This window comes from Talpa occidentalis, unplaced genomic scaffold, assembly GCF_014898055.3.
Source record: "Talpa occidentalis isolate TD23 unplaced genomic scaffold, MPIMG_talOcc4v2.1 talOcc4.8, whole genome shotgun sequence".
Classification (NCBI taxonomy): domain Eukaryota; kingdom Metazoa; phylum Chordata; class Mammalia; order Eulipotyphla; family Talpidae; genus Talpa; species Talpa occidentalis.
Window position 1 is genome coordinate 27,594,335 of NW_023605194.1, and position 144,179 is coordinate 27,738,513.

Genomic DNA, 144,179 nt, shown 5'->3' on the forward strand with positions numbered 1-144,179 from the left:
TTACTCCAATGGCCCACACTGGCCTCGTGGCCTCCTCCTTACTTTCCTCTAGCCTGTTCAGCTAAAGCAATTTCTCTAAAATGCGTATCTGTCGGGGCCTCCCCGGTGGCGCAGCGGTTGAGTGCTGGGTTGCGAAGCTGCCCACAGCCTCCGCAGCGCCGGTTCGATCCCCGGCTGCTCCCCGGCCACCGGAGGAGGGTCCCACATGGCGCGCAGACCTCTCCTGCCGCCTGCTGCTCCCCTCAGCAGTGTACCTCGGTCCTTCTGCCTGCTCTGCTCCCCGCTCTGGCTCTGGTGAATTCTCTCACCCTCCCGCGCTTCTGACTGTACCCAGTGCATGTATAAACAAAACAAACAAACAAACAAATAAATAAATAAAACATGCCTCTATTAAAAAAAAAAATGTTAAAAAAAAAAATGCGTATCTGTCAAGTTATTCTCTTCTTGAAAATTCTTCAAAGGTTTCCTGTTTCCCTAAGGATGAAAACTCCTTTTTATAAAATCCTTAAAATCTGACTACTGTTAACTCTTTATTATCATGTATTTCTCATTACTTTCCTAGCTGAACTATAAATGTTAACTTTGGTTTCTTAGAAAACCTAGGCATTTCTTTTACTGTCTTGACACACTGTGTCATCTCTGAAGCCTGTTCTTCCCACCTCACCTGCTGTAAAATTTCTCATCCCACCTCTCCAAGTTAGCTGAATTTTCCCCAGGAAGCCACTCTTGACCTTTAGATTCTGCTAGTTTCTCCATGGTGTGCTCCCATTCTACCTAATTTATTCCTGTTGTAACATCTATCATATTGCCTTACCCACCAAATAATACTTCCCCTGAACAAGTAGTATATACTCATTATTAGGCCAATTATGGAAGTAAATAATGAAGAAAGCAAACATCTCTAGTAATACAAATTCACAGCATTCTCATTTCTGTTCACACCAGATATGGACACTGTGCATTTAGTTTTAAAACTTTGCATGAGAGGGCCTCCCCTGGTGGCGCAATGGTTGAGCACTGGGCTGTGAAACTGCCCACAGCCTCTGCAGCGCCGGTTCGATCCCTGACCGCCGGCGAGGGTCCCACATGGTGCGACAGACCTCTCCTGCCGCACCCGCTGCTCCCCTCAGCACTGTATTTCGTCAGTCTGCCTGTTCTGCTCCCCAATCTGACTCTGGTGAACCCTCTCACCTTCCTGCGCTTCTGACTGTACCCAGTGCTTGTGTAAATAAATAAATCTTAAAAAAAAAACTTTGCACGAGATATACTAGATATCTTTATAAATGGTATTGTTTCAATGTACAGTGGCTCATGTGACTAATCCTATTAGCACTGAACATTTAGGTGGTTTCTGTTTTTTCATGAATTTAGACATTGTGGCAATGACTATCTTCATCCCAGTACTCTTTATACCTAACCAGTTATTTCTGAAAACATTATAGAAGAACCTATGTTAGTATCAAACTATACCTCCCCAGTGTTACTGCTTTTCCCCACAACCTTAAAAATAATCACTTTGTATAATTTTTCTCTTTTTAACCTGATTAACAGAAGAAAAATATATTTTTGACTTTTCCATGATTAACAGAAAGTTCAGTATTGTGTTTGCTGAGTGTTTGAGTTGTCCAAATTTGCCCAACTTTCTATTAAGTCAGATTCTGTGGAAGCAGCACTTGAGATGAGGACTTGCGTCAGTGATTTCTTGAGTGCCCTAGAAGGGAACGAGGGGAAGAGGACAAGGCAGTGAAGTTGAAGATGTGGTTTCAGGAGAAGTCTAACACTATGGGGGACAGAGGGGCATAAATTGCACCAACTGGGCCAGAGGCTGGGCTGTAAAATTGTAGGGTAAGGAAGAAGTATCAGGCTTTTCTGCCCTCCTGCCATCAAGATAGATGAGGGAACCCTGTGGTCCTGAATGCATGCCTGATGGCAGGCACCTGAAGTGGGTACACCTGGGCTGAGAGACTGAGTTTATAAGGGCGGCGTCATGGGGAATGCCAGCAGAAGCCAAGAACAAACAAAAGCCAAGAGAAGAGAAGCAGAGAGAACACCAGAGAGCCCAGATAGAATGAGGATTTGCTGGGGGCTGGGAGGACTGCCAGCCTCCCGGCCCCCCAGTACCCCTGCCTGCCATATGCCTAGTAAATCTAAATAAAAGACCTGCAAAAGCCACTGAGGACTCTTGACTCCTCCTTTACCTGATCTGCTGGATCAGAAAAACTGCCCTGTGTCATTCCTGCCCCTACAAATATCCTGCCTCAGACTCCACTCAAGGACCAAGCTTGAGGGTGGGGTGGGGGGGTGGAGGGGCGGGCAGTTAAAATTCCCAGGTTATCTCTGGATGACTCCCATTGCCCCAAGACAATCCTCTGGGCAAGGGTGAAGATAAATAGAGCTGAACATGGAAGCAGCTGGGAGTGGGGGTACTAGACAGCAAAGGGTATCTGGGTGAACACTAACTGCATTTGTCATGTTGCAAATTTGATTTTTCAAAACAATTCTTTAAAGTCAAGGATGCTAAATCTCTGGAATATGACTATAAATGTACTTTCTAAGTTGTCTGTATTTTGCTAACAAGAATTTCTATAGAGATAAACCAATCAAGTTTGTTTTGAATTTGACGACCATGTTTAGGCCTTTTCCAACCCAAACTTTACAATTTACTTACATCTTTGCTAGTGTTTTACAAGTCATTTTTTTCATTTTTAATTTTAAAAAATAAAATGTCATTGTTTTACACCTTTTTTAATATTTTGACAGTATAGGATTTCTCCCTCCAGGTGTGGTCCATATACAGTCTCTCTTACCTGGTCATGGTACACTGTTTTAATGGTTTCACTTTACCAATATTTTGTTAAAGCATGTACACTCATAAAGGAGGCTGGTGTAAAGCTTTCTCTTTTTAAAATGATCATTTTAAATGATTTTCTCATTTAAATGATTTTCTTTATGGCAATAGAACACAGGTGCAGTTATTTGCAGAGGGCTACTTCAACTTAATATGATGAACCTGCTATTTCAAATATTACTTCCAAAGTTGGTTGAGCTCAATGCTTTGTTATTTTTAACTTAATTATTAGGAAAATCAACATCAGGTTTTCAATTCTACAGGGGGGGGAGGATCCTATTTCAAGGACAGGTCAGCAGTGGAGAGGCGAGTGCAGAGCCTCCTGCATGTGGCTTCCATATACGTTCCCTCCTTCCACACATTTTACAGTGATTCCTTTTACAAAGAACTTTGACTTGATGAACACAAAGGAAGTAGCTTAAAAAAAGAATAGATTGAACAAGAGTCACCCCATAAATGTTTTTATAGTCCTCACAAATAGCCACTTTTTGAGTAGTATAATTGAAAAACTAAGCCATGTGCATCAAATACAGCAGAAAAGCTCAAAACATTTTTAAAGAAAAGTCTCATAAAATATTGAGACATCTCTTTATTCAATTTTACCTGCTATTTTATCACTTACATGAAAGATAAATAAGCTTTTCTCGGTTTTTAAAGTACGTATCTAAATTCATTAAGCTGGCAGTCTTTTTTTTTTTTTAAATGCTTCACTAGATTTTACTGACATGTTATTATAATGGTTTGAACACAGACTCCTAACTTTGAGCTCCAAGAAAAAACAGTAAATCATGTAAAGATTCCATTTCTGTTGAGGCTGATGGTCAGTAACAGGGAAGGAGAAAGTGCTGATGGTGGCTGGGTCCATTTCAGTCCTCACACTTGGCTTTCTTGCAAGCTGGAAGAGAATCATCCTCTCCTTCTGATGACCGAGGTTTCTTCACAGTAGAAATAATTCCAAAAGCAGTTTTTCTAGTTTCTGTAAAACAAGCAGGGAACCATAGTGTTTGAAGTTAAGACATGACTTCAAAAGAGGTGTCTCAACAAGGATCAACATTAACTTGCATGTTAACTTGCATCACCAGTGATGAGAAAACTCCAATGAATTGCTCGCTATTAGTAGTGATGCCATTTATTATCCATACCTTTTTATTCCCAACATACAAAAATAGTGATCCATATTAATATAATTTATTCCTGAGGATTGCCCCAAGGGTAAGACTGCAGGGTAGATTATCTCTAATGGTCTGCAATCTGTATGCTGATTCCTTGTATTCATTTAAAATGGACAAAAAATATAGACAGGACCATCTAAGTGGTTCTAAATCAACTGTTCTTTAATTTTAGGAAAACTTGATAAATGCCTAATCAACTTTGTCATTCCTAGAGTTAATGTGATGAAATCTTGTGTCTCAGTTACATAGTACAGTGATCTCAAACATGTTAATAACAAAAGCAAAATCATCTTAATTTATGGTTAGTCAATGCAGTGACCTGTTCTCCCAAGGAGAAATCACATTATTAAAATGTAAACAGGACACAATCAACCTTCAACAACCTAACTATTTCTATGTTCAGCAACTTAGTCTGTATGTAGCAAGCTATACTGAAGTTTAAAATTTTTCTGGCTGGTATCAAGTGAACTGATTCTTGAATACTACCCCACTAGTGCTAAAAATTAGAAAAAGAATGACAATAAAGTGGCAAATCCAAAATGTAATTTTTTCTTTTAAAAAAATCTTACTTTCATTCTCCAAAGTCTTAACAAATACTTTAATTTTTAACATTTGATGAAAGAGAAATTCAGTGGCTTCCAGTAGAATTAAGGTGAGGAAGTAATTATATATAAACGAAATGTAAGCCAAAAATGTCTAATCTTGAACATGTGAACAAACAGAGAAGAATCACAAGTTGCAATGAAGGTGAAGTCACAATCTGAGTTATTAGTTGGGTTTTAAAAATGTATTTTTGTATCTGTGTCCTTTGGCTTACCATATGTTTTTAAAATTTCAGTTCTCTAATACAGTAAGGAAAGCACCCCCCTCTGGAGAGGAGGGAGGAGAAAAGGAGATTAGAAGACTCAAAATGCAGGCGGACACTCACAGGCAGAGCTCAAAAGAATGCATTCAATACGTGTTTCTTTAATACAAACTATATTCATTCTACAAAAACAGAAAATAAAGCTTGAAGAGAATGAGAAGGCTTTGATGGGCATGGTCAACACTGGCTGAAGAAACATGACTCTAAAAGAACTCTGCAGTGGAGAATAATAAAAGCAGATATGGCTCAGTTGTTTGATAAAGATGATTGGCTTCTTCCATGACCATTTGGTGTTTTCATTGGAAGAACTTGCTCACCTCCATGGAGAATTGCTGCTCGGCAGTTGGTGGACACGGCGGCTTTGGCATCACCTTCAGACAGCCCGAAGAGCAACCCTCTGTGGGCTCATTAAAGATCTCAACCCAGAGGCAGCCAAGAACACAAGACTAACCATCAATAACACTCAAAATGCCAGCTTACCCGTTACAGCAAGAGAGGTTTTAATTCTATAACAATTGTTAGTCCAAGCGGAACATGTAGTTGAGAAGGGTTTATTTAACTCTAAGCTTTTATAAAACAGCATCTCCTGATCCCCTTTTTTTCTATCTCCTCCTTAATCCAGAAGACAGAATAATAAAGCCCTCTACAACCCGGAGCTTTTGAAGCTATGCAGTGTTGAACACAGTAAACAGTAAAGAAAAATATCTTTTTAAAAGTATAGGAACATATTAAATTCTAAATTTATTAATAGAAAATTTCAACTGAAAGTTTTCATCAGAAAAGGATACAAGTTTGCCACGTCATATGGGCCTCTAATTTCTAAAGGCTAAAATAAAACGAACAAAAAATAGACATGAGAGAAGTTATTCATAACATGTTCATGATTTCACTTGCAGTAAATTAATAGGATGCTTTAGGATCCAAAAATAAGGAAGTCAATTGCATAAAATTTAAGTTCTAATTTCAATAGGCTTAAGTTTTTGAAAATACTGTAAGATCCTTGAACAGCATTTTGTAACAGTATAAAGGAAAAGCTATTTATATAAAGAAAACTTGAAGCTGAAAAGGAATGGGATAAAATTTTATTTTCAAAGCAATAACAATGAGCAAATGCAGTTAAAAGTAAAATCATGCAGAAAACTTAACATTTTAATTTCTTCCCTAGAAACTTTTTAAAGCTTTATAACTTGAAAGTTGAAAACAAAGTACTTAATGCCAGACTTACCCTTTCTGCAGCGCTAGATATAATTACATTCTACAAAATAGAAAGTAATCAATATTAATCTTAGATAAATGTAAAAAAAACTGAAGAGCCTTATATAAATACCTATAATCACATTTTAACATTGAAGGCTCTATATAAAACCAACTTCTTTTAAAGATAAGGTTAGTTAAAAAAACTAGTTGAAAAGGTCATATAACCTTAATTCAACTCACTGATGACAACTGTTATTTAGACTATTCTTTTCACAGTAGGTAAACTGCAAATTCCTTTCTGAAAGATAAAGGCTTTCAACACATCCTTTGCTTCCTTACATGATTCATCTCTCTGTGCCCCAGAACTGTGGCTTTAAGAGTCAGTTTGACAATTCCAATGTAATAATAACAATAAACTGCAAGGTTTGAAAAACATCCTTAAATTATGGAACTATACCTTTCCTTTACAGATCTGCATTAAATTGAGGGCATTGGAAATCGTGTATCTTCTCATTGTGGAGTCTTTGATGGCAGGGCTATAGACAAGTTCAAAGCCTACGCCTCGTTCAATTGCCTTCACAGGAAATAAAGAAAATAAAGTGTCAAGGATAAACATACACTGTCCTGCTTTATTTTTACTGAAGTTCTCCCACACCCACCTCCTGCATGTAAGGTAGTCTTAAACAAAGACCGATTTTGCCTGAATAGCACCATCCACAGGAGAAGAAATCAGATCTGTGGCTCTATTTGATCAACAGAGTTTAGTTTTACATTAACAGGAATCCTGTAGTGGTTGAGGAGAGCAAAGTCCCAGGAGGAGGCAGAAGGCACAGAAGCCATGAACTATCCAAAAGAAAACAGAGATGTGTTCTCTACACTTAGGGCAAACTGCAAACACAGTACACCAAGCAATCTGACCTAAGAATAAAAAGACAGAGAAGTGAATAATTACAACATATCCAAGAAGAGGGCTGAGTACTGACTCTAAGTTGGGCACTATGCTAAGAGGTTCTGTGCATATTTCACTCTTACCATACCTTTACAAGGCATGGGCTGAGACTACTTTTTGCTCCCCAATAGCTGTTCTCTTCTTTTTCTGTAGCAATGGAGTCCCTAATTTTTAGCTGAGCTCATGGATGCCCTGCAAAAAAGATGGCAAAAACCTCAGCCCTTGAAGGTCTTGTCTGGACCAGCTTATCAGAAAAGCATGGCATTTTTTTTTTCACATGAGAAAAACAATCTTTCTTATTTAAGGCATTCTTTTAAAAAAAAAAATTTTATGCTTATAAGAGCTGGGGTGCAGGCGAGAGGCATGGGGGTTAAGAGAATTTACCAGACAGAGTGGGGAGCAGAACAGACAGATGTACTGAAATACAATGCTGAAGGGAAGCAGGTGAGACAGGAGAGGTCTGCTGTGCCATGTGGGTAGCTCCCTGGCCAGGGATTGAACTCATGCTGCAGTGGCTGTGGATAGCTTCACAGTGCTGTGTCTTAAACTCTTGCACAACCAGAGAGGCCCCTATTTAAGGCATTCTTAATAGGAGGCAGCCAGAGGTAAAAGCAGCCTGGATGGGTTGGAAATGGGAAGGAAACCCATCAGTACACTGAGTGTAGTGACTCAGTATCATCATCCATTCATGACAGCTATGTCTTAAGCCAACTATGTGTTGGAATGTAGATAAGAGTTAACATAGTTCTTCCCTTTTAAGAGCTTAGAGTTTAGGAGAGATAATCACATAATTACATAAAAAGACAAAACTTTAACAATGATAGTCACTCTCAAGGAGAATTCTAGGAGTGAGTGAGGAAGGAATAAAAAGCAGAGAGAGGAGCATTTTTGGAGGAAGGAGGGGTATGTCGAAAGGCTCTGGGTTGGAGGGAGCAGGCTGCACTCAGAGCAGGTAAAGGTTGGGAAGAGTGGATGAAGGGGGAGATATAAGTCATAACATGTTACTTTGGTGGATGGAGGCGAAAGAGGATGAGAAGAACCAACTGTGAAGGGTTTAGAGCTAATGATAGGATTAATCTTAACCTCAATGAGAAGCATTTGAAGGACTTTAGCAGCGGTGGAGATGATAATCAGACTCAAAATGGCAGTCATTTGGTTGCTTTTTTTTTTTTTTAAGATTTATTTATGCATATAAGAGCTGGGGTACAGGCCAGAGATGTGGGAAGTGAGAGGATTCACCAGAGACAGAGTGGGGAACAGAACAGGCAGACAGACCGAAATACACTGCAGTGGGGCGCAGCGGGTGAGAGAGGAGAGGTCTGTTTTACCATGTGGGTAGCACCCTGGCCGGGGATCGAACTCATGCTGCCTTTTAGCGTCACAGTGCTGTGCTTTAACCCCTTGTGCCACCAGGGAGGCCCCTACTTTGTTGCTTTTGAATCAGCGAAGGAAGGAAGGCAGGCACAGACCAGACATTTTGGTCCAAGTCTCTGCCTGGCAAAAGAGTTGCAAGTTGGGACTGGTCCAGCTATGACTGCTAGAGGTCTACTCCTGAGTGTTTACAGGAAATAGAAAACTTTCCTTCCAGAACTGGCCACCCACCTTGACTTAACTCAGGTATACCTGTCAGGCTTCCAATTCTGCACACAGATTTCCTCCCTGCCTCACTCTTCCTTTACCTTAACTTTTCCTCCTGCCTTGAGGCTCCCAGAATTTTAATTTTGGGTTTCTCTATTGTTCTGATATTAATTTAGCTGAATTAACATGCTATTTTCCACACTGCAACCTTCCCTTCTCCCCTTTTTCATATACTTTTCCCACCTCGAATGCTTTGGCTTGTGTTGATCATTTCTGGGGATGATGTCGGTTATGGTATTCTAAATGCCATAGGAAAGTATACCTCATTCTCCCCGCCTACCTGGTATATTTGAGAGCTGGTCTCAAGATACATCTAAGACACAACTGCCTTTTATACACTATTGTTTAATATATTTATGTTTTGAGTGAATATACAGCTTATATAGAAGATCTCATTTGTTCATGCACTTCACTATGGATTATCCACCATAAAAGGAACCAGGATGAATTGGTGATGGGAATTTTGTGGGGACTACACCTGAAAGGAGAAAGCACGCACTGTACAAAAAGGAAGGGTGATGTAAAATATATATAAAATTAAATTAAAAAAAAGAAATTCAAAGATAAACCAAAATAGCTCCTGCAGTCTAATTTTCAACTACCCCCCCAGCTATTTCAATTACCTAAACTACTAACTAGCCGAAGAGGCTGACATATTTCTCTTTCTTATCCTTCTAGTTGCTGAACCAAAACTCAAGGCAGCAGAATGGAAGAGAGAAGAAATGAAAGATGTGGATGATACACAGAACTGGGTGACCAGGTCCTAAAGTATGATTAGTTGAAATTATAATTTTAGTGCCCTTGATCAGATCAAAATAACAGCACCACCCCCCACCTTTTTTTTTTTTTTTTTGATGGGGTAAAGAGGGGAGGAAAAATGACATAATTATCACCTTCATTATTTTGTAAGAAAAAAGTTCTGGTTTAATCTTGGTATGTTAATCAAGTTCACTTTAAAACTGCTAAGGAAACTCTGAGACAGGGAAATTAAAGATAATGTGCTCCTGAAGGTTGTGAACACTTCTCTCATACACCTTATTTGAAATTTTTAGAAAGATAAAATACAGGCTCATTCATTACCTGAGCTCCTGCTTCTAAGACCATTTTAATGAAAATTGCCTTAAACTCATCAAATGATTGTTCAGAAAAAGCCTTTTCATAAAGAGTAACAGTGCCTGCCTGATTGGCTTTTGTTCGTATATCTGACCAAAAGTTCTGGAATAGGTGGATGATCAGATTTCTTTACTAATGAGAAATAAGTCTTAATGATGCTACAAACCAGGGGCAGGTGTGTGGTACTTGAATCAAGCGATATTGGTGGTGAAAATCAAAGAACTAAGCAAACCTTAAGACAAAGAAGAGAGAAAGAATAGGGAGTTGATTACTGGGAGAATATATGGATTCTCTGTTCATTTCATAAAAAATTAGTTCTTTATTGAATTCAAAAGTATGATACTCTTTTGGTGTATCATTCTTGAAGATAATTTGTTCACATGATTCAGAAATCAAAGTAACACAAAGTTTTACTTGTATCTCTGCTTCCATCTACCCTAGTCCTACCTCTCATAATCACTTTCATTAATTTTTTGTGTCCTTTTCCAGAGTTTCTTCATACAAATATAAGCAAATAAGAATATGTACTGTGTTTCCTCTTTCTTACCCAAAAGGTAACCTGCTCCAATCTTGTTCTGACCTGAAGGGTTTTCCATGTCCAACTTCCTCAATCTGTTCTAAAGCTGCATAATATTTCATTGCAGAGGTATGGCAGGTATTTAACCAAGACTGCTGACAGACTTTGGGTCATTTCAATATATATGGAGAATAAACACTAAAGTGGGATTGCTAGGGTTTAGGAGTAGAAATGTATTTCCAAAGGTATATTGAAGTGCTAACCCCCACTACCTCAAAATGTGATCTCATCTGGAACTGGAGTCATTGCAGATTTAAATAGTTAAAATGAGCTCCAACTGGAAAGGGTGGGCTCCCATCCAATATGACTGAATCTTTTAAGATGATGGCCATGTGAAGACAGAAAGACACAAAAAGAAAAGGCTTTGTCTAAAGGCAGAGACTGAAGTTATGTAACTGTAAGAAATGACCGCCAAAGATTGCTGGCAAACCACCAAAAGCTAGGAAGAGGTAAAGAAGGACTGTCCACAGGTTCCAGAAGGCGCCTAACTGCTCACACCTTGATTTTGGATTTCTAGCTTCCAAAACTGTGAGATAATAAATTTCTGTTGTTTTAAGGCACCCAGTTTACAGGACTTTGTTATGGCAGCTCCAGGAAATGAACACACTAGGTCCGAGAGTAAAGCATTTATCATTTTGATGGCTGTTGCCAAATTACCCACTCCTCCATAGGGACTGTTCCAATTTACACTGTTACAAGCAATGTATGAGAATGCCCGCTTTCCCACAGTCTTACAACACAGGGTATAATCACTTTTCTGGGTTTGGGCCGATCAGATAGGTGATTTTAATGTGATTTTCTCTTATTATGAAGAATTTAAGCAACATATGTTTCACATGTTTATGAATCATTTGTATTTCCTTTTCTGTGAAATGTCTTCTTCACATTTATTTGGATTGTTCACCTTTTTATTTTTAACTTCTCAACATCTTGGAGCTCTCTATATATTGAGGAGATTAGCCCTGTGTTTATGGCATTAGTCTTTTTACTTTGTGTAGGGTAAGTTAAAAGTATCAGGCTTTTCTGCCCTCCCGCCATCAGGACAGATGACGGAACCCTGTGGTCCCAAATGTATGCCTGATGGCGGGCACCTGGAATAGGGTGTGGGCATAGGTAGATGGGATTCACCTGGGCTAAGACTGGGGTTTTTAAGGGTGGTGTCACGGGGATGCCAGCAGAAGAGAAGCCGAGAAAAGAAGCAGAGAACGCTAGCCTCCCAGCCCCCCTGCCTGCTGTGTACCTGGTAAATCCCAATAAAAGCCTGCAAAAGCCACCAAGGGCTCCAGGACTCCTCCTTTACCCCGTCTGCTGGGATCATAGAAACCCTGCACCGTCCTCTACTACCGTTACAATTTGTTTCTGGGTTTTGTTTTGATTTTTGCCATATAGAAATTTTTGATCCTGGAAAATTTATTGACAAATGTACTGGTCAAAGTGTTGGATTAATAAAGTACCTAACACATTTAATTTCCAATATGTGATTAAAAAATAAAGAGCACTCACAGAGCACTCACACTAAAGCCTACATGGCATGATTCCTGAACAACCTCACTGCCTCAGACACTATTTCCTATACATCATTCCATGGGGATGAATTGGATCATGAATATAAAAATGGATAAATGTTAAAAGAAATGTTGAGGAGAAAACATCAGAGAACATAAAACATAATTACTGGAAATAACTCCATAAACTTGAAGTCATTGCTGAATAGCACTAACATTGAAAAAAAAAAATCAAAGGGAAGGTAAAGATAGGTGATGCTTAAAAAAAATTCTTTTCAAACACTGAATTCGTAGAGATCACGTCTTAAACTATGAAGTTATTCTTATGAACCTAAACTATGAAGTGCTTAGCAAAGATCTCTGCTCTAAAGTAACTTTAAATAGCATTTCCCAGTAGGGAATGACAGCAGATTTAGAATCAAAGCTTGTGAGCAGGTTGATAAAAGATGTAAAAGAAGCAAATAGCATTTTTAAAGGAGTTTATCTAAAGACACCAACTACGTATATATGTTGTTAATCAAGAGTACCTACCCATATATCTAAAAAGACAACTGGAGTCACTTGCAATGTGTTATTTTATCTTTTAATTCATCTCTATCTCATACTCTGACTCTATCTCATACTCACATTTTACCCAAAGGACAAAGAAATGATACAAATTTCGAGAAACACGACAAAAATGTAATTACAAAAAAACAAACCCCAACTTTTGAGAGAGAAGTGTTATCTTTGTTGTGCCATTATCTGAATCTCATTTCTGCAAAATTTCTATCTTGCACGTAATTAACATCTATTCTACCCTACCCTAAAGCTGCTGGGCCATAACCAGTATGCAAGAGCATAAGCTATAAAATGTTAAATAATCAGAAGTTATTTGATTATCTAAGAGTTGAATTCAATTTTTTAGAAACCCAAGTGTAGGGTAAGGAAAAAATGTCAGGCTTTTCTGCCCTCCCACCATCAGGATAGATGATGGATCCTTGTGGTCCTGAATGCATGCCTGATGGCAGGTACCTGGAGTAGGGTGTGGGCATAGGTAGATGGGATTCACCTGGGCTGACTGCTTTTAAGGGCAGTGTCATGGGGATGCCAGTAGAAGCTGAGAAGAAGCTGAAAGAGAAGCCCAGAGAGAAGCAAGAGAAGCAGAAGCCGGGAGAAGGCCGGAGAGCCCACAGAGTGAAGACCTGCTGGGGGCTGGGAGGCCTGCCAGCCTCCCGGGCCCCCAGCCTGCCATAAGCTTGGTTAACCCCAATAAAAGACCTGCAAAGCCACTGAGGACTCTGACTCCTCCGTTACCCAGTCTGCTAGATCAGGAAACTTGCTCAGTGGCCATTCCTGCCCTTTACACCAAGTTTCACATGATAATGTTATGATTCCTGTCAAATTACTTACAAAACTCCAGAAGAGATTATAGGAGATTGGAGAGGGAATTATGTAGCTGAAATTACCGTGCCTTAAGATGTGTTGAAGACAACAAAAGGGACAAGGGCTGTAAGTCTTACAAGTGGAGCATGCTGGTGTGCTCTACAGCCAGGCCTTCTTCAATCCCAGCCTCAGCTAATTACTCTCACGTGGCATGTCGCCACTTAAATACAAGATTAATGAATTACCTTTTTAAATGCTCCTTCTTTCACCACCAAAAACCAGCCACAAACACTATCCAAATTAAGATCTTGTTTTCTCAAGTGCCCGATGAAGTGCCCCCTCACAAAAACAGCCCCTCAACTTTTCATGGCCCAAAACAAGTTTATCCTCTTGGCCAAAGAAGCACAAGGACTGAGACTCAAGATCCAATTGTTACCCACACCCAGCACATGAGCTGTGCTTTCATGGTGACTGTTTCCATCCGTCAGTGTAAATATTCTGCTCCATAGATCCGAACAGATACAAACGATACTTCACATCCAAAGGACTATTATTTAACCCAATAAACAAAATGTTATGTTATACCGTGGGCTGTAGTTCAAGTATTGTATGCTATATTCTAGTGTACGTGTCTAGTTTTCTCTTTTAAATGAAAAACAGGTGAATAAATGAATAGGGACTTTTCTGCTTTCTGACCAACTCACACTGCAACCTACTTCTACGCTAGATGAAGACTAAAAATAATCTCGCACAGCCCTCCCCTCCACTCCATCATCTAGTTTTTATTAAACAACATATGTAAAATGTTCACACCAGATTTTAAAAAAAGCAGACACTGTGTTAAATACTGCATATCCCTCTGGCTTCTCAAATTTTTACTTTTCAGAATTCTTAAATTGAAAAATGTGGGAATGAAGCCAAAAATATCCATCAAACAACAGCAGCTTTCCTGAACTTACAGATGGAACTGGTGGCCCGGATGTCCTGGTGCTACTGTCTCAAGGCCACACCCTGCTCCTCAGGCCGCCCCGGTGCCCCACTTAAACCAATCACAAGCACCAGTGACTAGCCATAAGCAGAGTTTGTCCAGGTTTCCCAAGCTGGCCCTGATGTCAACTTGATTGACAAATTTTAGGGAGGACCCTTTACAGGTAAGCTACTGGGAGATAAAAAGGACTGGGGCATAGCTGGTGCTCACTAGAAGCTTACTACCTGGGCTGACCAGCAGGGTGTGTTCATAAGAAACCAACTGAAAGCACTCACAAGAGCCACGGGGAAGCCTGCCATTATCATGGGACATCATGAATTACATGCTGTGCACTGCTATCCTTGGCCAAGGACACAGTAACATACATGGGTTTACTCGAGCAAAGCCATCTAGAAAATGCCTTCTGAGTTCATTAAGGTGAAGAGAGAGGAAAAAAGTTGTAGGTCTAAAAGCAATATACAAGGCATTGCAATGCCTAATTCCAGGGAGGGCCATTTATATAAAAACTGGGTTGGCAGTTTGAGGCTGGTAAAAAGTCTGGCAAACTTCTAGAGAGAGAGACAGCTACCTATGGAGAGGAAAAATATGTGAAGCCAATAGGACTGTCATAACCTTCAGTGCTGTTTTAGTCTGCACCTTTTATCAGAGATGGCTGGAGCACATCAGAGTCTCAGGTGACAGGGAATCAATCAGAACTGTCCCACTCCTGTGACTGGAGGGCTAAAAGGTTTCGGATGCCAGCTTTCATTTCACGGTACTTGATAAATAAGCTGTTAAACTGACATCTCCAGCTCTAAAATGTGATGACTTGGAGATTAAGGATTTGCTTGTTAATTGTTAAGTATTGGCAAGAATGTGGGAGTTTCAATGATTTGAGCTTAACCAATATTGTGATAAGCTCATTAGTACTTTCAATATTTTTTCAGAAAAGAGCCCTGTTCCCTTTAAATATGTGACTTTTAAATCTTGGGCACTTTTCAAATACAGTTTTAGTAGCCTATTTTGGGGGATCGGATGTAAGTCAATTTAAATTTTTCCACACTGGATTCAATTTTTCCACACTATAGAGATCAATTTTCTTCCCTTATAGTCACCCTTTACTCTTGGCATCAAGCCCATTTCTGCACAGCAGAGACAGGTAAACAAAGATGGAAGAAGTTGTGATTCTACAGAGAGAAAAAATAAGGAGTTATGGATCTTGAAAGAATACATATATTTAAAATTTTTCAATTCTGACAAGATTGGGTATGTAATCTGTACTGTGTTAAATCCTTTTTCTCCTTCAACACTAATTTTTCATAACAAACTGTGGAAGCCACTATTCTAAACTAGCACTCTAACCCTTCCTAGGATCTGGCTGCGAAGGCAAATAGGCTGATCCTGTAGTTACTGATATGAAATAGTAACACCTGGATGACGGAATAAGACTTTGAAGAAGGTGAGACAGATGGAAGACGAAGGGTAGAGGCATCAAGAGAAATCATGTAGAAGAATAATGAGAACAGTTCTGCAGCAGAGGGAGGAATAAACAGTTCCCTGAATGCATGGCCACACTCTAGGGTTATTATGAAAGTAACCCTGGGCTTTCCTGTGGGCCAGCTTGTCAATGAGGTCTTTAACTTTACATGGCCCTCAGCCCACGTGCATTTCATTCCTGTTCCCTCCTGCCCACTAGCTTACTGGTTCCTGGGGAAAGAAGGTTCCTTATTTGGTTCCTTCTTTCTTGACTTGTGTCCCCTTAATGTTCAAAGTTCAGGCTACAAGTTTCTATCGTTATTTACTATCTTTTTCAGAAATAACCTTCATAAGTTTTGGTTTCTAAGGCCTTTCAAGAACATGTTGATAATTTACTGGATATGTTTTAAGTTTCATTTCTTCCTTTAGTCAGCCTATAAAAATAAAACTCTCTTTTCTAAACTGCCTCTTTAATACCTACCCTGTTTTTCTAAGAAAACCTACCCTGTTTTTCTAAGATATTTCTTCGGCCCCTTTTCCAGTCTTTGCCAAGTTTCTACAGATTAAGTATAAAATAGAAAGTGCAATACTTACCACATTAATAGGGGGTCTTTTGAAGTAAAATGGTAGTTTCTCTGTTACAGTTATGCACACTAAATCCACATCTAAGTGTGTACAAGCAACCTGCCAAGAAGAAAAACAGATGTAAAGCCAAAAGGAAAATTGGTGCTCCTTAACAATAGGAGATGCTAGGGTCAAACCTTCTATAAAGAAATAAAAATAGATACGTTTTTTCTGTAGGCATATGGTGGTTCTGTGTTGAAGACCATCTGACCCTTTACAAAGTCAGTGGTCGGTCATTCCTTCAAGTTTCATCTAAATGATTTCACTACAATCTAGTGGAAGCAGAGGAATAGAGACCATCTCAACAGACAGGGCTTAGAGACTCTAACTCATGCCTGCTAAATAAGGATGGGTTGCTAAGCAAGGCTCAGTTTCTGGAAAGTTATTTCAGATTGTTCCAGAAACAGGAAACGGACTGTTCTGAAATCCAAGAAAAAAATAAGTCAAAAGGAATGTAGGCACAGTCCATTTATTCCACAAATTATTTGTTTTTGTGCCAAGAATTGTCCCAGGCCTATGGCTCTTATCAGTCTACTAAATCGCTGTAGAAATGTTAACAAGGCGCTACCAGTGGAATTTTGCTCAAACACTAATAGAAACAAATGGTCTACGTAGATGGGCAAAGCAGAGCTGCTACAAATCAAATGATACCAAACGCATTTTTTCCAACTTTTAATTCCCCCATCTTTTGTTCTAATTTTTGCTATTATTTGTTGAGCAATACTCTAAATTTACTTTCAAGAGAGGTTTGAGTATGTCTTATTGAATATTACATAAAGGGCCTCCCTACTGGCACAAGAGGTTTAGTCTCAGCACTATCAAGCTATTGCCAGCAACTGCAACGTGAGTTCAATCCCCAGCCAGGGAGCTGACCCACATGGTACAGCAGACACCTCTCCTGTCTCACCCACTGCTCCCCTCAGCAGTGTATTTCAGTCAGTCTGCCTGTTCTGCTCCACACTCTGTCTGTGGTGAGTCCTCTTACCCCCAAGCCCCGCACCTCTGGCCTGCACCCCAGTACTTGTATGCATAAATAAAATCTTTTTAAAAATATTACATAAAGATAAGATAAATGGAGAAGGAAATGCGGAAAAATGAAAAATCTGGGAAGGAAAATAAAACCAAGCTGGGAAAAGTTACTACCCTAAGTCTACAGCTAAAAGACACTTCTAGAAGATACTTATCTGACTCTGATTTTGCCAATATTTGATTTATAGTCATAAAAAAAATAGCTGTTTTATACTGCATTAAAAGTAAGCCTTACTAACAATGCTGGTGTATACAGGCTTGATGAACAAATTCAAACCACCAGAGTAAATTGCCTCAGGGGCACAGACCAAGGGAAATTACTTACATGTAAGGAGGAGCAGTAAGGAGGGAATAAGAAAGCTAAGAGGGTAAGCTCAAGTTTTAGTAGTGAAGGGAATTTCACATCTTCACCTTTTTCTTCTGAAACCCTACTTCAGCCACTCCTAGCTCCACCCAGGGCTTTATAAAGTAAGTAGTGATCAGAGGCTCCCTGGCTTTGAGTCACTCATACTCATAGTAACCCAGTAAGCCAGGGAAGTAATTTTCTGTTTTGGCAGAAACATTTGGTTCATGAAGTATCTATCGCATCCCAAATGCCCTGGATGTCCAACTCATAAAAGAGTTATTGATACTCTGATAAAAATGAATGAAGAACAAGTAGGAATAGTAGATCAAACAAGCTCAGCTTGTGTTTGCCTTTTTAAAAATGATCACAATGGCACAGATCAAAGAGTTCAGTTATATACCACTGACATAATAATGAATAAATAAGCATTTGTGGGGTCTTTAAATCAGAAGCCAGTCTTACAAAGCACTTTAGCAATAGGTATCAAAATTCCAAAGGCACACACCAGCATTTTCAGCTACCAGAATGTATCCTATAGGCTATAGATGAGTTCTATATAGCTATCTATCTACAGATGTGTTCTATATAGCTATATACCCTACAAGTGTTCATGGATGTCAGGGGAAAGACAGTCACAAAAGACAGGACACAATTAAACATTTCTCAATTTTACTTAAAGGAATTATGGTTCCTTTATACAATGGAAAACACCAACTACTTAATTATGGAACCATCACAAGATATATTATTAGGTGAAAGCAACGCAGGGTTAGGTAAGAAGGAAGAAGGGAGGACCTCCCTGGTGACGCAGGCGGTTGAGCACAGCGCTATGAAGCTGCAGCATGGGTTCGATTCCTGGCTGGCCGTGGAGAGACCCACATGGAATGGCAGACCTCTCCTGTCTCGCCCGCTGCTCCCCTCAGCAGTGTATTTCAGTCAGTCTGCCTGTTCTGCTCCCCACTCTTGTCTCTGGTGAATCCTCTCACCCTCCCACACCTCTGACCTGTACCCCAGCTATTGTATAAATAAAAAAATACATCTTTTAAAAAATAAATAAAATAAAATAAAAGGAAGGAAGGAGGGGGGGGATATGAAGGATCAGGTACATGATATGTCTGAAAAGAACTGTTAGGAGTGGCAGCCTCTGAAGAGAAGGGAGAGGGAGGTTTAGGTGGGAGGAAGGTGTGCTTTTCAATGCCTACTCCTTTGTACTGTTTGAATTTATTATCATGAACATAAGTTGATTTTCATTAAGAAAAGCTGATTCATTTTTTAAAAGCCTGTTACATATTTTTCCCCAGAACAAAGCTAAATTAGGTTACTTTTTTACTTATGCATGACGCCCTTTCCCCCTCTCCTATACAACAGGGGCTAATTAAAAAATATCCCTTAGGTTGATTTAAGTACATGCATTATAATAAATTTTCAGTTACAAAGGACAGCTCTATATGGTTCTCCTTTGCACCTCAAACTTAAAATGTCTCAAACTGATTTCTTTTGTTATTTAATGTTCAATTATTCCAAATGCTTGGTTGATACATTTAGATAACTACAAAATAAGAGCTAATGATCACATTATAATGAAATGCTTTCTAAATCTTTTAAAAAGATTAAATTATGTTCCAATAAAGCTAGTAATCAAGAATCTTATTATAAACAGTTTTGGTAAGTTGTGTATGAATTCATATCAGTTGTGCTTAACCTTTTTTTTGACCAAGGACTCCTATGAGGATTTAAGGAAAGCTTATTTTCACCAAAATGCATATACATACTCATATATTTATCTTTGGCTTTATGGAACAGGGGGAACAGGAAGGCAGGGATCACAGTCTCCCCCAAGCCATCTTCATGGATATCAGGTTAATACATTTTGGTATTTTATAAAAAACATGCAATGGAGAACCAGGCTTACCCATGAGGGAAAAAGCAGTTCAGAAACAGTGCCTCTTATTTATATGTAAATTAAATCCCCCCTGAAGAATTTATTAAAAATAGAGACTACTGCGTCCCACTTTCAGAGATACATTCAGTAAGTGGGGTCTAATTGTCTGCATTTTAACAAATATCATTGGCAGTTCTGAAGCTGGTAGAACTTGATCACACCTTGAGAAACAATGCCTTGAAAGATATCCCTTTCCTCGTGCCTCAGGTACTGGTAGCATCCTCTACAGCAGTGCTCTTCAAAGACATGGATTTTGGAAGTAGAAAGAAAATAGAACTTCTATGTCCATTAGTTTTTAATTTGCTCTCAAATTTATTTTGTTTTGTGTATGTATATTATTTTATAGCATATATTAGTCATAATGGGACATGCAAATAATCTATAAGTAGCATACATATATTGGGAATGCAAAGGTGATTTTATTTTTTGGTAGGGTGTGAAATTTAATCAGTTTGGAGACCACTAGGTAACCTGAATTCCCCTCATCCTCTTCAGTCACATTAAGTCCTAAATAGAAAAAGCTGACTCAGCAGCTCCTGAAGCTACTATGCCACTCACTCTGCCACATTCCACCACTGCCTCTTACCCAAGAAGTCAATGAACTACCTTCACAAACTTTCATTTTTGCCTTCTCCCCTGGAGTAGCTATGGAGAGGGTTTATCTATGAGACACCTTACAGATACTCTCAGTGGAAAACAGTATGCTATTGCCCATGGAAACTATGCTATTTAAGGTGGTGAGATTTCATACTTCTAATTGTTAACATCTGTGTATGTACATACTTTGATGATTCATCTCAGAGAGCGAATCTAACAGCTTTAGAATATCATATCTACATGGATATCAGTTAAAATTCCATAATCAACTTGCATGTCAAATAAATAAAATCACTTATAAAATAGGTTTGTTAAACAACAAACTGCTTGCACTTGACCTGATTCCAAACCATGATTTACTAGCAAAAGTTTTATTTAAAATGATTTTTTATGCAAGACAGAGCGTACTAATTTCAATGAAGTCTTGGTAAGATTTGGACAGATAAAAGGAAGACATTCCAATTTTAAAAACTGTGTTTTCACATAACTCATTGAATAGATCCACAGTGTCAATTCCAAATAAATACTTTGAGTTATTTATAGCTTTCTTCTATCTTTCAGACTATTTCTTACTATTCTGCCCACCACCAGCAAGAATGTGTTCGTGCTTTAGAATTCAAACTTTTCAATTGTCTGAGAAAAACCAGTTAGAAGAGAAATAAGTTAAACATCACTATTTGAAATTAAGTGTATTCTAAAATCCAGAAGTTCCTAGCTCTATATACTACTTGAAACTTACTCATCTGTTCTTCTGAAATAAAATTATTGAGATTACTATAGTTGAGCATTTTACAATGGGTGTCACCAAAATAAAGGCACTCATGGATGATTTGTATTGTTTCTCTGCATTAATATAAACAGTTAAGAACTAACAGCATGCCTAGAAAACTAACTTTACCACACATCCACCTCCTTAGACAACAGCCCCATCTACTGGATAAATTTAGTGAAAAATTCCCTACAATTTTAAAAGATTCTGCTTAAAAATAAACTAGCCTGTAAAATTAAAACATCAATGACCAGGATTTTTTTTCCTATAATATCCTTTTGGTGGAGATACACTTAGTAGATGGATACTTTTTCCATAAAGACAATATTCAGAACTTTCTAAAGTGTTTATACCTCACTTTACACAGTAAAACATTTTCCTGAAAAACTGTATTACAGTTGTTTTTTTTTCCTTTTTCATAATCATTAAAAATGCCCAGTGGTGGGGCCTCGCTGGTGGCATAGGGGTTAAAGTCTCAGCACCATCAAGCTATTGGCAGCCACTGCAGCATGAGTTTGATCCCTGGCCAGGGAGATAACCCACATGGTGCAGCAGACCTCTCCTGTCTCGCCTGCTGCTCCTCTCAGCAGTGTATTTCAGTAGATCTGCCTGTTCTGCTCTCACTCTGTCTCTAGTAAATCCTCTCATCCCCTGTATAAAGAAAATGATAATAATAATAATAAAAATGCCCAGTGGCTTCTGTCTCAAGTTGACAAAATAAGTGTATATGTCAAATGGATTTCCCTCCTGAAAAGGCAGGGAAATGGCAATTTTTTAAAGCACAAAATGAAATTTATATTTACAAAGGCTCTTGGAACAAAAAGGGGGGTAATATTAGCAGAAGGTTGATTTTAAAGAATTTCTGGAAGACCAAAGGCTCCATGATCAGGCAGACATATAGACCACACCTCAGAGCATGCAAAGAAGTTGTAACATGGATGGGAGTGTGTGCACCACAGGAGAACCCCGTACTTTCCTTCCTTCCCCAGCAGCAGTGAATAGTAGGAAGGGCACAAACTGATGTGGCTTTAGAGTCAGAAAGAGATGAACAATATTTACATAAGACAAGTTACAAATGAATGAATGAAGCAGAGGTCAAGAAACAGAAGAAAACCTGATGGACTCTTACAAGTTGAGTCAATTAACTGTCTAGCAGGATGAATAAAACAAAACGAAAAATATACTCCAACTACATACACACTGGTGGAATTTCAGAACTCACAGTATTAATGAAATATTTTTAAAGTTTCCAGATGGGGCAAAACAGGTCACCACAAAAGCATAAATCAGACTTCTGTGAAGTAGTAAAAACGATTTTCTTCTATTTCCTGTTACTTACATGAAAAAGTTTCTCTGTCTTTGGGAAAACTGCAACAATATCGTACAGCCGAACTCTTGAAGACGTTGCTCTCTATGAATATAAAGAGAAGGTTATCTTATAGTAGCAAAAAACACATAGGTGAAGTTCGGCCCACTAGCCTGGCCACACTTATATTTGAAGCACCTTACATTTCTAATATGCCAATGACATTTCTACTTTGCTTTTGCGTTGGCAGAAGAGACTTTCTAAGCACTTGAGAATGTGAATACCAACACCCATGCCACAAATCATCTCCCTCCCTCCAGGGCTATGCTTAATGTGTACCAAACATTGTGTCTGTAACACACAAATCAAATCAGAGAGCCCTTGCTCTTATAAGCAGGTGAAGGACCTTGCCAGATATTTACTAAGCACCTGCTGTGTGAGGGGCATTGAGGATACAAAGTCATTTATGGCATATGTCTGCCTCAATGGAACTCCCTATCTCTTTTTGTTCTTTTTGTTAGATAAGAAATACACATGAGAAAGCATGACATGACAAGGTTGACATTAAGAATATTGTTAAATACAAATTAGATGTGCAAGAAAATACCTGAAAGTACTAAGACAGGAGAAAAATTTATCAGTTAAAGTTATTACTTACAAAAAGAAAATCTGAAACATATACTGTATGTGTGTGCATTTGAAAAGAGTGGAAAAAATATATATGTTCTAAATGTAACAACTCTGAGTAACAGGGTAATATGTGATATTTCATCTTCGCCTGTTGGAACCTTTTAAATTTTTGCTTCTTATTTTACAAAAAGGAAAAGGTATCACAAGTTAAAGTTGTGCTTAAGAGAAGAAAAATGTGCTGTATTTAAGTAGGTGAGAGGGCCTGCTGAGTAGACCTGTGCTGATTGAGCGTGGGCTCCCAGTCTTAGAAAAAGCCAGGACCCAGGATTTTCTCTCTCTGCTTGCCCTCTCCCACTTGAGAAGGGCTGCCAGGATGTTCATAACAACAGTAAAGGAAGGTATTTATGACCTATTAAAAGTCAGCTTCTTGTCTACGTGGGCAGAGAACCAGAACACAGCTGTAAAAGGAGTCTGGCCTTTCCTCTGTTACCCCTGTTCTATGATAGGAGTCCATTCCAGCTAAAGGTAAGAGTTCACCTTCTCAGAGTCCTCTCTGTCTTCCCAACTAAATCTGTTCTCTCAACAGGCAAACACAAACCTCTCCTATCTAACAAGAGCTAGACAACAGGTTCTCTTTCATAATTTCCCTATGCCTTCTTTGTCCCTATGGAGTCAAATTTCTCAAGCAAAGTGAGGACATACCATCTGCATTTCCTTACATCCCTATTATTTCCACACTGGTTATGCAAAGAAAAACAGTGAGTCCCCTGCCAAAATATTCTACAGCAATGTTCTAGCTCTTCTCCTTGGCTACTCAGACACACTGATGCCAGTGCTGACCCTGACCTGTCTTTCCCTGTCCTTCCTCACTGTTCTCCTTGTCATTCTACTTCTCAGCACTTGTCAGTCTCCATTTCCGGCTCACGCTCCTCAACTCCAGCAATAAATGCTGAAGTTCCTTGGGAATCTGTCGTAGACCTTTTCTCTCCACATCAAACTGACCAGGGAGTCTCCTCCATCCCTATGATGTTAACTACCCTTCAGAGGGTGACCACTTCCAAATCAGCATCTTTAATTGGGATCACTCTTCTGAGGGCCACATGTTTATTTCCTACTGCTCACAATAAACTCGCTACACCCCAAAATCATGTACCATTTCAGGAAAAGGCACCACCTACCTGGTTGCTCAGGCCACATCAGAAGTCAAGAGTCCTATGCTCAATCAATCAATAAATCCCACCAATCCTCCCCCAGGAATAGCTCTCAAATTCCCTACTTAGCCTCCTCTGATTCATTCTCTATAATGCAAACCTAATTTTACTCCCTTCGCTAAAACTCTCATGGGTTTCTAACTGCTCACCCAGGCCTGGTCCCCTAACCGCATTGCAGATTGGCCAGTTCACCTGGTACTTCCTACTGGTGTTATTTCATCCCAGAGCACATGGTATTTTCTTTGGCTTCAGATCTTTGTATAATTCATCCTGTCTATGAGAGTACTCTTCTCGGCTCCGCACCTATTAACACTTACTGTCACCCACCTTCTTTCTGGTTTGTGTAAGTTCAATGAGTAATAAAAGGTTGGCAAAGGAGCATGATACAAGTTCCAAGAGTAGAAGAGATATCTGTAAACTATGTGAACTCTGAGGACTAGGAGAGCAAGCAGGTGTCAAGTAAGGTGGGGGAAGAGGTCATGTAAGAATGGAGCATGGTGGAAAACAACACTATTCAACATCAATGACTAGAATCTGAAAGGTCAAAAAGAGAGAAAAATAATCAACTTACTAAAACATTGCAGTGAGATGGATCCGAAACAATAATCGTCAGTCTAGTCAAAATTTTTATAGGTCTTGATTTCCCCTACAATGAAAAACATGCTATCAAAAAAACAAGATACAAATGACTGATTTTCATCTTTGCCAGTGGAAAGTATTCATTAAAACAGTACCAGCAATAAGGATGGGAAAGATCAGTAAAACCTAATCTTGATTCTCAATGTATTTATTAGACAGCTAGAGAAGATGTATGTATATTAAACTATAGAATGAGGTAATTTAGAGGCTGTAGGACTTCCAAGTAAGAAGATCATCAAAGAAGTACTGAATCTATAGGAAGTGAATATTTCAAAGAAGAGCGGAGTCTTGATGGAATGAAAAGACTGGTAGATAGAGGAAGAGGCAGTGCAGGTTAGAGAAACACACAAATAATTGGGCATATTTGAATGAGTCAACAGGTTATTTTGCTTCTCAAACAACACGTACCTGTACAATTGGCAAAGTTGTAAAGAGCTCAGAAATAGCTACTGGTTTCTCAATTTCCTACAATACACAATTAAAAAAAAAAATCACCCTAAATTGTACATTAATGAGATGAAGCATAATTGAAAACCTACAATGATTTTTTTTTTAAGCTATTTTAAAAAGGGCCTCCCTGGTGGCGCAGCAGATTGAGTGCAGCACTGTGAAGCTGTCCACAGCCTCTGCAGTGCAGGTTCGATCCCCGGCCAGCCAGGGAGCAACCCACGTGGCGAAGTAGACCTCTCCTATCTCGCCCACTGCTCCCCTCAGCAGTGCTTTTGGTCAGTCTGTCTGTTCTGCTCCCCACTCTGTCTGTAGTAAATTCTCTCGCCCTCCTGCGTCACTGGCCTGTACCCCAGCTCTTGTATAAGTGAATAAATCTTTTAAAGAAAAAAGATATTTTAAAAAGACAGTTTTAAAAAAAGAAATCTAATTTCTGGTATTTGGAAACACTAAATAACTTTTTTTTAAAAAAAGAAAAAAAAGCTAAGGAGCACAGAAATAGCTGAGAACATTAGTGACCAAGGGGGATGAAAAACAGTTTTTAGAGTGAATCATCTGTAAGGTTTAGTTCTTGACCTAAACAGAAAAAATTATATTTACAAACAAGTTTAAAATGGAAATAAATTAGTGTGTCCATGACAATAAAATTATAAGAACTCAATATTTTTATTACAGTTTTATCAACAACAAACTTGTTAAGTTATTGAAAATGATGTAACACCAAATTAATTTTAAGACTCCTAATACGATCCCATAGTACTTCAAAAAAAACCTTTCACTGCATAGATACATAACAGCTCAACTGTTAACATACAGAATAAGAACAATACAGAGTACATTTAAGAACTAAGTAGTACAGTTAAGAACTAAGTCATCTGTAACTTTCATATTAGCAACATAAACACAAATATTATAAATCCTGGTCATTATTAACTTCAGAAATTATATTTTACCTGTTTCTTTTCCTTAAATTCAACAACATGATTGATGGCAACAACTGAATAGCCAACTGAAAAGAAAAATTGAACATTCTTGTAAACATTTAGAGATACTTGGAAGAGAGGTGAGTGAGAGACACATGGGGAAGCTAACAATGCCAGCTCTTCCCTTGATTTGTACTTTGATTTTTGCTCCTTTCCTCCCAGACCTGCCTGGCCCTTATGCCCCCTCCTTGGTTCCCTGCCAGAATGTGCTTTAGACCTGTGGCACATATTCAGGTCCCAGAAGCCTCGCTTTGGGCCAACCCTGTTTGGCTGGACACTTACCCACAAGAGGATGGGAAACTTTTGTCAGTTCATTGGGAAACTCTATCTTTTTTTCTCTTCTCTCTAGGCATACTAATCCTATTAAGTTCTTTGGCATGAAAAGTATGCTTTGTCTTTAAGCAGCAGATGGCAGAACCCCTCCAGAGTGAGGAAGTCTGGGGTCCCAGGATACCCCTTAGTCTGCACACTAACAATGTCACAAAAGGGACAAAAAAAATGGTATAAGCAATCTACTTTGATTAAAAAGGACTCCTTTTTATCTAGCACCATTTCTGAAAAGTATCAATACTGGCTCTAGAGAACTAAGAACCGAGGAATGGATCTCCCTGCAAAAACCTCTTTATTTTTAAATCTTTCTATCCCCAGACTTTACAGCCTAAGGAAGAAGACAACAGTCATGATTAGGTGCATTAATTAAAATGGGATCTTATCGCTCAGGGCTTTCTCTTCCCTTGTATTCAAATACGAATAACATTCTAGCATTTGAGCCATGCTTCTCCCTTTCCACCCGTCCATATGCCTATATGCCTGTCTATATATCTTTCTACCTGTCTATAACTAAATGCTACTATCTAAATATTATTATTCCAACACTAGCATCCCATATGACTCCCCCTCTCCCCAGACTTCCTGAATCCCCCCAGACCTCCTAGTTTGTGCATCAGCGTCCCGCACTTGCATAAGAGGACGGAAGAAGGTGATGCTAAAAGCACTGGTATAGGAGTGTACATTTGCAAGCCTTGGCTTCTGCCATTTATCAACTATGGGGTCCTAAGCAAATTTCCACCCTCTAAGGGCCTCCGATTCCTCAAGGTGCAGGAAAGAAGAGCTGGAGAGGGTAACAGCTCCCCTGTGTCGGAGCGTTTCCTGAGCCCGAGAAGAGAGCAACAGTACCTCGGGCGTCAGTTTCCCGGGACATCCCAGAGATGCCGAGTCCTGAACCAAGCCCCTTCATGCCCAGTCCCTCCCGAGCGTGGCCTGGAGATCGGGGGAACAAAGAGGCTGGACAACCACCGCGACTCCCAAAACCGGGGTAACTCACGATGAGCAGCGTTCTCCACTAGCCCCCGAAGCGCCTTCAGGTCGGGACCCGCTCTCAAGTCCAAATCCGCAAACACCGCCATGCTGAAGTCACATGACCTGTCCGCTCTCGTCTGCGCAGCCGCCCGGCTAGGCATTCTGGGAATTGTAGTTTATTTGCACTGTCCCGCCCTCCTTCCTGTTGATGCACAGGGATTTGCAATTATCAGTCGGCTGAAATTAGGAGGCTTGCTTCGACCCTTTGTCTGCTTCTGAGTAAAAGTGTTCAGTTGTGTGGGAGGGATTCAAATCTTCCACGATTCCTCCAACAAAATAATGTAGAGGGCCTCCCCGGTGGCGCAGCGGGTTGAGCACCATGCTGTGAAGCGGTACGCAGCTTCTGCAGCGCGGGTTCGATTCCCGGCTGGCCAGGGAGAGACCCACATGAAGCGGCAGACCTCTTCTGTCCTGCCTGCTGCTCCCCTCAGCAGTGTCTTCGGTCCGTCTGCCTGTTCTGCTCCCCTCTCTGTCTCTGGTGAATTCTCTTACCCTCCCGCACCTCTGACCTGTACCCCAGTTCTTGTATAAATAAATAAATCTTAAAAATAAAAAATTCTAAAACAAAACAAAACAAAAGCAATGTAGAAAGCGGGGTAGATGAGAAGCACTTGTACAGTATTTTATTGTACAGCACGAACTAGACCTTTTACTAAGAACTGGAAGGGAGAGACCTAAACAACTTGTTTTTGTTGTCTTCCCCTAAAGTCCTTTCCGTTGTTTAAAATGAACTTCTTGGGAAGACGACGGGAAACGGAAGATCCTGAAAAAGGACTGCCAGGGAAAAAGGTCTTTTTGCCCAATCAGAATTGGCAGTGTGGAAGCCTGCGGTCCTCGGGGAATGACTTCTTCTACCACAAGGTGGCAGGGCTGTCCCGAGGATGAGCAGTCAGTGCCACCACTGGTTCGGCCCAAGAGGGCTCTGTTAGAAGAGGGACAAAATTAAAATGTTTTACGCCTTTCATCTGAGAAATGTACAAGGTGGTGTATGTCCCACACGTTGGAGGTTTCCACATTTTGGAGCTTCTTATAAATCAACTCTTGGTGATTGATTAAATCAATTATTTGACACATAAAATTGTTCGTTTTATGCTTCTCGAACTGTGACAAAGAGCCAGTCCACCTCCCCCTCCCTCAATTCTTCCAAGTCCAGTACTGGTTGTCTGTAGTTAGTCATAAATCTAATTAATTCGACTACATCTATACTCGGCTGAATAAGGATTCACTGATTAGTGGCTTGGCTATCCAGACAGGGGCAAAGTTCTGTAAACATATTTAAACCTTTTCCATTTCTGTACTCACTTATCATAAGCAGTACTCTGGTCTACCAACCACACTGCAATTAGCACTTCTTAAAATGATTTTTTTTTTAAGATTTATTTATTTTAGGACCTCCCTGGTGGCGCAAGGGGTTAAGACACAACCTATGAAGCTATCCTGCAGCCTCTGCAGCTTGAGTTCCATCCCCAGGCGGCCAGGGAGATTCCCACATGGTGCAGCTGACCTCTCCTGACCTGCCCCGCTGCTCCCCTCAGCAGTGTATTTCAGTCAGTCTGCCTGTTCTGTTCCCTGCTCTGTCTCTGGTGAATCCTCTCACCCACCACACCTCTGGCCTGTACCCCAGCTCTTGTATGCATAAATAAAATAAATCTTTAAAAAAATAAATAAAGTTAGCATGAGAGAGCCTACTTGGTTGTGAAAATAAAGAACATTCCTCCCTCTTTAAGATGCAAAATATGACTGTGACGAATAATACAATTTGAGAAGCCATTATGTATGAAATCAAAGGAAGAAGTATAATTGGTCTATGAAACAGATGCTTGATGATAAACTTAATGAGGGGAAAGAGAAGGACTAAAATTTCAACAAGGTTGGTATTATAATGCAAGTAAAAGTAAAGTAAATATTGTATTAAGTGGAGCGCCCCAGAGAACTTGGGGGGGGGCTGGGGAGGGGGAGAGAGAGAGAGAGAATGCAACTGGCTTTTGTGATTATGGAGACCAGCAAGTCCCACTATCTGCAGCTTCAGAAGTTATTACCCCAGAAGAGCTGATGCTATAGTTCCAGCCATGGTTTTAATCTTATCAACAAGGTGTTCCACTGATCAGCTTCTGGGGTCCTTTGTCATACATCGGTCGTCAGCCCCCGGGGTGTTCCTGGTCACAACTGGTGATGGATAGCCTTCCCAGTGTGATCCATCTTTGTACTCTTGTTTGATTTGAAGGGCACCTTGCAGGGTTGGGCTCCTGTACCTAACTGACCGGGCCATTCTGACCTTGTTTAGGACTTAACAAAATGGTGGCCAACAGGCTGCATAGGAGTAGCAGACCCACATGAGTCCAATGACAGGAAGAAGCCATTGTCCCTGCTCACAGGCCATCAGACAGGGGAATACCCTTATTGGAAGTAGGGTCTGTACTTTTTATACTATGTAGAATGATAGTACAAGTGATTGGACGAAGCCCAGCCACATTAGAAATGTTAATCTGCTTTACTTCAGCTACTATTCTAACACTATTCTCATTCAAAGAAAGCCTCATACCCACAGGCAGAATAATGTTTGACCAAATATTTGGGTGCTCCATGACTCTGATTGACAGATAAAATTCACCATCACAGTGTTGTTACCTTGAAATTGTTATAAATTAAGAGGGGGGAAAATTGCTCAGACAACATTTACTGAAGGCAAGTTTTAAAAAATGTTTATTGAAGGCAAAAAAAAAGGTCCTAAACAGAACTAGCATTTGCAAACATAATAACTATACATTCTCCTGTTCTGTATGCTGGAAATACAACTTGGCATTTGCAGGATAAATTATGTGGGAAAAAAACTAGGCTATTTCTGGCATTTTTCTATTGCAGTTGATAAGCAAGTAGATATATGAAAGCTATTGTGTTGTTGAGAAATTTTGATATGACTAAATATCTTTTGGAAATTGTGTCCCCTAAAAGGCACACCGTTAGGAAGTAGCTTATTTTTGTTTATGGAGAAGAATTTTGAAAATTTTAAAGTAGATTTGTCAGACTTGGTAACTATGACTACAGATGGAACTTCTGCAGGGGTCAGTGTTAACATCAGATTTATGAAACACAAGCACAATGTGGCAAGATTTTGTCAAGACAAAATTTTAGTCCATTTATTGTACTACTGATAGAAACTACTTTGAGCTCTCCATTTAAATACAATATAAATAACAGCCATGCTAACTAACCATGGCCCACATATGCTTCATGCTCCCAGTAGCTAAAGAGGATGCTGAGAAAATGTTGAAGTCCTGAAAGAAAAAAAAATTTTATTCATGTTATAAAGGAGAAACTATCTTAGTGCACTATAGAACACTGGACCAGATTTGGCTCTTTTAGTCAGTGATACAATCCCTTTAAATTCTCTGGACTACTCCTACCCCATCTCAACATACACCTCTCTCGAAAGATATAAACTGATTTTTTTTGTGGGTGAAAAGGGATGCTCAAGATGGCATGACAAAACTGACTCCATGTGGTGGCTGAAACTACATCCTACTGAACTTTTTAACTTTAAAAAAGAAATTCACCGACTGGTAATGTTACAGGGCAGCCCCGATATAAAACGGGGTGCCTGACTGTGGGTCCTCACCCACACGCTTAAAAAGGACTTATCAATACTCTCCTGCAGGCACACACAAAAGGTTAATAAAAGGTTTATTTATAAGGGAAGGGGAAATGAGGAAATGTACAACTCAGGGAGAAAAGAGGGAAATAAAGTCTTAAATGTGCCCTACCCTTTCCACTGCCCTGGAATCCCAATGGCATTCTGAGAGCTGGCCACGAGACACAAGCCGTGAAGCCAAGAAGAGAGAGATCCCAAGGCCCACGTGTCTGGTTTTTATACCAAACCTGGCTGCTCAACTCCACTCTCAGGTCCCAGCCATCTTCCCTTTGGTGGTGACGGGATTTGTCTTTCCCAATGTCTTGATAGCTTTGGTCTGGAGTGGGGGTGGAGTCCACAAAGCCTGCATGGAATTAGCTCAGGACATCCTTTGCCCCTAACAGTAAGAACTGGTTTCCAGGTAGATATGTCCTTCTCTGATATACTCTGTGTGTGTGTGTGTGAGTGTATATGTATTAATCTATCCATCCATCTATATATGTATGTATGTGTGTACGTATGTATGTGTCTGTCTATCTATCTATCTATCTATCTATCTATCTATCTATCTATCTATCTATCTATCTATCTCTATCTCTTACTTCTTTTCATAGTAACCAAGGCCAACTGACTAAAAGCCAATGAACTGTAAGAGATATAATCTACAATCAATCTTAATTTTTCTATTCTATTCTTCTTACCCCATCTTTTTTCCTTAAAACCATCTTTAAACAAAGACCCCAGTGGGGAACAATTTGGGCTGATACAGTAGCCAGATTTCCCCTACCCCCACCATCACCCCAGGGTTGAATTTTTGTAGATTTCCTTTGTTTACCCTTCTCCCTTACAAGCCCTTCCCCCCACCTGATTTATTCTCCAACTTCATTTCCTGGAACCTTGAGAACTAATTGTGTTACAGCTCTAACAAAATTGTCTGTTCCCCTCCAGCTTGATAAGACCAGGGAAAGCCTCTGCTGGGCTGTTACCCCCAAAGAAACACTCTATTGAATTAGTTAGCACCTCCTCTGACCTGAGGATGCCTAGCCTCTCACTCCCCTAGCATCTTGTACCTCCTCACATTCCATCCCTCCCCTCCATTGGGAGAGCCAGCTTCTTTTGGAGTATTAACCTTGCTGGCTGATTGCCTTGGTGGCCAACTCTTATATTCAACTCCTTTGTGCAAAGACATTTTTGTGGTTCAGAGTTGGGCTTTCTGTTATGGTTTGGTTGTTTACAATACCTGCCTATGCACCTGGATTTGCAAATGTAAGACTCTCCAAATAAACACCATCACTTTATTTTACCCTTGTTGTGCTTTTCTCAGTCAACATCTTCATATACATATAGTTGACCCTTGGACAATATGGGTTGGAATTGCATGGGTCCGTTTATATATGAATTTTCTTATAAACAGACAATGTAAACTTATGGTTTGGAGAAATACTGTACAGTGTTATAAATGTATTTTCCTAAATAACCTTTTTCTAGCTTAATTTATTGTAAGAATACAATATGTAATATATATTACATACAAGATATGTTAAATGACTTCATGTGAGGCTTCCAATCAATAGCAGGCTGTTAATAGTTGTTTTCAGGGAGTCAAAAGTTATACTCAGATTTATAACTATGCTGGGGGTCACAACCCTTCCTCCAACACTGTTCAAGGGTCTATTGTGTAGTAAAATTGTGTCTTTGGAAAACTCATCTGACTGGAAATACTCTAGTTCATTTTCTGAACAGATGCTGGTTTCCACAGAAGAAAATTATGGTATAACCTCATGTTGCAGCACCAAATTGCCTAGTTGAAGGCAATGGTCCAAAAAAGGTACTCAGATCTGAACCTTCAAACTTTGTAAAGAATTGCTTAAGTTGCCTTTTTCAGTTACTAACATTATTCTGAATGAAACACAAAAAAGGAAATTGTTTTAACTGTAGTACCTTATGTTGAGAACTAAACAGGGTAATATAAGAATTTTGAAGCTTTACAAATATCTTGTATGTAGTTATGATATAGGGCAGGGGGAGGGGCACCACAGATCCCGCAAACCTGCCTGCTCTAAATAGGTTCTGCCCTGCCTCCCCAGGGGCACAGTGGTTGAGCACTGGGTTGCGAAGCTGTCCGCAGCCTCTGCAGCGCTGGTTCGATCCCCGGCCGCAGACCTCTCCTGCCGCGCCCGCTGCTCCCTCAGCAGTGTGCTTCGGTCCTTCTGCCTGTTCTGCTCTCACCTCTGGCTCTGATGAATTCTCTCACCCTCCCGCACTTCTGACTGTACCCAGTGCTTGTATAAATAAATAAATAAATCTTAAAAAAAAAAAAAGTTTTGAAAAATGAATGAATAAATAAATAGGTTCTGCCATGCGCCGCATCAACACAAAACACATGAGACTTTAATGAAAAGGAACTTTAATACAATTAGGAATCAATACAGGAAAGGCAAAGAATCTAGTTTCTAAATCAAGCACCCAAAGTTACCCGTCCCCTCGTGGGTGAAAGTCCACCCAGGCAGGATTGGCCCAGAACAAGGCCCCAAAGCCTGCCACAAGTCCAAAGCACCTTTCAGTGAGGACCCACAAAAAAGGATCAGAAACAACCAGACAAGTGTGGGAAGAAAAGAGCAAAATCAAAATCAAGATGAAAGTTGCCATTGTTAACCTCTCGATGGGTCTGTCACCCACATCTCTGTCACCCAGTCCACGACCAAAAGGCAAGCGCAGTTTCTTCACATGTCTCTCGGCTCCATGCGCCTCCTCCAGTGCTCCTTCTGGCTCCATCCTGCTTCCTTCCTTCTCAGTCTCCTCTGCAGCTTCTTCTTTTCTCTTCAGCTCCATCCTCCTTTGGGTGGGGCAGGGAACCTGGAACTTCCCCTTTTCCTGGGGACCACCCTGTTATAGTTACTATAAATCAGGAATTAGAAAATATGGGTCATGATCCCAAATCCAGTCTGCCACCTGTTTTTGTATGGCTCGCAAGCTAAGAATCACTTGTACATTTTTAAATATTTGAAAAAATGTAAATGTGTTATTGAACAAATAGTGTCAGTCATAAACTTCATTCTTCTTGGAATTTTTGTCAGAAACAGAAGCTGAAAGTCTGGATTTTCCCTACTACACAGCAGTTCAATGGCTTACCAGTGATAAATTTTCTTTGTGAGTTTTTAACTCAGGATGAAGATGGAATTGCTTCAAATGAGAAGCACCACTCTCAACCACAATTATCAATTAATTATCACTGACTTTAGAAATAAATTTTGCTACAAACTTCATAGTTAGTAAATTCAACCTAAAATTACAAGTCAAAACCAAGCATACATAATAAACCTGTATTTCAGCAAAGGCATTCAATGTTGTTTGAATCACAAATAATAGCAACATACAGTAAGTGATACAATTTATTGGCATATAATTGTTCATGGTAGCCTCTTATGATTGTTTTTTATTTCTGTAACATCAATTATAATGTCTTTTCTTTCATTTCTGACTTATTTATTTGAAGATTCTTTTTTCTTAGCCTAGCTAAATGTTTGCTAGTTTTGTTTCTTTCAAAAAATAACCAACTCTTAAGTTGCATTGATTTTTTTTCTTACTGTTTTGCTATTTTCTTTTAAATTTATTCCTGCTCTAATCTTTGTTATAGCCTCATTTCTGGCAGCTCTGGGCTTAATTAGTTCTTTCCCTAGTTCCTCGAGATAAAAAGTTATATTGTTCATTTGAGATCTCCTTTTTTTAATATAGGCGTTTATCACTATGAACTTCTTTCTCAGTATTGCTTTTACTGCATGCCATCCAGTTTGGGCGTATAATGTTTTGATTTTTTTTTTCCTTGAGAGCATCATAGCTTAGCCTAGTCTACCTTAAGCATTCTCAGAACACTTATATTAGTCTACAGAACACTGACATTAGTCTACAGGTTTTGAATTGTGATCTTTTCCAGGGCAGGTGATATGCAGTATGATACTTTCACTCCATCATGACACTTCATACTCTACAGTGAATTTTGTTGTCAGCATTGGGGGGGATATTGTGTTTTGTGTTTTTACATCCCATTATGTCTACAAAAAAGCATCATAGATTAGGTGTATTAAATGCATTTTTGACTTACAACATTTTTAACTTAATGAAGGGCTTACTGGGATATAACTCCAGGATAAGTGAAGGAAGGGCTTCACTTATATTCACTTATATTCACTTATTATACAGCAGGTCCTCAAATATCACTGCTTTATTCAACAATGGTGGGCTTTTTCATTTCTCATCAATGTTATAACAAAACAAAATTACCTGGAATGAATATTACTGGCTTGGGATTTTCGGCCCCCTTCACAAGATCCATTTGGCAATGTTTGGAGACAACTTTGGTTGTCATAACTGGAGGTTATGCTACTGGTGCCTACTCAGTACAGGCACAGGACAACACCCCAGAATTTCCCAGGGATGTAACCACTGAAAAAATAAAGGATGATTGTACTTTGCTTGCTTGCTACTATAATTTCAGAAAATCATGTAATTCTGATTTTTTTTTTTTTTTTTGGAGGGAAGTTCCAGAAAGTCAGAGGGAAAGGGGAAGCAATAAATTTCCTGATCATAAGGTGGGGGGAGATTTGGCTTGTTTTTCCTTAGTGATGTTGAGGGAAGTAGATAAACCTAGTGGGTAAACCTAATGGATGCCCCACCTCTGGGCCTCAGGCGCTATATGTTCTGCTTCAGTCCAACTTCCGATAGTACTGAAAGATACAAGAGCTACTGTGCTGCTTCATGGAATTAGGTGGACTTGAACAACAGTGAGAAATGGAGCAACCTTTAGGAATGTTCTTCAGGTGTAAGATTCTAGTCCATCATGCAACCTGGAGGTGGGGGAAAGACAAGAGAAGCCACAAAAATGACTCAGTGGAATTTCCCATCAAATAAATAGGATGAGGGATCAGTCATATTTAACTCGATTTTAGGAACATAAGGTGACATATTTTAATACAGCAAAATGATACCTATCTTGTATGACACATGTTTCTTTATAATCTGCCTCCAGCAAGTCTACAACTATCATTTTCCATAACACAAATATGGCCAGTGTTTTACATATTTATGGAATCCTGTTAGCACTGCACTTCCTATTCTTCTAGTCTACTGATGAAATTTCTAGTTCAGCTGAAATGTTAGCCCTGTGAATTCTTTGGTTTTCCCAGGCAAAGCCAATGTCTCTTTCCTCTGGGCTCCTGTATCTTTGATTCATATCCACATTATGAGACTTTTCACACTGCACTGTAACTTGCACTGCTTTGCCAGGAAGTAAACATCTACAGAGTAGGGGACCTGCCTTATTTATCCATCACCAGAACTTAGCTTAGTGTCTATTAATTTGTAGCTGGCACTTATTTATTGAATGACAGTGATTACTAGTGGATGGAATAATGAGATAAGGGATAAATTAATGAGATTAAAGAGTGGATCAGGCACAGTAACACCTGGAAATGAGGACATGAACAGTTTTCATTACAGATATTATTTTGAATAATACAGAAGTACAACAGAAATTCTACAGAACATTAGAAAAGATGGAATAAGATGGCATCCTATCAATTCCTCAGTGAATACCTGGCTTCTTTCTAGTTTGATTATCTTTAAGTACCACATGTCCCTCAAGCTTCTGTCTCAGTTCCCTGTTAGCCTTTTGAAAAGGTGTCTACCTTCCAAGTTGCCATTTTCTTTCTTCTCCTGACCTCTTAAATCCATTACAGGTCACTTGTATCCCTATGATTCCATTGATAGTTTTTATCATTCTTGGCCTCTGAATAAGTTCATCAGTCCTTTCTCCTTGAAACATTTTCTTCCCTTGACTTGAAGCATCCAATCTCTCTTAACTCTCCCAACTCACTGGCCTCTCTGTCTTTGTTTTTCAGTTTGGTTCTCTTCCTCTTTCTCACCCCAAGATGTTGGGTCATTCCACGGTTAATTTTTCAGACCTCTTCTCTAGGTACTATTCCTCTTGAGGGCTCTTCCTCTGAATTTGCATCTGCCCAGCTGATGTCTCCACATGGGTATTCAATAGGATTGCAAATGTAACCTGTCCCTTTTTTTTTTTTTTTTAGAAGATTAGAAACAGTAGTGACTGCTTTTTTATTTATTTTTTTAAAGATTTATTTATTTATTTATACAAGCACTGGGTAGAGTCAAAGGCACGGGAGGGTGAGAGAAGTCACCAGAGCCAGAGCGGAGAGCAGAACAGGCAGAGTAACGAAGCACACTGCTGAGGGGAGCAGCGGGCGGCAGGAGAGGTCTGCAATGTGGGGCGGCCGGGTATTGAACCAGAGCTGCAGAGGCTGCAGGCAGCCCCGCAGCCCAGCGCACAACTGCTGCGCGCCACCGGGGAGGCCCCATGTAACTTTCCCCTTTTAAAAGGAACTCCTAGAACAATACCTGGTTATCTATTACTCAGTAAGTGTTGACTCAATCAATGAGTTAGTGTTGCTTTTTAATCTGTCTTTAAGTTGAAGAACTTAATTTTTCTCCAAATTTTTTCCAAACTTAAGTTTGGACCATGGAAGCTGAAAATGTGTAATTTGTTCCTGGATAAAGCTTCTCCTGAAGTTCTCTCCTGTAGAATTTGTATTGAGAAGCAGATTCCCCGCTAGGGGGTGTACAAGTACCGCTTATATTTCAATCAAGGTTCTGGTAGAAGAAAAAATGTTATTAAAAAATTAAATAAGTGTTCTTGGATCTATCTGGTATCTGATTTTTCCATTCATTTTTTGGGGGAGAAATTTTTTAAAGGTTAAATTTATTGCATAAAGATAATGAACATTTTCTAGACGAAAGGCGCCAAAGAAAAAAATACATTTTTGTAGTCAGCACTAAGACACAATGCCAATGAAAGTAGTATAATTAAAGGGCACATACCTCTAAATTAAAACAAAACTCACAATTCATTTTGAAGTCGAAGAATTATTTAAAATAATGAATGCCTTTTGGCTATAGGCATTATTCTACACTCAATTTATTTGATAAGTGTTTATTGCACACCTAGTATGTGACAGAAATAAGAAAATATCCTTTCTTTTGCAGAGTACACAGTGTAATCGGAAAGAGCACCGTGCAATGGTAAGTGCTATAATGTCTCGCCTGCTTCTCCCCTCAGCAGTGTACTTCGGTCAGTCTGCCTGTTCTGTTCCCAACTCTCTCTGGTGAATCCTCTCACCCCCACACCTCTAGCCTGTAACCCAGATCTTGCATGCATAAATAAACCAATCTATAAATAAATAAATAAATATATGAAAAGCATTTTAACAGTCAAGAGCGTTGACTAGCTTCGGTGAGAGGATGATGATGGAGAAGGGATATATCTATGAGCCCCAGTCTACCTGCTTTTACCCCAGCTGAGCCTCCTCAATGTCTGTGTTGACAGATTCAATCCTCATTGCCAGGATGCTTTCTGTCTCTATGACTGCATGGTAGCCACAGGGTAGCATTTACATATTTATACCCAGCAATTTTAGGACTATACCTCTCTAAGCAATCTGGTTTTCTTAATTTTTTCTCATTCATTTCTGGGGTCAAGGGACACTCAGACAATTAGCTTTGTTGAACAAGGCAATGGGATAGAAAAGTGAGCAGCTGAAAAAAATTTAGAGAAGTGAAAAAGAGGAAGTCAGTTGCATTACACATCGGAAGTTACTGGAATCCCAGTCAACTTGAAGTTAGTATGCTTAACTGTGAGTTTCCAAGACATCCTATGGCACAGATTTATTTTAATTGTGTTTCTTAAAGTAAACCAGATTGCCAGAGGATGCTGGTTTATGGGAAAACAAACTATTCTAAGCTTGTGTCCTATGGATGGGAATGTGTGGTTCTGCATAGATATGATTAAGCAGATGCATTCTGATGGGCTAGATGAGTACCTAGAGGGAAGAAGAGTTTATAAAAAGATGGTAATTCCAGTTGTAAGACTTGGCTGCTCCTACATCCTCCCCAGGAGAAGTTCTGAGAGTGGGAGGTTGCCAGTTGGAAATATCAGAAAGTTGTATTCTCAGGTGCCCTCACTGACAATTTTATGAGAATGTTGTTATAGGCAGTGAGAATATAGCCAACTATTTTTTAAGTGAAAGAAATAAAAGGGATAAAAACTAAACATGCCGTATGATTTAGATGCCAACACTTCTCTTATTATTTTTGGTATAACTCCAAAAGAGTGGATGGGCAAGAGAAGATTGAAGCAAGGAGCAGCTTGATAAGGACTTTAAGGACACTAGGAAACCCAGGCAAAATGAATTAATTTAGATGTTCAGTTATGTTATCAAACTGTATTTTTGGTTTTTCTTTGTGAACAAATTATGGAAAAGCATTTACATAAGTATACATATGGACATAGAATTATTAGTTAGTCAAGGTGAGAGGGAAAGTAAAAGAATTCCAGATTGTTTTGTCAGAATTTTGGAATAATACAATGATAGATGAAATTAAAAGTCAACATGAGCTAGGTAATGATGCAGAAGCTGAGATTTGATTTTTAGTAACTATGTTTATGCATTGTGACAGCTTATAAATTAAAAACCTAGCAACTCTTAGCAAATACACTCAGCCATCACTAGGGATAATATAATAGAGGTGGCGGCTCTATCACAAGGGGGATTTGGACCTAATGTGATATGGAAAATAGAAGCGGAAGTAATTTTGAAAATAGCATTTTAATGATTATTTGGTGTGTTTATATGTCCCACAATTAAAAAAAGTTAGAGCAAAAACATCTGCTATAAGTAGCTGGGTAAGGGCTTTAATAGGTGACAAATTATATTGATTTCTGTAGACACAAAATTTGAATTATTGCTTTTTCACTTTCTATGTGTAATATATGGAATTTTATTTAAAAGAGCAGAGAGAATATGTGTAAGCTGAACTGACTAGAGTATTCAAGGGAAAAAATGAAAAAATTAGTTTAAAAAGTTTCAATGAGAAAAGTCAAAAGTATTTTGTGAAATTTAGGGAATTTTTAAGAGGCCTTAAGGCAATTCTAAATCTGAAAACCCAAAAAATGAATCATGTCGTCATGCATGATCTTGAAGAAGTCATTAAACTTCTACCAGTTTTTGTTTCCTCCCCTGTATTGAGGGGTTAAAAAAAAAAAAAAGGCTTCCAGCTATAAACTAGTTCTCTTTTGTCTGAAATGATGTTGAATATTGTAGGTTGTAGAAATTTCCTGATTCATCCGCTTACCTATTAAATAGTATTGTTTTATGCCTAGAGATTATCTCCCACTCATCTCCTGACTGGATGGTTTGTTTTGTGTTCAGTTAGAAGAGAGTCCCTGATACATTCATTATAGTGAGACCTGTAAACAATGGCCTGCCACATAGGATCTTTTTTCCTAGTTAGAAAGCATTTTTTTTTTTTTTAATTGGAGAAGGAAGAATCAGGACATAGTAACCAGATAAACCTGTCTTTGAAACCTATTATCAGCTGATTGCAATAACTGTGTTTCCTTCTCTAGAAAAATAGGACTAACATCCACCTTGAAGAATGAGAGTATTATTCAGCACTCAGATCAATATATTTTAAGGTTTCTGTTCCTTTTCTTCGTATTTATAACCCACTGGGGGCCTAACTATAAAAGAAAACAGATTTGATTATTTTTAGCGTCTTAAACTAAAGAAACCACTGCTGGCCTCCAATAAAACCTTTAAATAAAATGGAGTGAAGTAAGTCTCACAAATAATACCAATCAGCCACTTTGACACGGTGTGAATACGAAGGGGATTTTCAGGATTCTCCCGCAGAACATTATAACCGGTCATTTCTCCGCTTCTGTCCAGATGCAACGAGAAAATGAACCCTCACTTCAATTTATTAGCCTTTGGAGTCTGAATACAAAAGGCAGCCAGGGTCTATTTTCTGAGCCTGGAGGCCTGTTTCCAGCGGCCTTGAGGGCGCGTGAGAAAGGATTTACAGAACCCCTCCCGCGCCCCCCTCCCGGAGCCCCAGCTCCTCCTGGGGTGCCTGGATCTGAAGACATTTCTCCCCCCTCCTAGTTCTTTCTCCCGCGCGCCCACCCCCACCCCATCGGCTGCATCTCCTCCATCCTCGCTTTCTCCCATAAGTGGTCAAAATAGGAAACGGAAGTATCTGTTTGTTGCGGTGTAGTGCTCGAAATTAATTAATGAAGGAAAAAAAAAAAATCCTCTCCAGGTTCTTCATTTTGCCGCGAGTCGCAGCGTCCGCCGGCTCCCGGGGCGCCCCACCAGGGCTCGGCGGCTACCGTGAGGAGGCCGGGGTGTCTCGGGGGGCCTGAGCTCCCCGCCGCGGAGACGCCTCGGGGCTACCGGGTCGGGGGTGCGGGGGCGCGAGGGGGGCCGCCCCCAGCCCGGCGGGGAGGCGCGGCGCGGCGCGGGCCCGGCCCGCCCGAGAGCCGTCCCGGGCGCCCGAGGGGCGCAGCGCGGGGACGCGGCTGCCGCAGGGGAGCGGCGGGGGGCGGCGGCGGGCGCGAGGGGCGGGGCGCTCTCCGCAACTTCTGCGCTGCCGCCGGGCGCTCCGGGTCGCGCCGCGCACTGCCGCGGGCTGCGGGCTGCGGGGCCGCCAGCTGAGCCGCGAGCCGGGCGCCGCTCGCGAGCCCGCGCGCCCCGGGCGGCGTCGGAGCCGGGGCCGGTGCCGGTGCCGGAGGCGCCTCCCGCAGGGCGTCCCCGCGCCCCCGCGCTCCCGCCCGGTCCGCAGCGCCGGGGAACCCGGGACGTGCGGGGCGGCGAGGCCGAGCCGGGGCGCCCCCCAGCGGCCGGCGCGCGCCCCATGGCTGGGCCGGGCGGAGCGGAACCGGCCAAGTGAAGCCCCCGGGCCGGCAGCCGCAGCGCGAGGCAGGGTCGCCGGCTCCATGGGCAGCGGCGCACCGAGGCACGATGATGGACGTTAACAGCAGCGGCCGCCCGGACTTCTACGGGCACCTCCGCTCTTTTCTCTTGCCGGAGGTGGGGCGCGCATTGCCCGACCTGAGCCCCGACGGCGCCGACCCGGTGGCGGGCTCCTGGACGCCTCACCTGCTGGGCGGGGCTCCCGAGGTGACCGCTAGCCCGCTCCCCACCTGGGACGCGTCCCCGGACAATGCCTCGGGCTGCGGGGAGCAGATCAACTACGGCAGAGTGGAGAAAGTTGTGATCGGCTCCATCCTGACGCTCATCACGCTGCTGACGATCGCTGGCAACTGCCTGGTGGTGATCTCCGTGTGCTTCGTCAAGAAGCTCCGCCAGCCCTCCAACTACCTGATCGTGTCCCTGGCGCTGGCCGACCTCTCCGTGGCCGTGGCGGTCATGCCCTTCGTCAGCGTCACCGACCTCATCGGCGGCAAGTGGATCTTTGGCCACTTTTTCTGCAACGTCTTCATCGCCATGGACGTCATGTGCTGCACAGCCTCGATCATGACCCTGTGCGTGATCAGCATCGACAGGTAAGGGTCCGGCCGCTCCTCCCTGGGTCTGGCAGGGCATGTGCTGGTAGCTCAGGGCTTGAGCGCTCGCCTTTCCTGGGAGGTTAAGCCAGACTTCCCCGTGGATAAAAAAAGGGCCTCTCTTAAATCATCAGCCCCACACATCAGCCCCTGACACCAGCCAGATAACTTCAGTTACAGCACAGCTCATATACACCTTAAAAAGAAGAGCTGGGAATGTTCTGGTTTCCTGGAGTGATGGTTTAAAGATCAAAGTAAGAGTGTTTGAAGCATTAGCAGTTCCACCAGGGGGTGGGACCCTTGGCTTGGTTTTACAGGATGAAGAACAGCCCTTGCTGTGAGCCCTAAAAAGTCATTTTACCTTAAGAAACCAATAAAATAAAAACCACTTGCTACCCCAGTTGTGGGAGCTACTACCCAGGCTAGTGAATGGACCTAGATGTCCCAGAATTGAGGCTCTCTATGTCTTAACATTGCATATTAAGATGATTGCAGATTCTGAATGGCATTCTTTTGGAAGTCTGGTTTCACTGTTTGGCGATGCTGTCTGTGTCCTGCAGACTTGCTGACTGGAACCTTAACTCCCCGTTTGAATGGTTGGTTCTAGCCTTTCATCATATCCCTTGGGGATTTTCGCTTAAGAACTCCCCCACTGGAGTAATTGAAGCAGAGGCTGACCATCTGTCAGGGATGTTGGAGAAAAAAATTCCTGGCTAAAGTGTCAGATTGGACTAAGGACCCCCCAGGGTTTCTTCAGACTCTAGGTTTACTGGATGATTTTGCAATGGAGCTGGTCGTTGGCTCTAGAAATACTATGCAGTTGACAACTTGAAGTATGGTCCCAAAGCTCTTTGGCCTTAGGACAACTAACTGCTTCTCTTGAAACTAAAATAGTGAATCTTGATATTCACACTCAGAATTCTGTTGGTGTTTTAAAACTGGCTGAGAACTGGTATCCTGTTGTGCTTAATGATACAAAGAAATGCCTGCTTATTTTCTTAGTGGACCTGCCTAACCTTTAAGTGTGTAGACCTTTCAGCACAGGAGAAATAATTGAGGTCTCCATGCTGAAAATGACAGTGCCTTAAAGGATGTTCTAGCATGAAACTGAGATTTTCCTTCTTTTCCTCCCTGTAAACACTGGTTTTGATGTTTGTTGGTACTTAACATGTTCTCCTATGTTACTACTTGATCAGGCTTTATAATTAATGAATAAAGAGAAGGGTAGGAAAGGGGATATTTTCAAGGAAAAATCACATGGTGACACTTGGTTGAAGATCCAGATTAGTTTTTAAAATACTGAATTCTGCCATTTTGTATATTATGGAAGGAGCTTCTGATAGCAAATAAGGAATTATTTTTAAGAGTAGAGCATGATCAGCATATTGGAGAATATCAGCTCCAAACTTGACAGCTGAAGTTCTGTAGTTAAGAGTGACAGAAACATATGCATTTACAATATGGCTGTGGCAACAGGAACTAAGAGAGTACACTTGATATACATAGTAAGTATATACATGAATTATAAGCACAGAAATCTGGCTGCTTAGCCAACCATAATAGTGCTTCTTGCATGAATGGACTTCTTTTCAATGGAACTGGGTGTAATAAAGCACATAATAATTTGTGCTGCAAGTAATGCATTTACAGTCTGTCTTTTCATTTCATAATTGGTGAGTGATAAACAGCACAGTGTGCTAACTTGTTTCCAAAGACAGCCAGTGTTTCTGTTCTTCTTCTGGGCATATTCAGGTTTGGCCTGGACCACCCTGAGAATCCTGCACATGAGCTAAAGATTTTCTTCTCTCTGGGCCTGTGTGACTTAGCAGCAGCAGGAATCTTTTGAATGTAAACATGAGGTTAATCCTTCTTGGCAAGAGTGTCTTATTTCTTTGTTAACCATATCCTTGTGAATGTCACCAATTGTGATAATACAGAGATAGAGCTACTATCTCTTCATTTCCCACGAAAATTTTTCCATTGGCGAATTCTGCTTAAAATTTATTTTATCTTCTAAAATAAATTTATCTTAGAAAAAACAAAAAATTGATAACACTGAAAGATACACATTGCTTTTATTCCAAGGACACACAGAACTAAGAATAAAAAAGGAAAATGCATTTGATTTCCAATTTGACTTATTTCTGAAGTTTTTTTTCAGTTCCATTGTAGAATCTGATCAATGATTAAAAATGTGCTAAGAAAATATGAAAAAAATTAATCTTCATTCATTTACTCATTTCCTCTACTTACTATAAATTCCACTCTGCTTTGTGCAGCTTAATCCAGTAACAATTTTCCTGCTTTTGTGAGACTTTGGATATCAGTTGGGCATCCAACCTGTCCAGAATGGAACCTTTGGTTTTTCTTTTTCTTTTTTTTTTAAAGATTTATTTATTTATGCATACAAGAACTGGGGTGCAGGCCAGAGGTGTGGGTGTGAGAGGATTCACCAGAGACAGAGTGGGGAACAGAACAGGTGGAACGACTGAAATACACTGCTGAGGGAAGCAGCGGGTGAGTCAGGAGAGGTCTGCTGCACCATGTGGCTAGCTCCCTGGCTGGGGATCGAACTCGTGCTGCAGTAGCTGTGGATAGCTTCAAATGTTGCATCTTAACCCCTTACACCACCAGGGAGGCCCTAACCTTTGATTTTTCTTAACCACTTTTCAACATATTGGGATGCTTTTCTAGTTCTCCCCAGGGCAATGTCATGCCATTCTTTTTCACAGTTTCAGCACTCCCAAGCCCACCCTTTTCATATAATGACTCAGGTTCATTGAAAAAGTAGCCATCACTAAGTGGGAACTCCTCTATCTTTCCACCACCAAATAATCTTTCCAGCATCTGTACCATTTTGATTGCCTTCCAAAGCAACAGGACATTGTGTCCCAGCAAAGACCAAACCACCTGCCCTTCTTATCCCATCCTCTTACTTTCTTGAGGTCTTTCCACTCCTTTTTGATCTCTCATCAATTCTTTGTCTTCACAGTTCAGCTGCTCAAAGGACTGGGTCTACAACCTGTCTACTTCCTTGCCCTGCGTATGGATGAGTTTGATACCAACCAGGTCTATTGCAGTATTCCAGCAGATCTTCCTAGTTTCATTTCTGTCCACCCCCCACCCATTGCTCAGAAAGAAACTAGAGTGATCAAATTGTTTTAAAAAGTTATTTTGAGATAACATTTACCTATAATGAACTGCACAGATACTAAAACAGCAATTTGATGAGTTTGAGCAGCTGTATATATTACCTATGTAACTAACATTCCAGGATATGGTTATGAATATGGAATATTTTTGTCATCACAGGAAGTTCTCTTGTTCATCTTTCAAAACAATCTTATAAAAATATAAATCAAATTGCCTTTTATATACAGTTTGAAAAATGGAAAATACTTCTATATGTTATTAAGGGAAGCTTGTCTAAGGAGTACAGAGGAATGGGGAGCACCATTCCTGAGATTGGTTATTTCTGCCAGGGTGGTGGAGGTATAATCAGGGAGTAATAAACGTATCAACTATATTAGTAATGTTTTGTCTTTTAATCTTGATGGTGGATATGGTTTTATTTTGTTTATATCACTTTCTGTATGTCTGAAATATACTTTTAGACTTATTTTTGAAGTACGTATAGATAAGTGTAGAGCTTGATAAATTTCCATGGCTGTTTGTGGACCATCCATGTAAAACCTGCCATGTAACAAGATCAGGAAATGGAACATCATCAACCTCTGGAGGATGCTGCTGCTTCCCGGTTCCTAATACTTGACTTTTACTATTATAAATTATTTTGCTTGGTTAGAATCTCATATAGATGGAATCATGTAATCTGGCTTTTTTTGCTCAAGATAGTGTCTGTATTATCCATCCATTTTTTAGCCTTTTTTCCCCACTGAGTAGTATTCCATTGTATAAATGTCATAATTAATTGGTTCACCTGTAGCTCAATATTTGAATTGTTTCTAATTTCAGGATATTATTAATAGTGCGTCTCTGTATTGAGCATACTAACATATATTTAATAATGCTTCTATGTATTTAATGGTGCTTCTATTTATTTGTGCACAAGTCATTCTATGGACATGTTTTGATTTCTTTTGGATGAATACGGTACTGGGTAGTAGTATAGTACTGGGTGCCTTATTGTGCTTTAGTTCTATTTACCTCCTTAAACCTTTTGTGTAATTGTTGTCATGCACTTTAATCCAGATAGTTAAAGAATATATTAGATATTATTTTGTTATTTTAAGTAATCACTATTCTTTTTTACTTACATGTTTACCTTTTCCACTGTTCTTTATTTTTTCAGTATTGCCATGCTTTCATCGAAAATCATTTTCTTATGACCAGTAAGACTTTTATTAGCCTTTTATTTTATTTTCAGTGAGGGTTTCCTGGTGACAAATTCTTACTTTTTACTGGTCTGAAAATATCTTAAATTTATCATCATTTTTGAATGATATTTTTTCTGAGTATGGAATTCTATACTTAGGCATTTTAAAACGTTATTCCATTGTCTTCAGGTATCTATTATTTCTATTGAAAAATCAGCCAATAGTTGACTATTACTCTAATTTAATAATCATCTCTTTTGCTGTGTCTAATCCATTGTTCAGCCTTATCTATTGAGTTCTTAATTCCACATTTGATCCTTTTATTTGCTTATAATTTTGACAAAATTCTCCACCTTTTTATCTAATTTTTGTAGTTAAAACTTAAAGTGTATTGTGGTTCTTTTTTTGCTACCCCCAATACCTGAGTCACTGGTGTGTGTGTGTGTGTGTGTGTGTGTGTGTGTGTGATTTTTTTTCCTCTGGGCTTTTGCTCTGTGTCTTGGTACTAGTAAATGTTGATTATATATTTAATATTTTATATGAAAAATTGTAGATGTTATCGATAATGTTATTTTCCTCCAGAGAAAATAGCCTCTAACCAGGCATATTGGGGACTGTAATCCACTTAGGGGTTGAGCTGACTGCAGGCTGTGTTTCAGTTTTGACAAAGCTCTGTCTGTACTGACTGATGCCTCTTTCTAGGGTGTAACTTTCTTGGATTCCAGCTCAGAGCATGAGATGCTCTCAAGGACTTCTCCTCTTGGCTAGTTCAAAACCCAACTTTTTTTCTCCTCACTACTATGAGGTTGTTAAAACGCCTACTGAAAACTTTTTGTGGCTTTCCTGTGGCATCTTAGCTTCCTGCCCCATAGGGCTTCAGAATTCAGCAAGTATCTTCTAGAAAATACCAGCTGAGTGTTGGTTTTTAATGCTTGTAGTATCTTACTTGGATCTTGCCCTCTCAAATCTCTAATCTTTGTCTTTTTATCCTTAAGATAGTGTCAAAAGCTCTTCTGGTATTTTTGCTTCTCTATAGTTACTGCTACTCTGCCTGGGTCCTTAGCTCCTTAATTCTCATCCAGTTTGGGCAATGGTCCTAAGGGAGGGAGTAGCTTCAGGTATGGCTCATCTCTCTGTGGTTCTCTCTTCTCCAGGAGTTTGTCCTCTCACTTACGGTCTCCTGGTTGTTGCAACAACTCCGTGATGCCGTCAAGTAAGGGTGTGTGTTTCTTTGTATGTATTTGTGCTCTGTCCAGCTGTTCTAATGGTTTCCAGCAGAAGCATTGGTCTGAAGTATCAAGCTACCCTATCATAGCTAGAAATGGGTGTGTGTCTGAAATATTTTAAATATATACAAATATAGACATAGAATAATATAAATATACTGCTGAAAACCCTTCATTTTCATTTTCCTTTGAACAAGATTCAAACTCTAGCACATCTGTAAGTTTTCTGCTGTATGCCTCCCTTACTCTCCTATGACATTTTGTACCATATTCTATCTGGTAGTTACATCTACCTTTTCCAGTTTCTCCATCATGACAAATTCTTTCTTGCATCAGGCCCATTCCTTGCAAACCACCAACGAAAAGATTTGTGAAACTAATATTTCACGTCTGAAATTCTGTTCCTTATCATGTGATTTTTTGATCTGAATTTGGAAAGTTTCAAAGTGTTTAACCTTCTAGAATGACAACATTTAAAATATCTGAAAAATATTGGCAAGAATGTAGAGCAAAGAGAGCTTTCATACTTGATTAGTAGGATTGTGAGTTGGTCAGCCACTTTGATAATGACTTGCCATTATCATATATTGAAACAACATATACTATGACCCTATCATTCATTTGACTGCTAGGTATGTATCAAGGAGATGCTTATCACCAAGACTGTTGTAAAAGAATATTTATAATAGCCAAGACTTGAAACCCACCCAAACTTGAAATAATATATATGTGTATCAGTAGAAGCATGAATAAATAAACTATGGTACATTTACACAATAGTGTGCATAAGAACTGTCTGGAGAGCTTATTAAAACCTAGATTGCTCTGCCCTACTGTAAGAGTTTCTGATTCAGTAAGTGGCCCCCAATATTTTGCATTTCAAACAATTCCTGGATGACTCTGATGCTCCTGGTTTTGGGACCTTAGAGCACTATAGCTGCACAGCAATAAAAATGAGCAAGCCATAATAAAAATGAATCTTTCAAAGCAATTTAAACAAATTCTTATTAAACAAAATTTGAAACATTAAAATTCAAGAATATAGTATGATGAACATAGTATACCCATCGCTTAGCTTCACCAGCAATCAGTTGTGGCCTGTTTATTAAATATGTGCTTTGCAACATCTTCCTTCCTCCTAATATTTTTTTCAAAGATTTATTTATTTATGCATACAGGAGCTGGAGTGTAGGCCAGAGATGTGGGTTGAGGGGGTGAGAGAATTCACCAGAGACAAAGTAGGGAACAGAACAGGTGAATTGACTGAAATACACTGCTGAGAGGAGCAGCTGGTGAGACGGGAGAGGTCTGCTGCGCCATGTGGGTTAGCTCTCTGGCCAGCTGGGGATCAAACTCGTACTGCAGTGGCTGGTGATAGCTTCATAGTGCTGAGACTTAATCCCTTGCGCCACCAGGGATGCCCCCTGCTAATATTTTAAGTAAAATTTCAGATGTCATATCATTTCACTCAAATACTTTGGAGTCACTAACACAATGGTGGACACGGAAGAAGCAGAATTCAAAAGAACACATACACAGTATTCATTTATACATTCCATTCCTTCAAGTATTTTGAACACTTAATGTTTAGGGACATACACAAGAGAAATATAATAGAGGAAAGGAAGTGAATACCATAGAATGAGGATAGTGATTACTCCTAGGTGTGTATGTGGGGGTGTGATCAGAGAGGCATACGCCGAAGTGGTGTAGTGGTCTGTTTCTCCACTGTAGTGACAGATACAGGAGTGTTCATTTTTTAGATTACTGTTAATGTGTCCTTATGTATTGCAGGCAGATTCCTGCATATGTATTATGTTTTACAATAAAAGGGACAAAGTGCTCGATGCCATCTGCTGAAGCATTTTCAGATTTACATCAAACGTGTGGTTCATCTGAGCAGATGCAGCTATTGTCTTGATGGGTCCAGCAGCCATTCGCTTTCAACTTCAGGTGTGAGCAGGGTCATCTTCGGGTCGCTCACGGTTACAGGAACTCATCTGGCTTTCTTGCCAGAGCTGTCATCCTCACTCTGACGGTGTCTGGCTGAAGCCTGGCCTCCTCGCCAGGTACTATGACTCACTGGCTTCCATGGTCTGAGTTCTGCTCTTGGCTTTGATTTTGCTGTGATCAGCAGTGCAGGCTGCAGGTTCTGACTTCTCTGGATTGCCTTCCTCTACAAAGGAAGTCTTCCTGGCTCTGCTCTAACAGGAATTTTCAGCTGGCAGAGTTGATAGGATCCTCTTCTAGCTTTGCTATGAGGAAGTGAAAGCGCTTACAAACTGCTTTGCTTTCTTATGTTGACTAATAGGATGTAAAACCTCAAGGTAGAAATGCTGGCAGCTAATAGTGTTTAGTGCTTATTGTTCACAGTCACTTTCCACACCCAGGAGTCACCTGTGATCCTTTATTTCCACCAATGTAGGAGGAACTGGAGGAGGGAAGTGATTTGTCCAAGGTCATACCACTGCGTGGGTGGATACACAATGGAATACTTCTCAGCTGTAAACAAAAAAGATGAACTCTTGTCATTTGTGACAACGTGGATGGAACTGGAGGGGATTGTGCCTGAGTGAACTAAGTCAGAAGGAGAAACAAATACTGGCTGGTTTCACTTCTATGTGGAATAGAGAAACAGAATACAGGGTCAGATAAAACCAAAGCAACAACAAACCCTAGGAAACTGACTGTGGAATTGAGGCTACAAGATGGGGGTGGGTAGAACACAATGAGGAGAGGACACATGGACTGTGGTGGAAGACTAGGGGTGCCTTGAGTGGCTGTGATGTGAGGATGTGCATCTCAGGAGATGTGATCCTTTACCTCTGAATCACATAATACTGTAAATCAATGTTACCAGACTACACACACACACACACACACACACACACACACACACAGCCTATTCAAATGCTGTGTATTAATGTATATGTATATTTAAGGAAATAAAAAAAAGTTTAGATATGGACAGATAAAGGAGGTAAATCCTGATTTAGGTCTTAAAAGGCATCTTGAATTAAACTGGTGCTAAAAAGGTAGGCGAGGATTCCAGAGAAGGGGAGCAGCAGATGCCAAGAGTGTAGAAATGCCAGAGTCCAAAAGACTTTGTCCTGGAGGCAGATGCTGCTGGTTTATCCCGCATTCTGCCCTTCCTCAGTTATGGGAGTAGTTTTACCTGGGAATATGGCTACCCAGAATAAAGACTACATTTCCTAGTCTCTGCAGCTAGGTGTAGCCATGTAGCTAACATTTGAGGTAAGAGATTTTAGTGGAAGTATTGTGTTCGATGTCTCAGATCTCTGGTGTTTCTGCTGTCTTCTTCTCCTGATGTGAGTATGGTGGCCAGAGTTCTGGCTATTGTCTTGAACAGGATGGACAACCAGAGCTACACTTAGGAAGGAGGAGCAGTGTCCTGGAAGGGTAGCCAAGGTCCTGGATGAGGGAGTCCATAGCATTGTTGGAGCCTAAATTCTTACAGATTAATGGACAGTTGCCACTAATTGTCTATTTCGTGCAACTGAGCTCAATCCCAACTGCTAAACCTGCTGTAGTTTTCTTCCTTCTTCCCTCACTCTTTCTTCCCATGGATGGTCTCAGACGTTTCCTAAAACATCACGGTGTCAGTATCCTTTGGAAACCATTCAGGATTAAGTTACCATTTTGAGGGGGCCTTTTGTGCTACATAAATTTCTAGAGACTTTACACATGTTATCTCACTTTATCTTTGTAGTGTCCTTGGAAGGGTGTTATGAAACATCTATCATTGAGTGTCTCAGCTGGCCAAAGTGAGCAAGACAGTAAATTTTTAATTATCCTGTAGATAAAGAAGCTGATGAAACACAAGTTGTATGTGGCAGGAACAACATCTGAATCAAAAGTCCATGTGTATTCCTCTACATCCCTGTAGCTATTGCCTGTTACCCAAGGAGATACTGTTATTATAACAATAAGCCCCTTTATAATTAGAATCTAGCCTTAATGTGACTGACTCCACTATTGGAGTCCTTCTTGAAGACTCCTCCTTTTCAACATTATGTTAGTACAAGACTAATGCTCTTATCTCTCTTATTTGGTCCTCTTCCCAGTCTCCCACCCCAATAAATAGTGTTAGTCTGCACCCATTTGCTTTGCATCTTGGAAACTTCCCACACAGCCCTACTCTCACCAGCTGATGATCACCAAGTCCTGCTACTTATTCCTCCACTTTTCCTCCTGGCACCAGCAACTCAACCTAAAGTCCCTATTATCTTTCATTTGGACCACTCAGAGTTTCCTACTATGATTCCTTATGTCTACTCCTATCTCTCCTTAATACTGAGTACTCCTAGATGCACATCAAAATCACCTGGGCAATTAAAACAATACCAATGTGTGGGCCCCACCTCTAGAAATTCTGATTTATCTGGTTTGGGTAGACCTGGACATCAATGTTTGAAAATATCCCCCTGGTGATTCCAATGTATACCCAGTGAGAGAATCCCTGAGTTTGGGTGATCATTTAAAATTGCAAATATGACTGTATCCATGGTTTCCAAACTTGTCTGCAAGTTAGAATCACCTAGGAACCTTCACAAAGTCAAATACCCACCCCCAGGCCATATGTAAGCCCAACTAATTAAAAAAGCCAAGCACTCATCTCCAGACCATATGCAAACCAAGCTAATTCAGAAAGTCTCTCATCCCCAAGCCATATGCAAACCCAACAAATTCACAGTCTCTGTGGGTAGGGCTCATGTATTCACATTTTGGAAGCTCCCTAGGTTAGTCCTGGATTCTGTTGTTCTCATGTATCAAACTCTTTAATGGGTTAATGAGTTCCTCTGCTCTTGGAATAAGATCTTAAATCTTTAATTGACCTAAAATATGTGTAACATGACCTCTGCCTATCTCCCTAGATCTGAGGTTGGCAAAAATTTTTCTGTAAAAGGTAGATAGTAATGATTTTTAGGCTTGTGTGGCCTCTGATCTCTGTTGCAGCTACTCAGCTCTGACACTGTAGCCTGGAAGAAGCTGTAGACAATATGTGTATGTATAGGTGAGACTGTGTTTTAATAAATTGTTATTTATGGATGCTGATATTTGAATTTCGTGTATTTTTAACATCACTAAACATCCTCAATTTTTGTTTTTCAACGATTTTAGAATATAAGAACCATTCTTAGCTGGGGAGCTGTACAAAAATAGACTGGGGTCAGATTTGACCTTGCTGGAGTTGGCACATTTCTGCCTTCAATTTGATTCAACCCAATACTGTGTTTATCTACCTATCTGTCTATCTGCCCACTGATCTGTCTGTCTATCTGTCATCTGTAGTTATATCGTTCATCCATCTCCTTCCCCTTGTCTTCTCTTCTCTCCCCTCCGCATATTCTGGCAACTCTGATGTTCAGAACCTTCACAAGTCTTTCCATTTCTTTCCCTCCCACTGCTTTAGCTCCTCTCCCCCACCCTCAGCACACTTTTTTGCTCTTTTTGGCTGGTTAATTTTTACCGCTCTTCAGGCAGTTCCTTGATTAGATGTTATTGTCTCATGGATGCATTCCTGGAATCCCCAGATCATCTTAAATAGTCTTATAGCTCCCTGCATTATTTCTAGCACTCCCCTCAATTTGTAATTAGTGGTTTGTGAAATTAACTATAATGAATTAATGATTTGTGTATCATTTGTATATTCTGCATGGCAAGACTGGGCCCTGTCCTGCATATTGCATCCATAGCATAGTACTTGGCAATGGGTGGTTGTTCAATTAATCTTTCTGAGTTGACTGAGGAAGAAAGAGAGGGACGGGGTGGGTGCCTCTGATTCCCAAGTGTCTGGCCTTGACTTCTTACTCTCCAACTTCCTATGAAACATTCCTCTTGGTGACAGCAGAGAAGTTTACTTGGGAAACCAAATTAGGGCCTGGAGATTAATGAAACAGAAGCACCATGGAAGCAATGGGAGAGTCCTCAAGGGGCTGTCCCTTCAGGGCACGGGAGGCTGGTGAGTCACTGTCAGCAACTTGGGCAGAAGCAGAACATTGACATTAACAAAGCCCAAGTGGTGCGAAGGCCTTGGCAGCTTAGAGCCAGAAATTGGCTCTTTATTATCATCATTGCCATGCCATGGAGTGGGTGAAAATGCTGGCAAAATTAAGTGACAGTCCCAGAGCCTCTTTCTTTCAGTGAATAAATCTCTGAAGGAGATTTTTTTTACCAAATCTCTGAAGGAAATCCATAGATGTCAGGCATGCAGACATTCCCAAGAAGAGCATAGTAACTGGCAATCATAAGACCATTTATTGAATGAGAACTATGTGCCAGATCCAGTGCAAAGGGGTTTATGTGATTCATATAATTTAATCCCCATGCCCATAGAGTGGGCTCTCTCATCCTCTCCACCCTGTGTGGTGAGGAAAGGGAGGCTGTTAGAGATTAATTACTTCTTGCCCAAGAGTACACAGGAAGAAAATATGATCAGTATTGACTGAGGAATGGTCTGAGTCCAGGTTTTTTGAGGCTGGCTTTGTGAATATCTAAGAACCATGTCAAGTAGTAAGTGTTTCCTCTGTCTTTCAGAGAGGATGATAATGATGATGATAATTGCTATCATAATATGAATATAAGTTCATAGTCTTTTCCTAAAACCCCTGGGGTCAGGTGTATTTTGGAATTCACAAGTTTTTGAATTTTAGGAGTGTAATTCAGGTATAGGGTATGTTGCATAGCACAGAGCATAGTAACTGGCAGTCATAAGGTGTCTGGGGCTGCATCCTCTGATCTAATGTGTGATTATTCACATTTCATACATGGAGAACTAAAGATTATAGCTAATCATATCAATAGTTCAAGTCATGTTTTACTGCCAGGTAAGGGTTTGCTGCCAGTGTGATAGGTAAAGCAATGTCCTTCGCCCACACTCATCCCCCCAAAGGCTACATTCTAGTTCTTGGAACTGGTGAATATGTTACCTTATATGGCAAAGGGGGGGTTATGGTAACAAGTGGAATTGTGGTAGCTAGTCATGTGATTTTATGATTGGGAGATTATCCAGGTGAGCCCAGTGTAATCACAGGGTTTGTAAATGTGAATGAGGGAGGCAAGAGAGACCAAGACAGATGTGACAATGACCCAAGTCACCCTTGCTGCCTTTAAAGATGGAGGGGGCCACGTGCTAAGGAATACAGCCACCTCTAAAGTCTGGAAAAGATACAGAATGACTTCTCCTTAGAGTCTCCAGAAAGGAGCATGGGCTACTTGCCCTTCATTTTAGCCTTGGGAGCTCTACTTTCAGTCTCTGACCTAAGAACTTGGGATGCCACATTTGGGTTGTTTTGAGCTACCACATTTGTGATCATTTGTTGCAGCAGCCTTAGCAAACTAAAACAACCAGTTTAAGAGAAAGGTCTGATTCCAGAGCTCCATGTCAGGTTTCTGAATGAGGAGCTGAGGACCTGTATCAGGTCTTTTCACACATTAGACACTGTATTAAGTATTTTACCAACATATATTTCACTTATTCCTCATAAAAGCCCTATGAGAAGCTACCATCATTATCCCCATTTTACAGATAAGAAAGGTTGAGGTTCAGGGCCTCCCCGGTGGCGCGGCAGTTGAGCGCTGGGTTGCGAAGCTGCCCACAGCCTCTGCAGCGCCGGTTCGATCCCCGGCTGCCCCCGGCCACCGGAGGAGGGTCCCACATGGCGCGCAGACCTCTCCTGCCACATCCACTGCTCCCCTCAGCAGTGTACTTCGGTCCTTCTGCCTGCTCTGCTCCCTGCTCTGGCTCTGGTGAATTCTCTCACCCTCCCGCGCTTCTGACTGTACCCAGTGCATGTATAAACAAACAAACAAATAAATAAAACATGCCTCTATTAAAAACAAAAAAGAAAGGTTGAGGTTCAGAGGGCTTTAATATTCCTAAGATCACAGAATAGTAAGTGACTATCTGACACTTGAAGCTATGGCTGTTTTTGTCTCACAGTTCCTGCTTTTTGTCTTAGCCTGGCTCTTAGCAATTGTTGTTGCCTGGATTTGAAACTTGGATGCTTGACCGATGCTGAAGCTCTGTGCTTGTGGGTTAGGGTTAAGGTGAGGCTACTTATGGAAGAGAGAGAGAGAGAAAGAGGGGTGGGGGGAGAGAGAGAGAGAGGAAAAGAGGGAAGAGAGGGAGGGAGAGAAAAGGAGGGAGGAAGAGGGAGTGGAGGAGAGAGGGAGAGGATGCATTCAGGAGAAGCTAAAGGAAATGGTGGAGGTGAGATTTAGTTAATAGCAAACCCTTTTCGTTTGCCTACTAGATATTTGAGCACTGTGGGGATACAGAGGTGACTAAAGCCACGACCCTGTCTTCATGATGTTAGCTCGCTGAGTATAAATTCAGATTATCTTATTCACCCATCAGAAAATTTGGAGCTTTAAAAAGTTAGGCTATACAGGGCCTCCCCTGGTGGTGCAGTGGGTTGAGCGCCACACTGTGAAGCTGTCCGCAGCCTCTGCAGTGCTGGTTCGATCCTGGCCAGCCGGTGAGAATCCCACATGGCGCGGCAGACCTCTCCTGTCTCGCCTGCTGCTCCCCTCAGCAGTGTATTTGGTGAGTCTGCCTGTTCTGTTCCCCGCTGTCTCTGGTGAATCCTCTCACCCTCCCGCTTATCTGGCCTGTACCCCAGTTCTTGTATAAATAAATAAATCTTAAAAAAAAAAAAGTTAGGCTAGACATATCACTTTGCACTCAATCCCTATGTGATATTACCTTTCTTAAAGAAGTTTGAGTCATTTAGTCTCTGGTTGCAAATGAGTTTGTGCATTTCATCAATAAAACTAGGTACTCTGTGGTCTGCGTTTGGACAGCCTTTTTATGCTGAAGAAAGATTTCCCATTAAGGACTGCGGCAAGATGATGGCCCCTAGTTCAGACCTAAGTGCTCATTCTTCTGATGTCACATGTGGAAGGAAAGGATGCCAAACTCTGGGGGGCTGAGAAGACATGGGCCTTTGGGGGAGTGCCATCTCCGGTGCATCTGTTTGGAGAGCTTTGTTACTGCCCATTTAGCTGGTTTGAGTCCTCACTTTTATCATGGCCTCTGTTCTGATTCAAATTCCTAAGCATTCAGTATTTCTGGGCAGTCTGGTATTAATTTCCACTCTTTCAAAGAGAGGCAGCTGGATAGCTTTCTTCCTTCCAAGGGGTTCTTTCACCTGGAACATCAAGCAGAACCGTTTACTTAAAGGGGGATATCAATATTTATAGCTAAACGTGGGGAGACTGCAGCAGTGTGCTCCAATCCGTCCATAATCCATCTGGCCCACTTGCCCGAATTTTATTTTGGGAAATGTATATTTTGTATGTTTGTTGTGAAAAAGTCTCTGATATTTTCAGTAAAAGCCTTTGAACAGTCTTCCGTGCTGATAAATATTGTAGTTTTATACTTGCTGGTTTTCTGGGTCCTGCAGTCCCCTACCACTGTGGCTGCTTCTGTTTCCCAAAAAGTGATGTTCCTTTATTAGCAACTCCTTCACATATAAGAATCACCTTTTCTTTATTATGGGAATTGGAATCAGAGGGGGTTCATCTATTCACTACTTCAACATTTATTGATTACATAATCTTCACTGGTTACTCTTTCATATTCTCAACAAATAAAATCTTTGCTCTCTTGAATCTTATATTCTAGTAAAAAATAGTCAAGAAACATAAAAGAAGCAGATTAGTAGGCAAGCACCCATGGAAGAGTTTGAAGTTGAGGGTGACATGATCTGATTTGTTCTAGCACTCTCTAATTCTTGGGCCCCTTCTGGTGGGGAACCATAAGAGGGGAGCCAAAGGGACCAGGCATGTCTGGAATGAAAGGAGCAAAATCAAAGTACCAATCAAGATAATGGCTGCCATTGTCAGGCTCCCCATTGTCTCTCACCCACGTGCTTCTTCCGAGTGTCTCCATAGTGCCTCTCCTCCATGTATGGTCTTCTTCCATGTCTCCTTCCAGAAGCACAAGGGTGTAAGCTGGACTATAGGAACCACAGCTCTTCTTTCTTCTTCCTTTATTTTTCTTTTCCCTCAGCCCACCCGCCTTTGTGTTATATAACTTCAACTGGGTGCTCAGTTCCATCTACCATTATGAGGGGCAGGGAACATGGTAACTTCCGCCTTTATGGAGATGTCTCTGTAACAAGTAATGAAGATGGGGGCAAGTGGAGGGATTCCAGATTTGTTTTGGAGGTGCATTGGTAGGACCCCCAACAACTGGATGTTGGAGGTATGGGACAGAGAGTTATGAAAGGTGACTCCTTTGACTTGAGCAGCTCAGTAAATGGTGAGGCTGTTCACTGGATGGGTGGCAGTAGAAGTGGTGGTAAAATTCAAGAATTCTGTTTTGAATTGTAAGTGATATCAGTAGACACTTAGATATATGGGTCTAGAATTCCAGAGAGAAGTCAGGAGTAGAGATACAACATTGAGTGTTATTGTAAATGGTATTTATTTTTAAAAAGATTTATTTATTTATACAAGCACTGGGTACAGTCAGAAGCACAGGAAGGTGAGAGAATTCACCAGAGTCAGAGCGGGGAGCAGAACAGGCAGACTGATGAAACACACTGCTGAGGGGAGCAGTGGGTGGCAGGAGAGGTCTGTGCACCATGTGGGACCCTCGCCCAGTGGCCGGGGATCGAACCGGCGCTGCAGAGCCTGTGGACAGCTTCGCAACCCAGCACTCACCTCTGCGCCACCGGGGAGGGCCTGTAAATGGTATTTAATACTAAGGGGCACTGGGGAAAGAATAGACAGGAAAAGAGGTCTGAATACCAGACCGTGGGAAGAGGTCAAGAGAAGCAGAAGAGCTAATAAAGTTTAAAAAGGGATGGTCAGTGAGCTGTGAGGAACAGCTGGAGGGTGTGCTATCATGGAAATGAATGGAAAAATGTTTTGACAGAGATGGAATGTCAACTGTGTTAGATGTGGTTGTAAGATAGGGCTAAGAAGATGACCTTGATGAAGTTGACATTATTGATGATCTTGAGATGAACACTTTCAGTGAGCACTAGAATAGAAATTCCAAACAAAGTGGTGAAAAAACAATGAGAGAAAGGTAGGTATAGTGACCATGATGCTTTCAAGAAGTTTTACTGACAGCTACTCATATGGGAGTCAGGAAACCTAGATCCAGCCCTGTATCTGCAGCATTGCAGCCTAATGATAATTATGGATGTACATGTCTTACTTAAATCCTATTAAAGTAGGCAACAACTATGACTTCATTTTTCACTTCTACTTCCTAGAAATTACAGAGTTGCATGCAGTAAGTACTTTGTCACATTAGTTGAATGAGTGGATAGATAAATTTGTAAATATTCTACTACAGTAGAATCACTTTAGGCTCAAGATCATGTCTGATTCACCTTCAACAGGTTCACATATGCTAGTTGGGAAGCAAAAATATTCCTGAATGAATAAATGAGTTTGGTAAACTTGGGAGTAGAGTAGGGAGGCTTAGGTTAGGAGAGGTTAGAGATGGGGTTGTTTACACTGATGTCCTTGTAGGACTGGGTGTTGGGGTCCAGGTGCCAGAGAGCTCTATTGAGGCACAAGCCAGGGGACAGGACACAGTTTCCTTATCTCTAAACCTCATTGCTCATAATGAGAGAAATGGCTCCTTATAGTTAATGTGATCAATAAATGAGATCATATCCATAGGAATTTAGTCTCACATAAAACACCTAGTGATTGAAAACAGTACTGTTTTTATTAATATTGTTCAATATTGAGCTGTGCCAGAGACTTGAGTTTTAACAATCAGTCAGGATAGCTCTCTGGGGTTAGAGAGTTACATATATGGGAGGACTCACAGGTGCTCTCTCTGAGTCTCCTTTCCTTTTTCACCCTGAAAGGAATAAGTAAATCAACTTTACCTTTAGGAAAAGTCTATATGGGGTACTGCCAGCCTGTGCCCAAACCACCATGCCCTTCTTGTCTATTGATGGTAGAAATGGGAACCCAATTTATTCCATGATTAAGTTCAGATGCTGCTTGAGGCAAATTGGGGACTTGAATTCATGTGTGGGTCAGTTAAGCAGCACAGTTATTGGTATTTTATATATTGTTCTAACTAATGGGGAGGGGAAGATTTGTGGTACAGAATAACGTCCCAGATGACCCCTGCTCATACTTTCTGTATATTACAGGAAGTATAAGGGCTGCTTCCATTTTCCAAAATTAAAGCAAGTCCTTTCTTGCTTCTGTGTCCCGGGATGTGCTTTGTCCACTGACTGGAATGTCTTTCCCTTTTCTGTCTATTTTGTAAACATTCTTCAAGATCAGCTAACATGTCAGTCCCTGGGAAGCTATCTCTGACATTTCCAAGTTGGTTAGGTGTCCCTCCCAAGCTCTCTGCTAGAACCCTGCTTGTTCTTCTGTTTTCATTATGCCGAAATATAGTTGTTTATATTTTTGGGTTCCTCACACACCAAATACTGAGGTTCTTAGGAACGGGGGTATTTTATTTATATCTGCTTTCAGCTTCTATTAGCAGTTGGAAGGTACTGAATAAATATTTGTTGGAGAAATGAATGAATGAATGAATGAATGAATGAAGCAAGCAAGCAAGCAATGATTGACTTAATTGGATCTTGGATATGAATGGGAAGGCTGGGAAAATGAAAGAGAGACCTAGAAGCTGCACTGTTCATGATGTCGTTTGCTTTGGTGGGATCTTGTTTCTGCCACTTCTTGAGTGGGGACTTTGTCATAGCTGCCAGGAACATTTTTTCTGTGACTTTGAAAGCATAGTTCTGTTTTGCATGATTTATGAAGACACTATGGATTTCATTTCCACTGTGTTCTGCTATTAGGGTCTCCTCATGAGGGCGGTCACTATAGTGAGAGATTTGTAGTTATTACAGGAACATCCCCAGCAAACTTAACCGGGTTAGCTTTGAAGCCCTGGGGTGAAGAGTTAACACTGGAAATAGGGTGATAGGATCTGCTACAGCTATAGTACTTAACATATACCTGTACAAAATGGGAAATCACATGATGAAATCTAACCTTGTCTCCAGAACTTCTCACTGCTGCGTGTGGGGTGAGTCAGGCATTTTTGTATTTCCACACTGGTTCTGTTTGATTCTGCTTCTAGGGAGTAGCTCCCTTCCTGGAAAATTCCTAGGAGACTATTACATTCCCTTCAAATGCTTGTATGTAGCCTAGTGATAGATTATAATGACCTCAAATTCTTCCCATTTACATATTCTTCCCATCCCTTTTAATCGTGCCTTTATAGCTCTTCCCATGTTCATTCCACTCTTGACCTTACAACTGGCGCTGGCTAGCGGGGCCTCAGCAAACATGATGCACGCAGACGTGACAGGGTGATGGACTCCTGGCCTAGTACTCCTCATGTCCTGGTGGCCAGTGGCCAGTCAGGTGAATAACATAAATTATTCAGGCTTCATAGACCACAGACAAAAGAAAACTCGAGATGAACTAAATCTGGACCACAGCTCCCAGATGACCCACAGAGTGGTAAGCTGAATCAATGACTGGTATTAACCTTAGGGTTTTGGAGTAGTTTGTTACATGGTAAAAGTTAACTGATAGCAAGTTTTTTTGGACTCAGTGTTCCTTTCCCCTGATTCTGCACTCTCATTTCGATTTGTTCATGTTAAAATACAATATTCATCATGTTCTGTGGATGGTTGTTTATGAGTCTACCTCTCCAGCAGACGTTGGATGTTCCACGGGCAGGATCAATGTCTGGAAGATTAATGGTTTGCCTACCTAAGCCAGTCCTGGTGCCAGGGACAGAGAATGCAGCCCAGAAATGTGCATGGGCAGATGATCGTGCTGCTCATTTGCGGTGGCTTTGATTCTTGGCTTCTGTGTCATCCCTGGTCTCTTATTTCTGCACATTCCCAAGTGGTATACAAAAGCTGTTGTTTGCTTTACTGTTGATATTTTGTATTTTTACATTCTCTTTAATAGTTGCGGTGGTCTTTTACCCATCATTGTAATATCTTAGTGTATCTATAGATAATAGCAAAGTTCCCCAAGTTTTTTTCCCCATGGTTTTTACAAATGCTATTATGTAGGCATAAAGGACACCAGCCAAAATAAAACCTTTGCTAAGAGTCCAAATTTCCTTTTTCTAAATTATACCTTTCAAACTGCCTTATGTGATGATTGCTTTTTTAACTTAGATTTGATTTTATTTTTAATTTGTAAGATTCATATTTTTAAATGAGTAATTTTCCATTAAAGTTATTAATTTCCTCTCATTTAAGGTGATAACTCTTCAAAACAAGTTCATTTAACATGTACCTTCATTTAATGTGTACCTTCAGAACCCTAGAAAGTTGTGTGAATGAAGGAAAAGGAAGGTAACTCAGGTCAAAGTCTTACTGCTCAACAAATTTTTAGATAAATGTTGCCCTATATCAGCAGACTGGTGCAACATGCTAACTGTTTCATTGAATCTTCCCAGCTGCTCTAGGTTGTTGGGAACTGGTAGGTTCTACTTTCCCCATTTTCCAAATGAGGAAGGCTTAGTTAGCATTTAAGTACCCAGGATCAGAACCTGGAATCAAGCTTGAGTGTATCTGATTTCAGAGCTGATATCTTATCCCTTACATGTCACAGAAAAGGGGATGGAAAACAGGGTCTGTTCTGGGCAGATCATGTTATTTTTGAAAAATGAAAATCAAATAACATATCTAGACCTTGGGAGTTTACTACAGGCATAATATCAGCACCTTGAAATATTCTATACAGTGATAGAGTAGGGGCTGACCTTTATGTGTGGTGTGCCAGACCTGTTCTCAGTTGCCCGTAAGATCCAGGCTCGGCATGCCAGAAGTCAGGAGAGGTCAAGTTGTTCCCTACAACTACCAGACTAACAGAATTAGAGATTGCTAAAACTGGAAGGGACCTATGTTAGTTCACATTTCCAGGTCTGCTCTCTACCCTTCTCTACGTCCTCTCCCCTAGGAAATTGATGACTTCCGGTTCATTCAATGGTAAATCCAGGGAAGGCTACGGAAGGGAGACCCTGTCCTTCCTGTAAGGTCCCCAGGCACTGGCTGCGTCTTTCGTCAGGAAGTCACTGCTCTTCTCAAAGTTTCCTTGGTACATGACTCCCCTTTCCTTTGGACCTGGGGTGCTGATTGTCTCCTGTTGTTGCATTCTTCTCTGTGGTTTCCCCGCCTTCTGCCCTTACATCTGTACACAGTCTCTGGGAAGTAGCCTGATATAACTATGCTCTCTGTTTCTTGCTGGGACCGTGATGGGTATAGAATTGTAGAGATGATGTAGTGTACTTTTCATATACTATAAGGAGAAAACTTAAGCACAGAGACATTAAGAACCTACTTGAACAGCTCACTGCTAAGTCGCAGGACCAGAACTTTCAAGGTGCACTGAATTGATTTAGTGTCCAGTGATTCTCCCACACACCGCAGTGAGGAAAGAAGGGAATGGTCCAGCATTAGTTGAGGCAGTTGTTTATTTTACCTCCTTCTTTTGTGAGGTCACTTTACTGGCTCAAATAATCCTGTAATGACTTTGGCCCAGGTCATTGCTCAACTGTACTTAGGCAACTTCTCAGCTCTGACTGTTTTGCCTTATCTTGGTTGCTCCACAATAAAAAAACTACTGTGAGTGGGCTCCTGTGTGTATTTGGTTACAGATTTAAAAGTGTTGTAGGCAGATGGTTTTTGTGTCAGCGTAGTGAATGTCTCTCTGGGTAAATAGTTTTTGTTCTTTAGGAAATTTAGGGTTTTCATCAGCTTAATAACACCTACAAACCCCAATGGCTATGAATTAGGTCTCTACTGTCAGGGGAAGAATATCTCATCACACTGTTTATTGATAACAGTTATTGAATGGGGTTCAAGTTGGAATTACTGAAACTTGGCTTTTGCTGGTGCACTGGCACAAGATAAGCAGTCAATAAATAGTTGTTGAATGAATAAATATTCATATCACTAATGAGTGGGAAAGGGTGGCTTAGAATTAGCTGTAGCGTGTAATCTGTCTGGAGCAGTGCTTCATTCTTTGACTTACGAGGTGTTCTCTGCTGGCTACTAAATCTGATAAAATAAAATAGAAGTTTTGTTGATGTCCTGATTTTTTCCCCCTATTTTTCATACCTGTGATGAAGTAGAAAAAGCACTCTGCTTTAGGTTCTGATTCTGTGACTTCTATTTAGCTGTTGTTAGGTATCACTTCACTCTTCCAGTCTCACTTTCTGCATCATGGAGTTGGGTTGATAATAGTAACATTTTCATGGGCATATTTTTGTGGTGACATAAAAAGTAGAGATAAACATGCAAGAGTGCTTTTTTGTACCTTACAGAGATGATTATCTTTACTGACTTGTTAGGATGTTACAACTGTGCTTTCAGTTCACACATTTTCTGGGTCACTCCTTTTGACCCATGTTTGGTGCTAGTTCAGATGCTTAAGATCTTCTCCCAGTAACTGTCAATTTCACTTGTAGTTCTGATGATTTTAAAAAGAAACTACAATAATTCTCAAGGAAAATGATTAGAAACGACTTCACTGTAGTGGACATCCTCATTTTGTGGCCTGGGATGTTCAGAAAAGCTCTAGGGCTGATCGCCAAGCAGTGGTGGTGCTCAGGAATCACATTCAACTCTTCCCTTCAAAGTATTCACCTCAATGTAACATTCAATATATTCATTCAGCTCCTCTTTACTCCCCACCACCAACAAAACCAAAACCAGAAGGTTATCCCTCCATTAAGCTACCAGGGAACAACTTAAAAGATCTTATTACTTTATTATGCAGAATAATTTATTTCCTTTCAGCTTCTGTCTTTCTCATCAGATTAGTCTAAAGTCTTCCCTACCCCAGCTAAGGGCTGTGTCATCTAAGCAAAAGTGACACCTTTTTCCTCCTGAGATGAATTCTGCACTTCCCCAGAATACAGAAGCAGCTGGAATAAGTATTCTTCTTCTTTTTTTTTTAAAAGCAGATTTCTCTTCCTGATGAATGTGTCTGTGGTTATGATTAATAAAATGCAAATTTACTTAAGAGCATTTAAGCTATCATAGTAGTTTTTTGTCATTCTGTATTTTTTTTCAATCAACTGATACTAAAAGTACAATTACTACTAAGAATGGTTTTGAAAAATGTTTTGACATTTAAAAGGGTTCTCTTTTTTTGAGGGATGATGGGAACCCCCAGGATAAGCTTTTTAGCTTATGTGATACTGTCTGAACTCCACCCATTCCCAGAACTAGTGGGAAGCTTGCTGGGTCCCATCTGGGTCTGGGATGGTGTCTAGGGGTTTTGTTTGGGTTTATACACTGAGGAATAGGATGAACTGAAGCCAGTGTCTGGGGCAAAATTGAGCTTGAGAACCAAGGGGAGTGTTGAGAGGGGTAGACACTATAAGTAGAAACCAGCTATAGGTTATACCTTCACGGGACCATTTGGGATTGTAACTCTAAATTACTCACAAGTTGAGCCTCCCTGGTGGCGCAAGGGGTTAAGACAACCTATGAAGTGATCCGCAGCCACTGCAGCATGAGTTCGATCCCTGGCCAGGGTGCTACCCACGTGGCGCAGCTGACCTCTCCTGTCTCACCCGCTGCTCCCCTTAGCAGTGTACTTCAGTCAATCTGCCTGTTCTGCTCCCCTCTCTATCCCTGGTGAATACTCTCACCGCCCTCACCTCTGGCCTGTACTCCCATTCTTGTATGCATAAATAAATAAATCTTAAAAAAATTAGATTACCCACAAGGTAATGGATATTTGGGAGAAGTTAAGGGGTACTCTTAAGTACCTTTTCAAACATAAGGTCCCCAAACCAGAAGACTCCTTTGACTTTGGGCTCTCAACCCTTGGCATTGCTGCTTAATACAGTGCATAAAGAGGCAGTTAATAGTGATAAGAGAGGGCAAGAGAATTTATGTGAAGGGGTGGAAAGGAACGCTGACACTTACATTTATATTTCTATAATAGTTTTTATTTCATCTTGTTGTTTTTTAATATCTCTACTGAGGATTAATTTATATACCATCAAATCTACCCATTATAAATGTGTATAGACCAGTGATTTTGAGTGAAATTATAGTTTATTATCACAATCCAGTTTCAGAACATTTCTAATACCCCCAGATTTGCTGTGTTCATTTAGTCTTTTAGACTATATCCAATAATCTATCCATCTCTGTCCTCCAAGCAACCACTCTTCTGCTTTCTGTCTCTATAGATTTGCCTTTTAGGGAAATTTCATGTAAATAGGACCATACAATATGTAGTCTTCTATCTGACTTCTTTTACTTAGCCTAAGATTTTTGAAGCTTATATTATGGGATGTGTCAGTATTTCATCCCTCAGTTGTTGACCCAGGCAAACTTCATTCCCTCTTCACATGTGAGCACACTGGCTCAGAATGATGATGGTTTCCTGAAGGTCACGTAGTGCCAAACAGATGAGGTCCTTCTCAGAGGATCAGCATTCGTTGTGGGACAGTCCTGGAGGCCTTCAGAATATGTTGTAAACACATTCCCCAAACCTGAAGAGTGGCAAAGAGGTCTCCAAATAGGAGAACAACATTTTAAACTCATACTTGGTGTTGTTAGAAGTTTCTCATTTAAATAATGGTTATTTTTGGTTAAATGGGGTGGCTAGTCTGGTTTCCCAGTTGTCAGATTAGAAGCAGAAAATTAGAAAAGCAAGAAGAGTGGCTCACAGTAGGTGCATTTAAATAGCAAAAAGTTGGAGGCAAGAGCCTCACAGTGGGAGGAGAAAAATAGTTTCTTCTTCTGTTAGATAAGTGGGTTGGATGGTTCATCTATTTATTTAAGAAAAAAAGCTATAAAAAGCTGCAGAAAGCACACCAGAATGGAAAACCTAGAAATCTGGACCCAGCGTGGGGGAAGTAATCCTAGAGAACTGGGCAACTCCTGAGGGCATAACTGTGTCATAGTCCAGCGTTCCATGCTTTTGATAATTATGTTGAGTCATCAGGAAAACATTAGATTTTCTGCTGTAGATTTATTTCAGAATGCGACCAAAAGCATACAAATTACCTTGGAAAGAATTTACTCAAAAATGCTTATTAAATTTTCTGCTACTTAGATATCTGCTGTTTGGAAAATTTACTTGGTGGGAACATCTTCCATGATGCATTCTTCATTGTTTTAGGAGGGGTTTTATTCCTTGAGAAAATACTTCAGATGCTTGTGACAGTATCTTGTAGTAAATATTGCTTTATAGTAATTCAAAGCATTTTTCCGTCCTATATTCCAGTTAGTACTTTGATAAGGTTTTTAGTTCTTATAGCGTATCCTTTGTATGCAGTCTACTTTCAGTGCTTCTCACATGGTTTCATGGTTAGCACAATGTCCTCAAGATTTGTCCATGTTGCAGCATATGTCAGAATTTCCTTGTTTGGCATTATATTTTTCAGGGTTGAGTAATATTCCACTCTGCATGTCTACTATCATTTCTTTATCCATTCATCTGGTGATGGATACTTGGTTGCTTTTATCTTTTAGCTCTGTGAATATGCTGCTATGAACATAGGTGTACAGACATTTCCTTGATGTTGGACAGCATCTTCTTAAGGGCAAAGAATGGGTCTTCTTTATTTTGGTATCCTTTGGGTCTTGGTAAACATGTGTTGGATCAATGAATCAGTGAATGTACAACCTCAGGAGAATAAACTTCTTCAGTGGTCCCATTGGTAAGTCCTTTGTTTTTCACAAGACAGTTCCTCTTGCCGTTCATTCCACCCCCATCACTGCTACCCTGTTTTTCATTGCTCTCCAAGACCATCACTGAAACATCAATCCCCTAAATTGTAGAAAATTTAGAAAATATGTAAGCGAATGCATATGAAAAGGAAAAGGAAAATCTTCAGAAGTCCCATGATGCAGAAATAACCACCATGGACATTTTAGGGTATATGCCGTCAGTCTTTTTTCATAGACATGTCTTATATAACTCGGTCTCTTCTCTGTCCCCAGAAAAATACACTTTCATAAAAGTATTTGTAAGCTATTTATAACATATTGTAAATTTTCTTTGGGAATGGAGTTTTGGATTTCTCTTTGAATCTTTTTCTTGACTTTGTAGATTCCCATCTTGCTTCACCTGTCTTCTTCCTTTTAATTATTCCAAAACTTATGGATTCATTATTTTTCAGAGAACTTTTAAACTTGTGTACACACTCTCACTCTCTTTAAAGACAATGGTCTTGGAGGTGGTAGAGGGAGGTGATATTTTTTGTTTTATGTAAAAGACTCTCAAAACTGGTTGTATACTATACATGGCAAAATACATATAATGTACATGTATTAGATATAATGTAAAATTCATGAACTTAACCATAATTAAAGACATAGTTCATTAGTATCAAGAACATTCATATTATTGTACAACCAAAGTGCAGAACTCTTTCATCTTGCAAAACTAGAACTCTGTACCCATTAAACACTAACTCCCAATTCTCCTCACTCCCTCTGACAACCACTGTTCTATTTTCTTTCTCTATAAATTAGACTACTTCAGGTGACTCACATAAATGGACATCATACAGTACTTATCTTTCTGTGACTGGCTTATTTCACTTAGCACAATGTCCTCAAGATTTGTCCATGTTGCAGCATATGTTAGCATTTCCTTGTTTGGCATTATATTTTTCACAGCTGAGTAATATTCCACTTTGCATGTCTACCATCATTTCTTTCTCCATTCATCTGGTTGCTTTTATCTTTCAGCTCTGTGAATATGCTGCTATGAACATAGGTGTGCAGACATTTCCTTGAGACCCTGCTTTCTGTTCTTTTGCATTTACCCAGAACTGGCATTGCTGGATCATATGCTAATTCTGTTTTTAGCTTTTTAAGGACCCATCATAGTGTTGTCTCTCATTAAGCCCTTGCATGAATTATTGTCCCAGCTCGGTCTTTGTATTCCCCCTATACCTTCCCAAACTTGCCATGTTTTATCTCTTTTCAAGTTTTTATACACTTTTGGATATTATTTTCCATCTAGCCAAATGCTACCAGTCATCCTTGACTAAAATATGAACAACTTCATTGAGTCTTTCATTATTGTTGTTGCCGGAAGTAGACACTTTCTCCTGTGTGAGGAAAGGTAGGCAGAGCATTAAGGAGGACAGCCACGAGTAGATAAGATTTCATGTATTCTGGCCTTTGGGGTGGATGGTGAGTTCATGCTATTCATTATATATATATATATATATGTATATATATATATATACACATATATATATATATTTTTTTTTTTTAGTACATTTTGTTGTATATAATTTTTTTCATGTTGTGTGCTATAGGACCAGGGCTTTGGTGTTTCATTTTTAAACCCCCACTGTTCCCTCAATGAGGTAAGAATTCAAGATACTTGAAAATTTGAATCATGATGTCATGGTTATTTTCCTACCACTGAGAGCTTATGTGAACTTTTTTTACACTTAATGTTTTTTAGTGACTTTTGAGTTAAAAAATGGTTTCATATTTTGTTTCATTTCATCATTTAAAGAGTCACCTAATTTTTATAAGTCATCAGTATCTCTGAAAATGAGAATTTTGAGTTACGTGACTTCTCCATTTCTTTTTTGCTAGAGTTCTTTAATTCCATCATGACATTTTTATAACTTATACTGAAAACAGATTTGGAAATTTCACAGGTAAATATCAAAGAACTGTAAGGAATGGCTGTGACCAGATATTTCACATCTGAAAAATCAAAATCTCTGTCAAATTCTGTAATAATGAAGATCAAGAAAATGAAGGATTATCCAGCTTTCACTTAATGGAAATTAAAATGGTATCTTGAATGAAAAAAACTGGAAGGGAATATCAATAAATCACTTCAAGCATTGGTCTCTTTGAGCTCATTAGACATAAGATAAATATATAAAATATACATCTTTATTCTCAGTACAATGTAGGATCTATGCCACTGTCATTCCAGCTAGCCTTAGCTGATGGTACACCTGGCTCACCTTCCACTCACCTTTCTTGAACATTTCCTGACTCCTCTACTTCTGAATCTTTGCATGGTATTTTTCATTTAATCATCCTATTGAATGCTACTCAGTATTTAATGTGCAACTTTAGTATTTATATAATCTTCTTTTAACTTCACAGTTGAAATTCATCATCTCCCAATCTACCTCCTCTCTCCTTTCATATTCATTCTGCCTCATGCTATCTCTTTGCCCCCCTATGATGGCACTTCCCATATATTTCCTTATTCTAAATATACGTATGTCTGATGTCTGTCTTCCTTAGACTTAGACCTTCTTGTGGTCAGGAACTTGATGATATTTTTCTTTGTGTCCCACCTAGGAACCAATAATAGTTACTGGCCTATGTTGACTGCTAACTAAAACTTGGAATAGTTTTCTCAGTCCCCTTCCCCCTCTTAAATGAAATATCATGTAGGATTCAAATATGTTGAAGAGATTAGGGGGCTGTTTTATATTAGTATAACTTTTTAAGTTCAAATTTGTGATATTTGATTGTTATGAAGTTTTCTAAAAGAACAACAAGGCTGATTTAATAAACTTCCAGTGAAATCTGTGTTTATAGAAAACAGTTCCAGTAACATCAATCTAAGTATCCAATTTAATTCTCCCTGCCCACCCCTGCCCCCACCTCCCCTCCATTTCTCTATGGTATTGGGAATCACAGATGACTAGTTGCAATTGGTAGTATTTTTAAATGGCTTGCTCTCCAGTTGAAATATACCATAGCTCAAAAAAGTAGAAATACTTCTTTCAAATTAACACTGCAGCAAGTAACGAGTGCATGCTGTTAATTATTGCTAAGTGTTCAATTTAAAGAGTCAATTAATGGGCTCCTCTGCCATTTTAATTTATTATCACATGGCAGAAAATACCATATGAATGTATCTTGTCATTTAATTGAGTGGAGTGCACATATGTTGCAGGAGTGTATTTACTTGTATGTTTTTCTTAGAGTGGATTTGTGCAGGTCTGAAATAAAAAAACAACAAGACAAAAAAGACCTGCAGTCTTCTTAATCAGTTATCACATTCCTTTGAAGTTCAAATAGATCCACAAAGGAGCTTTAGGGTGAGGACTCCAGAAACAAAGCAGAGTTAACCAGGCTGCACAAAGTAAGTCATTTGGGGGGATCTTTTGTGTTCAAACTTGATAGAGAACACATGAGTGTGGGTGATGCTTTATGTTACAGTCTAAGAATGATTAATTTATTTTAACAAAGAGATTTGAATCATATCCACAGAACCCTGAAAACAGCTGAACTACTCACACAGCTGGAATGAAAGGATGTTGGTGTCAGACAGGTTCATTGTCTAGTCCTTTGATTTTTCCAGATGGGAACTGTAATGATATGTGTGAAAATCCTCATCATCATAATCCCGTATAGGCACCAACTATTTATTGAAGGCACGAATAAGTGTGAAAGGGGAAGGAATGATAACTGTTAATATTTACTGAATGTTTACTGTATACCAGACACTCTGCTAAATGCTTACAACAAACCCAGGGCTGTGCTGTTATAATTCCCATTTTACAGGTAAGAAAACTATAGCATAAAGAGATTAACATGTTCAAGGTTGTCCAGTTTGTATATTGCAAAGGATGGATTCAAATCCTGGCTCTGTTATCTCCCTAAATCCAAATGTTTAGTCTTTACACTATATCAACAAGATGCATTTAGCAAATACAGTGCTTTCCTGTGATTTATTTTTGTTTTATTGTGTCTGATTTTATGTAACCTTGCAAAGCTGATCTTTCTGTTTTATTTATCATTTTCATGGAACTACAGTGATTCTTAATTGTTAACTTTCAGCAGTGCATCTGCCAGCAACATTTGAATACACAGAACATGTCTGGGCACTCAGCTTTATAAAGTGGGCTTGATGCTCCCAGCGAGCCTTTGCGCATTAGGCGGAGGCATTGATGTGTGGGGGGCATCCTTCTGACACCTTCCCCTGTGTAGGCAGCGCTGAGGAAGATAGCACTGAAAACAAAGCCCTGGGTTCTTTTTCTACTTTGCATTTCAGTGATTTTTGATTCTGTAGCTTGGGAGGACTCCTTTTGAAGACCAGATAGGGGGAAAAAAAAAATCACAAAAGCAAGAGTCAAAGCAAAGGCCTAGAGCATTGCTGGGCCTTTATGCTACTTCCCAGAGCTATTTGTTGTATAACAATACAAAGTACAGCTTAGGAAGGAGGAAATGATATTTATTTCAAGTGATCATTATTTATGTCTGGTTTCAGCAGTCATTTCGTTGGCCGATGTGCTGAGAAGTTTCATAAGGCCTCATGGTGTCTGAGAAGGACATTCATCGTGTAATTATAATATATCATACCATGGTGTTATGTGTCAAAGTGCTATTGGATTTCAATAATGAGAGTAAGTAGCTGGTGGCAGGGCACACATAGGAAGAATCTCACAGCGGTGGTGACACCTGAGCAAGGTCTTGAGGAATGAACAGGAATTTGTCAGTGTAGGAAGTGGGGACAAGAAATACAGACTTCCTGATTCTTCCACGTTTGTTTAATGTGTTTTCCTATATTTTTTCACATCCTTCTGTCTTTAATTTTATATTTCTTAAAATAGTTTTGGTTTATTTATTTAGGTTACAGGTGTACAGGCTTTTAAACCAACATCTGGATCTACTACCTGATGTTCCTCCTCGTATTTCCAGTCTCCATTCAGTACCACATAGTTGGGGGAAAGCAACTGAAAATGAATAATTAAAATAAAATACTCTGATTTACCTATTATTTTTTATGAGGTCTTTAAAAAAAGAAATAAATTCATTTGTTCTGTTTCACTTTAAACAAAGTGTAGACAGGGTCTTCATATTCTTCTCTCACACCAATCCATTGATACCACAATTATCTAATATTTAGTAAAGTGTGCAAAAGCGGTTGAGTTCCTCTATAAATAGAGATCAGGAACAAACATTTCCTTTCAGACTATTTTTTGACCCAATCTAATTCTTAGTTTCCAAATGATTTATTTTATCTGCTTTAACAAGTTTAATGAAGTTATTTGTAGATAGTATCTGTGGACCTTTCCTGTAAGAATCTGAAATGCTTCTCTTGTGTTGTGATGATAGTCATGGATTGCTCAGATAATTCTTTTTTAAAATGTTTTGCTTTGTTGATTCCTTAAGAATACCAAGGATTGATATGTTTTGGATTTGGACTATTGTTAACTTTACATTCGAGGTGACTAGTTTTTGGTTATCAGGTTATGTAGCAGAGGTCTGTAGACTGATGGGCAAAGTGCCCACATGAAGACATTTAGCAAATTATCCAGATAGTCACTGTTACCTCTGTGCTGTCAGTCACTCCATAGCACATTCTTTCCTGTGTCATGCCTCTCTCCACTAGATGGTGCTGATATTTGCTGTTGTAGCTCTACTTCTAGGCAGTTTAAATGATAAATGCTGAATCATTTATTCAGCAAATATTTGGTGACTACCCATGAAGCACACTCTCTACGTGATGTATTTATGGGTAGCGAACATAACCAGGGTGCAGACCCTGTGCTTGGGGGAGAGTACACTCATTATTGCATCCAAATGGCAAGATAGGAAGTGACTGAAGCCACTGAGAGTCAGTCTGATGAATAGGTTAAGTGTGCCGATTCTGGAGCCTGAGTGCAGGGGCTCTCCTCTGCTCATTGGCGTTATTAGCTTGCTTGCTGAGTGACTTGGCTTCTATGAACCTGTAAAATGTGAGGAATACTAGGATGTCCCTCATAGGGCTATTAATACATGAGCTGAATTTGTAAAGTACTTAGCATTGCAGCTGATACAAGTGTTGGCTCCTCATCCCCCATCCACAGCTGCCAGCAGATCAGTCCAAAGAAGGCAGTGGGTTTCTCCTGCCTTATTTGTTCTAAGGGTACGGGTGTGTAGTCGGCACACCTCCTGAATTAATATGTGGGATAATAAGAGAGGGTTAGAGGATGGACTTTGAGAGTCTAGCTGAGTGAGTCAAGAATGGACCTTTGGGTCCCACAGGGACTTCTAGTTTACAAAGTTTCTTCTAGATTTCTGTCTGGCTCCTTTGAAAGAGGTATCTTTATCATTGCAGACTGCCATTTTAGAAGAAAGGCTTCTTGAGAAAATGCAGTAATGTAAGGATACATTTTCCCCATGTGTTCTGCTGAACAGGATGGAGACTCCCAGGGTGACCTTTCACCCTCTGATGGGGGCTGGCCTCCTGGGGTTGTGGTAGCCTCTCCTCCTTCTGCTGCTCTTGCTCCTTCTCTCCACATTGAACAAACATCTTGAAGGCAAATGTCAAGACTAGGAAGAAGGAGAGCTTAATTTGTCACATCGAGTACAGCTGTGTGTGGAACTGCAATTTGCATTTTAATGTCCTGCTTATTCCAGAAAAGTGGCATTTTACAGATTTCCTGTATTATTCATGAATTTCAAGGTTTTGTCACTTAAAAATAAAAATTCAGGTAATAAATGAGAATAAGGGAAGTTAAGCTCTGTCAGGTTTTCTCATTTTTTTCCTGTCTCCTCACTCATCCATCCACTGAAGCATTTCTTAGCCTCGATTTGAGGAAGTGTTAACCCAGGCACCACCTCTGGCACCTTTACTGGCTTCAAAGTTCCCAGGAGAACATGTGTGGTAAAAAAAAAATATAACAGAGCACTGACCTGCATAAGAAACAGAGAGAGAGATACCTAGCAGCAGGCAAGTACCACTGCGTTTTCCTGCTGATGAAGGGGATGGCCCATCCTCAGCCAGACCTGCCCTTGCTGCTCAGCATCTGCAGTGTTAATGTCCTGTTGGTTCTCTGCTTATTGGCCATGTGGGCACACACTGAGCAAGGGCCAGGTGCTATCCTGCCCGCTTTCCTCAACTGTGTGTTTTAATGCAAACCAGATTGTTTCAGGTCAGAGATAAACCTGGGCATACTGTGTCCCCCCCCAATGCCTGGAATGAGCAGAATTTATGGTGCAAGCCAGGTGGTGTGGCAGCACCCTGCAGAAAGGCCGCCTCCCTGTCCGACGTGAACCTAGGTGAGAAAGCACACTCTGGGGCCTATGTCTTCCTGGTCAGGCGCTTGGTTAGCAGGCAGCACAGCGGCAGCACTAAGACATGTTGGGGAACAAAAGCAATACAATTTTGAGGATGGAGTAAGGAATAAGAATGGGCCATCATGTTATTTAAAATGTATCACAGAACGGAAGCTGGCAGTCACTTGCTGGAAGTCCAGTGCCAGTTCTTGGCTGAAGTGGCTGTGGCCACAAAGTGTTAGCATTGATAGGGGGAGGGGTGCAAAATAAGGGCTCGGTTATTCAGATAACATTTATTTAGTCCCTAAGTATTGGGTACTGAGTCACGAGCTATATGGAGAAGTGTGTGTGTGTGTTTGTGTCTCTGAGGTGGGGGCCAGCAGACAGACAGGAGTTGGGGGAAGCACTATACAGGTAACAAAAGAATTTGCATCTAGGATTTAAAAATCCCCTAGACTCTACTTGGCTTTCACTGAGGAGATTGTGTTCAAAGTGTTGTGTCTCTGCCACTTCTTCACTTCGATTATACCAATTAGATTTTTTTTTTTAATTTTTTTTTATAGAGGCATGTTTTATTTATTTATTTGTTTGTTTGTTTTGTTTATACATGCACTGGGTACAGTCAGAAGCACGGGAGGGTGAGAGAATTCACCAGAGCCAGAGCGGGGGGCAGAGCAGGCAGAAGGACTGAAGTACACTGCTGAGGGGAGCAGCGGGCGGCAGGAGAGGTCTGCGCACCATGTGGGACCCTCCTCTGGTGGCCGGGGAGCAGCCGGGGATCGAACCAGTGCCACAGAGGCCGCGGGCAGCTTCGCAACCCAGCGCTCAACCGCTGCGCCACCGGGGAGACCCACCAATTAGATTTTTAGGTCTGTCTGAGTGAACAAACACCTGAATTATTTCTGATGTCTCCAGGTGATGTCTATTGGACAAATAAGTCTTTTGCCACCGTTGTCTGCATACTTTACCCATTCATTTACTCAAACAATATTTATGTAATGCTCGTCATATCAGCCATTGTAGTAGTATTTGGAGCTAGACTGAACAAGGAAAATCATGGCTCAGCTCTCATGTTTGCATCACTAGGGATCGAAACATGAAACCATTAACCAGAGTCAGGGCATTTGATTCTCTGATGAGAAGCCCTAGGAAGTCAGAGCAGGGAACTCAGTGAGACAGGAGGAAGTAGCATCCATACTGATATCTGAAAACGGAGTAGGATTAGCCTGAAAGGCATGGACCGTTCTAGGTAGAGGAGTAGCCAGTGCAAAGGCAGGAATTTGAATTTTTCCCAGAGTGGTTGAGAGCAGGAAAGGCTGGTGCTGATGAATGAGCTGGGCAGTAATAGAACCATATGTACTGCAGCTAACGGTGTGAGTCATAGGGCAGCTCGTGCACATTAGGAATCAGGGTGGAGCCATCAACCTAATCCTGAATTTCCACCAAGTAGAAGTGGTAGTCAGGTTAGCACACAATAATCCCTATTCCTCACACTAGTGCATCTTGAGCTCCTTATATTAGTTAACATTGGCTCATTCGAGGTCACTGCTCCATTTACAATAATATTAGGTGAATTTTTTTTTTTATAGAGGCTTTTTTTTTTTTATTTAGTTTGTTTGTTTTGTTTATATATGCACTGGGTACAGTCAGAAGCACGGGAGGGTGAGAGAATTCACCAGAGCAGAGCGGGGAGCAGAGCAGGCAGAAGGACCGAAGTACACTGCTGAGGGGAGCAGCGGGCGGCAGGAGAGGTCTGTGCGCCATGTGGGACTCTCCTCCGGTGGCCGGGGAGCCATGTGGGACCCTCCTCCGGTGGCCGGGGAGCAGCCGGGGATCGAACCGGCGCCGCAGCCGCGGGCAGCTTCGCAACCCAGCGCTCAACCGCTGCGCCACCTGGGAGGCCCTAGGTGAATATTTTTATAAAACCAGATATTAATAGAATTTGTTCTAATAGCTATCATTTACTGAAGATGGCCAGGCTCTGTGCCAAAGGCTTTACCAAATGTTCTTATTTAAATCCTAACACCACCCAATAAGGGCGGAGCTGTTACTACACAGATGAGGACTCGGGCTTCTGGAAATGCAATGAACTGCTCTGGGCCTCTCACCTCTTAAGGATTAGAGCAGGATGCAGACCCAGGCTGTTTATTTTGGAGGCTAGGCCCAGAACCCCAGTGCTTGATTCTCACAGAAAGAACCCCAGAACCCCAGTGCTTGATTCTCACAGAAAGAACGACATGGAGTTATCTAGCACATGATGCAGGGTTATTAATGGATCTTTTGAAAGTCCTTTTTGACTAATTTTAATATACATGAAAGGATTATAGGGAGTAAATGACTATATTTACTGAGATGGCTGGCAACATGATTAGAGAGTTCTGTGTGTATTTTATGACAGATAATGATAAAATGCTAGACTGTATACATCATCTATTTTATGTAATTGTATTGCACTTGTCAAGAACTAAATTTTCTAAGAATCTTGCTTGAAGTCATACAATAAAAATAATAATTATATAATAACCTTTCTCCCATGGACAGACCTAGTTGGAAAAATTCATCATGAAGAGTCACAGCTTAGTGGAAAATGAGAAGAGAAAGGAAGAGAAACGCAGGCAGAGGTGACTGTTGGGGGCAGGGGTTTCCAAAGAATAGGAGGAAGGAGGAACATCACAATTATTGAAGCAGATGACAAGGAGAGCCAAACATTGGCCATTCAAAGAATGAGGTGAAAGAAATAGTAAAGTTTAATACTGAATTAAAATACAGGCTATTTCTGATAGCATTATGGATGGACTAGATAATTAAAAAAACTCATCTAATTCAAAACACTAAAAATGCTGGATTAAAATTAAAAAATACCATTTTCATTGCATGGTTGAACTAGCAAGAAGGTAAGAGGCAGCCTCAGAGGACTAAACTGGAGAGAAGGCAAGCTGTCAGAGTATTCCAGTGCGGTGGCTGTGAATTCCCGTGGGGATGGCTGCTGATTTCTGGTGACCTGGAGCTTTGACTATAAGACTGCATTCTGGAGCCTTTATAAAAAAATAAACCCAGGTGTTTTAGAAGTAGGGAGTGAGATTGAAACCACCACCCAATTTCAGGGTGGTGACCTATGGGGTAATGACTTGCAAGGGAATTTGAAGGGAAATGTGCCTTTGTTAATCCTGACACTGGAGAGTACAGTCTCTCTCGAGAATTGGTAACTAAAAACATGACCCAAAGAGTTCAGGGTTAAATTAATACCACTCCTGATATTCGGAAAAACAGACCAAAAAAACGCCAAACTGGAAGTAGGTTTAAAGGGATCCTGCATTGATGAGACTGCCTGGTCTAGCAGAAATGGAGGAAAATGGTCTCTGGAGAAATGCACCCTTGATGCAGACCTCAGGCAGTTCCAGCAATTGAGGTCCCAGTAAGCATGGACAATCATCAAAGTACAAGTCTTCCCAAGAAACCAGGCACTAGTAGCAAAACTACATACTGCACAATTGGACTTGCATTTTTTTTAGGTCTAGGTATCATGAACTTAAAGACCCATGTTTACTGAATTCAAAGAAATAAAAGATGAAATAAAAAATACAAGCAAGGAACAAAAATACTCAAAAATGACAAGACAGATTTGTAGATTAAAAAAAAGAGGCTCTTGGATAGGTATTATAAAACAATACAATCAGATGACCTCTTGGGGAGTCTTAGGAGGGTGGCATGGGCTTGGTTTTGCCTTCTTTGTAAGATCATGGCGGAATCCAGTTTGTCATTTAACAGCACCGCCATAGCTTTTCCAGAGTGCCTTTCTTCTGGAAGGATCCAGGCCATCTCATTTTTTGATACATAGTAAAGGTGATGGAGGGAGAGGATTAATTGTTCAAGGAAGTTGGGAATTCCAAAAGCTTTTTGGAAAGATCTAGCTTCGTCATTCCTGTTCTTATAATCACTGTCATCCCCATTAACAATTTTTCAGTATGAACTGTGTTTCATGCCTGGTGCTAAACATGTAATGCAAATTAATTAACCTTATTAAATAAGGTTTTAATTTATGTATCCTTACCATGTAAGTGTTACTATTAACCCTATGCTCCAAATGAGGTGACAAAGTCTTAGGTCAAATATTCTAGCCTCAGAGTTAAAGTCAAGTGTAAACCCAGGTAGCCTGACTGCTGAGCACTTTGCTTCTGCACTTTGCTCCCTCTGGAAGCTGCTCAGTGCTGGGTGGTATCCTGAGGAGTCTATGGCCTTGGATGCACTGACTCTCACCCCTAGCTGGAGTTGGGGGTGCTGTGGACCCACGGTGGGTGTATCTAGGAGCTGGGATCCCTGCACCTGGGCTCCCTCCCAGGAGGTGTGTCTCTGGGTTGTGGGTTGGCTCATCCCTTCCTATACTTGTGATACCCCATTAAGGACAGGAATCAGATTCTCCAGAGGGTACCAGAGAAGGTCAGTGCATGGTTTGGGAGTCCAACCTGATCCAGCCCACAAGGGGAGAGAGAGCCCCAGCTCTGCAGTGAAGGGAAAGTGCCCAGAGCAAGGACTGTGGCAGGGGAGTCATTCTTGAATGAGGCGCAGGTTGCAGCTGGACTGGCCTGTGCTCACTGTGGCCCGGGCCAGGATTGTCAAAGAATAGCAGAGAAGGCTTTCCCCAGTGAGCCCTGATTTTGAGGCAGAAAACCTGACATGTGATATGTCTAAGTTGATGGGGGAGGACCTTTAATTCAGATTCTCCTTTTATGAGTAAATAAAAGAATACACGTTTTATATAACATGACAAAGTATTTGAATTCAGGACCTTTGAAATCAGATTTTCCTCCCCCTAATAGAATCATATGCAGTATTTTCTAGGGAAACTATTTACTTTCTCAGAGTCTTATCTTCAGTTAAAAGTTGAATGATTGCATCGCGTTGACTGGATGTTACCCTTCTGATGTCTTCTGGATTTCTCTGGAATATGAACTCAGTTTTCTCATTGTTTCCTGAAGAGATGTCTTAAGGACTCTCTTCCTCTTTGAAAGACTTATTTAAAAGTCAAGCTCCTACAAGTTGTGGCTCATTTGTTAGGAGTTTGACTTAAATTTCTTTTTCTTACTATTCAGCTTTAAAATGAGAGCGATCCATATATACTAATAGATGTTCAAGCTATACGGTGAAGAGAAAGCAGGTTATAGAATATGTGGAGTATGATCTCACTTCTAGGAAAAGATTTTACATCAATGTATATGCATACAATATGCTTAAAGAGTTTCTGGAAGAATACACTGTTAGCAGTCATTACTGCTTTTTTTTTTTTTTAAGATTTATTTATTTATTCATACAAACACTGGGTACAGTCAGAAGCACGGGAGGGTGAGAGAATTCACCAGAGCCAGAGCGGGGAACAGAACAGGCAGAAGGACCGAAGTACACTGCTGAGGGGAGCAGCGGGCAGCAGGAGAGGTCTGTGCACCATGTGGGACCCTCGCTGGCGGCTGGGATCGAACTGGCGCTGCAGAGGCTGCAGGCAGCTTCGCAACCCAGCGCTCAACCACTGCGCCACCAGGGGAGGCCCAGCAGTCATTACTTCTAAGAGAATTAGGGACTTTGAGTGGAGACAAGGTAGAGGACTTCAATTTTTAAATTCGTACTATAGTGTATTCAAAATTTTATTTCATTCACAATTTTGCTGTGGGTCATATATTAGTTTCTAATATAAAAGTAAATAAAAAATTTAAATTTCAAGCCACAGATGTCATAGATGTGAATATTTATTTGTGCAAAAGAGTTTTGTTTGTCTGTGTTTTTTTTTTTCTCAAACTAGTAAGTCAGTCTCTTTGAAAGGGTAAGAAACTAAGATATATATAGCCCTATAATGTTCCAGGCACTGGGCTGTCTGTCTCTTGCTGAGTCAAAATGCAGCAAAGAAAAACTAAATGAAATGAAACAAAAAACCTAGACTGCTCCCTGCATTTTCCTTCTTAGCAGATTTACCAGCATAGAGAGTTTTATCTGGCTGCACTGATGAGGCTGATGCCGGGTGCTCCGTGCCTCTGGCTGCTCCTGGGACTCCCTGTGCTGCTGTGTGTTTACTTAATCATTTATCACACATTTATGAGTCCTTTACCAGTATGCCACAACCTGGACTCCAACCTTGAATAAGAAAAAGGTAAGTTATACACCTTTAGGGTCAGAAAAAAAGAGAAAAAACTAGCAGATAAATTATAAATCTGAGACATACATCAGGGAAGGAAGTGGGAGAAGGGCCAAAACAGGTGTGGGAAGAGCATAAGAGACTATGGTGATGGTTCACAGATGATGTGGTGGGAGTTTTATGGGGGTTACACCTGAGGGGAGAAGTAAAATATTGTACAAAAATGAACAACAGCGTAAGAAACAAAAATAAAGTAACAATGATAAAAAAAAATAAGATACTGTTTTCAAGTAAAAAAAAAAGTTGTACACCTTTAGAAGCATATAGTTTTGTGAGACAAATAATAACATGATGTGACAAGTGTACTGGTATAGATGGATTTTTAAGTTAGCCTGGGTGCAGGTCTATAACGTGAAGAGAGGCCAAATAGACACTAACCAAGGAAAGGAGGGGGCTGGGGTATCGGAAAAAAGAAGGGCCACTCTTTGGAGCTGAGATGGAGATGGAAGATAACAAGTCTGGACAGGTGCAGGGCCTCCCTGCGCCCTGGTGAGTCAGGCAGTGGAACCGACAGGTATTCCCGCTGGATGGGAGTGTTCCCCTGTGGGTGTGGGGTCTCCAGAGCATGCCTCACTACTGTGGGGATTGTGGAAGCATGTTTTACACAGAGATGGGCTTCTTAGATCAGGAGAAGAACTGCTAGACTCCTAGAAGAAGCCACATGAGAAAAACAAATATGTCTTCTGATTTTTCAGTTATTTTTGATCAGCACATAACCTGGCTTTTTTGAACCATTAGTTTGTGAGAAACAAAAAGCAGGCACAGATAGGGAGTGGTCTGTGGTGAGGATGGAGCAAAAGGCATGAGTCAGATTAAGAAAGGTCTTGTCTCTTCTGCTCTGTCCTTCCTGGATCAAACACTGACCACTTCCTGCAGTCACATCTTAACTCATTTCTTAGCAGACTGAGAAATGTGGAGATTTTTGATGTTGGTCCCTCTGCCTCTATCTGTGCTACATTCTCCTTTGTTCTAGCATTCTCTCCTCCAAAGGGGAGAAGGGGGAAGAGCCCTTACCTGCTCAGGAATTCTATTTAAAAATCTTCAAGAGGGACACAGAGGGCTTCAGGCACTTGGGACTGTTAAGTACACAGAGCTCAGCAATGGCTTGTTTAAAATGCTTCTATCCATGGGCACCTGCCAGTGCTCCCAGCCAGAATCAGGGCAGCAACTCTCTTCTGAGAGATTTGCTCCAGGAGATAGACCCTCTGTCCCCACAGTCAGCACACTGTGCACAGTTCCCTAATTCCCTCTCTGAGAGGTGGGATGACACCAGAGGGGGAGTTGTCACCCAGGAACAAGCAAAGGTCAGGGTGCCTGGGGTTTGAGGGGAGAATATTTTGAAGTCTGGGGGGATGTTGGAGACAGAGCTGAAAAGTCAAGTTCAGATCTGAGTTGGAGAAGCAGGTAGAGGAGGCTCCTGTGCACAGGGCTGTCCAGGTATGGGGCCAAGTTTGGATGATGGAGGAAACAGAAGAGTCTGGTGTGAGAGGCAGTGGGTACAGCAAGTGGGAAGTGACCTGAATTAACTGCAGAAGTGGAGGGTGAGTGTGTGGTGTTTTTGTGGAGACTCCAGTTCATTTAAGGGAGCTATGTTTGAGCCGCCAAAGTAGTGAGACTTTTTCAGTTTATTACAGAGTCTCTATTTTAAGATAATCAGGGGTCTACTCTGCTACACATATGACTGGCATGGATTGAGTCATGGCATCATCTTTGTCCCTTGGGATCCATGGTTCAGCTAGAGTCAACTTCAGGGGAAACAGGGAAAGAACAAGTCAGAAATTGTTCCCTTGGAAGTAAATGTTCATGGGAGAATTTTCAATGTCAAGGAGAAAGAGATGAAGTGGCATGTGTGATTTGGGGTGGTGGGTGGGGAGGTGGCCTCGTTACCTGTTGACACATGTTGTGTTCTCTCCTACTGATCTGTCTGCTGCTCACCCTCTGCTCAGCCGTCAGGGGACAGGGATTCAGGAGCCAGCTTCCAGTTTTGTGCTCTAACTCCCTTGTGCACAGCTGCTTTTTGTCTTCTCTAGCCTCATTGTTCCACTCTTCTCTATTGATAAGACTCTGGTTTTGTTTAGGATGGTAACTCTTTTAGTCGAAATACTTACCTCCCAGCCTCTCTTGGTGCTGTGGGGGTCAGGTTACACAGTCCTGCCAATAACACCAAGACTAGTTATTGGGGCATGTCCCCTGGAAAACCTCTTCAAAATGGAAAGGCTTGGTTAATTTTATCTTTTGCCTTTCGGCCTTTCTCCTGTTTTGTCTGGAAATGGATGACGTGTTTCTTTTTGTGAGTCATTTTAAGGCTACAAGATAAGTCTGTTAAAAATGGTTATTAGTGGTGATATCCAAGGAGGGGTCTTTGCTGGTACTGTGGGGTCGCCATACCTGTGCCAAGTAGCATAACATGATAGTTCAGAAATCCTGACATGCAGAGGCAAACAAACCCATATTTGGGCAAACTGCTTTAGTGAGGTTCTTCTGTTCAGCCCAAAGCATTCCTAAGGGCTCCACCCTTGTTTACTCTATAAAATAGTAATTGTACTTATTTGTCATGCCATAGGGAATTCAGGCCAGACCTCAGCTAAACTAGGATCTTAACTAGGATAATTGGATTTTTTCCTTTATATCTTTGTACATGGATGGTAATTATTTAGAAATATAATGCAGAAACTTACAACTTCAGGAATCATAAAAGAAAGTTCTATTATAGTCAGTTGGCCATAGTTATTCAAGAGGTAATCTGCTTAATGTATTTTAGAAAGTTTTTTATAGTAAGGAACAAGCATTAGCTTTGGAATTCAATTAACAAAACTATCTTATTCTCTAAGTTGTCTGATTAATCATTTTTCTACTTGATCATTTAATTTTATGCTGGTTAAATGTTCATTTTAAAATTTAAAGAAAACGTATTCTTTTACCTTTGTGAAGGGTGACGTTTATAAAATTATTTATGACTAAATCAAATTCAGATCATAAATCCAAGAGAATGAAAAAATAGTCAAGTTTCCCATCTTTTCTAAGGTTAATAGAATTTATCTAGATAAAGGCTATAAGCAGTCAACATTCCGCTGTTTCAAATAAAGATACTGAACTATAGCTATGTAGCATATATATGTATCAATGTGACTTGAATTAAAATATTTGAAAATAAAAAGGTTTATCTAAAGAGACAATAGAACAAGACCATCACCAACCAATAGAGCCAACCAATTATCTACTGGATAATCAAGTTAGCCAGATCTTTTATAATTAAAATATTTATGAAATTAAGTCTACAGTTGAGATATTATAGGCATATAATAGCATGAGGAATATATTAGAAGGAATATAGGTCAGGTGGAAACTATTGTCTTAACTTCCAGGACCAACATGGTAATGGCCACTGAGTACTTGACAAGTGGTTAGTGTTCTACAAGTAAAATTAGACTTCAAAGATTTAACACAAGGAAAGGATGGCAAAATATCTCATTAGAATTTTATGTTGATTATATGTGGAGATTATAAAATTCAGGATATGTGGACTAAATAAAATATTAAATTTAATTTTACTTTTTTTTTTAAAGATTTATTTATATATTTATACATACAAGCACTGGGTACAGTCAGAAGCGTGGGAGGGTGAGAGAATTCACCAGAGCCAGAGCGGGGAGCAGAGAAAGCAGAAGGACCGAAGTACACTGCTGAGGGGAGCAGCGGGCGGCAGGAGAGGTCTGCGCGCCATGTGGGACCCTCCTCTGGTGGCCAGGGAGCAGCCGGGGATCGAACCGGCGCTGCAGAGGCTGCAGGCAGCTTTGCAACCCAGCGCTCAACTGCTGCGCCACTGGGGAGGCCCAATTTTACTTTTTTTTTAAACTAGAAACTAAATTTCATATATGGCTCACATTTTGTTTCTCTGGGACAATGGTAGTCTAAAACAAGTAATAGAACAGACTCACAGATACCAGGAGAGTTAGTGAATAGAGACCATTATTTGTGTAAATGAGGAAAAAAGGAGCTTAAAAAGCTGTCAGAGATTCTTGAAAAATTTGCTTCCTGAAGTCTTGTCTCCACAGAATCTCAAGCAGCCCCTGTGAGCATCACAAAATATAAACCAGAGCCTGTCTTCCCTGGTCAGCCCGCCAGCGGCTTCTCATCTCACCCAGAATAAAACTGACATCTTCAGAATGGCCTGCCAGGCCCCATAAGGCTTGGTTCCTGACCACTTTGCAAATTTGTCACTTACATCTCCTCTTCTCTCGCTGTCACTGCCAGTCACGGCTGATTTTGAGCGCGATCTTGTGCTGTTCTCAGCCCTCTGCGTGTAAGATTCAATTTCCTCATGTGGTTCACTCTCTCAGCTTTCTGTCTCTGCTTGCCCCGCTGGGCTTTCCTCACTCTTTTAAATTAACCTACTCTGTACCTAACATGGCCTGAAAAAAACCATGTATAATTACTTGTTTCCTTGCCTTTTCACCACCATATCTGTTGCCTAGAACAATGGTAGAATATCATTGGTCTTCAGTAAATGCCCCTTAAACATATGAATGAATGAAATAATGTTTAAGTGAACGAGCCAAAAAACGAAAAAGAATGTTGGCAGGAAAAACACCAACATGTTAATAAGATCTATTTCTGAGTGATGAGAGTATGGATGATTTTACTTCTTTCCTGTTACCTTCTCAACAGCACAACCTCAGCCCATCTTTGTTGAAAGATTTTGTTGGAGCCTCCCTCTTCCTCATGTCATCCTGTTTCACTACTCCTCATGGTTATCTAACATTTTGACTGAGATTGGTTTAGGAATGACTGTGATGAATTTTAGCTGGTGAGCTGTGAATTGAGGGCTGCTGTGAAGGGAAGGCCATCTGGGGAAGGTTTTGTGGCCTAAGAAGGGATGCTTGTGAAGGCTTGGTTTGTCAGAGGTTTGCTGACCTGAGTTGTATGTGGTCTTTGGAATGGCAGGAGGCATATGATACCCCTGGAGCTGCTGGGCTCAACACTGAGGATGGGAGAGGAAAAAGATGGAAGGAACCAGGTCATGATGATGTTGCTGGGCTGACAAATGAACTGCCTTGGAGCTGTCTCACGCTGTGACTTTTTGTTTGGGAAATTATCAATCATTCTCATTGTTTACACCATTCTGATTTGGGTTTTCTGAAATATTTTTCCTGGCCAAATGCATCTGGCTTGTGCTTGTTATAACAAAATTCAAGGGAACCAGCCTGCAAATTATAAAGCTGTCAAGGTGCAGAAGTCATAATAAGAGGTACAGTTGTAGAGAAGTATCTCATTAGGAAAAGGCTAGGGACACAATTAGCAAAACAGTGAGTGCTCAGTACTTAAGGGAAGAACAACTCTCAGAAGGAGAAATACCTTGAATTACCAATATAATGACATAAACTTGAATTATAACTATAACAGAACTGTGGAGAAACTTCCCCTTTTAATGTAATCTGGCTGTTTCAGACACATTTGGAGTCCTAAATTCAATTCTGAAGTGACATTATAAGATGATGACTGACAGGTTCTACTGAAACCAAGGAAGATGTCTGCACCAACTATTATTTTTGTTTGGGAAACCAGACAGGTTCTACTGAAACCGAGGAAGATGTCTGCAACACTATTATTTTTATCTGGGAAACTACCCCTAACCTGTCTTAATCCTTGCATATCGGGTGGAGTAGTCACGCCCATCTGGAGTGTTGGGTAAGGAATAGTGTTGTGTTTCCCTGTCCTGCATGATTGGTTCATGAAGGGGCATGTGAACTAATCAGAGCCAGTAAAATTCAGTAAAGACTTTTTATGGGTCTTCTGGGAGAGAGGCAAACACTTTTGAATTAGAGTGAACCTTACAAAAATATACCTCTGGAACTGTTGGCTGTCGTGTTATCACATACTGAGCTTGAGAATGAAGCCATGTGGACAAGTGTAGAGATGAGATTTAGAGGGAACCTATAATCTGGTGAAATCATTTGAGCCTTTGGATCAAGACTTGCCTGAAGCATAATCTCAACTTCATTGAGAGGTCTTTTGCTTACATTTTTTTGGTTTACATTTTCCTTTTTCCTTTTGTTTGAGCTCACAGTTCTGTTATCTCGCATGGAAAGACCATAATTGAACAGATGATGTGAAAAGAGCAAAAATTTCTGCAGCCATTTGAATAATTTTCAGATGGAAAAGATTGAGAATTACTCTTAGTTGCTTTAAGAGAATGACACCTACGGAAAGGAATTCATTAAAAGACATGTTGTCCTTGACTTAATGTAGAACTTTAAACACTTGGGACTACCCAGCAACGGTATAGCTGATTGCTTAAAGTCATTACTTAATCTGTCTACATACAAGTTTAACTAAAATTTAGGGATGCTGTTAATCAAAATTTCTTTACTAAGTTCAAATCAGGTCTTCTTAGTTCTTTCCAACTAGACTTACAATGATTCTCTGACAAAAGTGAAAAATATGGACTATACAAGTGTGCATATGTGGACATTCTTTGTAAATGATGGAGTAGAAATGTCTGTATATGCAGGTTCTGGAGTTAAGAAAACCCTTGTTTGAAACCTAGTTTTGAACTTTATTTGCTGTGTAACATAGGGAGGGTGAAGTTAACTGCTCTGAATCTCAATTTCCTCATTTGGGGATAATGGCTACCATTTAGGGTTGTAAGGATTGAATCCAATATTGTATATAATCATGGATCACAACACCTAGCTTGTTGCACACTCAGTAAATGTTAACTAGTGTTTTTAAATGCTATAAAAACAGGGGACAGAATTATTTTCACCCCCTTTGCTCTTTGAGCATAGTCATTCTGAGAATGAAAGGAGAGTAGATACATTATGTCTCATGAAGCTTGCACAATGCAGGCTGGGTTTTTGGTAGACACAGCAAAGAAATATATTTTTCCCCCATACAAGTAAAAAGTAAGTTTTTCAAACTATGAACCAGAGACACTTTTAGGGGGGCAGGGGCGGGAGGGGAGGGATTGGGGTCAGAATGGGGGCGCTGCAATTGTATGGGGAATATAACAATAAAATTTATTATCTAATAAAAAAAAAGTAAGTTTTTCAGCTATGATTTTTAATTCTGGATGATTTTTGTTTTATTGTCAAGCTATGTCATATCAAAATGGAATGAGGGGAAGAATAGAAACAGCTTCTGGACTAAAACCGTGGTGGTGTTTTAATGACTAGTGCACTAAAAGGGAAAGAAGAGAAACATTTCCAACTCTTACCATTACATTTTGCTTCCTAGAATAACAGGAAGTTAATAGACTCTAGAACTAATGGCTCATATAGGCTGCTCCTTCTGAATATTATTTCAAACTAGTAGAATAATGCCCTTTTAAAGGAAATACTAAAAGAAATTGAGAATAAAATGATTAGACAGAAAAAAGAGAATAAACAAATTAATGCTTTTTAAGGCATTAAGTAATGGAGTATAAACATACTTCTATGATGGGGGTTATTTAGAAATTTGTTTTAATACTGGGAATTTAGGTTATTAATTATTGTATGGTAACTTGGTGATCAATTTTCCATTGATATGCCTTCCAAAATATTGTTTTATACAGATAATGATCTATAGTTCCTACTGAAAGTTTTAAGAAATGTCTCTGTTTTAATTTACTTTGAAAGTTATTGCTACCTTTGCATGCTGTTTTCTTTCTCTTTTCATTTCTTTCTTCTTTTAATCTTTCTTCTCATTTTACATTCAACAAAGGGGATTTTCAAATTTTATTCCAGAGAACTAACTCCTGGTGTTTGCCATTTTGCCAACTAGTTGTTACTGTTTCATTTTTGTTTTTGTTTTTAGTATCCAATTTTTACAGTTCATTTTCCATGTTGAAATATATCATTGATTTTTTAATGCTAATTTTTTTGTTCATTCATTCTCATAGTGTTTTAAATTATATATTTCAGTATAGTTTAAAAGAGCTAAAAATTATTATATTTAAAAATTTAAAGCAGAAAATGTTTTTGATAGATGCTGATTTATATTCTACTCTATTTCAGTGGGAATATGTGAACATTTGTGATGGGCCTAAATCAGAAAAGCAATTTAGTTTGGAAAGAAAACATACTGAAATTATGCATATATATGCATACACAATATGCATCTCAAGATTAAATATATTTGCTAGTTGACTGCTTTGGGGAGAGATTAATGGAAATGGGCAAATTAATTAACTATTATCAACAGTAATGAATAGAAAAGAGAGTATGGAGTAAATTTAATCTATAACTTTCCATACAACTCACTTATAAAAGGAAAATGGTGTAATCAAAGTATTACAGAGACTAACATCTTACCCAAAAATATATATTGCATATTTGATATGCTTTTTAAAAACTAAAAATATTCAAGAATTTGGACTGCTATGTTTGCTGTTCTTTTTTTTTTTAATTTATTTATTTATGCATACAAGAGCTGGGGTACAGGCCAGAGGTGTGGGGGGTGAGAGGAATCACCAGAGACAGAGTGGGGAACAGAACAGGCAGATTGACCGAAGTACACTGCTGAGGGGAGCAGCCGGCAAGCCAGGAGAGGTCTGCTGTGCCATGTGGGTTGCTCCCTGGCTGGCAGGCGATCAAACTCGTGCTGCAGAGGCTTTGGATTGCTTCATAGTGTGGTGCTTAACCCCTTGCGCCACCAGGGAGGCCCCGTGTTTGCTATTCTTAAAGCAGGAATAAAATACCATTGTCCTTCTTCGAATAGAATAGCAACGTGAGATACAGGGAGATAGATTGTCTTTGTGCAAGGATGACTCAAGGACATACCCCCTCAGCAACCTTAGGGTTTTTGTGCAGTGGGCATGGGGCTCCAGTTAATTGGAACATCCTTGGCTAATGGGAAGGAACATAAGTTCTATGCTCTGTGGTCACGGGGCCTTCAGCAATTGAACACCGTCTTTAGTCTATTACAGCTGATTAGATTATACCATTAGGGTGCATAAAACTGGCTTTCTTCCAAGATTTATTTCACAATCCAGGAAGTTAATGAGAATTTAGAGTACAAAGATAATTTGCAAAATTTTCTAAGAATAGAATATGGTTAAATCACAAGTTAATTCCAAACTTGCCAAGTTCATGGATTTGTAAAGAAGATCAACTGACAGACGAAAGGAATTACTGCCCTCAGTCACTATATTTAAAAGAAGATCTTGCAGTATTTTAGAGAAATAATTTAATGTTGTGAAAATTATGTGTTTATTATAAACATTTCAAGCAATTATAAAAATACATGTAAGAAAGCAATAAGTCATCTAAATTCTCCCTATGCAGCAAAAAAGTGTTACTTATAGGAGGACTCTAGGGGAACCAAATAACGAATCAGGAAAAAAAATAATAAATGAAAAACCAAAATTAACAGGCAACTATAAATCAGAGACATTTTGCAGGGGCAGGGGAGGGCGAGGGAAGAGCACAAGGGACTATGGAGATGGTACATGGGTGAACTGGTGGTAGGAATTTTACAGGGATGACACCTGAGGGGAGAAAGCAAATATTGTACAAAAGTGAACAATGATGTAAAATATATATAAATAATTTTTTAAAAAGTGTTATTGGTTGGGTCCCCTTTTAGATATCTCCTTATGCTTATGTCCACTTAGAAGGATAACTGACTATCTGCTTGGCTGACTCCACAGATAGATAGAAAATGGCAGATAAAAAGTTATAAGGATGAGATCACTCTGTACATACTATTTTTATCAAAACTAAGTTTCTGTGAATTGAAAAGAAGAAAATGTAAAAGAGCTTTAAGTAAGCTATTAATGTAAAACTGTTAGTCCTAAAAGATTCTCTGAAGGTTAATGGAAAAATATGAAAACCATCAAGAGGATGGATTGATATCAACCATATGTTAACATTGTGGACAGTATCAATTGTTCCCAACAATGAACGCTGAAGTGATTAGTACCCTAACACTATCTCCACCACCACTTTTGACAGCTCCTTACACTTAGAACTTACATTATTTTTACTTTGTAAAATTTATATCCTGTTTTTCTAATGTTTAATTCTCACAAGTGTTAGATCTGCACTTAAATAGGCTCAATGACAGTCATGGTTTCTCTGGTTCTAAATTCTTTATTTTGACTCATCTTAGGGTCGGATACATTTTGTTTTTCCAGTCCCCCGAAAGGTTTATGGGTACTAGATCCCTCAAATTTCTTTCATGTTTGAGAATGTCTACAACAAGAATGTCTTGGCATCATAACATTGAAATGTAATGAGTAAAATGTCATTGCACATTCACATGTTCTAGATATTTTTGTATTATACTCTGTTAATGGAATGGTGCTACTGAGAAGCAGCCTGATTTTTGCCCCTGCTGGCATATTTCTGTGTTCATTCCAGATGTCTGCCTATGTCTTTTATATCTTGAAGTCCAGTAACTTTATCTGGATCGGTCTTGTTTATAATGGTAATTTGGTGTCGTTTTTCAAATTCTGTTATATACACTTTTAATCTTAAAATAATCTCTGCTCATTGATTTAAGAAAAATGCCCTCTATTTCTGTATACTTTTTACAGATTGCATCTCTATTGTTGCATTTGTTGGGTTATTCTTTTCTTTAGGGCCATCAATTAACCTTTTGTTGCATTATCTTTGTGTGTCATCCTTATCTATCATCTTCTTTCTGTTGGCTTGAATGACTACCCCCCATTGTTTATTATTAACTGACACCTTTACTTCATGCCAATTATTGGCTTTTTTAGGTCTATTATATTCCCAGCTGCTTCTAATTTATCTCTTAGTGCTGCACTGGTGGTCTTTTGGCCTCAATTTTTTTCTATAACTTTATGGTCTCTATTTTAACATTTCATATATGAGCTATTGTTTTACTAATTGCATATATTTTTTAAAGATTTATATATTTTAAGATTTATTTATTTATGCATACAAGAACTGGGGTGTAGGCCAGAGTTTTGGAGGGTGAGAGGATTCACCAGAGACAGAGCGGGGAATAGAATAGGCAGATCGACTGAGGGAGCAGTGGGTGAGTCAGGAGAGTTCTGCGCAATGTGGGTTGCTCCCTGGCTGGGGATTGAACTCGTGCTGCAGTGGCTGTGGCTAGCTTCATAGGTTGTGTCTTAACCCCTTGTGCTACCAGGGAGGCCCCTAAAGATTTATTGATATATGTATACTAGAAATGGGGTGTAGGCCAGAAATGCAGGGGTGTGAGAGGATTTACCAGAGACAGAGTGGGGAACAGAACAGGCAGACTGACTGAAATACACTGCTGAGGGGAGAAACAGGGCAGACAGGAGAGGTCTGCTGCCAGGGATCAAACTTGTGCTGCAGTGGCTGGTGACAGCTTCATGTGCTGAGACTTAACCCCTTGCACCACCAGGGAGGCCCTGATTGCATATTCTTGTATTCACCATGGTACAGAATTCTGGTCAATACGTAACAATTGGTTAGCAACAGGGTTGCAGCTCTTGCTTTGCTGCTCAAGTTTAGAGTAAACATTTATTCCTGGCCTCAGGGCTGTGGTCTGGTGGGGTGGGCGGCATGTATGAACTCAAGGATTACTTGAGCTGCATGCCTTAGGAGCTTTACAGGGAGTGTACTTATATAGACAAAAGGGGCAGCGGTATGTCTGCTGTAGACAAATGAGGTTTTTCATCAGTGGAACACTCTTATTGGTGGAAAGTTGGTCAAGGGGTGATTGGTCAAATTTCAGTCCTTGTGGCAGCTGGTGTGGTTTCATTTTCTTCTTAGCTGTGACGTTGTCAGCACAGGCCCCACCATGGGGATGGAGGGCTCCTGGATGTGCCTGGGACCTGACTCTCAACAGCTTCTAGCTTCTTTTGGTTGTTACCCAGAATCCAGATGGCTCCATGTTTGTTTCTCCTTCTTTATTTTCTTTATCACTTGTTAAGGTCCTTTACAATGAAAAGTGTTTTGAGAAATACTCTTCTATTCAGAGTGTTGTGTTTTCTTCTTGATTTGGTTCTTTGACAGTCTTATGCATATTGTTTTATTCATTCATTGTTATTACTATAGCATTTTGTATAGTTGACGTAACAATTATTCATCTTGCTTATTCTTACTATGGGTTGCTTATTTAAGTCTTCACATTTGTTGTGATAAATAGTGTGGTTGAACTATCCTTGATATTCTGCCTTATTTTATATAAATCAATTTTCTCCCTTTAGGCCAGTGCTTTTTCTATCCATATTTTATAGCCAGAAGGTATAGGGTTCAGGAAGGGAAGGGCGTAGATTCTATTGTAGCTAAGAGAAGCCCTTAATGAAGGATAGTTCTTTATTTTGAATTCTCATTGCTGTACCAGAACACATTCCCATTGGCTAAGGATTGCTTACCTTCTGGACCTTCTTGGAGTCCCCAGTTCAAATCAGTTTCCTGAAAGACAGCAAATGCTGGTGGCCTTTCCTTCCTTTGCTGAAATAGTATTTTGGAACTTCTTGTCCTTAGATTGTCTACTCACCACTTCAATTTGCTTCTCTCCAAATGGAGAGAGTACTAGTAGACACTTAGAATAGATGTCCTAAAACCTGAGCTAATCAGTGCACTGTTCACAAAGCCTGCCCTCATCCCCCTCTCCCCATTACCCATCCTGGTGATTAGACCCATAAAGCCAGGACCTCCAAGTGCACTCAAACCTGGGTTTGAGTTGCTGCCCTTCCTTTTTTGGTGTGATCCACAGCAAATGTTCCTCTCTTGAAACCAGTTACTGACTCTATCAAAATTTGTGTGGCTAAAGACAGACAAAGATTCTTCAGAATCAGTAACATTAGTACTGTCATAAAACAGTATTTTCTCTTTTTTCCTGCCTATAAGCTTTTGAAATTTTCTGCTAAGGTTTTATGCCATTCTTTTGTTTCATTGTTGTTGGCAAATTTTTGGTTTTCTATTTCTCTCTTTCTCTGAGGAATGAAATTCTTTGGTGGGAAATTGTTTATTAAAAGTTTAGATACAATGAAAATGATTACTACCAAGTTTAATTGAGGAGTTACTATTAATCTACATTATTCAGTTTCATGACTGCAATTATCTAAAAAAACCCTTTGATTTTATGATAGACACTAAAGAGCTTTACATATTAGGTGGATAAAAGACCAAGTTGACAGTAAAGAGAAACCTTAAGTTTTTGCATTGAATGACAGAAAAATGAAGCAGAAAACAGCTGTCTTATGACAGAGTACAGAGTAGTCTCACTAGCTGTCTTGTCTCAACTTGAGTAGTGAGTTGATCTTTGTTAGCTTCTGGGTGGAAAAATGTCTGTATATTTAGATTCTGTTACCACAAAGTATCTGTGGTGGGTAGAATTCTAGGATGGCTCCCAGGCCTCCCCCTGGCATGTATGTCCATTGTGTACTTCCTTCCCCTTGGATGTCTGTGGGCCTGATCTAGTGAGTTTGAGCCCCTTTTATTTTTTTTATTTTTTGTTTATTTATTTTTTAAAGATTTATTTATTCATACAAGAATTTATTTATTCATACAAGGTCAGATGTGCGGGAGGGTGAGAGGATTCACCAGAGACAGAGTGGGGAACAGAATAGGCAGACTGACTGAAATACACTGCTGAGGGGAGCAGCGGGCGAGACAAGTGGTCTGTCCCACCATGTGGGTTGTTTTGCGGCCGTGGGGATCAAACCTGTGCTGCAGAGGCTGTGGACAGCTTCACAGTGCTGGTCTCAACCTGCTGTGCCACCGGGGAGACTCTGAGCCCCTTTTAAAGAGGTTGTGAAGAGCAGAGATTGAAAGCCTCAGCAGATATCCTCGAGGTGACCTTGATGCTGTGCCCTCCATGCCTTTCTGCCAACAGCCACGTGTGCCTTTCTGCCAACAGCCACGTGTGCTTGGAAGTGACATGTCAGGCAGAGCCACCCCTGTTCTTTCAATCTGATAACACCCAGAGGAGAGAACCCAGATAAACTGTGTTCATTCTTTTGACCTACTGAGCTGTAAGAACGCCAATAGAATTCAAGTCAGTTTAAACCAATGAAGTGGTGTGATTATGTAGCAACAGTAAACTAATACAGTGTATGAATTTTTAAGATATAAGTGATTTACTTTAAGTCAGAGTCTCTCCTTCAAAGGAAACTTATTTCTTGTTTTATAATTTCCTTTGTCAAAGAGGAGGCTTTTCTTACTCTGTTTATATTTTTTTTGAATTTTATTGGCATCCCCCCCCAGTATTCTCATTGTCACTACTGACATCAGTGTGGGGAATTTAGACTATGTACTGGTCCTAACTTTAATTGCAGCTTGGGAACACTGATGAAAATGGTTCAAAAGCACAGTGGAACCTCATTATAACAGTGGTATTTAAAGATCAACATCTAGGTTAATGGCAAATTGTTGTGTGTTTTATCAGTGTACTTTTAATTTTTTAAAATAAAAATTTTATACCCTTTCAGAATACAACATAACTGCACAGCTCACTTAATTTCTACAAAGTCAAAGAATGTATGTATCACACCTTGATAAAAAAATACATTTCCAGAACTCCTCTTTTTTCTCACATGCCCTCTTCTTACTCATTAACACCCTCTTTCTGCCAAAGTAACCACTATTCCAGCTTCTGTCACCAGAGGTTCATTTTGCCTGTTTTTGAACATTGTGTTCTTTTTTATTTTTGGCTTCTTTGTTCTTTAGCTCAATATTATGTTTGTGAGAATCACTGATGTCATGCATTACACAGAAGTTGGCTCATTCTCATGTTATAGAATGATAATTCTCACTCAATAACATGAGAATGAACCATGACACAAGTACACCATAGTTTTATGTAGGCAGTCTATATAGACCCATATATTTTATTCTTGTAGAATGAGTTGGTTTTTGGGGGGCCAATTAGCTTAAGTGCTGCTGTCAACATTCTTGTACATATGTTTTGGTATTTTGGTGACCATTACATATATAGAAGAATTGCTGGGTTATCCTCAACTTTCTTTTTTCTTTTTTTTTTTTTTTTTAATTTATTTATACAAGCACTGGGTACAGTCAGAAGCGTGGGAGGGTGAAAGTATTCACCAGAGCCAGAGAGGGGAGCAGATCAGGCAGAAGGACCGAGGGGAGCAGCGGGCGGCAGGAGAGGTCTGCGGCAGGAGAGGTCTGCGCGCCATGTGGGACCCTCCTCCTGTGGCCGGGGAGCAGCCGGGGATCGAACCGGTGCTGCAGAGGCTGCGGGCAGCTTCGCAACCCAGCGTTCAACCGCTGTGCCACCAGGGAGGCCCTATACTCAACTTTCATAGGTACTAAGAAATCATTTCCCTAAGTTACTGTGTCAATTTGTACTCCCACCAGCAGTGTGTGAGAATTACAGTTGCTCCATCCTCACAAAACACTTGGCCTTATAGTTACAGTTATTAGCATTACCATGACTTAATTTTAAGCATTCTGGTAGGTGTGGAGTGGTATCTGATTGTGTTTTCAGTTTGCTATCCCCTGATGACTCGTATTTAACACCTTTTCATATGTGTATTGAAGGCCAGTAATTTTCAAACTTGGGGTCATGATCCGTTTTGGGCCCATTAAATCAATCTAGTACATTAAGACTAGCATTTAAAAAATCTGCAGTAGAATAGCACAGAATAGGAGAGAGTGAATTGGAAATTGTAATGGTAATTATGGTATTGTGGAATTTTTGATTTTTTTTCCATATGTGTAAATATATGCATTTATTTGTCTACATATTATATATGTACACATATGTATGCCTCATTTTCCTATTTCCATATATATGTGTTATTTTGAGTGACTGTGGAAGATAGTGTGAGAAATAGTTATTTTTATTTCTGATTGTCAGAATGGTTTACAAAATGTCGTTGTGTTATGTCTTTAAAAAGTCTACCACTTAAGACATAAAAAGCATGCTTATTACCTCATTTGCATTTAACACAGTGCAAGAAGAAAAACTATAGAACTAATAGCTGATATAATGAAAACATAGTTCATGATGATTTTATTAGGCCAGACCATTAAGAGGAAATATATGAAGTAAGAGTAAAGTCCTTATAATTGAATGGGGGAAGGTTACTCCGACCATGGTACATTGGATAAGGAACAGCAAAAATCTGGGCCTCCCTGATGGCCTAGGAGTTAAGTTTCAGTTCTATCACCACTACAGTTTGAGTTCGATCCCCAGCCAGGGAGCTAACCCACATATGAGGCAGCAGACCTCTCCTGTTTTGCCCGCTGCTCCCCTCAGTAGTGTATTTCAGTAGATCTGTCTATTTTGCTTCCCACTCTGTCTTTGGTGAATCTTCTCACCTCCCCGACCCCACACCTCTGCCAGTTCTTCCATGCATAAATAAATAAATCCTAATGCTCCCCAAAACGATAATAATCAGTCCCAAAGCGAAACTGAATCTCCAGACTTTGTTAAAAGATAATCTGTGTGTGGGAAGCCAAGAATTTTTTTTTTGTTTCAAAAGCTTCTTGGTGATGCTGATAATCTGGTAATTTTGGGATTCATGGATACAGGCTAGAGAAGCAGGTGGCTTCACCTACCTTAAGGTAGGAAATCTTCTGAAGGAATTTTTCTAAATCTGCAAACGTTATTTTACATCTTAACACTCCCCAAGCCACAGTATTTCAGAGTAATTCTACCCAGTTTCTTTTACGTCCTAAGTGATATTCCATAGCAACAAGACTCAGGAGAAACCATTTAATTAAATAACTATTATCTGTAATTTCTGTACAGTTAGAATGGAAGACAGGAGGCAGAGTTAATTTGCTTTCTTTCAAATCCCTCTCTATGCAGATTATAACTCCCTAATCCTCTTTTTCTCCAAACAGCTACTGTAATGGAGCCTCTAGTGTGAGTTATATACATTTCTCAATAATATAATACTTTGGTGCCTTTGTCTCTGAGATGTGCTATATTTTAATACTTGTATGCATTTTAAAGTTAAAATCTGAAAGCTTTATAAGCACCCTGCTTTATAATTAACTGTGAGCATAAATGTTAGTGTGACAAATATTAACTATGCACGTTAGGGAATATTTAGAATCAATCTAAGTTACTTTTTATTTTGTCTTTCTCCCTCACAGGCAAGTTTTATATTATACAAGATTTGGAAGAATATATAATTTAGACAAACACTTCCCTGAATAACAATATTACTTTGTATAGTAATTATGGATTTTAAATGCAATTGAGTTCTTTTTCCTTTGTGTAAATTTATGAATGTAATAAAATATTTTTGACAAGTTAATCAAGTAAAACAACCTAGGATTTAATTATTAGCTTTTAAAATATTTTATGAACCTGATTATCTTTATTGCCAAATCCACTTAGGTGACTTAGGAATCACAGAAACCTCTTACTTAAATCTTTTATTTTGTTCTTAGAATTAAAATGACACTTTTTAAAAACAGTCAAAAATAAATTAAGCATAAAAAAGTACAAAGGAAAATTTAAAATCTACTCATCTCTACAACTCAGATAAATTTGCTATTAATATTTTGATAGGTATTTTTCCAGCCATTTCAGTATACATACAAATGGTCACAAATGGCTAGGTAGACATAAAAAGATAAATACAATGTATGTCTTTTGGTTCTAGACTTTTTTTTAATTTGCTTTTTGTTTTCATGTCAACATATAATTTTTAATGGTTACTTATATGTATATATACAGAATATATAGTGCACCCATATACACTATACTGTATCTAATCTCCTATTGATAGATATTTAGATTGCATATTTTCCCCCTCTGTGTTCAGTTAACATCTTTATACATTAATCATTTTGCATTTGTAAAATTTATATTCTTAAGACAGATTCTTAGAAGTTTGATTGCTGAGCCAAAAGGCAGATGTTGACATATATTAATTACCAAGCTGTCCTCCAGTGTTCTCAGTTGAAATACCAAGTAGCAAAATGATAGACTGCCTCTTTTTTCACATTCCCAGTGTTGGATTTTTCTTTGTTTTGTTATTAAATTATTTTGTATTGTGGTAAGGTTGATTTACAATACCGTGTATGATTTAAGGGTATAGGTTCACACCTTCTCAGATGTGTATTACCTAACCACCCCCACTACCAGGTCACCAATAAACCTACACATAGTCCATTGGGCCCCCTCCAACCTTAGCCCTCATCTTCCATGCTTACCCTCTGGCAGCCTCAGTTCTGAAGTCAGATTTATAAAAAAATATTTCCTCCCATAGTAATATCTAGTCTTTTTTTTTTTTTTTTAAAGATTTATTTATTTATTTATACAAGCACTGGGTATAGTCACAAGCGTGAGAGGGTGAGAGAATTCACCAGAGCCAGAGTGGGGAACAGAACAGGCAGACCGACCAAGTCCACTGCTGAGGGGAGCAGTGGGCGAGACAGGAGAGGTCTGTCGCGCCATGTGGGACCCTCACCTGCGGCCGGAGATTGAACCGACGCTGCAGAGGCTGTGGGCAGCTTCACAGCCCAGCGCTCAACTGCTGCGCCACCATGCCACCACAGGAGGCCCTAGTCTTTTTTTTTTAAAAAGTGATTGTGTCTTATTTATTTTATTTCCGGACACATCTAAGAGCACTCATTTTTTTCTAATCACATTTCAATTAATTTTAACCTTCAAAAATCTCACCAAGTGGTACCCAGGAGACTTAAAAAAGTAAATATAGTTCTTTTTTTTCCCCAAAGATTTATTTATGTATACAAGAGCTGGGGTATAGGCCAGAGGTGTGGTGGGTGAGAGGATTCAGCAGAGACAGAGTGGGGAACAGAACATTCAGGTCTGCGGAAATACACTGCTAAGGGGAGAAGCGGGTGAGAAAGGAGGTGTGTACTGTGCCATGTGGGTCACCTCCCTGACCAGGGATCCAATTCATGCTGCAGTGGCTGGTGATAGCTTGATAATGCTGAGACTTAACACCTTGTGCCACCAGGGAGGCCCTAAATACAATTCTTAAGGACATGACTTGAGATAATTAGATAATGATGCCTATAATAGGGCAGAGTTTGTTATATTTCATAATTTAGAATAAAATATGGATTTGTACATCTAGGGAGGACTGAGTATGGGCCAGTCTTTCATTGAAATGTAAGTCAGACTAAATATACTAGAATAAATAGGCATGCTGTCCTTCTGAGATTATCAAATACTCTAAGATGTCTTTTAGAACTCAGTATCTTATGATTAACATTTGTGAATTCTATATTATATATGCAGGCAGAAGAAAGACTGGATTTAATTAGGCCTGGAAAGGTCTATTTTAGTAAGAAAAATGAAAGGAAATAAAAACTTTTGCGCAGCCACCCTCCAGTATACATCTTTTGCTCTAACTACTGATCTTCCCAACACACCAATAAGTAGGTGTACGATGGCCTGACTGTGCCATCTGGTGGCCACCTGCGGAACTGCATAAACTAACCTCCAGCCTGGGTTGGTGTCTTGGAGGCCAAATCCAAGTTTGAGAACACACAGTTTATGCCTGTAGTTACAAAGAACACAGATAAAGATTCCAAGTCCTGGCAAAGTCCACCTGGAGAAACTGGGAAACAAGGAAGGAGACAAAAAACTGCATTTGCAGAACTGGTAGAGCACCTAGGTCCAGTGAGAATTCCGCAGACTTTCAACCGGAAACGTTTGGAGAGAGCTCCTGAACTGAGCAAAGAAAGGAAGAATTTATTTATTCATCTTTTAATTATCTGAACATTTTCTCCCCATAGCTTAAAGCTCATATTTGAGACCATTCTATATAAACCCAGGCCTACTTCACTCTCCCCTTCTCTGGCTTTCTATTTCCTTTTCCCCTCTCTATTTCCTTCCTCCGCCCTTCCTTCCTGCCTTCTTCCTGTCTCCTTTTTTCTGTTTCCTTCTCTTTCAGCTTTTATTCTTGCATTCTAAGGAAAACCTCCCACTTTCTTGTCCCTAATTCTCTGTAGGAGCCAAAGCATAACCCTAGGGAAGCGCGTGTGGTGCCAGGGCTGGGCAGTGGCAGTGCAATGAAGAATTGGTGGGGGCATCCTTGGCAGGGCAGGGTTCCTTCAGCGTTACTCTGGGGCTCAGTGTTGTGGTTAAACTCCTGGTCATGCATTCAAGACCTGTCTCTTGTACCTCACTGCCATGTCCCTGGCACTTAAAATAGCATCTGGCATATTAAAATAGAAGGAGCTCTATTTTAATATTTGTTAAAGGAATGAATCATTACTCTCTGTGAATAAGCAAATCTGGCTTATTCCCTTTTACTGTATTTCAGTTTACCTAGTAAGTGTTGTAGTGATACTAATTTTCACGATGAGAACATAATTTTCAACTTTTTTGGGGGTAATTTAAGCATACCTTGGGGATTGTTTTTAGCAGAAATTATTTTTTAAATGTCAGTCTACCAACTGACAGACTTTGAGAAAATAACCTGTTGGTACATTAGGGACTTTCTGTAACTCTTCACTTTTATACCCATAAATGAAGTACAGTAGATGACCAGCTTTTATCTCTTTTGTCTTCTTAATTGCTCTTTGTATCTTCCCCCAAACAGAAACCAAGGCCATTAAATACAGAGTAAATACAGAGGAAAAAACAAATTTGGAAAGCTGAAAACTATTTGGTGAAAAAAATGTCTTACTGTATATGTTTTCTCGGCTAAGTGTCTTTTGCACTATAAATCCTTGATAATAGAGACAAAGATTTATTATCTTTTTAGAACTAAAAACAGAAAATGCTGGGTTTGCCTAATAATTTTTCAGAATTAGGCCCTTTATTAAAATCCTTCTTGAGAGAGAGACCAGGCAGGCGATTTTTATTTTGTAGATTGTTCCTCTGACATTACTCTCATGTGATAATTTTCTGGGGGTAGAAAAATGATCCTTTGCTACATTCTATTCCAGAGCCCCAGGATTTCCTAAATATCCACAAATTGCTGTGATCTTAAAGAAATGCTTTTGCTGCAGTTCAAAGGGGAAGTTAAAGTGAATTAAAAGCTGGCCTGAATTAAGACAAGCAGGGAGAGCAGTGGGTGTATAATATCAGAGTATGGTAGACCTCAGTTAATTTGTGAGGACATGTCACAACATTCCTGGTTGATTTCTGTGACAGTGCTATGGTGGGGTGGGAGGAACAGATGTTTAATCATCATTTCATTGACTACATGGAATATAAGAAGCTTTAAGGTATAAAAATAGCATAAACTGGTATTATAGGCACAAGGCTCTTAGGCTGTGCCGCTGGCTGCTTATGTGACTGATGATGTGATTTATTATGGAATAAATAGTTACGATCTCAGAGCCTTAGTTTACCTTTCTGCAAAGTGGGAATAACAAAGACTGCTAGAAGGGCAGTTTTGAGAATGGAGCTCCTGGATCTACAGCCTGGCGCCTGGCTGATGGGACTTCCGAGCTCATCAGTGGTGACCACAGCATTCACACCTTCTTTCTTTCTCTCCCTCAGGTACCTGGGGATCACGAGGCCACTGACATACCCTGTGAGGCAGAACGGGAAATGCATGGCGAAGATGATCCTCTCCGTCTGGCTTCTTTCTGCCTCCATCACTCTACCCCCGCTCTTCGGGTGGGCGCAGAATGTAAATGATGACAAGGTGTGCTTGATCAGCCAGGATTTTGGCTACACGATCTACTCCACCGCCGTGGCATTTTATATCCCCATGTCTGTCATGCTTTTCATGTACTACCAGATTTACAAGGCTGCCAGGAAGAGTGCGGCCAAACACAAGTTCCCCGGCTTCCCCCGCGTGGAGGAACCGGACAGCGTCATCTCCCTGAACGGCATGGTGAAGCTCCAGAAGGAGGTGGAGGAGTGTGCCAACCTTTCGAGACTCCTCAAACACGAAAGGAAAAACATCTCCATCTTTAAGAGGGAGCAGAAAGCAGCCACCACCTTGGGGATCATTGTCGGGGCCTTCACCGTGTGCTGGCTGCCGTTCTTCCTCCTCTCGACAGCCAGACCCTTCATCTGCGGCACCGCCTGCAGCTGCATCCCACTGTGGGTGGAGAGGACATTTCTGTGGCTGGGATATGCAAACTCTCTCATTAACCCTTTTATATATGCCTTCTTCAACCGGGACCTGCGGACCACCTATCGCAGCCTGCTCCAGTGCCAGTACCGGAATATCAACCGGAAGCTCTCGGCTGCAGGCATGCATGAGGCTCTGAAGCTTGCAGAGAGGCCAGAGAGACCCGAGTTTGTGCTGTAAGGTCATTTATCAATCACTATTTTCCTTTTGCCCCCCACCCCCACACCCTTATGAAAGGCTCGACATGTGTTACAGAAAGCTTCCTGAATCAGTAGCGGGCTGAACCTCTAAGTGCATCTGATTTGCACTCTGAATACTATAGATTTCTGTCCTGCATTCAATAGAATTTTAAAAGTTTGGAAGAGGAGATTGATTTGCTGATGAATTGCAATTGATGTGATTGATGTCAAGGGAAGGCGATGTTACCCATTCTTTTTCTATAAAGCATCCAAATTATGTCTTTATACCCCTAGTTCTTGTAACATTATCATTTTAATTATTATTACCCTTACATCTCATCAGATTTTTTTCAATAACCTCATCCTTCACTGGTAAATTCTTCTTTTAAGGAAGGGAGCAAAAATCCAGTATCTTTCCAGTATGCATTTACACCCACATAGGTAGAGGAAGCAGCCTGGGATGAAGAGGAATGATTAGCATGGTGGTACCCCTGGGTGGGCAAAGCCTTGAAAGCTACAGACATTTCAGGAAGTGTTGCCTGCTTTCTTGGGAGTTGAGAATTGATAGTTAATCTGAGTTTTGCTGAGTTTATCTAGGAGCCATGAGTGACTTTCCAGGAAGCAATTGTAGTAGGTGTTGGGATCTGAAAAAGTATTGCAAAGGGCCAGTAGTGATAAGGAAGCCGAGGTTTCACATATAACCCACACAGCGATGAATTTGGCTTTGTGAAGAAATATATAGAGTCATCTGCTGGTCAGTAAAGATTTTGTTTTAAATTTGAGATGGAGGAGCTGTCTTTATATTTGAAAGCTGAGGGAAAGAACCTTTCCCAGGTAGTGCTGGGAGAGAGAGTGGGCATACCACCATTGCCCACCATTGGACTTGAGGGAAGAGGAGGCGTTTTTCTTCACTGAACCCGACAGTGGGAATAGACCAGAGAGGGGCCACTGTAGCTGAGAGGGGCCTCCCTAGTCTTCTTGTCCAGTCTCTTCATTTGGCAGAGAAGTAACAAAGACCTGGGAAAGGAGATATTTCACAGTTAGCTTGGAGCACTGCTCGCTCTAGATCTCACATCTTTGAATCTTACTTCTATGTGATTTTCATAAACTAGACTACTTTTATATGTCATACAGGTAGCTAAGGAGACTTCAGTGCTCCTAAATAGCTTGGGGGAACACCTCTGTTCAAGGAGAATTCTGAAGGTCTAAGGGAGTCATGGGGCAGAAGTCCTTCATGGGTGTCAGCTGGATCCAAGTGCCCTCATGGGTTACAACAGACATAAGAGGCCCCAAAGCTAGGATACTCCCAAATGAACCTGGATACCTCTAGGAACTCAACCTGTTCTCTGACTTGTCACTAGAAAAGAGCAGGCAGAAACATCTAGAAGGGATGAGATAAAACGGAGATCTTCATTTCTTGTCCTAGGAACTCAAAGGTGTAAGACGACAGATAGGATAATTCTTGACCACCGTGTAACCTCACAGGTATTCATTTTAACTTCTATTATGTATGTCTTTTGTACATAAGAAATTGTTTATAATAAAAAGTTAAAAAGAATTTGAAGTGAATATAAAATAATTGAAGGTTCTAGAATGCACTGGGAGCAACGTGTATCTGCAGAGATCTTTCCAAGCCTGCATGATGCTTACTGAGTTGACTATTGGTGTTTGCCCACCAGAGTCTAAATTCCTTCGGTGAAGGAGCTATGTCTTAGATTTCTCTTTGTAGACTCCAAACAGTGCCTGACATAAGAGATGGTAAATATAAGTAATAATTGCTAGCAGTTGGTGAATACCTACTACATGCTATATACCTCAGTTTCTCTGTGAGCACTATGGGTGTTTCTAACTTTTTCAATTTTCAGAAGCATGACTGAGACTCAAGGACATAATGTAAGTCATTTAATATCACGTAGCTCCTAAGTGTGGATGTGGAATCATTCAGACCAATGCATGTACTCAACCATTTTGCAACATTTGTCTGTCAAGTGATTTTAGTCTGCAGGCAGTGAAGAGCTATGGGATGCTTTACACTGGGAATTATAGCCAATACCTCTCTAAGGAAACCATTAGACAAACCTGTTAATAGAAGTAAGTTAAGTTTATTGGATTTATTGTCTTATGAGAGGACACTTCCTTGACAGAATCTTGGTAGTTTCTCAGATGGAAGAAATAAGGAAAGGATGTTGATAGAATTTCAGGATTTGAGTTGGGTGAATTTAAGGTAGGGAACTGGTGAGGACTGGACAGAGTTTGTTATATATAAGCTTTGGATGTGGGTACAGCAGAGTGAGGTTTTTGAAGCAAGAATGAGCAAACTATTAGTTTTGATAAGCTATTTTAGTTGGCGTGCTTGTGGCCTTATCTTTTGAAAGCAACTATTTCCTGGATCAAGTAACTGGGTTATTTTACCTACTCTCAGAATTGGTAGCACAGAAACAAGAAAGCATGTTGGTTTGAGTTCTCAGGAGTAACATGCTGAGACAGGTGTTTGAGGAAGTCTCTCTGACAGCAGTAAGAAGGGCAGATAAAATAAAAAGACTGGTGGCAGGAGGTCCAATTAAGCAGCCATTGTAGAAACAGGGAGAAATAAAAGAGACCCCGAACTAGAAGTTACCAGTGTATTTATATGCTTCCTACATGGTCAAAGAACTTGAGGATAATTTTGATTATTTTTGCGAATAATTCACACATAATTCATTGAGGCCACAAAATGTTAATTTTTCAAATGTCACAGAAGTAGGTTTTCCAGTTTAAAATAATAATAATAATCTGCACTTACTGAAGATTTACTTTTGGGTACTGTAGTGAGCACTGTATGTGAATTATATCACTTAATTCTTAAAACTTTATGAGGTTATTTTCTTCATTCCATTCTAAAGATGACAAAACAAGGACTTGAGGAAGTCAAGTAACTTCCCCAAAGTCATGCCTGTAAAGGATGGTAGAAATGGATTTGAGCTCAGGAATCTGTGGTCAGAAGTGCTTTTAACTTCTATGCTTCTGTGCCTTTTATCAATTAACATAAACTCAGAGATATTTGCCATTGTGTCTTTGCCTAGTGTTAGTCCAAGACAGGAGTCAGCAAACTTCAGTTATAGAGGGCCAGAGAGTAAAACTACTAATTTCTGACATTATAATAAGAAAACAATCACAGACAGAAGTAATGAAATGAGTATGGTGGTGTGTCAATAAAACTTTATTTACAAAACAGGCAGCCAACTGGATTTTTCTCATAGGCCATAACTTGCTGTCTCCTGGTCTAAGAAAAATGACTATGCCCTCATTATATCACTCTGTTTGTATTTGTAATTATTGATTTTATTTATACTTATAGAATATAAAAATAACTTGGGATGACTGGCCTAAATATCCATTAACTTTAGGACATTTATAATGAGTTGGAACAGCTCCTACTTTTCTAATTCTCAGCCAGGTGGTTTTCTAGTCAGTTCCAATGTTGGAAAACTTTTCTTGAAATTCTTGTTTGACTGTCGTGAATTAAGGAGGATACAGAAAGCAAGTGATGTCTTTCCTGTTCTTGTATATATATATTTTGGTTGAGTAGACTGTCTACAAGCATACATGTTTCACATTTACCCTTTTTGTTATGAGAATAAAGGAATTTCAGGAACAGTTATAAGATTCAAAGGAGAGGAAATAATTCAGAATTTAACCTTGAAGAAGAAAGGCTTTCTGAAGGATATGGGTTGGAGATGTCTGTGAAGGTGGTCAAAGCATTTATAACTAAAGGAGAGCAGGAATGACATTCCAGGTGAATGGGACATTTTCTGTAGAGGCATCAGGATGGGATCTTATGCAAAGGAGTGTCTGACTGAATCTAAGCACTGGTGTGAGGGAAGTTTGTGAGATCATAATGGAAAGGTAGAATGAGATTAAATTATGAAGAGTCTTCCATTCTAGCCCCAGGAATTTGGGATTTCAGTGTAGAGAAGTGCTTCTCAACCAGGGATGATTTTGCCATCAGGGTACATTTGACAATGTCTGGACATAATTTTGATTGGGGAGAAGGGAGGACCTACCCTAGTGCAGCTATAGTAAACCATTGACTAAATCTTTGCAAAGAGGAGAATGGAATCATCAAAGCACAAACAATAAAGACTAATTCAGTGGTGTAGTGTGGAATGAATCAGAAGGTAGAGGCTAGAAGTAAAGAGTCTTCACTGGTTTGTTTTCTCCAGAAACATTTGAGGACCTACTATGCACAAAATATGGTACCAGACATGACAGGTGATTATAAAGATGAATAAAAGACAATTATTGCCTTTGGAAGCTCATTGTCCACTAGGCCAGGATGACAATTCATGTGGTGAGCACAGTAAGAGGCTAGTAATACCCTACACAGAATACCCTACACAGTCCATCCTCTGTACGTTTGCATCCAAATAAACGGCAGTTGAATAATCCCCCAAACAACTCGTAACTATTGGAGTGTCTGGAGGAATGAAGTGGTATCCAATCATAGATCACAACCCCTCTCAGAGCTTTGTTTGCTTGCATACATTTCTAGCTCTCTAACTTCTGGGCCAGTCCAGAGACTCAGGGCCCCTCCCTCTACTGTCTCTAGTGCTTCTCTCACCCTCTAGCTGCTTAAGTTGTAGTGTTTTACCTTTGCCTTTGCTCTGCATTCTTGGTCCTTTTTTTTTTTTTTTAATCCTACATAATTACTTTCTTCCTTTTCTGTATAAACAATGTGCTAGACTGTGTATTGTACTTCCACATATTTTCCTGTTTCTTTCCATTTTCTTGATTAGTAGAAGAGACTTAGGAGTCCAGCAGGCATTAGGGAATCTTCCATGGAGGCAGGGAATAAATGACTGGAAAGAAAAGTTAGTAACGCTTCTACACTGGTAAATTTAATTCACTACTCAAAATTATAATTCTTATTTTTTCTTTAATAATGACTTTATTTATGGATTTGCTTTAAATTGCTGTAAGTTGCTCTTAAGTGTCACATTTTGATGTCATTGGTTCTTTGATAACCTTATTGTCAACAATATTGAAAGTAGTTTCTAAAATGCTTCCATAAAAAAGAACTTCACAAAATCTTCTGAAGAAGCTTTTTCTTTCCCCCCTCTCTTTTTCTACTTGGTGCTCACTTTTTCCTTCTCTTCAAAGAGTCCATAAATACCTGATGATTTCATTGGTTATGTCATGGTGGCGTAACCTTGATTTCTTCCACGAGTCTGTCAATATGCTGCTTCAGAATTTGTGCTAAAGCTTTGGGGCTTAGGGCAAGTCAAACTTTCTTTTTGGAAACCAGTGATTAAAAAAAATGAATGGGTCGCAGTGGAAACTAGGATGAAGCACCAAAACCCCTGAAGTCCCAAGTATCTGTGAAGGGATGTTGCCATAAAGACAGAAAAATAAATAAAAAATTCACTATTTCATGAATTTTTCCCCCCACCATATTTTTTTTCTTCATCATTTGCTAGCTGGAATTCAGAACTTAGTTTTTATTAAATCAATTAGTATAGTCACTTTGCAAATGCCTACATTTTAAAATTACTTTCACACTTTTTCGGGAATTTCTTTCTGTTTTCTTAGCAGATATGGAATAACACATAGCACAAAGTAAAACTAAGCAGTTCAAGTAGGTATATAAGAAAAATAAGCCGTGGTGGAATGTCGTAGGAAGAAACCGTGCATGCTGGAAATCATGAAGTCGGTGATATTTGGTGTGGGTCTTGAAGGAAGAGTAGAAGTTCAACAAGAGAAGTGGCAGTGGTGGAGATGGGGTGGGAGAAGTTCGAGGCAGAGGGGACACTATAGACAGAGGGGCACAGATGTGGTGGGGGAGATAAGGGACCTGGGCTGGTATTCAGCAGTACCTGGAGGCTGGGTAGATTGGGGTCAGTGGTGGTCAGTGTGGTGGGTATGGGAGGTGAAGGCTTTGGAGCAGGAATGAGACCAGGACTGCAGTATAAATAAGGATCACAACGGGACAAGAGAGATAGGTTAGGCAGCCAGTGTGAAGGTGAGCTCCCTGTTAGGAGGGCCATGCTAGGGAAAGGTGATGAGAGGCCAAGGATGTCTGGATGTTTGTAAGCAGCTAGCAGGTAGATGGTGAGGATGGTGCTATGGCTGGAGGCAGTTCATGAGCAGACACGAGCAGAGCTGGGAAAGTGAAGTCCCCCTTTTGTGCTGAGGAGAGCCAGAGGCTCTGGCCTGGGAGCAGGCGTGGAGCACCAGTGGGGACGTGGCCTGGCTCCAGCACCCTTTCCCATGTACCCAGGAGCTTGGTTGGAGCTGTGGGCCTGAGAGCAGCCTGGCACTTGTCTTCATCATGTAAGTTGAGGGACAAAGTGAGAGATGGTGTCTTATGGAGAACCTGATCCTGTCACCAGGAACACCAATCTGTCAAATCTTGATACCCAAGCGAGAGGAGTACTTTCTTTCTTTCTTTTTTTTTTTTAAATTATTTATTTATTTGTTTGTTTATTTATTTATTTATTTATTTATTTATTTATTTATTTATTTATTTATTTATTTATACAATTGGGTACAGTCAGAAGCACGGGAGGGTGAGAGAATTCACCAGAGCCAGAGCGGGGAGCAGAGCAGGCAGAAGGACTGAAGTACACTGCTGAGGGGAGCAGCGGGCGGCAGGAGAGGTCTGCGGGCCGTGTGGGGCCCTCGCCCGGCAGCCAGGGATCGAACTGGCGCTGCAGAGGCTGCGGGCAGCTTCACAACCCAGCGCTCAACCGCTGCGCCACTGGGGAGGCCCCGAGAGGGGTACTTTCAATGGGATGGGGAGGAAGAGGCTGGGGAGCAGTACCAGGCTCTGGAACTGCATGAGTCTCTTATGTACATGGATATGCTTTGGTAAGTCCTGTGAAGGTTCAGAGTCAGGGCAATGTGGCTTGAGGGGAAAGGTGGCTTTAAACTAAGGAGAAAGACTTTTCCTCAGCCAGTGACCAAGATTTCTCTGAATCTGTGAGGAAGGCAGAGGAGGTGGGGTTCTCTGGTCTCTGCACACATAGCTTACTATAATTCATCCTCTTAGATTGGAAGGGGTAAACACTTCTCATTAGTAGTCATCCTTATTCTTTTCAAGTGGGGTAAGCGAAGTAGTATTTTGCAAGGATTATTGAGAGTATAGTCATTTTGGGCTATAGCTGCGAATTTATATAAAAGTGATTTTCTAAATGGGTTGCCTGGGGCTGATTTGCAAATATATTAAGGCCCTGGTGATGTGCGGAAGTTATGGAATTTATGAAAAGAGCCCCAGCACTTTTTCCTCTTAGAGATGCGCATAACCCCTGAGAAGCCACAAAAGAGTCAAATTACTGAATGCTGCAAAAATTAAATCCACCCACCACAAAATGAAAACTCACATTTACGGTTCTGCTAAATCATTTTCTTGTCTCCCCCTCTCTCTCTTTTTATAGACAAAACTCTGACTACTGTAGAAAAAAAAGTCATGATTCATGATCAAAAGCGGAATAATGGAGACGAAATAAGCAAGGCAAGACAGAGGTGGAAACAGAAGGAAATCATTTGCTGAGACTGCAGAGTGGAACACGGCTTCTGTCCTTTCTTGGGATGGCCCATACGTGACAAGCAGGGGGGTCTGCTGTGCACAATACTTGATGAGGGAGGTGCTGACCTCTCCTTTGCTCTGTGAATCAGCACATTTGTGTACGAATGAAAGTAGTTCTTAGTTTGAGACAGCCAGATCAGCTCAGCAGCAGTCCCACGGATAGGTCCAAGTTCCAGAAAGGGAACAGTTTCTGGTGCTTTGAGTGTGACCAAGTCCATGCAAATGGAAGAAAGTTCCAGTGCATACTTCCCGTGCTTCCGAGTCTAGGCATTGTGGTGAATATTCAGGAATCATTCATGAGACAGAATGTATTTTGTTGTAGGACAGAAGGGTGTTTTTCTAAGCAAACTGCGGTTAAGCATAGTGTTGAAAATGTTGCATGTCCACGTTAGAAAACAGAGTCCCGTCGTCAGCTAATACAAAGATTCCCCAGAGCAGCGTCTGTGTGAAGCTTCTGTCTAATAGTGTGACTGTCTGCAGGGTCCCTGTGACACCCCGCCACTGTACTTTCTTTGTTAACTCACTGTTATGGTATAACTCAGGAACAGATCTCAGGATGGGGAGAATGACAAACCCGAATAAAGCTCTTTCTTGTGCTCACGCTTCTTTTGAGGGGTCCTGAGAAGTGAGGGGGATTCTTTTTGTGAGGATCGTTACCTGTATGAAGAGGGAGTGATACCTAACCACACTGTATATTAACATTGGTATTGGCACAGAATCTTTGACCATCATTTACACACGGGCCAGTGGCCCACAGGCCTTTTCATAACTGTCTTTTGGGAGGAAGTGTGGGAATAATGGGATTTCCGTGAAAGCTTGTGGTGCTTCTGGAGAGGGAACATCAACATGTTAATTCTCACTGAGCAGCATTGTATTAAATGGGATCGTTTATATCAGAGGTCTCCTGCGCCACTATTGGGAAGTGGTCCAGAATAGCATTCTGTTCTGTCTGGAAGATTTATTTTTGTGTTCTCTGGATCTTAAATATGTGCCCGGCAAATTTGGTTCTTCTTCCCTCTCCCTCCCCAAAGTGGTAGATGTTAAAGGCAGGTTAGGAAACAGAAAATGTTGCTTTATGAGTAGTATTTAAAAAAAAAAATGGTACTATATCATATGATTGAGCTAGGGAGACAGAAAGCTCAGAAAAGGAGAGTACCTTTAAGTGGAAAAAAATGAATGCAAAGCTTCATTTGATATGAGAACTGAAAGAGAATATTATTTTCCTACAATGAATGTGACTGTTCTTTCACAGGATAATGTGGAATTCCAACATGGATTACGGATTTCTTTCAACTTTTCACTGACATTGCTTCTCACCAGACACAGGGACGAGTCAGCCTTCCTGATCCGGGAGGCGGGCACTGTTCTATCAAAGTGTGTACAAATTCCTGAACTGCAGATTTGCTAACGTGACTGTATATACATATAGTAATAATTCAAATGATTAATTATTGTCAGATAAATGTTGTTAAATTTGAAAATGTTTTATTACATTACATCAAATAAAGTTTATTTGTAGCTGTAATAAAGCAAATTAAGCAATGATTTTTAATTGAAGGTTTGATGTCATAAATGTTGCTATCTGTAGAATGGCAGACAGACAAGTTTTATATGTTTGCTAAAGTCCTAAGAGCTAATTAAGACAGTTCTGCGATTCATTGCATTTCATGGTGAGGATTCATCCATTTTGTAACTTTTTTTTTTAAGAATGACCTTTCATTTCTTGATTTGATTAATGGTTGTTTATTGGACTCCGGCTATGTTCAGCACCGTGGGCATCAGGACAGCAGAGATCAGTGAAGCCCAGTCCTTTTAAGGACTTTGTCATCAGCTAGAAGACAGGCATTTCTCAGATGGCTACAATATACTAAGTGCCGTAGCAATTTGCAGGGAGTGATGTGTTTCTTTCCTGTTAGTATAAAACTAGGCATTTTGGTTAATTGGATTGATTCGGGTTTTCAAATGTGTTTGTTTAATGGTTTTATCAGGACCTTACTTATTCCAATTGCCTCTTTATTCTGCCTGACTTGAATCCCTGATTATTGAACTCTGCTTCTCTCTGGCTAGTGTGCTTTATATGTATGTGGTTTTTGGTTACAAATTGGTTGTTTTCTTTTTTTTAAACTTTTTAAAAAATTGAAGTAACATTGGTTTACTGCACTGGGCGTGTTTAGGGGAATGGGTTCACACCTCTTGAGCACATGCATGTGTTTTACATACAGCCAAAAGAAAGGAAGGGGTAGAAAATGAGCATGAAAAAAATATCAATTTATACTGTTTCACATATGATATAATTTGTGCTGATGCTACAGCTTCTGCTTTAACTGAGAATTGGGGGGATTACTGAAATAAGCATTTTACATATATTGTAGGTATTTCAGCAAAAATGATAATTATGACTAGTCTCTGCACTCACTCTAAGGCATGAGCTGTCATCTTTTGGCGAGGCTGAGTGTTGGGAAATGATTGGGAAATAAAGTATTTGTGAGAGATTACTTAATGATTGTCGCCTTGAGGTTAAGTTTTATTTTGTAAATATAAACAAGAGGCATCCACTGGGTTTCTAGGTTTTCTGGAGCTGTTCATAATTCTTAAAGCATTTACTGTGGTGTCAGATGCTTGAGATACTTGTATCTGTTTTTGATAATCATATTGTCATGCAATTTTATTAGATTTACAGCAGGCATGAGATTAAGGATATGGGTAGAAAGATCAGACAATTTTTCAAGTAGGTTTTGCTAATATATTTCTATCTACAGATGGTGGGCATTTTTCTTTTAGCATTTTGATTGTCAACTGAGTCCTCAGTTCAGTAAATAGAAGTGTTTATAAATCCTGCTTTTTGAAAATGGTCCATGGGGTCCTTCCCATGTCAGGACTTCACAGGTTTTCGTCTTATCTGGAATATTCTTCCCATTACCGATTATTTGTTTACTGCATTCTTCATCATTGTTCAGTAATTCTTCAAGGCAGGGGACCAGTATCCCCAGTACCTACCACCAGGCTGGGGACCTACATAGTAGGCATATGCTAAATATTTCTTAATGGGAGGGGAGGAGAGTAGGGGAAGGAAGCAGGTTAGAGTTGACTTGGCACCTTTTTACATTTGCAGATGAGGAACTGAAGAATTGGTGTGATCACATGGCACATGCAATGAGTCTGGGAGAAGGAAGAGAAGAAGCTGCAATTGAGCTTCCCATGTGCATCCTGGGGCAGGCCTTCCGAGACAGGGTCCTGCTGCTTTTGCATTGAGATTCTCATATCAGGAGAGTGACCTTTTCTTAATTTTCTGCACTAGCGGAGCAGAACCGTGTATGTGTTATGGCCCATATGTTGAAACTTGTTTATCTACAGCCAGCCAGATGGTTCCTAACAAAACATGAAGAAGCCATTTGGGAACTTTGAGAGGGTCAGTGCATTGCGAAAGCTTTGGGAGAAATGCATATTCTAATGTCATTTCTCCCTTGCTCTAGGCAGGGTGTATCAAAAAAGGAAGATCTTGTTAGATATTATGTGTGACACACATATACCTGGAGAATCAATTGGGGAATGGAGGTCTTAGAAGTTTATTCAATTAGATCTTTCTTTATACTTGCTCTGTCTACACTTCTCTGGAGAAGGAAAGTAATTTCTTAAAACACTTTCCTTTTTAAATTCCTGCTGGCTAAATAAAAATGAAAAACAAAACAAACAAACCTGCTTGTGCACTGCAGTCAACAAGAGGTGCTATGATCATCAATAAAAAGGAAAAAACAAAATTTGCTGCAGCTAATCCCAAGCAGAAAGAGGTTTGATCACTATCAGATATAGACTTGTTGGTAACAGTTCTGTTGAGCTTTGACATTTAAAAACAGCTGAGTTGGAGGAATGAAAACATCTTGTAACAGGCTCTGTGAAGAGAAGCACAGGAGACCTTTGATTCAATTCAAATTATAAAATTTATGCCCAGAGATTGTGGAACAAGAGGATGGTAGTGGACAAGAAATATTTAAGAAACTATAAAGAAACGAAGCTCATGACTCTTCCTTTAAGAAATTCATTCATTCACTCATTCATTCAAATAAATATTTTTTAGTATGTTAGAGGCTGTCTAAACACTGCAACACAGAGGCGAGTAAGACAAAAATGACCTCCATTTTTGTGAAGTTCAGAGTCTAGCAAGGAAGGGGAACAAAATGTTATAAAACAAGAAGGTTCAGAAAGACATGTATGCTTCAATATATTGATGTAAATATTTAAATCTCAGGGCCTCCCTTATGGTGCAGTGGGTGGAGCGCCGTGCTGTGAAGCTGTTTGCAGCCTCTGCAATGCAGGCTCGATTCTCGGCTGGCCAGGGAGATACCCACATGGCACGGCAGACCTCTCCTGCCTCACATGCTGCTCCCCTCAGCAGTGTCTTCAGTCGGTCTGCCTGTTCTGTTCCCCACTCTGTCTCTGGTGAATTCTCTTACCCTACCCTGCCTCTGGCCTGTACCCCAGTGCTTGTATGAATAAAAATAAATCTTTAAAAAAAAATTTTTTTTTAAATCTCAGTAGAGAAGTGGTAATCCAAAAAAGCAGATGGTACAAAATATCTAGAATTTATCTTTGATGCGTATTATATAATATTTTTTGTCACAAATTACCTTTTTTAATTACATGTTGATTGGGCTATTATTAAAATGCTCTTTATTCTTCTAGCCCACACAGTCTCACAGTGGGAGTGATGGATCAGAGCTCTGAGGGGAGGCAGCAGAAAGTTAGCTGTAAATATAAAAGTGTTACGGACAATTCACTAGTGAAAAATCTACCTTCAAGAAAACAAGTTATAACTAATCCACAGGGAATTACAGACCTGGAGAATCTCATGGATGATCTTGGACAAACAGCTTCTTACTGTTTAGCAGGCGGGTACGACACCGGAGCCGTGTTTTGTTTGAATTTGTTTGAAGGAATGTGATATAGAGCAGTGCATTGCAAATTATCTTCAGTGAAGAACTTTTTAAGACTTTCACAGAGCTATGCATTTGACAACAAATTAGAAGAAAAGTGAAGTGGAAAAAACAATATAAGTCCAATTTTTTTCTTATGAGTATCAATTGACATTAAATACATTTCAATAACTATGGTCATAACAAAGATAATACGAAGAAAAAGTCACAGAACCCCACTATTTTCCACGGAACAGTTTTCTGCTGTACAGCTCCACAGCTAGGGAAAACCTAGCAGTTAACCTGAGAAATGACTGTAGCTTAGTCACTTCCTGTACAGAACGCTGAGCATGCAAGGCCCTGCTGTGATGAGTGTGGAAAAGGAGGAGGTGATGAGAAGGGGATGGAGGAATGTGGGGACTGTGTGCTTCTGAGAGCATCTGGAGGAGTAATGGTGCAGAGATGCTACCTGCAGTCCCCAATCAGCCTGTACACACCTGATTTTTGCCTCTGAGTTTCTGCTCTTTAATTATGTACAATGAAATTGAATCTGGACTGCTGCTCTGAGGGCACTAAAAGGTATTTGACTTTTAGACTGAATATAGGGACTAAACTGTTCTTAAGGCAAAGAGACTGTATTTGACAAAGTATCAACAGCCATATTTGAATGAGAAAGGTATCATATTAGAAAGTTTAATATCAGTTAACCTCATGGTTCTATATCTTAAACCCAGTGTTTTTTTTTTTTTTTTTTTTTTTTTTTTTTTATGTTTTGCTCTGAGCAGTCTATCTAGGCAGCTTGTTTAAAGTGAAGACTCCTTGGCCCCATTTCCAGAGATTGATTTAGTATGACCTGGGGTACAGTGTGAGGGGCTTTTATCAGCCTACCCTGTGATTCTGGTCCTATCTGGATTGCAAATGTTGAGAACTGATGTTTCCCAACATGCTGACAAACTGAGCCATAGAGCTGATCTTGTCAGCTGTTAGGGTGAAAAAAACTTGATTAATATGAAATTAGATCTAATTCACTGTGTATGGTTTTAGAATCTTGTCAATAAATATACAGCATTTCTACAAACTTTTTCTTACATTCCCTTTAATACTGACTGCTTACTATTGATACTAAAACTTCTGTAAGCTTGTGGAAGTAAATAATCCACAGATAACCTTAGATGGTTTTCAAATATATATATATATTTAAGATTTATTTTTTTATTTTGTTTATACAAGCACTGGGTACAGTCAGAAGAGCGGGAGGGTGAGAGAATTCACCAGAGCCAGAGCGGGGAGCAGAGCAGGCAGAAGGACCGAAGTATACTGCTGAGGGGAGCAGCGGGCGGCAGGAGAGGTCTGCGTGCCATGTGGGACCCTCCTCCGGTGGCCAGGGAGCAGCCGGGGATCGAACCAGTGCTGCAGAGTCTGCGGGCAGCTTCGCAACCCAGTGCTCAACCGCTGCGCCACCGGGGAGGCCCTCAAATATATTTTAAAGACATATGAGTGCTTAAGTTTTAAGTGCAGAGTTGGCTAATTCCAGCATTATTGAGTAACTCCTAGCATTAACTAGATAATGCTGGCATCAGCACAGGGTCAGCTGAGAATTGGTGCATAACATTTCTGTCCCCATGGCCAAGGAGCTGATCAGATGCTTGTCAACAAAACAGAGATTAGATCTTTGTAAAATACATGTTGATTATTAGCCACTGAGAATGAGATGTTCACCTTGGCCAAGCCCCAGAAATGCATCTCAGTGCTTACTTATTCTTAGGTCTCCAAATAACTCCTTTTACATTGTTTATGGTTAAATTCCAGATACCTGTGACAGAGACAGATGCAGGTAAATTCCAGAGACCTGTTCCTCTTAGTTCTGTCCTTGGATCCCTTCATGTCCAGGTATCTCCTATCTCACTACTTTCTCTTGGTTATGCATTTATGTCACAGCCTGCCTGTGATGATTAATTTCTATCCCAATTTGACTGGATCCCAGGGTATCCAGTTATCTGACTAAATGTTATTTTAGTGTGTGAGAGTATCTGTAAGAGTATGACCAGATGAGATAAGCACTTGAATCTATGGACAGAGTCAGGCAGATCGCCTTCCTTGGTGTAGGTGGGCTTCATATACTGAAGGCAGAGGACTGGAGAATTCTCTCTCTGCCTCATTGTTTGAGCTGGGACATCCGTCTTCTGCCTTTTAATTGGCCAAGAGCCCCCTGCTTCTCAGGCCTTTAGACTCATACTGAACAGCACCACTGTCTTTTCTGGGTTTCCTACTTGCAGGTGGCAAATGATGGAACTTGTCAGCCTCCATCTTGTGAGCAACAAAGCTATCCATCCATCGATCCCAACAGATTGGGATATATATAAGTATATATGTAATATATATGTAGATACATATGTATTACATGCATATATATAAATTACAAGTCTGATTATTGGATCATAGTTATATACTTATACATATACTCATGTACTTATATACAATGTAGTATGATACATATATAAGTACTTGTGTATGAATATGATTATATGATACATGAGAGTATGTATTAATGTGTATATAGATAGATAATACACTGCCCTGCTATTGCCCTATAATGCATACCTTTCTGTATTCTCCTCATTAAAACTTAGCTCTTCTGTATCCCGTTTGCTGATCTTCTGCTTTGTCTTAACTGTCAGTCAATTAATCATACACGCTAGTCCTTTTTTTTTCAGGGCAATGTCTCTTCTTACAAGGTGTATGTAGTTATATTGAGACAAGTAACTCCCTGGATCAATGTTTGAACCCCAGAGAGTGCTGATAGAGATTTCAGACAGAGTGACAAGTTGGTGGTAATGATAGCTCCTCAAATCATACCTTGCTTGCTTCCTGCACTGATTAGGATTCCGTGAACCCTACAGCTGTCTCCTTACTTACAGACCCCAGGAACCCTGCAGCTGAAAGCTTGCTGTTACCAAATGAGTCTGCGTCACTTTTGCCAGGCTGCTCTCCTGCCAGCGTTGGAGCTGAGAACTGAAGGAATTCCCTAGCTTTCTAAAGCAAACATGAATGAGGATAATTAGGTATCAGCTGAGATTTGTCTGAGAGATTTGGCCAGTTGCCCTGTTCTGGTCTTTGTGGAAAGGTGCTTGGGCTGCTCTCCCAGCCTGAGAGAGCAATTCCAATGAAAAATGCTGACAGTCATCGCCCCTCGTCCATCAACATCCTCATCATTGGCTTTGCATATGAAGTGTTAGAATATATTTTGAAAGCGGGAATAAAATTAACACCTGAAACTATTTCTGGGTGGCTGCATCAAAGGTCACAATGCCTCTTACTCTGGGTTCTTAGAAATTTCAATGCAGAAACAGCTTTTAAATAATGGTTTTCCACTTATTTGTAAAAATCAAAAGACATTTAATTAAATCAATTAAAGGGAAATTTGGCCTAATTCCCATTCATCCTTCTGGATCATTCAAAGCACTGAGTTTTTGGATGAAAACTATCCCTTAAATATTTAAACATGAATTTCAGCAGGGCAAGAGTTTCATGGTGATACTATTATAGACTGAGGTACAATGTTTTCATTTGCATTTCACCACAGCAAATATAAAAAAAGGACACTATTTATCTACTATTGATGAGAACACGTGGAAAAAACATGTTCCCTTTCAAAGAAATCATAGCCAGTGTTTTAGATTGATATTAGACAAATTCAGGCATTTGGAAGAATAAAACAAAGCTTTTAAATAGGATATTTACAAAAAGTGGAAAAGGATGAAATGTAATAAACACCCATTCAGCGCTGATGTCATTTTCTCATATTTACTTAGTCTTTTTGATAAAGGAAAAGTTTAAAAATATAGTCAAAAACTATAGTTGTTACTTTGGGCCAGTTCCCTGATCTCTGTGTTCCTGTGTCTCAGTTACTTCATCTGTAAATTGGAGATGATACAATCGAATAACTCATGGAGTGTTGAGAAGATTAAATGAATAACAACGTAGAGAACTGCAGACAGTGCTGATTACTGATGCCCAGTGAATGGACTGTCATCACCCAAACCCTTCCACCCCATCCTTCTCCCAGACTCAGGCATTTGTCTAATGTTACTATCCACCTTTCTCATCAATGCTTGTATAATTTTAATGCATGATATTTATGTTTTTTTAAAGTTTACCTCATTGTTTGAGTTTTACATGTTATGCATATTTGTGTATCATCTTACTTTTTTTCTTAATGCTGGATTTTGAGATCCCTTTCTATTGAGATACCAAGTTCATCCATCTTAATTCACTGTAGTATTTGGTTAGCTGATACATAGCTATGTGGCTTTCCTTGCACATATTTCTTTTAAAGACAAAATATTGGTTAGAAACCACAAATATTGGTTTAAAAACCACATAAAATATAGGATGTCCAACAAAATTTGAATTTCAGATAAACAGCTACAGCAATTATTTTAATGAATGTATTTTCTGAAGTAGCATGTCTCCATATGTGACATGGGAACCTACTTATATTAAAGATATTTGTTTTTTTCATTGAAATTCTTATTTTACTGAACATACCCTGTGTGCTTGTGTAAATGCATGCACATGAGGGTGAGCTTGCTAAATTTGGCAGTCCTAGAGCTGGAAATGGCATATGGATCATGATGGGATGAGTAGGAGTCAGATATACTATGGGTGGGGGGTGGTGTGCTGCAGGGTACTTCTTGTATAATCACCTCTCCTATTCCTTCTGCTCAACAAAGAATACCTCGCACCCAAGGGTAAGTCTCAAGAGCACAAAACAGGTAAGAGAGGTTGGAGGTAGTGGTACCTTATTTTACTAGGATGTTGAATTTGTGGCAACTCTAAGGTCTTTATCCATCTGTGCTGGTCTTACAAATATTCAGGAGTTGTAAACAGTGTGCTGGGAAGCACCAGACTGAGAAACAAACCTTGCATGTTTCATTCCAAAAAAGGAGGAAGTTTGGAGACTACATCTCTGCACCAAGGCTTGGTCTTGGCACATCTGCTTTATTGCATGACTTATGGGGAAGCAGGTAAAGACTTCTATGTTTATTTGGTCTAGCTAAACATTATGCTTTGAGTAAAATAAACATATGTTGGAAATAAGTTAGTGTTTTATGTTTTCTTGAGCATTTCTTTTCAGGCTTGTAAGTAGAAGAGGCATGTCCAGTATCTTCGTGAAAATATTATTGGATATTATCAAATCCACATATACTTTTTATTTGAATACTTATTTCCTGTGCATTGTTATCCACCAACCAGTTCTTGACTCATTTGTTCATTCACATCATTTACTTATTAGATTTATATAACTTAGATATATTTAATAGATTTTACTGTAAAGAATGTATTTAACCATTAATACAGTGTTGGGTCGCTTTGTGCTACCAGTGGCCTCACTCCTTTTATATTGTTTATTTAAAGTGAATCCTGTTTTATTTTAGCAATAAACAATGACCATACTGGGGTCATGAACTAAATGAAAAACAAACAAACAAAACAAAACAACAAAACTTGTGCTACTCATTTCATGAAAGATGCATTTCTCTAATAAAATTTTACATTTAAATAATTGCTTATTAAAATTTCTAGTACTTTTAGTTTTTGATCTATAGTAAACTAGTAGTAATTTATGTGATACTAATTAGATGTAACACGAATTAGTGATAGTTGTTTTACTTAAGATAAAAATTTAACAATATTTTAAACAAAAAAGTTTTAACTCTGAGTCTTGATGTCACAAGAAAATGTTTTTTTTGGTGATTTATTATTGTGTATACATTTGTGATGAATATGATAGGATTATCAACAAAGACATTCAAGAATAAAAATATATTACATTAAGAGAAACGTCTTCATGTAAAATAGAATGGAAATAAAAGTTAAAAAAATAAGGAATGAAATGTTTAGGAAGAGCTGTTTATTTTTAAAAATAAATGGTAATGGTTATTTGATACCACTTTCGAATAGATTTTAAAGAATGACCACAGATTTATTTTTAATGTCAGTTTTTATAACTAATGCAAAATTACATTTTCTGCCACTTTTTACATTTATGATTAAAAAATTTACATTCTACCTAAAATTTTGCAAGCAACTGCATAGTTTTTCAATATCACTTTATAAAGTTCATGTTCAAAAAACATGTAGATTTTCAGCAGCTCCCCAGGATGCCCAAAGTGGGGGTGTTATGCAGGAAGGTATAGGAGATTGACAGGTTTTGTCAAATTCTAAATGATTGCTCCATTTTATACTCCCATTGACAGTGTATGGGAGCCATTATTTTTCATATTTTCTAGACACTTAGTATTAAGGTTTAAGGTTTGCCCAGTCTAAATGGTGTAAAATGCTAAGACTTGGTTTTAAGTTTGCAATTCCTGGATTACAAGTGAGGTTGAACTTCTTTTCATGTGCTGTTATCCACTTGCATTTTGTCTTCTGTGGATTTCCTGCTCATATTTTTGCCCATTTTTTAGTCATTAATGTACATATTTGTAATGTAGAGAACCATCTTTTACAGTACATTGACTTGTAGTTTATTTGGGCTTGGGGGAAATACCTTTAAGTTCTTTGACGTTTCTTCTTCTGAACCTAGCCATTAATTAGACAAAAAAATTTCCTTTAACAAAGTATTCTTTATCTGTTTGTTTTTGATCTGGTCCTAGGAGTTTCTTCCTAGAAAAGTAACTGCTGATTTTCTTTCCAATATAAATCACCAAACCATGTGGATAGTTCCGACTACCTCATAAAAACTGCATATTTTCACATGGTTAAAATGTACAGGTAACTTGATACAAGTGAAAAAAAATTTAACACAGGGCCTCCCCTGGTGGCGCAGGCGGATGAGCACCTGGCTGTGAGGCTGTCTGCAGCCACTGCAGCGTGGGTTCCGTCCTGGCTGGCCAGAGAGGGTCCCACATGGTGCGGTAGACCTCTCCTGTCTCGCCCTCTGCTCCTCTCCCAGTGTATTTCAGTAGATCTGCCTGTTCTGCTCCCAACTCTGTCTCTGATGAATCCTTTTATCCTCCCCGCACATCTGACCTAAACCCCGGTTCTTGTGTAAATAAATAAATAAATCTTAAAAAAAAATTAACATAAAAAGAACTCATCACCTTACTAAAAATGTGGAGTCATGTTGATTGGGTTAATAAGGTTTGATTCTTTTGAACATGGAATTGTCTAGCAAAAGCGTTTCCTTCTGAGAAAGTTAATGGTTATATTGGAAAAACATGCAGTCCCTACCTCATGACTCAATGGCATCAATTAAGCCATTGAAATATAACTAATTTATGGGATGGGCAGGACCTCCTGGGGATACAGAAAATGGCCTCAAATTTCCTCTCACCACTCTTCAGTGCTGATGATCAACTCTCCCAGGACCCTCAACAAAAAACCCAAAACTTTCTAGTCGCTTTCAGTTTTTGAAAACTTCCCTTCAGTGATAGGATTCACTCTATCTTAAGTATCACTCTACCTACCTATCCATCCGTCTATCTATCATCATGATATTCTTAATTGTATTTTTTTATTGTGGTAAGATTGGTTTATTGGGATAACTTTGGTTTACAATACTGTATATGTTGTGGGGCTACAGATTCACACCTCTTCAGAGGTACCTTACCACAATGCCCACCGCCTAAGACTTTTTAAAGTATTAAAAGGTCAATATGATCCAATTGAAAACTTTAATCCCCAAAATCAGTTTAAATCTTTTCCCCTCCATCTCAGTCTTAACCAGAGGTCTGTAACTCAGGGACTTCCTATGGGTCGCTGGTGATAGGGGTGTGGTCCCCGGTTTCACAATTTCACCCGTTCTCTTTTCTCCCTTGTTTGGAAAAGGGAAGATCAGGGGAAAAGGGATAAAAGTCTTTTTATTTAGCTGATGACATTTGTGGTCCTGGTGTATGGCAGGGATCTGGATGCTGGTTGCTTTGTGGGTCATGGTTTGGGTTGTTTGGACACTGAGTTCTGTGCTCTCCGGATAATGTCTAAAGATCTCTAGTCCTGCTCCAGTGGCCACTCCACAACCTCTTAAGGCTGGTGTTCTTTGGTTTCTGGCAGAGGAAGGAAACTTCCCATCAAGTTGAGGCCATAACCTTTTCTAGTACAACAGTCGGTTCTCATCACCTAGGTGGGCTTCCATGCTTCTTAATGTGTTGTGAGGTGGTTGAGAGTGAACTGATAGTGCTTATAGGTACCTGGAAAAATCAAAAGGAAATTGTCTCTGGAGGAAGGCATATTAAATAGGGTATTCAAAGGATTCCACTAATGCTTTTTCAAGGATGATGATCTGCATACAGTAAACAAACAATAGGTAAGAAAAAAATGAAAACCAGTAGAAAAATAAATCCTTAGAATTTCAACTATAATTTTAAGATATGTTTTAAAGAAATAAAATATAATAAAGTAACTATAAGAAATTTCAACCATTTATTAGGCATATGAAGTGAAATATTTCTAAGTATAAGCTCTTGGGAATTTTTTTTTTTAATGATTGAATTGGCAGAAGCTTCTTAAAAGATGAAAGCCGTCTGTACTGAGAAAAGACAACTTTCACTGGTAAGTCTCTTATTGCAAGTCTTTTACTGCTCCATGAAACTTCTTTTCTTTTGAAAGCTTTGTGTTGGGTAGATTTGATATTCAACAAAGTGCCTACATCTTATGGAAAGCTTCATGAAGTTTTCCATATGTGTTTATCTATATAACTATCAATTGCTTCAAGTACTGAGCATTTCTAGTCCACAATGGATTACTTACACCTCCATTATTTAATAAGCCCCAAGGGTTACTCTCCCGTGGACTCTCTTAATTTATGTATAAGTTTTGCCTGTTTTTTATTTTTATTTTTATAAATGGAATGATAAAGCATGTGCCTTCTTACACCTGACTTCTTTTTGCTCAGTGTCTTTCTCCAAGAGTCCTTCATGGCTGTGTGTAGCACTAGCTTTTCTTCTTCAACACTTCTTATTCCATTGTTTGGATAGCTCACAATTTATTTATCCATTCTATTGTTGACAGAACTGGGTTGTTTCTACTTGGGGATAATTATGTATAATGCTGCTATGACAATCCTTATACATGTCTTTGTGTAAACATAAGCATTCCGTTCTGATGTGAGTGTACCCAGGAGTGGGATTGCTGCGGTGTAGGGTGCATGTATATTTAGCTTTAGTTATTATCACCAAATGGTTTTACTGAGAGGTTAGACCAGTGTATTCTCCTGACAACAATGTGGGAGTGTCCTTCAAAAGGCTTTCATTTGTCTTCAAAATTAAGGTCCTGCAATATCACTGCTTATATGATGTTAATGAATTTCTACAGAATCAGTGGTCAACGCTAGAAAAGGGGATGCTTCCATGGTGACTTTTGTCTTTTGACATTGTCAGCTGTCCATGTAAAGAGTCCAGATTCAGGAAGTGAAATGAGTACCCTTGTTCTGGAGGCGACCTTTACCCTGACCTTCCTTGGTTTTTTGGAGCCAGTAAATTTCAATTTTGTTTTGGTTCCTTTGAATTGGCTTTCTCGCACCAGCAACCAGAGAATCCTGCCTAACAGATCCTGTGTGGGAAGGAAAATGGCAAAGTCTCTTTCAGTCTTTCTGTCCTGAGTATCTAAATGTTCAAGTTTTAAAAAGTGAACATTTGCCTCAACTGAATGTACCACATAACATCTTATGCTACTGTCCCTACTTGTCGTGGTATAGATTGTGTGCATCAAACATTGCATGTGTGAACATTGGCATTTCTGGGACTCTGCCCAGGATTGCTTCTGCAGGCACATAGGATTTTCTAAACATGAATGATTTTAGTCGGGGGTCAGATAAAGTAAAGATCAATCCATTTTCTTTCCAACAGCAATGTTTAGTTTAAAAACGAAAGTAGAAAACTCTCAGAATGGGATTATTTTTCAGATAGTCCTTGTTTCAGTTACACTTTAACTTTGAAACATTAAAGAATATGTGGTGCAATGTCACAGCCAGTCTGTAGGATACACTTCAGATACCCAGGTGAGAGAAAATTAAGCAACAACTACAATTGTGGAGTCAGAAATCTTTTCATGTAGAAAAATTTTATAATCTGGGGCAGAGGAGGGAAGCGAATAGAGAAGGAGCTAGCAAGAGCGCCCCCTGTATAGACACACTATGGTGTGCTGGAGCGCTGGCTTCCTTCTGTTCCTCTTGACTATTATTTTGGTAATTTAACACATTTTTTTTTTTCTATCAAATGTATTTCAGTATTCAGAATTATTGGGAAAACAGAATTCATTGTCATTGAAATTAATTAGCAGTCATTTCAAATAATGATTTTATTCAAAAGTCTTATATAAAGCAAAATTTCACAACCAGTTGGAATCTGCACACTCATTTTTGGTTACTTTCAGAAAACTCAGTAATTTATCAAATGAAAGCAAGAAAATGTCCCTTTACCCATTCCCACATGATAAGAATAGGCGCGGCTTTCAATGCAGCTTTATCTCTGGTGTGTCTGGCAGAATTAAAATTGCTAAAATTGCTAAGCAGATTTCAGGATGATTTGGGAAGTTCTGGATTGCTTCCCCCCCACCCAGCTTGCAAAAAAGTGGCTGAGGTTGGGCTCATGTACAAGATTATTCTAGAAAAACAGGGTCACCTAAGTAGGTCTAAAACTATGAAACGCAGGTGTCCCTAGCCCTCAGGAATCGCCCCTCTCCTCTGACACCCAAGTCACATGTGGTAGTAAGGGATCCTGTCTTCATTTTCTTTGCCCAGGTCATTCAGTTCTACAAAGAAATCATCTAGATTTGTGTCATATTTTGACTTTTACTTATCAGTCTCTGTCATTGGTTTCTATATAAGCGTCCTTCACTTTATGTAGGACATTTCTTGCTCTGGTGACCGGTTTCTCCTTCCTGCTGCTCTTCTCTTTCTGTTATACAGCTTAGGGTGGGTTTGAGTTTTGCTTATTCATGTATAAGATCAGGTCATCATGCTGAACAAATGTAACTGAAGATGTGTGTGTAGCACAGGGAATTTATAACATAGAAAATACTGCAGTGGATCACTGCCCCAGAGTCCAGCGAGCATGCCCCTGTGTAAGAACAGATCTTCCTGATATTGTTTCCCTTGGCCCAGCTCCCACAGTGGGGAGGCCTTGGTCAGGTCTGTCTCTGTTATCCTGCTAACATACTGTTAAGGAAAATTAGTGAATTCTAAAACTGTCAATCTAGTCTAAGATGACATTTGTTGTAGGTCACAGCATTATTCTGTGTACTTCTTGACTAGTCAAAGACATGAATTACAAAGGGGTACAGGGCCCACAAATGAAATGTACAACTGGGGCTAAAATCTGAGATGCTATTGCCTACTTTACTATAAAAGAATGATGCAGAAACATGAAAGGGGAGAGAATTGTAGAGCAGACTGCCTGGTCAGGTGAGCTCACAGAGAGAAGAGGGGAGTGGATGTTCTGCCCTCCGGCCTCCCTCCTTCCCATCTCCTACTAGGCCTTTTAGTTTATCCTGCCCACCTGAAGCCAGAGGGCTCAGAAGCATATGCACGAAGATCAGCCTCAAAGAGAGATTTGTGGAAAGTGGCCTTGGATGGGCAAATGAAAGACATTTCTGGAAAAATACATGCATTATTGGTATGTATTTTTTTATACAATTAAACTTTGAGAAACTGCTACCTTATCACTTAGAATTTTTATTTTACACTTATTGGAAGAGCTCTGTTAGACATATAAAGAGTGATATTTACTCCTATTATGTAATATCTTTCTGGATTTAAAAGAACTATATTTCAATGCTAAAGAATAGTAAAATCTTTTTTTTTTTAATGCCTTTTGTGGCATGTGCTTTTCCCCCAAAGGTGGCTGCAATAATGGCCCCCATCCTACATGTGGTTGCTAAAGCCTTGCTACTTCCACATCAAGAGGGGAAGCCTAAATCCTCCCACTTGAATCTAGGCTAGTCTGTGACTTGTTTGTAACCAACAGAATGCATCCCTTAGGGTGCTGCATGACTTCTGAAGCTCTGTCCAGAAAGACAAGACAAATTCTGTTTTGCTTGCTGAAACGTTTGCTCTGGACCCAGAGCCACCAGTCTGACTGGTCTGTGGCTGCCTTGTTGTGAGCAAGTCCAAACTAGATCCACTCCAGAGAGAGCACATGGAGAAGCCCTGAGACTACATTGAGAGAGAAAGATGCTTTGCCATTTTCCAGATGCTCCTGCACCCTCCACCTCTGTTGTTCTTGTTCCAGCTGCTGAGCCTGCAGTTTCATAGCAGTTTCTTTTTTTTAAAGATTTACTTATTTTATTTATACAAGCACTGGGTACAGTCAGAAGCGTGGGAGGGTGAGAGAATTCACCAGAGCCAGAGCGGGGAGCAGAGCAGGCAGAAGGACCGAGGTACACTGCTGAGGGGAGCAGTGGGCGGCAGGACAGGTCTGCGCGCCATGTGGGACCCTTCTCCGGTGGCTAGGGAGCAGCTGGGGATCGAGCCGGCGCTGCAGAGGCTGCGGGCAGCTTCGCAACCCAGTGCTCAACCGCTGCCCCACCGGGGAGGCCCCTTCATAGCAGTTTCTTAACAAGTACCACCCAACAACACCCTTTCCTGAAACCCTAGCCCACAGAAACTTTGAGTGATAATGAAATAATTGTTTTAAGTCACTGAATTTTGAGATGATTCTTTATGTAGCAAAGGTAAGCAAAGGAATTTTAGCAGTCAATTATATTCAGTGTGTTTTAGCACCAATAATGTATGTGTGTGATCGAAGTGATGATAATAGGAGGGACCAGGTTTGCACATGCACAGAGAATGACTGTAATGTCAGCCTGCTGGTCAAAACAATTGTGAGATGTCTATTTTTTTTTTAAATGTATTTTTTTTAAAGATTTATGTATTTATTTATACAAGCACTGGGTATAGTCAGAAGCGCGGGAGGGTGAGAGAATTCATCAGAGCCAGAGTGGGGAATAGAACAGGCAGACTGATGAAATACACTGCTGAGGGGAGCAGCGGGCACAGGAGTAGAGGTCTGTCGCGCCATGTTGGACCCTAGCTGGAGGCCGGGGATCGAACCAGCGCTGCAAAGGCTGCGGGCAGATTTGCAGCCCAGCAATCAACCGCTGTGCCACCAGGAGAGGCCCTGTGAGATGTCTATTTTAAGAAGCATCCTAGTAAGCAAAAATATGTCCTTTAATAGTGATGATGTAGAGGGAGAGAAAAAGACTGAAAAAATCAGGGAACTGGTTAGTAAAATGACTTATTTTTAAGAAGCTTAATATTTTGTAATTAAGATAATATATATTCATTTACAAAAGAAAATCAAATACAAAAACACTACTAAGACCAAAAACATCCCAATAACAACCCTTTTAACACAATAAAATCATCCAAATCTCATCATCCAGAAAGAAACATACAAGTTTCTGAAAGCTTATGAGCATATATTGATATATAGATATAATTTATAAAGAAGTTCATCTTTCATTGCAAGCTGATTTTTTCCACTTGAAAATTGCTGATTTCATGTTTCTATCTTCTATTGCAATAGAAAAAAAACTATATCCTTATTTATTAATGGTAGCATAGGATCTTATTTATAGGACTAATTATTTAATGATAACATTTTGGATTTTTCCCATATTGCTTTTATAATTACATTACAGGCATATTTATGCATATTTGTTTTCTCTATTGTGTAACTATCTCTGAAGAATTTCTAGGTATGAGATCCTTGTATTGAATGGAATGCACAATTATAGTGATGATATGGATTGAGATAAAGAGCTCCCAGAAAGATTATATCCATTCATATTCCTGTCAACAGTTCTTGAAAATGGCAGTTTTCTTTCTCCATGGCAATGAGCTGTCACCTTGGCATATTATTTTGCATTAAAATCACTTGAGAAATAGCAGGTGTGAGAAGGGCATTTTGACCATCCTTTTTCCTCCTGAAAGCAGGAGATAAAACTCCCATGTGACAGGTGCCTGCCTTATACAAGGAGGAAGGAAGACACTCTGATTACCAGAAACTGGGGATTGAGACAGAAAGAAATCTGTACAAAGAGCTCTCGTTAAAATATTTCCTATCTTCCTTTAACCTCCCCACCTTGTTTAGCTAGTTTTCCAGTTGCCTTACTTTGTTCAACCTGCTTGTAGGGTAAGGTAAAAGGTATCAGGCTTTTCTGCCCTCCCGCCATCAGGATAGATGAGGGAACCCTATGATCCTGAATGCATGCCTGATGGCGGGCACCTGGAGTAGGGTGTGGGCATGGGTAGATGGGATTCGACTGGGCTTTTAAGGGCCGTGTCACGGGGATGCCAGCAGAAGCAGAGAAAGAAGCAAGAGAAGCAGAAGCCAAGAGAAGGCCGGAGAGCCCACAGTGAAGACCTGCTGGGGGCTGGGAGGTCTGCCAGCCTACCGGCCCCCCAGCACCCCTTCCTGCTGTGTACCTGGTAATCCCAATAAAAACCTGCAAAGCCACTGAGGACTCTGACTCCTCCTTTACCCGGTTTGCTGGATCAGAAAACCTGCACTGTGTCCTTCCTGAACTTACAGTGCTATAGAAGGATGTAGGTGCCACCAATTCTTTGTATCTTCATTGCTTATGAGGACCCCAGTGCCATGCAAAACTTGACACAAATAGGCATGTTTTCCTCCTGCTTATCTTATGTCAATATAATTCTCAGGGTCAGCTGAAAAAGCTTAATAGGGTAAAAGGAAAATTTTGCCCATCCTTCATTTGTCATTCATCTGAGGCCAATTTTATGGTTTAAAAAGATTCCTCATCATTTTTATTTGCATTTCATGAACACTTCTTTATATTTTTTGGTCTGTTTTAATTTCTTCTCATGCATTAGCTATTCATCATCTTTGAGCATTTTTCTTTTTGTAGTTGATTTGCAAGAGCTCTTCATATAGTGCAGTAGTAGTTCTTTGTCTATCACGTGTGCTTCTAAATAATTGTGCTAAGACATTTAAACCTCTATAGTTGTGGTATTTTGTTTTTGATTATGCTGCCAGGAAATATTTAATTTCTATGTTAATTTATTTTATTCCTGGGTTTGGTGCCAAAAAAGACTTGTTTACTCTATTATCATTAAAAATGTTTACTCATACTTTTATTTCACTTTTTGCATTATAAAATTTTCAGTCTAACTGGAATTATTTATGAAATTTAATTTTTCTTCTAGACTGACTATCCAGCTCCCCTAAGTTATTTAGTGAATAACAAATCCTTCCTGTGGCCTGAAATGCTAAATTATCATATACTAGTTGGAGGAGGAGGTCATCGAGAGGATGTGACCCCCTGGGGGCCAGCGAGCTGGACCTGGGTGAATTGAGAGGCACCTTGGCCCTCCCTGTCCTTGGACTGTGTGTTCTGCCATATTCCCACATAGAAGCCCTTCAAGGACTCTGTCTTGCCATCTGCCCGCTATATGTGACTCAACCCAGTTAAGGCTTTTCTAAGGTTTATTTATTTTTATTTTTTAAAAAAGATTTATTTATTTATTTATGCATACAAGAACGGGGGTACAAGCCAGAAGTGTGGGCAGTAAGAGGATCCACCAGAGACAGAGTGGGGAACAGAATGGGCAGATTGACTGAAATATACTGCTGAGGGGAGCAGTGGGCGAGTCAGGAGAGGTCTGCTGCGCCATGTGAGTAGCCCCCTGGCTGGGGATCGAACTCTTGCTGTGGTGGCTGCAGTTAGCTTCATAGGTTGCATCTTAACCCTTTGTTCCACCAGGGAGGCCCTCTAAAATTTATTTTTTGAGGTAACATTGTTTTACAACATTGTGTGGATGTTAGAGGTATAGGCCTCTCTGTATATTTTTAAGATAAAGGTTTGAAGCTTGCTAAGACAACCCTCATAATTAAGCTCCCTTGTGGGAGTGGCAGCTGAGCTTATTCTTTTCTGCTTGTTTCTAGAGTTCTTATGTAAGTGAGATCAGATGGTATTCGTCTTTCTCCTCAGGACAGATTTCATTTTACATTATTTCCTCGAGGTCCATCCATGTTGTCACAGATGGTAAAATTTCATTATTTTTTATGGCTGAGTAATATCCCATTGTGTATTATGTGCATACAATTTCTTATTCATCCTTCACTGGACACTTAGCCATCTCTTGGTTATTTTAACCAGTGATACGGTGAATATGGGTGCACATATCTTTTTGAGTTAGTGCTTTGCTTTTCTTTGGCTAAATACCCAGAAGTAGAAATGCAAGATCATATGGTAGTTCCATTATATTTTTAATTTTTTGAGTAACCTTCATAATGCTTTCCATAGTAGCTTCACTAATTTATATTCCCACTGTACACAATGGTTCCCTTTTTTCTGCATCTTTGCCAACACTTGTTATTTCTTGTCATTTTAATAATAGCCATTCTAACAGATGTAAGGTCTAGAATGAATTGCATTTATTAATAATCTATCCATTCACTGTCTAATTCAGTTCTATTTCCTAATATTTGGGAGGGTATTTGTTGAGGAATTTTTGGTTAATATTCATAAGTGAGATTGGTTAGCAGTTTTATTTGAGTTTAGCAAGATTTTGTAATAATGTCATGTTGTTTATGCCATTTATTTGCTATATTACCTTTTTCTTTAAACTGCCCCAGGGCTCAGTAGAAAAATTTTCTCCACAGATATTTTACATATTTGCTCACAAAATAATCCTAGCAATTTTTCCAAGAGGTAACTTTTTAAAAGTTTTTTTCATTTTTGTCTGGCTTTGGTTTCATGTTAAGAAAGACTTTTCTAATCTAAACATTACCAAAACTTGTTCTTGTACTTTTAAAATTTGTATTCTATTTTGGGTTAAATATTAATGAATATTTTATACTAGTATTTCGATAAAGGATGCTTTTATTTTTTCTTTTGAATAGTGGAGCAGAAACTTATTGATCAAAGGACTTAGAAAATGCAGGGAGAAGGGGGGGTGTGTGTGGTTCATCTGGCAGTGCTGTTCCTTCCGCACATCTCTTGGCTGTTGCTTCACTTTGGTTGGGTTTCACGAAGCCCTAGGAGTCATCATCCTCTTTGACACCCTAATGATGACTGTGGGGTTTTCATTCTTAATGGTTAACTTGAAAGACATGACATGGAAGCCCAAGAGGTGCTGTTATTTTCTAGGAGCTCAACATTTTTCATGATGATGGTCTGGTCAGGTGACTGTGACTTATACAATTCACTGTGCTACAGCCACTTCCTTCCTGTTTACTGAGAACTTACTGACCTCTATCTTTGAATATGCTTGGGAAAGTTGTGTTTAGTGGTGCAATGACAAATGTCCTTTTTTTGTTTTGCTTTTTGGGATCAAAGGAAATCATCCTGTACCATTCTGGGTTCTTCTTGGCTGGCAAATTATCAAACAAGCATCACTAGAATGAAAGGAGAAAGCACCATATAGAAGTTTAACAATAACATGTCTACCTCCTGTTTGCATGGGATAAACCCAGCATGCCTAAGTGCAAGGATGTATTTTTTCAAACAGCACAAGAAGTTGGACAACAACAACACATACTTAACTGAGTTAGTCACACTTGAGCTAAATTTTAACTGATGGCATCTTCTCCGGTTTCATAGTTGAATATCATTGTATCAGAATTGCCCTAGGTATGCAGAGCTCAAAAGACTTTTTCTCCTTAGAAATCTAAAACCTTTTTCTCTATTTCCCTTTTTGGAATACATGAATATCTACATGCCCATATTTTCCATTTCCTTCCCTAAACCAAGACGGTAAACCAATTTCTCCAAAAGAATTTGTCTTTAAGCGATAGCAGTACTTCATGGCCAATTACATAAAGACTTGGCTGACCTATGGGGGCAGAACCTGTAGTGGTCTGTGCTTTATGGACACTAAGAGACCTCATAGTGCAGAGGAAGAGATCAAAATAATAGAGAGAGGGACATGGAATGTCTTCCATTGAAAGTCAAAATTTACTACAACCAAAACTGAATAAACTGCACAAGGCTGTGCTAATAAAATAATCACACACACCCCACCCCCGCCTCCTATTGCAACTGAGGGCACAGCTCTCAGAAAGCTCAGACTGGAGCTAGAGTTTCTGGAAGACTTTCTCCCCTCTTGGTTAATTTTATCAATATAACTGCAACACTGGACTATGCGGTGTTTGCTTGTACTTATAATGATGCAAAAATGATTTTCTAAAGTTGAAATATTTACCATCTGAGAAGATTTTGTGTTGATATTTATGTGACTGAAATACATAATTAGTAATAAAATGCTTTGAAAGCTATATTGAATCTAGACATTTGGCTTAGGAAAATAATCAGAAATTAGATAAAGATTTATATATGAATCAACATTATTTCTGTAATCTTTATAAAGCCATCATCCAAAATTGGTGAGATGAGCAAAGAAACACAGATTAATAACAATAACTGAACATAATTCCCAAGTAATTCAAGTTCTGTATTAGTTAGTGTCCTTTGATTATAAGTAACAAAAAACTGTGATTCATTTAGGCAACAAAGGAATGGCTGTGAAAGACAGTTGAATATCTAGTTTTCAAAAAAATGGGTCCCAGGCCATGGTGGAGTTCCTCTTGTAAGAACGAATGAATGGTTACTATTATCAGGATGAACCAGCCCCAAACGTTTTCCAACCCATTGTCACTTTACGGGAGCTTCAACCATCTGGGTAGGAGATTCTGAATGACTGCCTTAGGTTGTGTGTCACTGCTTGGCATGGGAGCACAGATATTTTCTAGAGAAAAGTTTTACTGTGGCTCTATAGAACAGGGAGAGCAGAGACTGGCCAGTTCAGGAATATGATAAATTACTTTTTAATTCCCCTTGCAGTTCACAGGGAGCTGACTGAATTCTGCAGTAGAAGAGAGCAAAAGAGATGGATGTCTCCAGCCCTGGCCCATTAAACTCCTGCAGAGTCCAAGATTTTCTCTGCTTTCTCATCTCCCAGGAGGTAGAAGGGCCAGCACAGGATGCAGACACCATGGGGGATGTCCAGTCTACCCCAGGGAAGGAGTGAGTGCCTACATTATTGCGTGAAGGCTATGCACTGAGCATCCCCACTGGACAGTAACATGAGCAAGGAGTTAACTTTAATGATGCTAAACCACTGAAATTTGAGGGATTTTTTTTTTTTTTAAAGTTGGTTCCTCTACTACTCAAGGATGAATTTTGGCAGTCTTCCCCCACCCCAAATTGAATCCACTTCAATTTCTTTACTTGCCTTTAGAAAACACCAGGGGGCCTCCCTGGTGGTGCAAGGGGTTAAGACGCAACCTATGAAGCTGTCCGCAGCCACCAGTTCGATCCCCAGCCAGGGACCTACCCACAGGGTGCAGCAGACCTCTCCTACTCATGCGCTGCTCCCCTCAGCTGTGTATTTCACTCAGTCTGCCTGTTCTGTTCCTCTCTCTGTCTCTGGTGAATCCTCTCAACCCCCATACCTCTGGCCTGTACCCCAGTTCTTGTATGCATAAATAAATAAATCTTTAAAAAGAAAAGGAAAGAAAACACCAGGGGATTATGCAGATCCCAGCAATACTTTTTCTTTCTTTCTCCTTCCCTCACAGCTGCTCCCATATCTTGTTCTCTAAAATTCTCTGAAAACTGTTTATCTAGCACTTGCCCAGGCACCCGTTTCTTCTTTTTCGCACTTCTCTTTTTTTACTAAATCTACATCACAAAATCTCAGACTCTTCAGGCAAAGAAGTCCTTTCAGAGGATGGGAGAGAAAGAGAAACTAAATAGCTCTCAGCAAAGGGGAATGTATGGGAAAATTAATATATTAATATTGTAACATTTATAGCAGTAAAAATTTGGAAACCACCTACATATAAAATCATAGGTTAAATATTATGGCAGACTTGGTACTGATTAGATGAACAAGATAGATTTCTTCCCTAAACTCATGGAGCTTATAGTCTAAAGAGAATATTTTATAGTCATTAATAAAAATTAATAATAATAATTTTGAGCATGTTTTGGAACTGTAATCAATAATTTAAAATGGAAACTGACATAATTTTTATTGAAAAGCTCTAGTAAGAAACAGCATACATAGTAGTAAAATCCCAATGAAAATACTTTATATATGTAAGTCCTTGTATACTGCTATATCTGCACATACATATGTATGTACGCAGATCAAACTTAAAAGTTGATGTTAGATGTTGACATATAGGTGATTTTTATTTCCTTTTTCATAGTTCTGTGTATTTTCAAAATGTCAGCAATAAGAATATTTTTATTTTTTACTTTTTTAAAGATTTATTTATTTATACAAGAACGGGGGCCAGATGCATGGGAGGGTGAGAGGATTCACCAGAGACAGAGCGGGGAACAGAACAGGCAGACTGAGGAAATACACTGCTGAGGGGAGTAGCGGGCAAGACAGGAGAGGTCTGCTGCACCATGTGAGATTCTCGCCAGCTGGCCAGGATCAAATCCGCCCTGCAGAGGCTGCAGACAGCTTCACAGTGCGGCACTCAACTGCCTGAGCCACCAGGGAGGCCTGTCAGTATATTTTAAATAGTAAGTGGGGCTTACAGGTTATTCTTATCCTTTTTCTTATAATTTTCTGCATTTCCCAAATTTTAATAGGTTATATAATTGAAAAAAAATCAATTCACAGTATTTGATATCATTGTGTACTGAGATACTCCAGAAATGGCTTCCTAAATTAGTTGGCTTTTGCCTCCACTAGCTCTGTAGACCTCAGTAATGTGTGTTTCTTCTAATGGATTTTTACAACAGTGGATTAATCCCAAAGGACAGACAGTTTACATATGCTTACCATGACTATGTGGACTCTAATAAAATTAAGCTTACCTGTCCTTTAGAATAGAAGCAGTTGAATTTCATCAGATGGCTTTTAAGCAAGCAAATTTATATTCTTAAAATATGGAGATGAAATGATTAATTACACTGGGCAATTCTGTTCAAATTTACTTAGTAAGTTTGCTATGCTTTCCTTGTGTCAATATGGAAATCTATAGAGATAAAAATGCAATTTATGCTGTGCTTAAAGAAAATGACTTTGCTTAGTACAATACAAAGCCATTGAATACTAACCCCCTGACATGGCCCCTCCTTGAACTACCAAACACTGAGAGGAGAGGGTGAATTATTGGTGATTTTAATTTAGATTGCTCAAACATTTCCATAGACATAGAAGTTTGAGTTGATTAAACTTTAAACTTATCTGATTAAAACACTTATTATATTATGGCTGGAGTTACAGGAAAGTACTTCAATTGATTGGATAATTATGAATAAATAGGGAAGGATATGACTTAGAAAATTCATTTCAATTATATAAGTGATTGCTATATGAAAGAAATTAAGACACTGAAATTGTCTTGATATTGTATCAAATTGCCAGGCAGGAGCTTTGTAGATGCATAACGTATGGTATGTACAATGGTATGAATTTAGAAATTTGTCCTAATTATTTTCTGAGACATTGTTTACTTAGCGTAAGAGATATGAAGATAAAGATAAAATTAGGAGAATTCACATAGTAGAAACATTTGACCAGTTGCCTGTTATTGGCCAGCTGTTTCTAACTCATTTCTCAGTTGTTCTTAGAGAAAGCAACCAGCCAAGGTGCCATTAGGTGTTCTGAATGGATTTCAGACAAGGAAACATGAACTATGTTTTCATTGGTTCATTTTGTCTCAGACTTGTAATTCCCATTGACAGAGGGGTCCTTGACTAATATAGACTTTACTCACAGGCTACTTTACTCACTAGTGAATTTTTTCTTTTACTGAAGAAGTTGAGACTATGAGTGGTTGCATAAATTCTCATGGCCATATAGCTAGGAAGTGTAGAAAGGGTCAAAGGGTCAAAGGCTTAAGCTTCCATCCAACTCCCAGAACCCCATGGTGCCATGTCCCATTGCATCAGTTCCTGATCAATTCAGGGGACTTCTTTCAAGTTCATCAAATCTTTCTTGCCACATCACTAAAGAGCTGCTCAGAGCATATTCTGTATCATAATACAGTGGCCCCCTCTTTTCTGTGGTTTCAGTTACCTGTGGTCAACTGTGGCCCCCAAATATAACAATAAGATGTTTTGAAAGAGAGAGACTACATTCAATAAATTATAATTGTTCTACTTTATTATTATTGTTGTTAATCTCTTACAGTGCCTAATTTATAAATTAAACTTTATCATGGGTATGTATAGTTAGGGAAAAAAACATAATATATAAATCAGAGTATGCCATAGTTTCAGGCATCCACTGGGGGTCTTAGACCATCTTCCCTATAGATAAGTGGGGACACTGTGCCATGATTTCTATTACCAAGCACAATGGTTTATTATCTTGGGGAGTGTCTGGTCTGAATAAAAGACACTGCCCCCAATACAAAGCATAAAGGATGAGTATTAATATCCTTATGGCAAGAAAAGGGGACAGAGGCATTATTGTTTCTAAAGAAACTGTCTCGTGGAGGGGACAGTGAGGTGAAGCTATGGAGTGTGATTAGTGTGGGAGGGATCTTCAGGAATGTCTCTGTCCTGGTGCTGGTGCCCTCTGATCCTTATTTTCAGCTAGGGAGGCTGCAAAATGCATGCTATCAGGGAAATGTGAAATTTGGTCATATGCACATGTCTTCTTATTTGGTTTTTATTTATGGTCGAGAAGCTTGCACACGAGATGAGGGGACAGTGAGGGAAAGCAAAGGACCAGCCTTGCTCTCAGGAGATGATGCCCCAGGGACATCGCCCTCTCATTGTGGAAATAATATATAGCAAGAGCAAAATAGCTGCATCCCCTCAGAGTTACAGTATGTGATGCTGCAGGATCCGTGAGCAAAACCTCAGCTGCTGGTGGAGCTGCACCTTTGGTCTTGCTCCTTTTTAGTGATGTTATAACTATTATCCAGGAGGCTGGAAGCACTGGGGGGCTCTGACAGGGCTGGCTGAAGTGACGCTGCCCATGCATAGGGGGTAGTGCACTGCTCCTGAGTGACAGAGACCCCTGAGAAGCAGGCACACTGCACACGTCTGGGCTGAGAGAGAGTAGAGGCCTGTGTGTTCAGGGCCTCCTTCCTCAGCCGAGGACAGACAGCACATGGCTTGAGGCCTGCAGAAACAAATCTCTCCTCCCTGGCAACCCTTATTCAGATTGTAGCTCTTAAAAAGTTCTGCAGTTAAATTGAGGCTCTCAGTGGGGGGAGGTGCAGGTGGGGAGCAGAGAGGAGAGGGGACCCAATGGACTGTAGTGGAGGATACTGTTACTTTAGTGGTGGGGGTGGTGTCTTTACTAGATCTGAAAAGATGTGAGCCAATATCCATAAATTATATACAGTGTTGTAAAAACAATGTTATCTCAGTTAAAAAAAAAAAACCCAATATAATTAAGGACAAAAGAAGTTCTGCAGTTTGCCTTCCTATGGATGAATGCAATTAGTGGATAGTTACACATTTAAAATGCTCAGAGAGAGTGAGACACTGTCTTCAACTCAAACTCAGGCTGGAGTTCTGCTTCTTGCCCAAGGCTAAACAATGAAACCTCCCTTTATGCTATAAAATGAATTGGAACAGAACAAGGGCTCACCATTGGTAGGTGAGCTAGATAGAGAGCATCTTTTTTGGGTAAAATTGTATTTAAATATTTCTGCATGACCACATGTTTAAGTTAACTGTATTTCAGGACTAGACATGGATCTTATTACAAGCTAGGGTCAATATCAACATGGTTGGCATCTTCATCAAGGCATGGGTGAAAGGCTGCCTCCATTCATTGTGACACACAGGTAGAACCACCCACGTACTGTAGACATCAAGATTAAACTCAGAGAGGCCAGTTATAAGGTTGGTCCTTTAACTCATGAGCAGGATGGCCCCAGCCAGGCTCAGCTGCTACCTATTAATGAAATTGTTCTCATTTCCCACCGAGAGCTGAATACTGAATCATCTGTAGACTTGCCTTTCTAATACCTCTTGCTGTCAGCTCTCCAAGCGTCATCCTTTTTAGGATACCAATGGGGAAGTTAGAGTTTAAGCTAATTGACAATGTCAGGCTTGGCTATCAGTTGCTTCTACAGAGATGACAGGAAATGAAATTCTCCTATTCGTCAGGTCTGTGAGATTATAAACATCGCTATCAGGGTTTTCAGGGAAGAGGTAGTCTTTGCTTCCCTCCCTCCTTCCCTCCCTCTTGCCTTCTCTCTCTCTCCTTCCCCACCCTGTCTCCTTTCTTCCCTTCTATCCTCCCTCTTTCCCTGCTTTCCATTCCTTGCTTATTCCATAAGAACATTTCACTCACCCCAAGCCTTGCTAAGATACTTGCTATAGTGAGAAGCACACCAGCTCCATCTCTTTTGGTGTTTTATTTCCTCCAGTGCTTTATTTATTTTTTTTAAAGATTTATTTATTTATTTATTTACTTACTTACTTACTTACTTGCTTACTTACTTACTTATACAAGTGCTGGGTACAGTCAGAAGCGCGGGAGGGTGAGAGAATTCAGCAGAGCAGAGCGGGGGACAGAACAGGCAGACTGATGAAGTACACTGCTGAGGGGAGCAGCGGGCGGCAGGAGGGGTCTGTTGTGCCATGTGGGACCCTTGCCGGTGGCCGGGGATCGAACCGGCACTGCAGAGGCTGTGGGCAGCTACGCAGCCCAGCGCTCAACCGCTGTGCCACCAGGGGAGGCCCTCCAGTGCTTTATTGAGACAGAAGTTGACTCATGCCCTCTCAGCACCTCTGTCCCCCTCTGACTGATACCGAATGCCGGCCTCAGTTTCCCTCAGCCAATAAAAGGAAACAGTTTGAGGAAAAGGAAAGTGGTATAATTTGTTGACAAATAAGGAGAGCAGCAGACTCATGTCTGAAAGACCACAGTCCTCCTCTTTGTCAGGGTGAGGGTTATTTATACAAAGGGAAAAAGGGGTGGGGGAGATGGGCAGGATCTGCAAAGGGGAGGGGGTCAGTGTGGAGATAGGTGGGCGCCAGCTTAGTTTTTCAATAACTGCTGTTTAACAACCTTTTCCTTGGAATGCAAGAAGACAAACATGTTAAACAAGGGGGGAACTGCAAGAGACAGGAGGAAGACAAACTTGTCAATGCTTATCTGAGAGACCAGTCATTTGTAACCGCGTCAGCATGAGGGTCCATGTGTCATTCTGAACTAGCAAGAGAGAAGTTCTAAGTTGAGACCCTTATTATGAGATCTTGGACAAGTCCCTTCTTTTTCTTATCCAATACTGGGAATTATAACACGTCCGCCTCCAGCGTTACTGAAACATCACACGTGATAATGAATCTACATGTGCCCTGCCAACTGCCATACTTTTTTTGAAACACTGTATCCCATTGATACTTCTGTGGGCTAGAATTATGGGATAGTATTGCAGATCTTTCCTACAGAATAAAGAATGCTATCTTTTCTTACTTGAACATAAATATAATAATTACTTGATATTTAACAGGGTAGACCTAGATTTGGGTAGGGCAGATCAACCACTACTCATTGCTTTCTCAAATTGCTGCCTTTTTTTTTTTAGATTTATTTATTTATTTATACAAGAACTGGGGTACAGGCCAGATGCGTGGGAGAGTAAGAGGATTCACCAGAGACAGAGCAGGGAACAGAACAGGCAGAAAGACTGAAATACACTGCCGAGGGGAGCAGCGGGCGAGACAGGAGAGGTCTGCCATGCCATGTGGGATTCTCGCTGGCCAGCAGGGATTGAACTGGTGCTGCAGAGGCTGCAGACAGCTTCACAGCACAGCGCTCAACCGCCTGCACCACCAGGGGAGGCCCTCAAATTGCTTTTTTTTAAAAAATGTTTTCAAAGGAGAGATTTATTAGGAAAAGGAGGAAAAGAGAGAAAGCTGCGCAGGTGGACAGGAGAGCTGATGCTGCTGCTTTGCACAGGGAAAAGGTTTGTGAAAAGATACACCTGCATAGTCATTGGCAGGCAGGAGAATTACTCAAATTGGTGCTTTTAAGGAAACTTTGTAATAATAGTAAGTACAATTTTTTTTGTGCCCATTCCCTATGCTTAGTGTTTCAAATGAGCTGTAATTTTGTTTGAATCTGAAAATATGTTTATCATTAAGATTTTATCTCCATTATTTTCATTTCTCCATAGAGACATGAAATCACCGTTCCAGTGAGTGATAGAGGATTTAAAGTCACTTGAGAGCCCATGCTCCAAACCATCAGCTTCCCCTGCACAGAGGCTGTGAATTATAATCAAAGGTGCCAATATTTAAATCAAATGTACGATTTCTGGTGAAAAATGTGTTGTAAGAGCAAAAACAACAAAAAGAATTAAAAATAAGAAAAAGAAAATCGTTCATATTCAATGAAACAAAATGGCCAGAACATTAACAGGCAATCTCTGGGCCACTTTGCCCAAATTGCTTTCTGGACTGAAGGGGGGGAACCCAAGAGTGTGGCAGACAGCGCTTTTCTCAGCGGTCACAACCTGTCCTTGAGCTCTTTGATTCAAGGATATCTATGGCTGTGGCATGACCTAGGGCGCTGCACATTTTTTCTATTTACCTGCGAAGACCCAGGTAAATAATTGTCAGTGGCGGGGATGGCATCTCTAGAAGAGAAATCTCACTGGTGCTTCACTTTTCTTGTCTAAATCCATCCTTTTTCAACAAGGTCAAGAAGAGCTGGGAAGCAGAATTTACCTCTTCACAAGATGGAAAGGGGCTCAGAGACAAAGGGGGGAGGCCTCCCAGGGCAAAGCATTATGTCTCTCACCTCTGAAGCGCCCTCTGGCAGAGCTCGGCAGCCTCTCTGTTCAACTTCTTCACCAAGACTTTGCCCTCCCAATGACTCCTCAGCCCCTCATCTTAATCTGCTGCAATTTCTCAATTCCTTTAGGAAGGAGCATTTAGGAAGGAGCATTTAGTCAGGGCTGAGATCTGAATCTTTTCCATCTTCGGCTTTCCCACGCAGGTACTGGAAACGTGAGTCAGGAGGATTAATGGGGGTAACCAGAGCTTCATGGATTGATGAGGGGTACAGATCAGTTCTGAAATTCTGCAGTACTCAAACTCTAAATCCCAATATTAGAATTTGTTGTATGGGCCTGCTGCCTAATTCTGAGTATGAGTCATCCCTTTTCTCCTTCTCTAGAGTACCCCTTTCAGTTATATATCTTTTAGTTCTAACTAATTTTGCCCCTGTTTATCACTGGGTTTATTATCCACCACTGTCTCCATTACCATCGCAGCGTTTCACTGGGGAGGAGGAAACAGTCCGTAGCATGCTGAAGCACACTGAGCTCCACGAACAGTCTTCCATGGAAGATTGTAAAGAGATGGGGTGTGATGGGGCCACAGCAGGGGCTGTGTGTGTGCAACCTCCTTTGCTATTCACATAACTTTTTAAAAAAATATTTATTTATTATTTATACAAGCACTGGGTATAGTCAGAAGTGCAGGAGGGTGAGAGAATTCACCAGAGCCAGAGTGGGGAGCAGAGCAGGCAGAAGGACCGAAGTACACTGCTGAGGGGAGCAGCGGGCGGCAGGAGAGGTCTGCGCGCCATGGGGGACCCTCCTCCGGTGGCTGGGGAGCAGCCGGGGATCGAACCGGCACTGGAGAGGCTGCGGGCAGCTTCACAACCCAGCGCTCAACCGCTGCACCACCGGGGAGGCCCTCATATGACTTTTTAAGGAATGCTGGAGATGCGTGTCCTTTCAAAGTGGATGAGGATGTCTAGGTACAGGTTTTCTTTTATTCTGATTGAAACTGTTAGCTTAGCATAGTCACCTGAGCTTCTAGCCCACATGCAAGGTCATGACAGACTTGATGAGTCAATGCCCCTGCTATGAACTTGAACTGACATGCTGGGCTGCTCTAGATCTCCCTCCCCCTCACATCTTATCCCTCAGCTAATAGTTGGCTGCACTTAAAAAAGAATCACTTTTCATTTTAAAGGAAGTAGGTTAAAGTACATTGCAACAGAATTACCCCCAAATATAAGAAGAGCTAGGGCAAATAAGTGTATGTTTTCAAAGAAATTATTTGTTTTCTAAATAAGAGTTCAAAGAGTTATATAAAGAGAATATAAATATATCAAGTAGGAAATAAATAGTGTATCAGGGAAGCACTGCAAGAAAATGGAATCATTCCAGAGTGGAACACATTTTAGATGGGACGAGAAAAAAAGTGTTGAAAATAGAGAGAGACAAATATCAGTCAATTCTGCAGCATCACAAAAACAAAATGGAGAAGACAAAGGTATTAGAAACAATATAAAAAGGTGATCACACTGGAAGACAG

The 144,179-nt window shown here is 40.1% G+C and overlaps 2 protein-coding genes across 6 annotated transcripts; one reads left to right on the forward strand and one right to left on the reverse strand.

Annotated features, from left to right (window-relative positions):
* Window positions 1–3,640: 3,640 nt before the first annotated feature.
* Window positions 3,641–27,642, reverse strand: RPP30 (ribonuclease P/MRP subunit p30). Of its 2 annotated transcripts, XM_037496248.2 has the most exons (11): window positions 27,520–27,642; window positions 26,166–26,221; window positions 25,174–25,230; window positions 24,698–24,772; window positions 22,319–22,390; window positions 16,267–16,356; window positions 6,540–6,656; window positions 6,111–6,140; window positions 5,674–5,711; window positions 5,203–5,282; window positions 3,641–3,824 (listed from the first exon to the last, which is right to left on the reverse strand). In XM_037496248.2, exons 1-11 carry the CDS (start codon window positions 27,599–27,601, stop codon window positions 3,715–3,717), a joined length of 807 nt encoding a protein of 268 aa, XP_037352145.1. In that variant the 5' UTR covers window positions 27,602–27,642; the 3' UTR covers window positions 3,641–3,714. The 2 variants fall into 2 exon arrangements, with proteins under 2 accessions (XP_037352145.1, XP_037352146.1); XM_037496249.2 differs by lacking the exon at window positions 6,111–6,140.
* A 14,370-nt stretch (window positions 27,643–42,012) lies between these two features.
* HTR7 (5-hydroxytryptamine receptor 7) lies at window positions 42,013–112,492 on the forward strand. Of its 4 annotated transcripts, XM_037496764.2 has the most exons (4): window positions 42,013–42,601; window positions 102,708–103,466; window positions 104,896–104,954; window positions 110,882–110,919. In XM_037496764.2, the coding sequence occupies exons 1-3, from the start codon at window positions 42,057–42,059 to the stop codon at window positions 104,909–104,911; spliced, it is 1,320 nt and encodes a 439-aa protein (XP_037352661.1). In that variant the 5' UTR covers window positions 42,013–42,056; the 3' UTR covers window positions 104,912–104,954; window positions 110,882–110,919. The 4 variants fall into 4 exon arrangements, with proteins under 4 accessions (XP_037352661.1, XP_037352660.1, XP_037352663.1 ...); XM_037496763.2 differs by lacking the exon at window positions 104,896–104,954 and having other exon boundaries at window positions 110,882–112,492; XM_037496766.2 differs by lacking the exon at window positions 104,896–104,954 and having other exon boundaries at window positions 102,708–103,471; window positions 110,882–110,918.
* The last annotated feature ends 31,687 nt before the right edge of the window (window positions 112,493–144,179 follow it).

What these genes read in the sequence shown, in the direction of transcription:
- RPP30 (XM_037496248.2), bottom strand. Translation starts at nt 27,601, where the DNA reads ATGGCGGTGTTTGCGGATTTGGACTTGAGAGCGGGTCCCGACCTGAAG. An exon ending in TGCAGATCTGTAAAGGAAAG is followed by an intron (nt 6,141 to 6,539) that starts GTATAGTTCCAT and finishes TCTATTTTGTAG; the next exon opens with AATGTAATTATATCTAGCGC. An exon ending in AGCAGCAATTCTCCATGGAG is followed by an intron (nt 3,825 to 5,202) that starts GTGAGCAAGTTC and finishes CTTGTTTTACAG; the next exon opens with AAACTAGAAAAACTGCTTTT.
- HTR7 (XM_037496763.2), top strand. Translation starts at nt 42,057, where the DNA reads ATGATGGACGTTAACAGCAGCGGCCGCCCGGACTTCTACGGGCACCTC. An exon ending in TGCGTGATCAGCATCGACAG is followed by an intron (nt 42,602 to 102,707) that starts GTAAGGGTCCGG and finishes TCTCTCCCTCAG; the next exon opens with GTACCTGGGGATCACGAGGC. An exon ending in GAGAGACCCGAGTTTGTGCT is followed by an intron (nt 103,467 to 110,881) that starts GTAAGGTCATTT and finishes CTCTTTTTATAG; the next exon opens with ACAAAACTCTGACTACTGTA.